Source organism: Rhipicephalus microplus, chromosome 1 (assembly GCF_043290135.1).
Source record: "Rhipicephalus microplus isolate Deutch F79 chromosome 1, USDA_Rmic, whole genome shotgun sequence".
Classification (NCBI taxonomy): Eukaryota; Metazoa; Arthropoda; class Arachnida; order Ixodida; family Ixodidae; genus Rhipicephalus; species Rhipicephalus microplus.
Genome location: NC_134700.1, coordinates 111,035,825 through 111,180,003, shown reverse-complemented (window position 1 = coordinate 111,180,003; position 144,179 = coordinate 111,035,825). Strand labels below are relative to the sequence as shown.

Sequence of the window (144,179 nt, the reverse complement as noted above, 5' to 3'; positions counted from 1 at the left end):
AGTCGATGAGACCTGGGTAGATATCAAAGCACGCTGCGAGGAGGCCGAAAGGCGAGAAGTTCGCGAACGTGGAGAAGCTGAAAGGCGAGAACGCCGTGAGGAGGCCGAGAGACAGGAGCGCCTTGAGTTGAAATGAATAGAATTGGCAATCCTACAGTGTTCGCAGGCGCCTGGCGTACCTTCTCCGACGATTCAGGTCAGCGGTTATAGAATTCGGGACCAACTGCCACCGTTCGTAGTAGGCGAGGACATGGCGAAGTATCTCGTCAAGTTTGAACACGTCTGTGAGCGAAATGCTTTGGAGCGGTCTCTTTGGGCGCAGAACCTGTTAGCTCTTCTTCCCGGCGAAGTGTCCGACGCGATAACTTGCTTGTCGAGGGAAGCGTTTGAGAGCTATGACGAGGTTAAGAAAGTGCTCTTGAGACGTTATAAGTTGTCACCCGAGGCTTTCAGGTAAAGGTTCCGGTATGCTAAAAAGGGGAATGAGTCACATGTTGACTTCGCGTTTCGTCTTAAAGCCGATTTAATTGAATGGCTCAAGGGCGAAGGTGTTTATGACGACCGCGATAAAGTGGTATAATGCATTGCATTGGAGCAATTCTACCACTGAATCGAGGAGGATCTCAAGCTTTGGCTGCAGGACAAACTTGGTGAAGTACAGCTAAACAAGGCAGCAGAGTTAGCTGAGGAGTGTTATACTCGCCGAAAGTTGCATAGCAGGGCAGTGCGCGTAGAAATGGATGAAAAGAAAGAGGGCTTTTCAAAGAAACCTGATCAACGGAAACCCGCTCCGCACCGTAATTTTAAGAAGGACTCGCCTCTTACGAAGGACACTATAGGGGAAGGGCAAACGGAAGCGGAGAAATCGAGTGAGGTTCCTAAACAACGCACTGATACCACACGGGCGTTTGAATCACGCAAGCCGCTAATCTGCTACAACTGCAAAAAGGAAGGGCACATCGCGATAAACTGTAAGCAAAAGTTTGCTTTTGCAACAATCCGAGAATCGGAAAAGAACATGCGGTTGTTAGAGCCGTATTCTTAAGAAATTAGGGTGAATGGGAAAACGTGTCGAGCACTTAAAGACCCAGCGGCAACCATGGACGTTATCCATCCTTCATTGGTGTCTCCGGATGGCTTTACAGGAGAAGGCGCGTGGATTAGGCAAGTCGCCGAGGAGCAGAGTGCTTGCTTACCAATCGCTACGGTTGTCATTGAAGGCCCGTTCGGTAAGCTTCGCACCGAAGCGGCTGTGTCTGTCGCGCTTCCCGATCGTTTTCCTTATCTTTTCTCTAACAATTCAAAGCAGCTTCTCAAAGATCAGGGTAAATCATTCTTCCCCAATTTAGCGTACATGGCCCTCACGCGATCGCAAGCGTGGAAGCTTTCGCAGGTGCTTGATCTTGTTCAATGCTGTGAACCTTCAAGTGACCTTGGCGGCGAGTCGACGGAACCTCAGAGAATAAATTTTCCGTGTGAGTCATGTGAGCAGTCACTCGAGCGCAACGTTGCAAAACTGAGCGGTGTTGCGCGGCGCCGCCGCTGCCAGCGACAAATGTGGCGCTGCTGTCGCATCCGGATTCACTCACTGCATGCTCGCTCGTGTCATTCCCGTAACCTCCATCGCCTGTGCATGTTGCAGTGCGTCGATATCTGTGGAGGCTTCTTCCTGCGTGAACAGTTTTGTGCTTAAGCGTGCCCTGTTCTGCTTTGTATGTTTTGCGTGTTTTCATCATGCCCAGATGTTGCGTTCCCGGCTGTAGAGTAGCTACAGGAAATGAGAGACACCACAACATTTCTTTTGTACCCACGTGTACCTGAGCAGCGAGAGGTATGGGACCAAGCTATTCCTCGTGCTGATAAGAAACTGCCTAGCACCTCACGTGTGTGTGATATGCACTTTCACGAGAAGGACATCTTGAAGACTTTCCCTCACGTCATATGGTAAGAAGGTACAAATCGCCAGAGCAAAGTGGGAGCTCGTCGAAGGATACGTTCCACAAATATTCCCGAATTTGCCCGCTTACCTTTGTCGCGGGGCCCGTGACAACGAAGCGAAAGCTGCCTGATAGGAGTGGAGTATTCTTCAGAATATCATCGGCGAAAAAGAATAGACTATCTCCGAGCACTGAGTTCGAAGACAGTGAAATAAGTCCCGAAATGCCGTCAACTAGTGGCGTCATTTTGCTTGGAGACATAGAAAACGTTTGTTTGCCTGCTGCATGCTGGTGGAAAGTTGTTGAAAATGGCAAGACAAGCCGTCTTGTAGTGTTTCTAGTGCTTAAAAAGCGCCATTTGTGGAGAAACGTGTTGTCGTCGCAGAAGACATGACAGTCACCATTAGCAGCCGTCACCATCGCTTGGCAAAGTCGCCGGGCAATGCAGATCATCATCATCATCATCATCATCATCATCATCATCAGCCTGACTACGTCTACTGCGGAACAAAGGCCTCTCCCATGTTCCGCCAGTTAACCCGGTCCTGTGCTTGCTGCTGCCAATTTACACCCGAAAACTTCTTGATCTTATCTGCCCACCTAACCTTCTGTCTCCCCCTAACCCGCTTGCCTTCTCTGGAAATCCAGTTAGTTACCCTTAACGACCAGCGGTTATCCTGTCTACGCGCTACATGCCCGGCTCATGTCCATTTCCTCTTCTTTATTTCAAGTATGATATCCTTGACCCCCGTTTGTTCTCTAATCCACTCTGCTTTCTTCTTGTCTCTTAAGGTTACACCTACCATTTTTCTTTCCATTGCTCGCTGCGTCCTCGTTAATTTATTATACCATATATTATGGAGAGATTTGAACACACTCTGAAAAACGAGGGAAGCAATGCAGATACCATCACCCAATTGGCCGAATTTCTGGGGGACATAGAAAAGCTAAAAGTGTGTTCATGTTGTCCCAGTGCGTCCGTAGGTAGACTCGTGAGTAATGACTACGAAGGGCTCACCGATACCCCAAAGTGCGGTCTCTGCTCGAAGCTTTGGCTGAAACTGTGTTAACAGGTTTCATTAGAGGAATTAAAGAAGAAGCAGAGGGAAGACATGCTCAAGATCATGGCCGCACGCGTAGCTTTTCGACTGTCTAAGTTGCTAAAGGATGTGACTGACATGAAAAAAAAAGCTGTTTACATAACCAGACAAAAGCCATGGGATTGTGCCATATAGTTGTAATTTATTTTCAAGCACGAAAAACACAGCCACAAGAGACGATGCAAGACATTGTCATTGGGTTTTCGCATGTAAAAATCTATTGCGAACGTACACCAACTAGCAACTAAACGAAAAACTCGTGTATGTTATGTTGTATATATCAAGCATTGTTTATTGTGGGCTGTTCAGAAAGCCACATATACTATTTTTGGCTTACATCGCTAAATATTACGCAGTATTAAGTTTATGCGGCAGCACAACAAATCTCGATAATATACTGTTGGCAAAGCTCTTTCAGAACGGCCGCCACGGCGTCTTGCCACGACGACTACGCATTTTCGTCTGCTAGCGAAAGCTTGTTGCGCCGCTAGTGCCCCCAAACCGGAAGCTGTCCCGGCGCCGTGTGCCGAGTAGTCTGACGCGAGGAGTTTTGCAACTTACCTAGTCTAGAAACGTTGCTCGAGCGGCCCGTCGCGGAAGCGACCAGCGCGGTTTCCGTAGCAGGGGTAGACGACATGGCGACTTTGAGTCAGAGCGAGAGGGGTGCAACGCTCTCGCCTGTAGCGGAAAGTTGGAGTAAGCTGTCGAGGGCTGATCGAAAAACGCTCATTCGAGAGCAGCGTGAGGACCTCTCGATTAAAGAACTTGGGGAAAAAAGAAAAAGAATGTTTCTTTTTTTTGAAAGCAGGTCTTTTATATCGGAGCTACACAAGTGCGCAAGGTCGCAAGTATGAGCAGCTCTTGGTGCCAGAAAAGTATCGTCGCCAACTATTGGAACTGGCGCATGAAAACGCATGGGCAGGGCATCTCGGCATAAAAAAGACCAAGACCTTCAGTTTTATTGGCCGAAATGCTGGAAGGATATCGAAGACTTTGTACGCTCATGCGACACTTGTCAGAGAGCGGGGAAATCCACGGACAAGTGGAAGGCACTCATGAAGCTTGTGCCAATTATCACAGAACCTTTTCGGCGCCTAGTAATTGATATAGCCGGGCCATTGCCAGAGTCAAGGCAAGGTTATCAGTACATCCTGAAGGCTCTCTGTGTAGCCACAAAATCTCCGGAAGCGATACCACTTAAGGAGCTCAATTCTCCTCATGTCGTGGATGCACTGCTATCTATATTTTCACGCGTCGGATTTCCTTCTGAAATCCAATGCGACAATGGTAGTGTCTTCGCCAGCTGCCTTACCTCTACCTTTATGGATAAATGTGGAATGAAAGTAGTGCACAGCTCCATCCATCACCCGCAATCTAATCCGGTAGAGCGTATGCATTCCGTTCTGAAACGGATACTGAGAACTCTCTGCTACGAGCACAAATGTGACTGGGAAGCGTGTATTCCTCCCGCTATGTTCGCTTTGAGATCAGCTCCTCATGAGAGCACTGGTTTTAGACCTGCAGAGCTTGTCTATGGCAGGAGTTTGAGAACACCATTGCGGATGCTGCCAAAGTCGTGGGAGGGTTTCGATGAGGACCCTAATGTAGTTGCGTATGTTCTAGACCTCCTTCAGAGGCTTGGAAAAACGAAAGATCTAGTGGAGAGCCACATGAAGGCTGCACCAGTGTTGTCGAAGGAGTACTACGACAAATCGGCGAAGAAGCGTGCTTCTCAAGTTGGTAGTAGGTAATGCTGCTGCGGCCGTCCAAAAAGAACAAGCTTGAAGTTCATTGGGAAGGGCCCACCAAAGTAATATCGAAGCTTTCTAATACCAATTATGAAGTGAAATTAGGAAGGCGGCCGAACAAAATTTACCACAGTAACTTGATGAAACCATACGTTCAACGTCAAGTGGTCGTCTATCTGCTGTTGAATGCTTCAGAGGAAGAGGGAGCAGAAATTTTGAGTCCTAGTGATGTAATCGAAAGGGGATCGGAGGTAATCTTGGAGCAGTTGAACCTAGAGCCTAGGTTAAGTGAAGTCCTAAAGGAGGACCTGAGAAGAGAAGGATTGTTTCCGAGTATGACGTGTTTTCGGACCGTCCCGGAAACACGACGGTGATTGAACGCGATATCGAGCTAACTTGTGAGGAGTCATTCCGTAGCAAGCCGTATCGTTGTTCCCCTGTGCAAAAGCAGATCATGAAAGACGAGATCGATAAAATGCTGGTGTTGGGAGTCATAGTACCGGGCGAGATTGACTATACATCCCCTCTAATATTGGTTCAAGTGCCGGGAAAAGATCCGAGGTCATGCATAGATTATCGGCGTCTTAACGCAATAACTCGAGACCGATCTTACCCGATACCAAACCTAGAGGATGGGGTAGAAACTGTGTCACAGTCCAGGTATATTTCTACGTTTGACCTCGTGCGAAGCTTTTGGCAAGTCCCCCTTACGGAGCGTGCTAGCCGCTATGCCGCATACGTTTGTCCATTCGGAACGTATCGTCCACTTAAGCTTAACTTTGGATTGAATAATGTGCCCTTTTGTTTTTCATGCTTAATGAACCGCGTTCCTAAAGGCCTCTCTAAGTTCGCTCTGCCGTGTCTTGATGATGTCGCCATCTTCTCAAACAACAAGAAAGAACATGTCGAGCTTTTACGCGTCGGGCTGAACAGGTTCAAAAAAGCTGGTCTCACCGTGAGACCTACTAAATGTCACTGGCGAGGTGTCTTACCAGGGACACGTTGCGGGGTGTGGTTGGCGAAGACCTTTAGAAATTAAGGTAGCTGCCATCGTGAACTATCCACGACCAACCACAAATTCTGAGATAAGGGCATTCTTGGGCCTAGCTGGATACTATCAGCATTACGTGCAAAACTGCTCTAGCATCGCCAGCCCTCTAACTGACCCACTTCGAAGGTCCGAGCCGGTTAAAGTAGTAAGGGACTCAGAAAAAGAGAATCCGTTTTGCCAGCTAAAACAGGCCCTAACGAAAAGCCCGTTCTCATGGCACCCGATTTCTCTAAGAGATTTGTGATTCAATGCGATGCGAGTGATCACGGCATGGGAGCTGTATTGTGCCAGGAGGACAGTGCTGGTAACGAAAGGCAAGTTTTGTATTTAAGTCGAAAACTCAGCGGCAGTGAAGAGGCATACAGTGCCTCTGAAAAGGAATGCGCTTGCCTAGTGTGGGCCGTTCAAAAGCGAGCTTGTTATGTCTCCGGTTCGAGGTTTGTGGTCGAAACGGACCACTGTCCTCTAACCTGGTTGAATAACATGTCGCCTAAAAGTGCCCGGTTACTGAGGTGGAGCATGATACTCCAACAACACAACTTTGACGTTCGCTACAAAAAAGGAAAGCTAAACGCTAATGCAGACGCATTGAGCCGTGCGTTTAGTTAGTACCTTCTCCACCTTTCGGTTTCTCGCTGGCGATTCGGGGCAAAATTTTGTCCTCACCACGGCCTCAGCTGAGTGCTCTCGTCCAGAATGAGCTCAAGGAGCCAACTTCATGTTCTATTCTATTTCGTTAAGTTATTGTGCGTGTAAAAATTTGAGTTGTCATTTTAAGAGTCTTGTGTCCGACATGTGCCTCTTGATGTAGAGGGAACGAAGTTCCGATAGACACGTAGCTAGGTATATGTTGTACTATACTTTGTCTGGTGTTCTGTCGGGTGACCGAGGGCACTTGCTTGTGTCGTGTGTTGTCTGTTGTCGAACCGTTCTTGACAAGTTGCAGAACCATCGACAAGTGCTGAGACCAAAGATGGTCAGAAGAGACGAGCGAAGCTGGCCGACAAGTTTGGCGACAAGCCAGTGGAGCTGGGATCCGTCCACAAGAATGGGATGTGTTCCCGGAACGGAGTCTGAAGCGGCATTCTCCCCATGGCCCTGGAGGCGAACCTGGAGGGACCTGGCGAACGAGCGCACCTGACATCCGAGCCACGTGGAAGCAGCTCGTCTTTCCGGCTCATTGTCTGGCGGCGGGGGTGCTGTTATGCCTGCGAGTCCGCAGCGAACGCCCATGCCTCGGAAAAAGGAAATCTGTGTCAAGGCCAGCACGCGAGCCCGCCTGACGCGATGAACAACTCAACGGCGTCATCACGCGACGGCGCCTTTCTGCCGCGCACGTGCAGTGAGCCACGTCAGCCAGCGAGCAGGCGCCTTCCTGTCTGGCGAGTCTGACGCAATGCGTGGCGACGTCACTCGTCCTTGGGTGCAGCCACGTGCAACGCAGCGGCTCCAGATTCGATAAGAAAGAATGACGCGGCCCAGCGGCGACCCCATTGGAGGAGTCTGACCTCACGACCAGCGGCGCTTCTGGTTGGACATTTGGTTACTCAAAGAATCCACCCGGTGCATATAAAAGAAGCCCTGCGGCGCGTCACGAGCAGTTGAGCTATGTGTTAGCAGCAGACCTTTGTGTTAGAGAGGAGAGCTCGGCTCTTCGGGTCTCTAAGCTGTCGGCCCCTGTGCCGAATTTGTAATGTCTCTGTATATATGCTGTACATAAACCTTGTTTAACTCACCGTCGTCTCGTCCACTCCTCTATCAGCTCTGCGCAGAAGCAGTCGCGAGCTGAGAAACCTACGCTACCAAACGGCTGGTGACCGCGCCGGCGGAGATCGGCGCAGGGGCGCCTTCGGGACCGTGTTGACGTCGCCGTCTTTCGCAACAATATCCACAGAGCAAATGATGGTGAGTGGGGCGAAGCTTCGAAGGGTTTTATCGGCAAACTATGAATAGTCCGCTGGTCGCGTCCGGTCGGACATCTGTCTGTCTGTTCGCCCATCCGAATGTCTGTCTGTATGTGCGTCCGTCCGTTCGTCAGTCTGTTCGTGTCGGTCTGTCTTTCCATCCATCCGTCCGCCTGTCTGTCTGTCTGTCTGTCTGTCTGTCCGTCCGTCCGTCCAGGCGTTCATCCGATCGTCTGTCTGTCCGTCCGTACGTATGACCGTCCTTCCATACGTCCGTCCATTTGTCTGTCTGTCTTGTGCCCATCCGTCTGTCTGTACGTATGATAATTCATCCGTCCATCTGCCCATCCATCCATTCGCCCGTCCATCCGTTCGTCCGTTCATCCATCCGGCCGGCCGTTCGTCCATGTCCGTCTGTCTATCTATCCAGATGCCCGTCTGTCTATACGTCCGTCCGTTCGTCCGTCTGTCTGTTCATCTAGTGAACAGTCCAACCACCGTCATCTCGCATCTTTTAATCATATATTCATCATATACAAGTACCGTCATCCAGCGGACATTCTAAGGACTAAAACGAGAGGTGGCTACTACATACACAAAACGCACGACTATGGAGGTTTATTATAACCTCTCTGCGCACGACCTACGCCCTAAGGAGCTTCGCTAAAGCAATCTGTTTGAGGTGCGACAGCCCTCAAATTGCGACAGCCCCCGTCCCCTTTTTTTACTTTATTAAAAATATTAATTCTACTAGTGCATTCCCACGTGGACCCCATATAAATACAGCAAATATTCGATGTAGCCTTTGGACATACATCACTTACATACATAATACTTGCAGCATGCAAAAGACTTTCGCAACAAGAAACACATTGCAAATCGCGCGCGCAAAGATTGAAAGATCATGCTCACCCCACTTAGTCATTCTTGTCCTAACATGTTCGGTTACCTCGGCCCGTTATTAGGTTGTTTCTTTATATACTTGGACGGCGTACTAATAAATGTGATCCCTTGTATTTCTTATGGTTTTTCAATTCCAATCGCCGTGCCAAGAACCTAGACACTTGTGCCAACTGATGGCGCTTCCAGTGAGACTGCAAAAGGTTCGTGCATCTCTTATAGCATCTTCTACACTCTTCTCATCTTAACAGAATATCGCGATATCATATCGCGATATCAATAACTTTATTTTACGTGTCAAGAACTTATACCCTGTTATATTTACACTGTTCAACACTTTAAAACACGTGGTTTCCAGTAAATTGCAATAATAAAGCAGAACAAGGACATCCCTGGCATACACAAGATTTAACATGCATGTCTGCGCAAAGTTTTTTTGTTAATTATTAGTTTGGCAGAGCAGTTCTCGTAACTATTCTGACCTCATCAGCTATTACCGCGCTTACACTACTGCGATCAAGCAATGTAAAAAGCATTTGATCTCTTGCCCTGTCAAAAGCTTTTTCTTAGTCAATGCTATTATGCCCAAAAGACGCATCGTAACACTCCAAAATTGTTCTTGCCGCATAAATACTGTTAAAGATGCTTCCTGCTTTTATTCCACACGCTTGGTGTGAACCGACAACACGTGTTATCACTGTTTGAAGCCTTCTGGTCAAAACTGCCATATATACCTTATAGTTTACGTTTGTTAGACTAATGGGCCTAAAGTTTTCCACCGATTGCATTCTTTCCGCCTCTTCAGTCTTTGGAATGAGTTAATGTGACTTGCTCTAGAACAATACCGGCAGTTAGTTCACATCATTTGCCTCCACTAAAACGCGATGCAGCACCTCTGACATTTCTTTTTTGAAGGTTTTATATTCTAAGGCCTTGCCCCTATGCAATCAGGCCCAGGTGACAAGCCCGTCTCGAGAGTCTCCCTAACGTCGTCTTCTAGCTTTGGCATTAGTGTCAAGCCCCGCCGCGGTAGTCTAGTGGCTCAGGTACTCGGCTGCTGACCCGCAGGTCACGGGATCGAATGGAGGCGGAAATGTTGTAGGCCCGTGTGCTCAGATTGGGGTGCACGTAAAAAACCCCAGGTGGTCGAAATTTCCGGAGCCCTCCACTACGGCGTCTCTCATAATAATATGGTGGTTTTGGGATCTTCGACCCCCCATATCATACATCATTATAGTGAAAAAACTTCGTATAAAAGTATCTTAGCATTTCTTTCCGAGCCTAATAGCCTTCGATATACTTCAACAAATGTCAGTTCGATAAACTTCTGCACAGAATAAAGCACACCTTTGTATTGCATTTCTTTGATCTCGTTTTTTGTTGCGTATCGCTTTTCTTCCACAAGCACTCGTTTCCTAGGCACTTCACTCGTCGTAAAGCGTTCCGCACGTCCTCCTATTACTGCACCCATGTATCTTTTTCCCCTATGCGTTCCATTCCATCTGTCTTTTAACATCATTAATTCTATTGCTAAACAATCTTGGTATGGTACTATCTGCATTCAGCAGGTAAGTTAGCGTGCTCTGCAGCCCCTTTTCTTTTTGCTTTTTTTATATCTTACCCCTACTCCTTTCTCAATTGCGTACATTTTGAATTTATTTTCAAATTCTTCCCATACAGCTATAGAACTCGGTTCTTCGTGTGACAGTGAGTGAGTGAGTATGAACTTTATTGAGGTCTTGAGAAGAACAAAAGCGGTGCCGAAAGCCGCGCCAATCAATCCGGCGGCTCCAACCAGTGAAGAACATCCTGCACTCTGGCCATCTACTTTGACGATAGTCTCATCTACCAAGGGTCTCTCATTTAATTTCAACAAGTCCCCGTTAAATTTCGTATTTCTCTCTTTCCTGACGATTTCGAGCATTACAAAACTGTGGTCACTGCAGCTAACGTATTTCTCGGTATAATTCGCGCATAAAGGAACAATATTTTTGGTCACATACATACGATCTAGTCTTGCATGACTTTGAAGCTGAAAATGGGTAAAGAGCACATAGCTGCCACTGAGAACATCACCAATGTCTACTAAACGGCACTCTTCAGTTATTTCACACCACTACAGGCAGTGGCGTACCAACTCTTTCGCGAGTGGGGAGGGGGGGGTCAAACAACCTACCTCACTCACTCGTCAGGCGGAATATATATATATATATATATATTGAAATACAACGGTGCAGCTGACGCTTTATTGAAGCAACAGCAAAATGGCGCCGATCATGAAGAGGAACGTGCCGAAGACTGATGATGATAATTGATAGATGAGGAAGATGACGTACAATGAATTCTCACACTAATTTCCCCCGTCGACGGAAGCGGCCAGCCTGGCCGCGAATTACGCTGTGGAACGCATACAATAGGGCTTGAGACGCGAAACATGCACAATCTCTGTCCCGCGGCAGCGTTGGTCAGTGGGAACATGAACAGGTGTGACACGGTAGTTCACCGGTGAGGTCTGTTCGATAACTTTGTAAGGGCCAAGATAGCGTGACTCAAACTTTTCGCATAAGCCAGGCGTTCGCGCAGGAGTCCACAGAAGTACATTGTCGCCAGGGCGGTAGAGAACGACGCGGTGAGTGGCATCGTAACGATGTTTGCGATCTTCTTGGCTAGCTTCGGTGTTTACGCGGGCAAGACGACGGCATCGAGCAACGCGGGACAGAAACTGGTCCCAAACGAATGGTGAAGAGTTGACGGGGCCAGAAAAGAATGAAACGTCGAGTGGTGATGTCGGTTGGCGTCCGTATACTAGGAAAAATGGAGAATAGCCTGTGGTTCGTTGAACTGACGTATTATATGCATACGTGACAAAGGGTAGTATGGCATCCCAATTGCGATGGTCCGGTCGGATATACATGGACAGCATGTCACACAGCGTGCGATGAAATCTTTCGGTTAAGCCATTGGTTTGCGGGTGATAGCTAGATGTTGTTTTATGAACTGTTTTTGATGCTTGAAGAACTTCACTGAGCGTGCTTGAAAGAAATGCCTTTCCCCGGTCGCTCAAAAGGACACGAGGGGCTCCATGACGTAGATAAATAGCATTCAAGAAGAAAGTTGCTACTTCCGAAGCACTTCCTGAAGTGATTGAGGCCGTCTCAGCGTACCGGGTCAAGTGATCAACCGCGGTGACTATCCACCTCTTGCCGTCTGATGTAGTTGGGAGGGGCCCGAAGAGGTCAATTCCGACGACAGAGAACGGCTCCGATGGACAAGGAAGTGGTTGTAGGGTCCCGACTGGAGGAGTAGTGGGCCGCTTGCGGTGTTGGCAAAGTGCGCACGAGGCAATATATTTAGCTACTGTCGTGGAAAGACCTGGCCAGAAAAATCGACTGCGGATGCGCTCGTATGTTTTGTAGTAACCCAAGTGTCCTGACGTCGGGTCGTCGTGGGAAGCGCGCAGAACTTCAGTGCGTAGTGCGCGTGGTACGACGGGAACCCATCGGTGGCCTTCCGGGTGCAAAATGTATCGATATAGCACATCGTCCTCCAACTTGAATAGTCGGAGTTGTTTCCGGAGCCTGGCATTAGGGGAAGACGAAGCACCGGTAAGCCGACCAATGATGTCAGTGCAATAAGAATCGGCTCGCTGGTGAGTAGCAAGTGCTAACGGACGGGTGGATGAAGGTAGGAAAGAAATGGATGATATCGACGAGGCGTCCTCCGTATAGCCAATTTGACAAGGGGATGTGACGTGCACCGAAAACTGCGGCAAAGGGCATCGTGACAAAGCGTCGGCATCTTGATGTTGTCTTCCAGTCTTGTAGATGACGTCAAAGTCATAAGATTGTAATCGGAGAATCCAGCGGCCAAGTCGTCCCGACAAGTTTTTGATTGTGGACAACCAGCAAAGAGCATGGTGGTCTGTCACAACAGTAAAATGTCGACCATGTAGGTACGGACGAAATTTTTGGATGGACCAAACAACAGCCAAGCACTCTTGTTCGGTTATCGAGTACCTCTTCTCTGCAGTGGTCAGAGTGCGGCTTGCATACGCGACAACTTTCTCGCGAAAGGCATGGTCGCGCTGGAGCAGTACGGCGCCGATTCCTTGTCCACTCGCGTCAGTGTGTAATATCGTAGGTGCCTTGTCATCGAAATAACAAAGCACCGGTGGGGATGTCAGTGCCTGCTTGAGTTCTTGGAATGAGGCTTCGCATTGATCATTCCAATCGAAGGAACCGGTACTAGCAAGGAGCTTGTGGAGAGGAGCGGCAATAGTGGCAAAGTTGCGAATGAAGCGGCGAAAGTACGATGCTAGTCCAAGAAAACTGCGTAGTTCTTTGGAGCGAAAGGGTCGCGGAAAGTTGAGGACTGCGGAAATTTTGTCCGGATCGGGCTGGATGCCATCTTTAGTAACGAGATGTCCTAGTACTTTTATAGCTGTGTTGCCGAAATGGCACTTCCTTGTGTTTAGTTGAAGTCCAGCGTTGGAGAGACATGTAAGCACTTGATCTAGGCGTTGCAGATGATCATCAAAAGTGGAAGAAAACACGACGATATCATTGAGGTAGCATAGACAAGTTTTCCACTTGAGGCCACGAAGAACAGTGTCGATCATCCTTTCAAATGTGGCGGGAGCATTACATAGACCGAATGGCATTACGTTAAACTCGTAAAGACCGTCCGGCGTAGAAAAGGCGGTCTTTTCTTTGTCTGCTTCGTCCATTGGTATTTGCCAATACCCGGACCGAAGGTCAAGGGTGGAGAAGTATTGGGCGCTGTGATGTGTGGTGCGCGTTCAAAGTGCGCGCCTTCGAAAAGTGCGCGTCACGGAAAAAAAAAAAAAACAAAAGGAGAAATACCAGAGTGCACGTGCGGTGCTGCTTAAACAAGAATGACGACGTTAAAGAGCGTCAAGCACGAGGATGCGTGGCAGGACGTGAAGTAAACAAAAGGTAAAACATCCAATGGGCAGCGAACACGGAGATTTCAAGGCCCAATGGCTTGACACCACGAAACAGCAGTATCTCCAATGAGAACGAGACAAGTGGGCCAGAGCTGAAGCAGGAGCCTGAGCAGACCAGAGCAAGGGGAGTTCGAAGAAGACGGGGCAAGCGGAAGGTCGTCACCAGACCGGGCGCTGAAGATGGGCCGTCGGGCGTAGGACCCGAGCCTGCAGGTCTTCAACCGGCCGGGGCCTCCTGCCGTCGTGTTCCCGCTCCAAAGGACCGTGGCCATCCGGTCCTGAACTCCTTTCCAGGGCCTGCGGACTTTGGTTCCGGCAGGCGAGCTACAGCCGTCGGGCTCCGGGCCCGAGCTGTGCGCCCAGCTGCTTGACTAGGTCGACCCTGGTTCTCTGACGCGTCACCACCAGCCTGCGTTCTCTCGTCACAGACGGGTCCACACTCCTAAAGCCAGAGCCACCACGTTCCGGCCTGGTTTCTCGACGTGTCGTCAGCAGCCAGCGTTCCTTCATCCCCGTCCTGCCCGCGTCCTGAAGCCGGAATCACCGCGTTCCGGTTTGCTCATCGTCGGCGGAATTCAGCGTGTGGGTGAGACCGAACAGATATCTTGCGCTACTCCCATCACTCAGCCCCTTTCGAACGTTAGGTTTAGTTACTGACTTTGAACGTTCTTGTTGGGTGGTTACAGATGTGTTTCGTCATGTCCAGTCAACTGTTTATTAAGTGTTTTGTTTTGTGAGGAATCTTTGCCTTTTTACTTTTCAATTAAACTTTTTGTGTGTTTCTTGGAAACCGAACGGCTTTGTCCTTATTAACAAAACTCTCTGAGGCTCAGCCCGGGAGAAAAACAAATCAGCAACAAGAACCCCGCATCACAAATTGGCGTCCGCAGCGACAGGACAAAGTCGTTTGTTTTTCCAGTAGATTTTTTTTGACGCGGTTAACACGATGACGAACACGTGGGAGTTAATTGAGTTGGCGGATAAAATGGGACTGACGGGAGCGGAGTTTAGAGTATGGTACGCGGAGCGGATGGAGAGGGAGCGTGAGGAACGGGCTGCGATATGTGACGCTAAAAAGCAGCGCCAACAGCTTTGTTGGTTCGCCGACCGGTGTTTCTGCTATCTCACCTCCTGTCGCGACTTTGCGCATCCGCCGTTTCGTCCATCGCCGTCGCGCGGCTTTCGATCAGGGTTTCGAAAGCGTCGTCGCAAAGCATACGAGGAGGAAAAGGAAAAGCACATATGCTCGTTGCTCTCGCAGGGATCGCCAGACTCACGAGCAGAGTCGGAGCATCGCCCTTCGCCGGCTTATCTGGTGCGAGAAGAGCTTGTTTGACCGCGGTCTTATCCGGACTTCGACCACAGCTGGCGATGCAGAAGGTCGAGCAAGCGGTGAATGTTTGCTCCGATAGCAGCGTTTGCTGGAGGGAAGTCGATTCCTGCAAGGTTGGCCTCGAGCCTCGCGACAGCCTTACTTCGGAGCGAGAAGCTCAGATAGAGGAAGGCAGAGAGGTGGACAGCCAAGAAGGCAGGAGTCATGAGGAGTTTGTTGAAGCGACGGAAAGCTCCTCTGGCTGGGAACATATTACTTCCGTTAGCTGCTTGGGGACCTCTGAGAGGCCAAGCACCTATGAAGAAGAGCGCCTGGATATGGGCGACCTAGAAGCTGTGGAAAATGTTGTGGAGCAAAGCTTCGATAGCAGGGAACAAAGACGCTCCATTCAGAATGAGGTGTGTATCAGAACGTCGCAGAGGCCGAGCACATTTCGGGAAGGGGTAGGGCTACCTCTCAATAGCTCCATGGAAGGAGCGCTAGAACGTCATTGGGAAGATGGCAGCGAATGCCATGAAGGCTCTGATATAGTGGCCACTGATTGTTTTGTACCGACAGAGGTAGCAGCAGGCACCACGTCAATGGTCTTAGACCATACGTATATCTCACTCAGAGAGAGAGGGGATTCTAGTTCACAGGATAGCGTAACTGCTATTTGTCCGAGAAAACACGATGGGAGTGCTGAAGCACTCTTCAAAATAAACAGTATCGAATCGGAGGTGGGCTCGATGGTAGGTATGGAGAATGCCAGACAGGGTCTTGAACCTGAGAACGTGATTGGTTTTGAACCTATAATTAAGTCCACTCAAGATGAGCTGTATAATGACCGAGCACAACGGCATCCCTTCTCAAGAATCCAGGAACCTCACACGCTTGTCGGAGCGTTTGGGCTTGCTGAGGGCACCCCGAGCTTGTGTTCATTAGATGGTGAACTAAAAGAAAGCATTTGTGTGAGAGATTGTGGCATTTGGACATTCGTGTCTCAGTGCGTTTCGTGTCGACGCCGACGGCTCGAGACCGCGCCCTGTTCCTCTGTGACCGGTAAGCGTTCATGTGGCCGGCGGGGGCGCAGACACGCGTTTCAGCGAAAGTGCATAAAAGCATGTTTGCCACAGTTACTTTCGAAACGTGCGAGAAGGGCAGTGCGTCTGGTTTGGGACGCGATAACCTGAGTGTAGGGTTAGAAAACCGGTAGCTCTTTCTGGACTTCGACTTTTAGATGCGGACACAAGTAGCTTTGTCCATAGTCGATTTTGTAGTAAAAAGGTTTATTCCGGGTTTCAGAACTTTTAAATGCAATTGGGTGAATCTAAAGTTTAAGTGTGGACATTTGGACGATGTAGCGAACTGTAGCCCGGTGATGTGTTGAACTGCGTGGTGCAAATATGTGGTTTAATTGTGACGTAGTGCAGAACGCGCACTCATCGGCAGTTTTTTTTTTCTAAAAAAAAAAAAACTTGAATAAAAGGGGGGCGTATGTGATGTGTGGTGCGCGTTCAAAGTGCGCGCCTTCGAAAAGTGCGCGTCACGGAAAAAAAAAAAAAACAAAAGGAGAAATACCAGAGTGCACGTGCGGTGCTGCTTAAACAAGAATGACGACGTTAAAGAGCGTCAAGCACGAGGATGCGTGGCAGGACGTGAAGTAAACAAAAGGTAAAACATCCAATGGGCAGCGAACACGGAGATTTCAAGGCCCAATGGCTTGACACCACGAAACAGCAGTATCTCCAATGAGAACGAGACAAGTGGGCCAGAGCTGAAGCAGGAGCCTGAGCAGACCAGAGCAAGGGGAGTTCGAAGAAGACGGGGCAAGCGGAAGGTCGTCACCAGACCGGGCGCTGAAGATGGGCCGTCGGGCGTAGGACCCGAGCCTGCAGGTCTTCAACCGGCCGGGGCCTCCTGCCGTCGTGTTCCCGCTCCAAAGGACCGTGGCCATCCGGTCCTGAACTCCTTTCCAGGGCCTGCGGACTTTGGTTCCGGCAGGCGAGCTACAGCCGTCGGGCTCCGGGCCCGAGCTGTGCGCCCAGCTGCTTGACTAGGTCGACCCTGGTTCTCTGACGCGTCACCACCAGCCTGCGTTCTCTCGTCACAGACGGGTCCACACTCCTAAAGCCAGAGCCACCACGTTCCGGCCTGGTTTCTCGACGTGTCGTCAGCAGCCAGCGTTCCTTCATCCCCGTCCTGCCCGCGTCCTGAAGCCGGAATCACCGCGTTCCGGTTTGCTCATCGTCGGCGGAATTCAGCGTGTGGGTGAGACCGAACAGATATCTTGCGCTACTCCCATCACTCAGCCCCTTTCGAACGTTAGGTTTAGTTACTGACTTTGAACGTTCTTGTTGGGTGGTTACAGATGTGTTTCGTCATGTCCAGTCAACTGTTTATTAAGTGTTTTGTTTTGTGAGGAATCTTTGCCTTTTTACTTTTCAATTAAACTTTTTGTGTGTTTCTTGGAAACCGAACGGCTTTGTCCTTATTAACAAAACTCTCTGAGGCTCAGCCCGGGAGAAAAACAAATCAGCAACAAGAACCCCGCATCACAGGCGCCTTGCAATGAGTCAAGTGCATCATCTATACGGGGCATCGGATATACATCCTTTCGGGTAATCTTGTTGAGCTCGCGGTAATCAACACAAAATCGTACCGATCCATCCTTCTTTTGTACCAACACAACGGGTGATGACCAAGAACTGGTAGAGGGTCGTATGATGTTTCTGTTTAGCATATCGGTCACGTTCTCCTCGATGATTTTGCGCTCGGCCAAGGAGACTCGGTAGGGACGACGGCGTACAACAGTCTGACCTTCAGTGTCGATGCGATGATGCGCAACTGTGGTCTGTCCTAGTGCCGAAGCATTGGCGTCGAAGGAGGCCTGGTGTTTCCTGAGCAAATTCAGCAACGCCTCACGCTGAGAAGCAGAAAGGTCAGGATTTATCCCGGGAGCAAAGGAGGAGGACGTAACAGACTGGGCCTGTTGTGGCTGAGCTGTCAAGGCGTCAAGAGAGACCAAAGAAACCGGTTGGGTATCCACATAACATGACACTGCAGAACCTTGGGGTAGGAGAACGGGCTCTGGGGTAGGGTTCAGGCCAATGATTATCGCTGCACTGTCTTTGAACCGCACCAGGCTGGAGGGGACTACAACGCCGCGAGCTAGACAGCTGCTGGAAGGGGTGATGAGGACGTCACCATTGGCAATATTCGGAGAAGTGATGGTGATGAGTTGCTCTTGACCCGGGAGTAGTATGGATTCGGAAGCTGTGAAGAAACGCAATGATCTTTCGTCGACGCGTTCGCTGCAGTGATCGGTCTCAGTCATTTCGACTACACGTTGACGGCAAGAAATTAATGCAGATGCTGATGAGAGAAAATCCCAGCCTAAAATTAGTTCATGAGCACATGAAATTAAGACAGCGAAGGTGATGTGATGAAGAATACCATCAATGAAGACACGCGCTGTACATTGGGCCGATGGTCTAATTATTGCTCCATTGGCCCCAATCAAAGATGATCCAAGGTAGGGTGTCTTCACTTTCCGCAATCGAGAACACAAGTCGGCACAACGGTACAACGGTGCAGCTGACGCTTTATTGAAGCAACAGCAAAATGGCGCCGATCATGAAGAGGAACGTGCCGAAGACTGATGATGATAATTGATAGATGAGGAAGATGACGTACAATGAATTCTCACAATATATATATATATATATATATATATATATATATATATATATATATATATAGTGTAAAATGGCGTCCAGTACCCTCAAGACTCTTCTTTATTGTCTCGAGTATGTGCCCCATAACCTAAAAGGAGTGGTGATGATGAGTATGTATACAGATGACAAGATGGAACGAGTAATGATGCTCACACTTATTTTCCCCGCGCACTTGAGCGGCCGGACCGGCTGAGACTTAGGCGTGAAAGGTACGGTGAACAAAGGTTTTAAGGCGTGAAACGTGAACTATCTCGGATGCACGGTAACGACGGTCCGAGGAACCCTCGACGGGAGTGACAAGGTAATTGACAGGGGATGTTCGTTCACTAACAACGTAAGGTCTGGGAAAGCATGACTGAAACTTTTCACACAATCCGGGTGTACGAAGAGGCGTCCAAAGTAGTACTTCATCTCCAGGACGGAAGGTGACGTCTCGACGAAAGCTGTCATAGCGTTGCTTGCGGTCTTGTTGACTGGCCTCCGTGTTGAGTTGAGCACGTTGCCGTGCGTCAGCGAGCTTGGAGACGAAATTTTCTGGCGTAGTCGTGGACGTTTTTGTCGTTACATTGAAGAAAGAGGCGTCAATAGTGAATGTCGGCGCACGACCATAGACGAGAAAGAAAGGTCAATACCCGGTGGTTCGTTGAACAGTGGTGTTATGTGCAAATGTTACGAACGGCAAGATTTTGTCCCAGTTATCGTGGTTCGGTCCGATGTACATGAATATCATGTCAATTAGAGTCCGGTGGAATCGCTCTGTCAGGCCATTTGTTTGCGGGTGGTAAGCAGATGTGGTGTTATGAACTGTGCCACAAGTATTTAGAATTACGTCAAGAATTGTCGGCGTGAAGGCCTTGCCCCGGTCACCCAACAACGTGCGAGGTGTACCATGACGCAACACAATGGCTTCTAAAAAGAAGGCGGCAACGTCTGAAGCGGAGCTAGTGCGTAAAGGAGCGGTCTCCGCGTATCGTGTGAGGTGGTCGACGGCTGTGACAATCCAGCGGTGGCCCGCTGGCGTTACGGGAAGTGGTCCGACGAGGTCTATTCCGACAACGACAAAAGGTGTATCGGGACATGGAATGGTTTGTAATAATCCAGCAGGAGCAGAAGTTGGTCGTTTCCGGCGTTGACACAGTGCACAAGAAGCGACATAATTAGCCACAAAGGTAGAAAGACCAGGCCAGAAGAAGCGGCTCCTAACGCGGTTGTAGGCCTTCTGAAATCCCAAGTGTCCAGCTGGTGGGTCGTCGTGGAGTGCTTTGAGAACTTGTTTTCGCAGTGAACGAGGAAGTACTGGCACCCACCGATGCCCATCCGCATTGTAAGTATAGCGCTGCGGGACATTGTTGTCTAGCTTGAACTGCCGTAGCTGACGACGTAGTCTGGCATTAGGTGGAGAAGGCGAGCCATTCAAGTACCCGATGATGCGGTTACAGTATGGGTCGTCACGTTGGCACGCGGCAAACTGAGCGCTGCTATTTGAAGATAGTGATCCAGCAACTGCCAGGGGTGATAACGTGAGTGCCGATTGATCACCTGAGGGGCATCGAGGATGCGTGGTTGGAGATTAAAGTGGCAGAGGGCAGCGAGAGAGAGCGTCGGCATTCTGATGCTGTTTGCCAGACCTGTACACAACGTCAAAAGTGTACTCTTGCAAAAGGAGTTACCAGCGACTGAGTCGCCCAGACAAATTCTTCAGCGAGGACAACCAGCATAGGGCATGGTGGTCGGTAATCACAGTGAAGTGGCGTCCATACATATAAGGTCGAAACTTCTGGATGGCCCAAACGACAGCAAGACATTCCTGCTCTGTTATCGAGTAGTTCTGCTCCGCAGGTGTTAGTGCGCGGCTGGCATACGCAACTACTCGCTCACGTGAAGTGTCGTCGCACTGGAGGAGGACGGCACCGATTCCGTGGCCGCTGGCATCTGTGTGAAGGAAAGTGGGAGCGCTCTCATCGAAGTAATGGAGGACGGGGTCTGGTGTCAAAGCACGTTTAAGGGCTTGGAAAGCACACTCGCACTCGTCAGTCCAAGTGAAGGCCGTTCCTGACGTCAGAAGCTTGTGTAACGGCCCCGCAATGGCAGCAAAGTGACTGATAAAGCGGCGGAAGTAAGACGCCAGGCCCACGAAACTTCGCAATTGTTTTTGATTGCCCGGACGTGGAAAATTAATTACGGCAGCAACCTTGTCGGGGTCGGGTAGAACGCCATCTTTGCTGACAAGGTGACCCAATACTTTGATGCTCCTGCTGGCGAAGTGGCACTTCTTTGTATTGAACTGAAGCCCAGCGTTCGAAATGCACGTATAAGAACTTCGTCCAAACGCTTAAGGTGCTGAGGAAAAGTAGAAGAATAAATTACGATGTCGTCCAAATAGCATAAGCAGGTTTTCCACTTGAGACCACGTAAGACAGTGTCTATCATGCGCTGGAATGTTGCTGGAGCGTTGCATACGAAGCCCGTCAGGCGTTGCAAACGCTGTTTTCTCCTTGTCTGCTTCACGCATTGGTATTTGCCAATACCCGGATCGAAGGTCAAGGCTGGAGAAATATTCTGCGCCTTGTAGGGAGTCCAGGGCATCATCTATGCGTGGCAACGGATATACATCTTTTTTCGTTATCTTATTGAGCGCTCTGTAATCAACACAAAAGCGGACAGAACCATCTTTTTTCCGGACCAACACCACAGGAGACGACCAAGAGCTGGATGAAGGTCGAATAATATCCCGTTTGAGCATGCCGGCGACGTTTTCCTCAATCATTTGCCGTTCCGCCGAAAACAGACGGTATGGGCGGCGGCGCACATTGGAGCTGCCTTCGGTTTCGATGCTGTGCTCTGCAACAGAGGTTCGGCTCAAAACTTTGAAATGTACGTCCAACGAAAGGTTGTGCTTTTGGAGAAGGTCTAAGAGGTCTCTATTTTGCTCAGCAGAGAGGTGAGGATTTATGGTAGCATTTAAAGCAGCAGTGGTTTCCTTGGCATCGGTTGTACCAGACAAAGGCGGTAATTCTGCGTGGAGAGGAACCAGCGAAAAAGGCTCGCTGTCAACGAAGTAGCTCACAGCAGTGCCCTGGGGCAGCATCACTGGTGAAGAAGTTGGGTTCAAGGCGGTGACTAATGCCTTACCGTCGTTAAACCGCACAAGGCCGAGTGCAATGGTAAGCCCCGCAGGTTTGGAGCGAACTGATGGAGCAATGAACACGTAACCGTTAACTAACCGTTAACTATAGTATCCGAAGCGATCGTGAGGATTCGTTCATCTCCTGGCGAAATGAAACAATCCGCGGCAGCAACGAAACGGAAGCTGTCTGGATCGACATCAGATGAACTCTCAGTAGCTGACATATGAATTACTCGCTGACGACGCGATATGAAAGCTGATGCCGAAGAAAGGAAGTCCCATCCTAAAATGACTGTGTGAGTGCACAAAGGAAGTACAACAAACTGAATGTGGTGAAGGATGCCATCTATGAAAACGCGGACTGTACAAACACTTGAAGGCTGAATAGGTACTCCAGCTGCGCAACGAAGGGGAGGGCCATCGTATGGCGTCCTAACTTTTTTTAAGCGGGCACAACAGTCTGCACGAATTACGGAAAGTGATGCGCCTGTGTCTACTATAGTGCCTTTCTCTGTATACTTTCAACATACACCAATAAAACATTTGATGGGCGGTCTGGGGGATTTTGACGCAGTTCGAAAGGTGCAGCTTTCCCTCCCGAAGCTGCACTGTTTAGTTTTCCAGTTGGCGGTCGGGAATGGAAGTAGAAGGTTGAAGGGGAGAGCAGGAACGCCGCATCGGTGAAGGTGAGCGACGACGTGAGAAACGGGAACTGCTAACTGAGGCAAAGTTCTGCGGAGACGGCGACCGGCGTGTGCTGTTCTGATACAGTCGGCGATAGCGTGGTCCAGTTGGGTAGAAGTCGTCCCGTTCATAGTCACCGTAGCTTCGTCTTTCGTCTTGTTGACGGCTTCGGCAAAACCTTGAAATATGACCACGGATGCCACAATAAAAGCAAGTCGGTCGTGTAGTGCGCCAAGTGTTGTAAGGCTGGGAAGGTGGTCGTAGTGCGAGCGAGTTGAGCGAACCATGCACATCGGGCTCTGGTAGCTGCATTGGGCTTTGCTGGGGTGCAGGTGTCCTAGCAGCAACCTGAGCATAAGTTGGCATGGCCACAGGATATGAACTCGGAACAGGTGTGACAGTCATCAAGGCCAGGCTTTGGTGGGGCGCAGGCGTCGTTGCAGCAACGTGAGCATAACTTGGCATGGGCACGGGATGTGAGCTCGGAACTAGTGTGTCTGTGATCAAGGCCAGTTCATCCCTCATGACGTCTCGTAAACTAGTAGCAGGTGGCGTCGTTCGAATATCAAGGTGGCGAGGTGAAGCCTGTGCATGAAGTTCCTCACGAATGATAGAGCGGATCAGTGCACGCAGCTCTGTTTTGTCATGACTCGAGCTGAAATCAAGCATATCAGGTTGCATTCGAGTGGTTTGAAGCTCCTCGAGGCGCTGACGGGTAGCTACGACATCGGCTACGGTCTGAGGATTCTGCACCACAAGCGCATTAAAAGCGACAGTCGCAATGCCTTTTAGCAGGTGGCGCACATGGTCATTTTCCGCCATACGGTTGTCGATGCGGCGGCAAAGGGCGAGAACATCTTCAGTGTAAGAAGTGTAAGACTCGCCGGGGCGTTGAACACGTGCACCAAGCCTTTTCTTGGCGATATCCGAGCGCACCGACGGGTTGGCGAAAATCTGGTGGAGCTGGCGCTTAAAGGCGGGCCATGTCAAAAAATCTGTAGCGTGGTTTTAAAACCACGTTTTTGCGACGCCGCTCAAGTAGAATGCAACGTGGGTGAGTTTCACACGCTCACCCAGTTGTTGATGGCACTCACGCGGTCATACGCTTCGAGCCAGTCTTCCACGTCCTCACCCGCAAGCCCTGCGAACAGCGGAGGATCCTTTTGAGGGCTGGTGACCAGGTGAGAAGGGTTTCTTGGCGGTGGGAGCGGTGGCGCAGCATGCTGCGCTGGGCTGGTCGGCTTGCGACATTACCGAACCCAGGTCGTTTAAGCGGCGGCCTGAACGGAGCTCCAGGGATGTGTTCTAGAAGATGCTGGGGTTGTCCGAGAGCGCGAGAGGACGCAGGAATCGGGCAGCACTCTCCACCACTTGTAAGATGGCGTCCAGTACCCTCAAGACTCTTCTTTATTGTCTCTCGAGTGTGTGCCCCACAACCTAAACTTGAGTGGTGATGATGAGTATGTACAGATGAAAAGATGGAACGAGTAATGATGCTCACAATATATATATATATATATATATATATATATATATATATATATATATAAGCTTTTTGATTGAGGCGAAAATGCTGTATACCCATGTGCTCAGATTTCAGTGCACATTAAAGAATAAAGAACCCCAGGTGGTAGAAATTTACGTAGCCTTCCACTACGGCGTCTCTTATCATATGGTGGTTTTGGGACGTAAAACCCCACATATCAATCAATCAACTCATGGCCATTCAGTCAGCATGCGCCTACACTAACCACTACACCAGACCCCGCTACAGAACGATCTGAAATGAAACAGGCTTGTGTAGGCACCGATGGATCGTTTGCACACGGCGCGAACATTCCTGCAATTACCCAAAAGAACGAGTGCTTTACTCCACAATGAGGAATGTACCCCTCCCTGCAGTGCCGTGTGCAATATTTTCCGCACATTTACCCTTTGGAGAAGCGAAGAGCTCTTATCTTGGTAACTGCGCAGTTACTCAGGATTTTTTTTTTTTTTAGAGTGCAAGTGCGCGTGTACATCTATCTCTGTGAGCTTATCCTTGCTCAGAGAGAGATAACTAAGCTGCGCGGCGCGCGTGTCCTTTTTTTCTGTCAGAGTTCTATTTCGAGCTTTAAAAGACAATTCAAGTTGAATGAAGATTAACTGGCCCGACTCCTAATTAGGCCTTCATCATAAAAAAAAACACGATCTTTCACCTTTTCTTTGGTCCTGTGTTCCAAGCTGCGGGATAAGCTTTGAAGCTGAGCTTGCGACTGTACTCGAGTTCACTGCTTTATTCTTCGCCACTTTGCAAACTGCTGTCATCGTTCCAAGCTACCGTAAGCAAGGCTGATCAGATTTATCAGAGACTGAAGCACAAACCTTTTTGCGGCGCTTCTGCATGGTACGGCAGGACTAAAACATTTAAAAAGATTCGTCACAATCATCGGCTCACAGCAGCTTCGATAAAGTAGCGATGACGCTATTCGTTTCCGATGAAAGAGAATAATTTTCCTGAAGCAGCAAATGGTCTGACTCGTCCATAAAGTGATTGCTCGTTCCCATTCGTAACAAAGCAAGTCCGAGACGCTTTCGCACCTTGCACTGTAGCCCGCTTTGCAATGCTACAATTCAAGGTGCGAAAGAGTCGCATAGGCAGCCTGCTCCGCAAAGAACATTGAAAGAGAATCATCACAGCAGATACATACGAAATATTTTACTACATTAAAACATTTCCTGGTAACGTTTTAATTTCCTCGTAACAATGTAAGTGAGTGTTTACAGTGGTGAATTAAAACTTCGCCTTAGTTGTTGGTTTCCCCAACGTGCAGCTGACAGTGACTACTCTCAAAAGTGGTGGGGGGGAGGGGGGGCGCTCAGCCTCTCCAACTTTTCTCAGTGGTGGGGCTCGCGCTCCCCTTGCCCCCGCCCCCCGGCTGATACGACTATGACTGCACGGCACTTTTATCGCGGACTGGTGCATTCTTAACACTATCCTCGAGCATGTACACGCAATTGAAGTCCCCAAGCAATACAACAACTCTCTCGCGCTTTAGTAACGTGGCTACATAATATAAAAAACCTTTCTGTCGGCGGATCTATTTAGCGCGTACACACAAATGACTTATCATTCTTCTCCAGATGAAAAAAAAATCACAGAGGACTAATCTTCCATCATCAGAAGTAACCACTCTTTCTTCGGCGAGACCAATAGAGCTCTTTAAAAATAAAATGCACCCTCCAGACCTACCAACGGCATGGCATACACGTATACATTATAGTACAATTTAAAAAGCTTCTCATGCGATCCGCTTGCTTGACGCTCTCAATCTTCGATCCTCGCAAGAATAACACATCCACGTCATTTTCAATTAGCATTTTCTCTAACTGCGTTTGCTTTTTCTGCGCCACTAAACTTCGTATATTTAACCAGCCTATCTTCAATGCAAGAGCCGAAATCGAAGAGAGCGATGAGATAAGTCTTGCGCATTGCAGCTGGTTTATATTATTAGATGAGAGCCTGAAACTGGGCGGTTACTGAAGGGCGTTTCCGCTCCACGAAAGCAGTCGAAAAAATGCTAGACCTGCGCGGAAGGCGCAGCACAGTCCCAGCGAAAGCTTGAAGAGCGGCCTTTCATAGTATTTTCAAAACACTCATTGGGTAAATACTGCAAGCACACATGCTAGGCATTAATAATAAACATTTAGGTATAGTAGGCCAGCATTCGCTAAGTTATTTTTCGTCATTCTCCTGAGAAGCGTGGTAACCGCTAAACATTTGCAACGAATTTCGTGCCAATTGTTGAAGCAGTGGCTGACGACGATGAAGAACTATGGCTGAAGTGGGTATGCGCCACAGTTAATAGGGGAACAATAACAAGCTTTTGTAATGGGTTCGAACAATGGGGGGCCCACTTGTTTCGCTATTCGCATTGTGCGATGACTGCTTGTTCTTTAGCTGTTTTAAAGCCCTTTATAAGTCGCATTAAGGCGATTGCTTTCCCGACATCAAGTCTTCCTAAGTCAAGTTTGCCAACAAGTCGCAAGCACCAGCGTGGCTCAGTGGTTGAACACTGGGCTGGCACCCAGCAGACTCAGGTTTCGAGCCCCACTGCGTCTTTGGTGCCATGTTTCTTTAAAGACCCCTGAAACACTTTTTCGAGTAACCATGGAATGCATTCGCTGGAAGAGCTTAATGCCTCACGAATTCAACGCCGCAAAAATTTTAAGAATCCGTCAAGTACAAGCGTAGTTACAAAGATTTGACACACATTGCAATCGCATTTTCTCTTCTCTCGTCCCGACGACAGCGCTAAAAGCTAAGCAGGGAGGGATGACAGGGTCAGAGAAGCGTCACGCGAGCCCCGTGACCTTGAACAGTTTTTTCTTTGAATGCGCGATTGTGTCAGTGTGATCGCGCGCGCACGCGTGGACAAGTAGCAGCCTCCCGTGGCGATCTCTGTAACGACTGAGCGCGCCATGTTCAAATCAGCCTATGATTGATAGACAGGCTTGCTACGTGTGATATTTGGGTATATAGCGTGGTTTGTCGAGAGAAGAAAAAGCAATCTTTAGTTGACATTGAAAAAGTATTGTGAATTCCAGGCCGCCTGCTGCGCTATAATATTTAGCTCGCGTGTTGTCGGGAGCCTCTACTATCGATAGGCAGCATTTTCTGAACATGCCCAAAAGTGTTGCAGGGCCCCTTTAAATTTCTAATTTCGCGCCATGTGGTTACGGACCCCAGTGGCGGCGGCGGCGGCGGACAACTGCGCGTGACCCGAGTTGTGATCTCATAACAGCTTTCGCTGTAAAACTGCGCTACAATGCGCCATACCTTATTTGTTTGTTACCTGTGAACACTGTAGCAGGCCAGAAACCCGCTTTCAAGGCCGACCTTTCCTACTTCTTCTCATTAAACACCTTCTTCTACCAGTGAACACTAGATGGCACATACCCACTCTGGGGGATTGGCCAGGAAAACTTGTAGTAGCCTATATGTGAACACTATACAATGCTTGTCAACCTAGTACTAGACTGTACGAAGAAAAAAAGAAATAGCAAATTATCTTTTGAGAATAACTAAAATAACTAAAATTTCACGTACAGTGGGAATCGATGACATATGCGAAGCACGAATGAGAAATGTGTATATGTCACTTTAAAATCAGCACAACGTTACGAGGTGGAGGTAAATGATGCCATAGATGACTTTCATGTTATGATTATTATGTTTGGATGTGACGCTTACCTTCATCATCTATTCACATCACGTGATACCAAATTTAGTATATGTGGAGCTAGCGAAACGACGCGAGCACGCTATGAGCGTGGTATGTTGTCATCTTCTTGCATGACACGCGTGTCAGAATTACCATGTTTGCAACAGTGATATACTTTCGTCATCCATTGACGTCACGTAACACCCAATTTGGTATGTGGAGCTAGCAAAAGAGCCGCGAGTGCATCATGAAGGGCCCAATATACTCCGATGTAGCGTTGACGCGCGCGCGTGCTGGGCACTGCGACACTACGTTAGCAAAAAGCGTCTATAGTGTGACGACAGGCGCGACCAGCGTCCGTCGGCGCGGCCCGACGGCAACCGGCGCGGAATGCGACATGCTGCATTTCGCGCCGATGCGTTACCCAGACTACACTGCACCTCCCTCTATTCGTGACGGAGAGACGTCGGACGCGCTGAAACGTGCATGTGTGAAGTCAAAGCAACGCAGCACGGCGCGCACCTGCGATTATATTGCAGGACCGGTGCCTGGCGTGGCAACGCCGGCGTGACCCAACGAAATGAACGCCAGTGAGCACGCGCACCGTATCACGTCGAAATGTTTTGGCGCCTTGACTGTGGCATGTAGTCATGTTCACACACGACACTCTTTTCGTGATTATCACGTTTGCACCAGTCACATACCTTCGTCATTCATTCACGTCACGTAATACCAAATTTGGCATATGTGAAGCTAGCGAAACGGCCGCGAGCGCATTATGAGCGTAGCATGAACTCATGTTGTTACATGACATGCATGTCGTGTTTATCATGTTTGGATGCGTCATTTACCTATGTCGTCCGTTCGTATCACGTAATACCGAATTTGGTACACGTGAGGTTAGCGAAACAGCCACGAGCGCATCATGAGCATAGCATGATGTCATGTTGTTACATGACACGCATCCCATGTTTATCTTGTTTGCACCAGTACCAGTCCCATACCTTCGTCATCCATTCACGTCCCGTAATACCAAATTTGGTATATGTGACGCTAGCGGAATGTAGTCATGTTGTTACATGACACGCAAGTCACGATTTTCATGTTAGGGTCTGTCACTCGCGTTTGCTATGCAATCATGTTATAGCATACCAGTTTTGCAACATGTCATGTGAACAAAACCACCGCAAGAGCAGCAGGACTCTGAAATGCAAATCATGACATTCATGACATCTATGTCATGATTTTCATGTTATGACTAGTCAAATATGTTCTTCATACAGTAAGTCATGTTATGCCATACCAAGTTTGGTATCGATACCATTATCGAAATGGCCAGGAGATCTAAAAGTCGGAGGCAGATAGATAGATAGATAGATAGATAGATAGATAGATAGATAGATAGATAGATAGATAGATAGATAGATAGATAGACGGACGGACGGACGGACGGATGGATGCCCCGCCGTGGTGGTCTGGTGGCTAAGGTACTCGGCTGCTGACCCGCAGGTCGCGGGATCGAATCCCGGCTGCGGCGGCTGTATTTCCGATGGAGGCGCAAATGTTGTAAGCCCGTGTGCTCAGATTTGGGTGCACGTTAAACCCCAGGTGATCAAAATTTCCGGAGTCCTCCACTACGGCGTCTCTCATAATCATAGCGTGGTTTTGGGACGTTAAACCCCACAAATCAATCAATCAACGGATGGATGGATGGATGGATGGATAGATACGCTCAAAGTCCCCAAAGTTTGCTAAGAAATGCTTCGCATTTTATAAATCAAGAAAAGAAAATGGGAGCTAATACTGTATCGAAAGACTGAAATTTTCAGCTGACCAGACGCTTGAGTCTACCTCACTCGATCAAAATCGAATCGATTTCCTACATTTATTCATATTACCAATTGTATCACTAGTATTATTCAAGTATATATTAAAATGGACGTTATATTGGCATAGGTTCATTATATTCTAGAATGAAATTACATACTTCATCAAGTACATACCTGTGGCAATGTGCCAAGCTGGTGGTGCCAAAACTGACATAATCTGCAATTTAAACCTACTGTGGAAAACGAAATAACTAGAAGTATTTTCCTAATTAATGAATAGTTGCAACAAGATATGCTCAATGGTTTGTTTCTTCCCAGAGTGGGCGCAGGGGAGATATCGCCAGACAAACTCTGTGTAAATAAAAGTTCAATGGGGAAGACGGCATCAAAATTTGGTCAATTTAATTTCTAACTTTCTTGATTGACGCCACTGAGGATCAAAGGATATCTGAGGTGGTAATAGTCTGTCAATTTAGTAATACTCTCCATCGTATCTGTACAAAACCCTAATTTTCTATATCTGATGGATACTATGTATTTAATTTCTAGGAGTATCGAAATCATAGGACGATCAAGCTAAGCGCGGGCTAAAGAATCGGTCAGTTCATTTAACTGTATGCCATAGTGGCGTGTGGCGTATACTAACTTCAGGCGTTTCAGTTGAGGTGGAACTATGGAACTAATGAACGCCAAGTCAGTAGGGTTCTTGACTGTTCCGAAGGAAGGAAGGAAGGAAGGAAGGAAGGAAGGAAGGAAGGAAGGAAGGAAGGAAGGAAGGAAGGAAGGAAGGAAGGAAGGAAGGAAGGAAGGAAGGAAGGAAGGAAGGAAGGAAGGAAGGAAGGAAGGAAGGAAGGAAGGAAGGAAGGAAGGAAGGAAGGAAGGAAGGAAGGAAGGAAGGAAGGAAGGAAGGAAGGAAGGAAGGAAGGAAGGAAGGAAGGAAGGAAGGAAGGAAGGAAGGAAGGAAGGAAGGAAGGAAGGAAGGAAGGAAGGAAGGAAGGAAGGAAGGAAGGAAGGAAGGAAGGAAGGAAGGAAGGAAGGAAGGAAGGAAGGAAGGAAGGAAGGAAGGAAGGAAGGAAGGAAGGAAGGAAGGAAGGAAGGAAGGAAGGAAGGAAGGAAGGAAGGAAGGAAGGAAGGAAGGAAGGAAGGAAGGAAGGAAGGAAGGAAGGAAGGAAGGAAGGAAGGAAGGAAGGAAGGAAGGAAGGAAGGAAGGAAGGAAGGAAGGAAGGAAGGAAGGAAGGAAGGAAGGAAGGAAGGAAGGAAGGAAGGAAGGAAGGAAGGAAGGAAGGAAGGAAGGAAGGAAGGAAGGAAGGAAGGAAGGAAGGAAGGAAGGAAGGAAGGAAGGAAGGAAGGAAGGAAGGAAGGAAGGAAGGAAGGAAGGAAGGAAGGAAGGAAGGAAGGAAGGAAGGAAGGAAGGAAGGAAGGAAGGAAGGAAGGAAGGAAGGAAGGAAGGAAGGAAGGAAGGAAGGAAGGAAGGAAGGAAGGAAGGAAGGAAGGAAGGAAGGAAGGAAGGAAGGAAGGAAGGAAGGAAGGAAGGAAGGAAGGAAGGAAGGAAGGAAGGAAGGAAGGAAGGAAGGAAGGAAGGAAGGAAGGAAGGAAGGAAGGAAGGAAGGAAGGAAGGAAGGAAGGAAGGAAGGAAGGAAGGAAGGAAGGAAGGAAGGAAGGAAGGAAGGAAGGAAGGAAGGAAGGAAGGAAGGAAGGAAGGAAGGAAGGAAGGAAGGAAGGAAGGAAGGAAGGAAGGAAGGAAGGAAGGAAGGAAGGAAGGAAGGAAGGAAGGAAGGAAGGAAGGAAGGAAGGAAGGAAGGAAGGAAGGAAGGAAGGAAGGAAGGAAGGAAGGAAGGAAGGAAGGAAGGAAGGAAGGAAGGAAGGAAGGAAGGAAGGAAGGAAGGAAGGAAGGAAGGAAGGAAGGAAGGAAGGAAGGAAGGAAGGAAGGAAGGAAGGAAGGAAGGAAGGAAGGAAGGAAGGAAGGAAGGAAGGAAGGAAGGAAGGAAGGAAGGAAGGAAGGAAGGAAGGAAGGAAGGAAGGAAGGAAGGAAGGAAGGAAGGAAGGAAGGAAGGAAGGAAGGAAGGAAGGAAGGAAGGAAGGAAGGAAGGAAGGAAGGAAGGAAGGAAGGAAGGAAGGAAGGAAGGAAGGAAGGAAGGAAGGAAGGAAGGAAGGAAGGAAGGAAGGAAGGAAGGAAGGAAGGAAGGAAGGAAGGAAGGAAGGAAGGAAGGAAGGAAGGGAGGAACTTCATCTTCCCTATACATTTCCGGCTTCATTGCCCTACGGCGTGCAAAGGGAAGAGAGTTTCTGCTTTTCTGACATTGTCGGCTGTTTGCTTGGCTAACGTTGTTTACTTCCTATTTCGAGGCGTGTCCCTCGGCATTGTGTGCCGTAGCCACCGCGAATTACGAGGATGCCGATCATGTTCCTGACAATGATGAATGACTGCGTGCCAGATGACATATTCTCTCTCAGCTATCAGCCCATGCAAGGTACTCCCTACACACCATGATGAGGACGATGATTGGCACGGACAACGAAGAGATCAAGCAGTAGATGGAGCCTAGATACGCTCTACGATGGATTTCGTGTGACTGCAAACAACCAACAACCACCAGGAGAACGTGCCCGCACATCGTAATTGCACTCTTAGGGCTCTATCCGATACCACAAAGCAGTAATAATGAAGGCAAAGCAAAATTCCCAACTCCAATAAACATATTGTAGATAAATGTACCGCTTGGCACTCATTTACATGCATGATCGGTCAGGGTCACAGGTGATTAAGGGTAACACCAAATGATCCTACTGCTTCGCCCACCATCATTCATTTTGTGAATATGCCGTGTTTTTTCGCATATTTCGCCATCTTATTTTTTTACAGATTTCGCATGTTTCGTAACCGATCCCCCGTGGTGGGTTGTGCCATTCTTCTGGCTGTTGCGAAACTGGCGTTAAGGCATCCCACCACTCGTACCATTTTTGCCACTTTGGGTAGCGTGGTCCCAACCGGGGCCATCAGCGTCTCGGGGGAAGACGATTAGAGGAGCCGGAGCTTGTAAAGGAAACGTTTTAAGAAGTATATACAAGATAATACTACATGAATGAATAAGCCCACTGAGTGTCTCGGTGCTCCCGTTTTATGCCCTGGTTTTCCCAAAATTCGCTGCATGGAACAACAATTGAGGCCAGGACAGTCCCATGAGATTGTCATCTTAATCTACGCCTCCGAAGAGGAAAAGTCAAACACTGCCTCCTTCCCAACACAGGATAGAGGGAAGAGGCACGCCGAGTTCATCGCACGGAGAGGGAGATCTCCTGGCATCTTCTATAACGTCAAGCCAAATCAAAAGTCGTAGAATTTTGGACAGCAGCATTTATGCTTTCCAACACCAGCAATGCAACGAGCTTGTCCGTAAAACACCTAGCCACACAATATCAGTATTAGGGTACCCACATGAACCACGGGATGAATTTTTGTGTGTGCTTAATCTGACAGGAGGCGATAGACATTCACCAATCTTCATTTGCCATGGCTTAGCGTACTTCACCCGTTTCTCACAGAAAATAGTACTTGTACTTTATATTTAGTGGCTACCTGCTTTTAACTACGCACCATGCGGCGTGCAGATAGAATGACTGTCAATTTATTTTCAGTCTCTTTGGGTCTGTTCTTGTTGAAGGTTGCCTTTCGTGAACCTTTTTAGGAGCCCTTCACAAATTTTGGTAGCCTTAGGGAATACGAAAGTCGAAAGGTCATTCATACTCTGGGCCCCTCATCTGTATACAAGTTCTAGGTACTTGATGTATATGTAACTACGAAAACTGGAACTGAATATGCCTTTTTTTAACCGTTTTAACCGTGCAAAGCCTTAAGGGCCTTGCTTCCATTCAAATCGTTAACAAGGCTAATACAAGTGCACTTTCTCGAGATAAAGAGCGGTATCCATAAGCCAGTGGCGAGCAGTGCATATTGGTGAACTTTACTATGTATGGAAGATTCTAGCTTTCAGAATCCACTCACATGCTATCAAGCGACACAGAACAGAAACAATATAACTTAAATTTTTATTGGACAGCCATTTACAATGCCACAAACACGTGAGCAACACAATCCCCTCCCACACATGGAATGTAGTATACAGGCTTGTCGCACAAGCTGGGCTCCCGAGGACATCCGCAAAGTCTTTGGTTCACACAGTCATTTTGCAACTACCACCAGCTATTCTGAAGTAAAAGAGTGTTTAGCATGCTGCTTGGGCTGCTAAATCAAGACACAGCAAAGAAAAAAACAAGCTTTAAAATATATCAAGCAGACAACTTATGCATTTATTGAAGATGGCAGTGAGTAGTCGATACATAACTTTCTTGTGATGTCACTCACAGGTTCTCACCACTGGATAGCGAAGACGGCCGACAGCGTAAATTTGTATCACATTTGAGGATGTCAGTGCATGGTTCGCTCCCCACTTTTTTTTTGTGTGTGCTCTCGCCGCATTCCTTTGTTCACCAGCTGTGCCAACGGACAGCACAAAGATTGGAGGGGGCCTCAGCACTAATCTGATGCCCCCGTTTCTTACCATGCGCGTTCAAGCAAGAGTTTACGCAGCATCTCAACTAACTGGTACCCGAAGCTGGCTACCACAGTGACATCAATGCAAGTTATGTATAGAGATGTCACAATTTATCGACCTGCATGCAGCTATGCCTCGCTGTCACATCCACACAATTGCAAATTACAATATTGATCAAGCTGCTGCCGTCGATTCGTACATTTGTATTGAGCATCATAACTACTATATTGACGACTAGATGCACTTACCTAAGTTGTGTTGAATCGGACAACCACTCATGAAAGGTTTATCCCACTAGAATTGAAGCCGTGAAAAGCGCATAAATTCAAGTAAACACTGCAAATGCAGCATTATGAACACTGCAGCAAACTTTTCAAATTCACGATAGAAGCACTGAGAGGTTTCGACATGCAAGCAGGTATGTATGTACACTTAGGGCGACTGCTGAAGACTGGGCAAAGAACAGAGCCAGAACAATAATGTGTCGTTTTTGTCCACACACAACAAGACGATCGAGAACTTTCACTGCAAGAACCACATGATTCATCTCTATTTACATTTCATTTCATGAGTGAAATAAAAAAAACTAACACTAAACTCTAATCTACACTATCTACACTCCATTGACATATCGAAAAGATTTTTACTAGAGCAAAAACATTAAACTGATAGCTTACATAGTAACCCGCACTAGACTAATAGATATATATATAGGCATGATTTGAACAAAAAGCCATGTCTGGTGGTTTATCTGCAGCGATCTGTGAAATGAAGAACAATCCACATTAATTATACAGTAAACTGCCAAAAATGTGCTCTTGTAGAATAGGAGAAGAAATGAAGTTATAGAAACCAACAATTCATGCCTCACATATGCGTATAATAAGTTGACTTACAAAGCTACATTACTATCCTGGACAGAAAAGTCAATGCACAAATAATATTGCAAAGAATATATACCATCAGGGAGCCTCTTTTACCTCCTACACCCTGTGCACTCATGTTTCCGGTGCACTTCGCTACACCCAATGAAACACGAAAACAGTTGCAATAAAACACAAAACATGACACATCGCAATTTTCAACACCTTAACTGTCAGGTCTTCCACATTAAGAAGTGGTAAGACAAAAGAAACTTGGCTATTGCTTCAAAAAAAATACGTAAAAAAACGCTGTACGAAGAAGAAAGCACACCATGAGCCGCTTGTAGTGCCGAGAGAATCGTCGATAACCTGACAACATGTTATACATCCTCCGTGCTAACATTGTATGCCTGAAAACATCATCGGTCATAGCCAAAGAAAAAGGCCAAATCATAAATCATCTTGCTGCCAGATGAAAAAGTGACAACTTGAATACTAGTATATCATTACAATGTAATTTACAACTTCGCACAGGGCAGATAGTATAGGTTGACTAAGGGCTCCAAAGACATATTCCCTCCATTTCACTTTCTCCCCATTCCAGAGCAGCAAGGAAAGTACTTGCCTCTTTACTTCACACATATTCTTTCACTCCAATGCAGCCAACAGAGCTGCCATCAACCTTATCCTTGATACAATACAGTTTTTGTATTCACTTCAGTGTAACGCACCTTATATAAGGTTTCATCATATGAGAGTTGATGCCATTCACATTTCCAGCAAAAAACCTATCACGCCCCAGTATGCAATGTTGTAACACTGTTCCTTGTGCTCTATGTACATCAGTCAAGCACACTTCATATCAATTCCATAGCTTTTTCATGAAATAAATATAACATAGAAATTACCCCAATGCATTCTTCATTTCTTTTTTCAGCAAGTCATTCCTTGCCATTGTTCAAGACTCTTTAATTAGAGAAAGAGTTTGGGAGCCCTTAGCCTACCTTGACCTAACATACATGAAGATCGCCCTTCCCCCCATCTCTTGATGTCCGAACAGAATGTGCAAAAACTGGGCAATAACACCAAGACTTGGAAAAACCTAATATTTCTAGAGTCCAACCCTTGCTGCCAAGAAACCCACTTCCTCACAAGTTCGCGCAAGCAGTGCTGACAGCATAACTAGTCCCTCTTCATTCGCTGCGTCGTCATGCGGTAAATGATGGAGTCTCGGCCAGGGTCCATGAACCACAGGCCTACCGAAATGCCAAACAGGGCTAGTGCCAAGAGTAGCAGCACGAAGCCAATCAGCACAAAGGCCACGTGCGCCTCGTGGTCCCACGGAGTTGCCAAGTTCCAGCTGCCGCCATCTTTGAGGGCAGCAGGGGCAGCCACCTTGACAGCGGGCGATGTGGGTGGTTCAGCGTTCTGTTGTGCCTCATTCTCCTGTGTATTGACAGAATTTATAAATGTAAGGCATCGCTAACGGGAGACCTATGCATAGGTTCAACACCTATTTCTTACGACCAGGAGAACTAGGCCATGCTAGGCATAGTCTTAGCAACAGGACCCCTAAGCATAGGTCTCCTGTTGCTAGGCATATGTCCGACCGCCTGCGCCCGACCACTTTAGGCTGTAGTAAAAAAAAAAGGCATAGCACAATAGAAGACATGCATATATGGTCGTTACACTCACAAGTGGCATATTACAAGGTGAACTTAAAAATGACAGCATATCCACGGGGCGAATGATGGAGAGTGGGCCGAAGCTGCGTCCGCACGTCGCTCCTGCACCGATTCGGCTTCCTGCTCTCGTACTGCAGAGTCCTCACTGCACTATTGCCCATTGTGCAGCTTCACGTTTCACTTTGGCCTCTCACGCCCGCACGTGGGGGTCACTTCTTCGAGCGTGAGTCCCTGCCGCCTTGCGCGCACGCCGATAGGCAGCCTTGTCTATCCCCCGCCACTAAGCCTCTGAATGCGCGTGCGCCAGGAACGGCACTTTTACTGTACTATAGAGCGCCCCCTAGCATATGGCACCAACACACTTTCGTAGTCGTGCAATCATCTCTCTCCTTCCGTACAGACGTCAGTCCTGTTTTCATAAAACTCACCTTATATTAATTATCTCTTTACAAGTAACACCCTTTAGTATCGTACCACTTGTATTTTTCAGCGTATAAGCATTCGTTATATAGTACAAGTACTACTATCTATGGCCGGTTCAAGAACTAACGAGAGGCGGTTCCGCACAACAAACACGAGGGACACACAAGCCACGCCATAAGGAGCTTCACCACCAAAAAACGAAAGTGCCTACACATGTTAGCATTTGTATTATGAGAACCAAATGCTATCGATACAGCTCGCAAAAGACAAAAAAAACTAGATTGTTGGAACAATGCACAGTGTACACCATGATCATAAAAGTCATGGTGTATGATCCTCAATAATTCAAAGTATGCCAAAATGTCTTAAATACACAAGACAACACCGTGAAGCCATATGCGCATATTAGCACTGAAGAAATTAAACCAGAAGAGCAGTGTACCATGGTACACCAGTAACAACCTGAAGCAAAGATTTTGCTGATGCCCCGTCAGTAGCCTCTGAACATCCATTATTTCTAAGTCATGAACTAAAGCAATTATCAAGTAAAACTACACTAATTGAGTATAATTCACATACTCGAGTACACAGGTATGGTCAAGGGTCACAGTATTCTTATTACTGACATCTGGAGCATTGAACATTTTTAAAACAGTACCAAGCTTTATTATTCATACTTATGCAAGACATGCGTCTACAACACCTTGCAGTTACAGGCAGACAAAGTACCACAATGAAAGAACACCAAGCGTTTCAGCTATATATGTTTAGGTACAGTAAAACTTATTTGGAGCATACCTGCCAGAAGTTTAGTGCCGACAATCAATAAATTTAAAGTTGGAGAACCTCCCACAGAGCTCCATGTACAGTATGTTGACTGACTATTATACAGTATGTTGACTCTACAAACCCAAGCTCAAATATCTGTCTGCTCCCATATGCCGCTTCTCTCACAAAGCAGATAAACGTGACGCCATGGTAAATATTATTACAACTACAATGGACTCTTTAGAGCTGTTACGGTTGAGGTTTCGCGTATATCGTAGATAGAAAATTATCTCACCACGAAGTGGTGCACGCTCAATAACAACCCAAGCATTCAGATGAGATGGTTAAGACAAGAAGCTGAAACGTGCCCACCAGCAATGCCGCAATGAGACTTTGTGCAAGCTGGACTAATTTTCCCTCTTTTGTTTGTTTACCAAATCACAGACAAAAATTTTCGCTTTAGCATATGCTAGTACACCGTCGTGCACTATAGAACGAAGTCTTGATGTGACAATGCGGCAGTTGTTAGCTATTGAGTCTGCGAACAAGGTCCTGCAAAGTAAGCGAGTAGTTGCGCAGCATGTTATGGCAGCCTATTACAGGGGCCCTGCAACACTTTTTGAGCATGGTCAGAAAATGCTGCCGATCGGTAGTAGAGGCTCCCGACAACACGCGAGCCAAATATTATAGCGCAGCACGCGGCCTGGAATTCACAAGAAATTATCACAGTCAGCTAAAAATTGCTTTCTCTTCTCTCGATAAATCACCCAATATGCCCGAAAATCACAGGTAGCAAGCCCATTTATCAGCCATTGCCTGATTTGAACATGGCGCTCGCTCGTTAGATCGCCGCGGGAGGCCGCTACTTGTCTATACGTGCGTGCACGATCATACTAAAAAAGCCGCGCATTCAAAGAAAAAAAAGTGCTCAAGGTGACGAGGCGTGCATGACGCTTCTCTATGGCCCTGCCATACCTCCCTGCTTAGCTTCCAGCCCTTTCATCGGGACGAGAGAAGAGAGAATGTGATTGCAGCATGTGTAAAATCTTTGTAACTCTCCTCATACTGGACGGATGCTTGAAATTTTTGCGGCGTTTCATTGGTGAGGCAATAAGCTCTACCAGTGAATTCATTCCATGGTTACTTTGAAAAAGTGTTTCAGGGCCCCTTTAAGGGAGACACGGGTTGTGGAGACCAAAAAGTTGCAAAAAAACTCTTCTTTCTTTATTGCGTTTTCGAAATCTACAGCTACTAGTGCACTTATATCGATATTTCATGCCTATAATATCAATATTTTAGCCGCTAAGGCCCTTTACTAGGCGCTTTCTAGATAAATCAGAGCCGAATCGACGCTGAAATTGCACATTTTCCGTGACACGCCCCTGCCCTTTCAGCGCGGCTTTCTTGGTCTCTTACGAGAGAGCCGTCTTCCACCTTCAAATTCCTGCCAGAATGGGTCCAATTCAACCATTGGCAGCTTGTCAAAAGAGCGGCAAAAATAAGTATCAGAGCGCCTTCCTATTCGCTACTTCGCGCACAGGACTTGAGCTTGCCTCCCTATTGGTGAAGGCTCCTGGCTTCATCTGCTCCGGGTATTGAGGCGCAAGAGCACTACTTTGCACCAGTGTCAGTGTCACAGAACGAGCGCTCAAAAAAAGAGCGCCGCCAACTACTCGCGACGAAACCCGGAGTGACGCCGCGAGGTCAACGATACAAAAAAAAAACATCCAGACTCCCCGGGCGCGACTCTCTCCTTCGGAAGCGTAGATTCGCCGACGAACCTCCTCACCCGACAACGGCGGCCGAGCAAGCACTCGAACTTTCTAGATGGAAAGGGGCGTGGTGAGGCCGGGTTGAGTCATCCATCGCGGACGGCCTTCGAGCCATCTCACCCTCTCCCCATCCTTTGCTGTGTATCGCGCCGACGAAATGACGAGAACTTTCTGGAATCTCGCGCGGAAGGTATTTATTTAATGGAGCAGCTGAGGTGAGAGATCAGGAGAAGACGGAAGTTAGCGCCAGAGCGCGTAGGGATTCCACCGTGTAATCGGCGAAGGTTTTGTCCGTAGGGACAAAGCAGGAGAAGAGGAAGATTTCCACCTGAGGGGTGACGACTCGAGCTACAGGCAAGAGTGTGTGTTTACCGCTATCGAGCGAAGACGCGTGGCAACAGCTGCGTGTGTGAAGCCGACGTGTTTCCGGCGAAGAAGTTTGAAGCTTGGAGAGTGGCCAATTAAAGACGCGAGGTTTCCTGGAAGAGAAACTTCGAGGGCAGCGGAACGACGACAACGCTGGACTTTGAGTGAGTGATTCTCGGAAGAGTATCATCCAGACTTTTGTTCCAAGAACTTTGGACTGAATAGGTTTCCTATCTCTTTAGTCTTTAAGTGTCTTGGTTGTTCAATGCATGCGACTGCATTGTAGTGCGTATTGTTGTCTGTGTCCGTTGTTTCGAGTGTGGCTGATTGTACTTTGTAGTACGTTGTTTGATTGGTGACATATTGTACTCAACTATTGTGGAGTGTGCATACTTATGTATTATTTTCGATCTGCCATTATTGAGAATGTAATTTTGTTTGTTTATCAACTCTCGGCTCTGACTTGTTCTTTACGCCACAGCCGGCGTCCGCTGGCGCGCCAAAAAGGACCACTTCCACGCTTTCGTGGTGCGGTTCGGGGGGCCGATACTTCGGCCCTTGGAATTAGCCCGGCGATCGCCTCCCGAATTAACAGGACCGGTGTGACAATTAATCTGGCGTCCGCGACAGGACCTTTTGGTGCACAGTGTGTCCAAAGTAGTGAGAAAGAGCCTCGAGTTGTTGATAGTGCTATCGGAATGATTTTGTGTGTTGCTCAGTGTTCTCGTTAACGAGTGCAGGAGAGTGTTCCGATAGACTGATTTAGGCAGATATTTTTTGCACGCAGCAAGGTATTATTTGCGAGACACAATGGATCTCGAAAAGTTAGTCGCTCTTGGTGAGAAGATGGGTCTTTCTGGCGCCGAACTACGGAAATGGGTAAGCCAGAAGGAGAAAAAGGCGGTGGAGAGAGAGAGGTTGGCAGGTGAAAGAGCCAAGGAAGAAAAAGCAGCAGAGTTGGAACGAGAGAGATTGGCAGCTGAGAGGGCCAAGGAATAAAAAGCAGCTGAGTTGGAGAGAGAAAGGCTGGCAGCTGAGAGAGCGAAGGAAGAAAGAGAGCAACAATTGAAGTTGGAGCTGGAGAGAGAAAAGTTGGCAGCCGAAAGGTCGAGAGAAGAAAGAGAGGCAAAGGAGTGACAGCTGAGAGAAGAAAGAGAGCAGCAATTAAAGTTGGAGTTGGAGAGAGAAAGACTGGCAGCTGAGAGGGCAAAAGAAGAAAGAGAGGAAAGGGAACGGCAGCACGAGATAGAACTCGAGCGGCTCTGTTTGCAACAGCGAAGTGAAACTCCGGTCCAAGCTAGAGTTGAAAGCAGCGAACGAGAGGACCATGGCTTCTGCTTGAACCCAAGCAAGCTGCTCCTAGCGTTTGATGAAAGGAAGGACGACCTTGACGCGTACCTTCACCGATTTGAGACGATTTCAAGGAGCCAGAATTGGCCGGAACATCAATGGGCAACTGTTTTGAGTACTTGCTTGAGTGGTGAAGCGCTCAGTGTGTACGGTAGGCTGACGCCGACCGATGCAGCCAACTATGCAAAGGTGAAAACTGCTTTGCTGAAGCGATTTAGATTTACTGTGGAAGGATTCCGGGACAGATTTCGGACAGGAAAGCCAGCTGATGGTGAGACGGCTACGCAGTATGCGGCCCGACTTTGACATTATTGCGACAGATGGATTGAATTTTCAGGGACAGCGCAGGAGTACGATGAGCTTAGAGAGCTTCAAATTAGAAAACAATTTCTTACTAGTTGCCACCCAAGCCTGTCGCTGTACTTGAAAGAGAGGAAGGCTGAGTCACTTGGAGGCATGTTCGAATTTGCTGATCAATTCTTGGAAGCGCAAGGTGGAAGTAATTTGGCCAGGGTCAAGAAGGAGTGTCCTGAAGATTCGAAGAAATCGGCTCCCGAAGAAAAGAAGCGTGCACCGGAGAGCATTCCGCGATGCTTTCTGTGTAACCGAGTGGGTCACCGTGCTAAAAACTGCCGAACTAACTTCACGAGCCCCATGGTTGTAAAATGTTTCAAGTGTGGTCAGACTAGGCACAAAGCACACGCATGTCGAAACAGAGCGAGTCTAACTCACCAGGTATCCTGTGTGCTAGCAGCACCGAAATCCGATGATAATGCCATCACCGACGGATTTGTAGAGTTGAAAAATGGGGAGAAAATCCATATTGTGGGTGCTGTAATGACAAAACAGCCAACCGGTGTTTCAAAGGGAATGCCAACGTTGCCTAGAAAAGTTGCGGACAAAAAGATTGCGGTGTTAGGAGATACCGGCAGCTCCACTGTTATTGTGCGTAAAAATTTGGTATGGGAAAGTGAGTTAACAGGCAAAACGAAACCGGTTTGCTTAATTGACCGTACGGTTCGGATGCTTCCCGAAGCAGAAACTGAGCTTGAAACCCCGTACTTCAGCAGGAAGGTTACTGCTTTATGCATGACGACCCCCCTGTACGACCTTGTCATCGGAAACATCGACAGGGCACGAGGACCGAATGATCCGGAATGTTTGGGAGAAGACCCTAAGATAGAGCCCTCGCCAACCCAGCGACCACGAGATACAGTGGAGGAGCAGCCCGTGACGGATCTCACTAGAGCCCAAGGTGAAGCCGCGGCGCAAGAGACAGTGAATGAGAAAATGATCGTGTTGAATGAGTTCACGGGCCGGGCAACTGGACTTACGTCGGCACGACCTCAACCGACCGACAGTGTAAAGGAGACGGAGTTGGCCAGCCAGGCCAAATGTCGGGACGTGAACAAGCGGGTGAATAACCGGGCAGGATCGGTTGAGCGTCATGACCCGTTTGCAGTGTCGGAAGTGACAATGATGGCTGAGACGCCGCCTCAGATACCGTCGTTGGAAGGGGCTCGCCGGAACAAAACGAGCAAAAACAATAAGAAGAGATCGAGCGAGCACCGCAAGAAAGGACGCAAGCGCCGTTCGAAATGCACAAGATAAGTGTTGAGGTTGAACCGGAATGTGTTGGACAGTGCTATATGTTAAGTAATGTGGTTGTTGTCCTGTGTCACAAGTGTCGAAGTGCTTGTGCTGTGACGTGATGTATAGTATTGTACAGTTGTTGTAATGAGAGAACTTTGTACATTTGTATTGTTTGGAATATGTGATGGAGTGTTGCATTCATGTACCTGTGGCTATATTTCATGTGTTGTGGAATTGAATTATTACAATGTACAGTTGTATTGAGTGATCTATTGTGAGTGTGAAGTGTCATGAGCGACGGATTGTGTTACAGTCTGTGAGTGTGTGTGGTGACTGTTCGCGCTCGTTTGTGTGGTTTTGAATATTATGAGATAATATTCTTAAAGTGGGGGGCAGTGTCACAGAACGAGCGCTCAAAAAGAGCGCGCTGCCAACTCCTCGCGACAAAACGCCAGAGTGACGCCGCGAGGTCAACGATAAAAATAAAATAAAACAAACATCCAGACTCCCCGGGCGCGACTCTTTCCCTCGGAAGCCTAGATTCGCCGACGAACCTCCTCACCCCACAACGGCGGCCGAGCAAGCACTCGAACTTTCTAGATGGAAAGGGGCGTGGTGAAGCCGGGTTGAGTCATCCATCGCGGACGGCCTTCGAGCCGTCTCGCCCTCTCCCCAGCTTTCGCTGCGTATCGCGCCGACGAAATGACGAGAACTTTCTGGAATCTCGCGCGGAAGGTATTCAATGGAGCAGCCGAGGTGAGAGATCAGGAGAAGAGGGAAGTTAGCACCAGAGCGCGTAGGGATTCCGCCGTGTAGTCGGTGAAGGTTTTGTCCGTAGGGACAAAGCAGGAGAAGATGGAAGTTAGCACCAGAGCGCATAGGGATTCCGCCGTGTAGTCGGCGAAGGTTTTGTCCACAGGGACAAAGCAGGAGAAGACGGAAGTTAGCGCCAGAGCACGTAGGGATTCTGCCGCGTAGTCGGCGAAGGTTTTGTCCGTGGAGACAAAGCAGGAGAAGAAGATGATTTCCACCTGAGGGGTGACGACTCGAGCTACAGGCAAGCGTGTGTGTTTACCGCTATCGAGCGAAGACGCGTAGCAACAGCTGCGTGTGTGAAGCCGACGTGTTTACGGCGAAGAACTTTGAAGCTTGGAGAGTGGCCAATTGAAGACGCGAGGTTTCCTGGAAGAGAAACTTCGGGGCAGCGGAACGGCAACAACACTGGACTTTGAGTGAGTGATTCTCGGAAGAGTATCATCCAGACTTTTGTTCCAAGAACTTTGGACTGAAGAGGTTTCCTATCTCTTTAGTCTTGAAGTGTCTTGGTTGTTCAGTGCATGCGACTGCATTGTAGTGCGTATTGTTGTCTGTGTCCGTTGTTTCGAGTGTGGCTGATTGTACTTTGTAGTACGTTGTTTGATTGGTGACATATTGTGCCCAACTATTGTGGAGTGTGCATACTTATGTATTGTTTTCGATCTGCCATTATTGAGAATTTAATTTTGTTTGTTTATCAACTCTCGGCTCTGACTTGTTCTTTGGGCCACAGCCGGCATCCGCTGGCGCGCCAAAAAGGACCGCTTCTAAATTGTCCACGCTTTCGCGGTGCGGTTCGGGGGCCCGATACTTCGGCCCTTGGAATTAGCCCGGAAATCGCCTCCCGAATTAACGGAACCGGTGTGACAGTCAGCGGAGAAGTTTCACGATGTCAAATCCTGAGCGCAAATTCCGCACGCGGCACAAGTTTGGTGCGAGAAAAGTGCGAAGGACGCTAGTAGCGAATTTCAAGAAGTGCTCCGTGATACAGCAAAACCCGTGAGACGCTACACTCTCCCCGTCCCATGGCAAAGTCGTCGACGCTACCACGGAAGGCCTAGCTACCGCATCAGTTGTCACAGAGCCTGTGCAAAGTCAGTCATCCGCAGAGCCTTCGAGCAGCGGTCGCGTGCGTCTAGATACTATCTATCGGCAACAATCTGACTTGAAAGAGGAGCGAGCTAAAGCCGAAGATAAGTTATCGGAGTTGTTGTCCGCTGCAGCGATGGAGCGGAAACGCCCATTCGTGGTTGACGGTGCCGACGAAGCAGTTCGGCCGCCTGATGGAACCACGTTGACAATTATAGATTTAGACATAGTGAACAGCACTTTGTTGGCATTTGCAAAGTGCAAAGCATGCAACAGAGAACTGCAGATTGTCCGCGACGACTGGGAATTAGGACTCGCCGTGAAGTTGCGTTTTGTGTGTTCGACCTGTGGTGAGACTGCGTCGTTGTGGAGCTCGCCGCACGTATGTAGCAATGAGCGCATGAAACCTTTTGCTGTGAACGTTTTGGCCGCACATGCCATGCAGGCAACGGGGAACAGACAGACTGCGCTGAATGATGTGTTCTCGTTGATGGGCATCAGCCATCAGGGTCTTCACACAAAAACGTGGCAACACTACATGAAGACGAAAGTGGAAACCGCAGTCGATTGTGTTGCACGCAATTTGACGAGCGACTGCGCGCGGTCGGTTCGCGAACTTTACGCCGAACTTAATATAGGCCACATGGGAAACATCACGGTGTCGTTTGATGGGTCATGGATGAGTCGCGGTCATTCGTCGCATATCGGTCTCGGCACCGTCATAGAATTGTTCAGCGGGCTGGGGCTTGACTTCGTTGTTTTGAGTAACTTTTGTGCTGGATGCGAGTCGTGCCCAAAGGAATGTGACCCTTCTTATGCAGCGTGGAAGGAACACCACCAGTGTCAGAAAAACAGTAACAAGAAGGCTGTGGAAATGGAGGTTGAGGCTGCCCTCATCCTCTTCAGGAAGTCACTTGAGCGACAAAACCTGCGCTACACCACGGTGCTTTGCGACGGGGACAGCCGCAGTTACCTTGCGCTACAAGAAGATAAGGTTTATGGGTGTATCCCATTAGAAAAAGAGGACTGCATTAATCATGTCCAAAAACATATGGGCACTGCTTTGCGCAACTTGATTGCAAAACACAAAGGCTTTGGCCTTGAGAGTCTTGGCCACTTGACAGGAGACCTGATCTCCAAGCTCACCAATTATTATGGGTGGGCTCTGAAGACACACAGTGGTGATGTTGATGCTATGCACACAGCAGTGATGGCCACTTATCACATCACATCCAATGATGATGTGATAAACCACACTCTGTGCCCATCTGGTTCAAATTCCTGGTGCAAACAAAATGCAGCAAAGGCCAAGGGGGAACCCATTCCCAAACATCGTCGAAAGCTGCCTCCACATGTCTGACAAGCCTTACTTCCCATTTATGAGCACTTGTCAGACAAAATGCTGTTGCAACGATGCCAGCGAGGGGAAACCCAAAATAACAATGAATGCCTGCATTCAATGATGTGGGCACTGGCACCAAAGAAGCGACATGCTTCGCAATTCACGGCGGAGGCAGCTGTGGCAGAAGCAGTGCTCAAGTTGAATGCAGGCAATAAAAAGGCATCAGAAGACATTATGAAAGAGCTGAGCCTAAACCCCAGCTGGCAAAGCCACAGCCGCAAGGCTGAAAAGGACCGATGGCGCACGGCAGCATCAGTCAAGAAGCGACAAGCAACGGAGAACATGCACCAGTCCCTGAAAAAGCGCCACACAGGGACTCACAGGCAAAAGGACTACATGCCCGGTACATACTGAGCACTTTAAAGTGCAGTTATGTAAATGAATGAGTTTTATTTATTTTTCTCAGTTTTCTGGAAAGATGCTTTTTGGTGACTTTACTAGTTTGTCGGGTTGATATCTTGCAATCTAGAACAGCTAAAGCAATAATTTTTTCATTAACGTAAAGCGCAATCAGTGTATTAGAAAGTGCTGAAAGCACAATTTCCATTTGCTGCCCATATAAATTTAGAAGGTAATAAATTTTTTTTGTATGTGATAGCCATGACATGGCTCCCATGGCTCCCATGGCTAACTTTCATCATCTGCAGTATCACTAGTTTTCTTTAATTTAGGATCTCCTTGCAGCATTGCACTTATTGCTAATTGCACTGTCTAGCTATACAATAATATTTACTTTTTGATAAACACTTTCTTTTCTATTGTCTCCGAAAACAATAGAGTGGCAGTATTGTGTATCTTCTAAATTAATTGACATACAAAAAAAATTTTTGCATAATTGAAATCAGCAGGAGAAACTACATAAGCATGTATATTTTCATCATGTTTGGTCCACAAATACAGAAAATATCTCAACACACCATGTCCACCCTTAAATATGTCTAATGCGGTCAGCAGCAGCACTGCCTGCAGCAGCGCTGCCTATCAAAGTCATTGGAGCTGCTTTGGCAATAAGTCGTACGTACTGCAGCATTTGTCACTGGTGAATACTGCACCTTTGTGCGCTTACATGGGTTATCCCTGCTCTTGTCAACACTGTACGGTGTTGGATTTCAGCGTAAATATGAAAAAAAAATTTTTTTCACAAGATGATCAACTGAATATGCTATCTTTTTGAATGTTCAAAGAGATTTGAATATTCAAACCTCTTAATCGCATACAAACAACGAAAAAGTAATATTTGAAGAATACTAAAACTTTCAGACGTTTGCACACACCCAACTCAAAGCCACTTAGTTCTCTTAAGCTTTCCTTGGTTTTGCAGGTACGACCAGCTCTAAAAATCATCATGCAGGTGCCATTGTGAGTGAACCTGTCAGTCTAAAAGTCCCCCAAGGAATGGTCCTTAGGTAGAATCATGGCTCCTTTTACTGGAGGGGGCACATGTGACTGATATTCCTGCCACACGGCCACCACTAAACTCCGTTGAACACCGTCAACGTAAATCTCCCCTAGGTGGTTCGACGGAGAAGGAGTTGTGGCAGTGCGAAACGGCAATGAAAAGGTTGTAACAGTTGGCACGAGGGGGCTCAGCTGGCGCTGTTTGATTTTCAGAAAAGTATTCTAATTTCATCTTTATTGATTTTTTAGTGAATCCTCGTTCTAGGGTTTTTACAAAAAACCACTATTGAGGAGGTAAGAGGCTAACAAACCATAAAAATATTTTCAAAGAAAAACGAATTTGCTAAATGTAGCGTTGCTGCTAGTGACGCTGGCCACATTGTGCTTCTAGTTGTTTTGTTGCCTGTGTTCATGTTTGTGTACGAACGTTCTTGTGCTTCCTTGCCTCGTGAGCGCACATTTTGTGTTCTTCAGCCATGAGTGACAACGACCACCACCACACGCATGGACGAAATATTTTTCAATGGCGCCGGCCGGCCCGACTCGCGAGGCACCACATGCGAGGCACGGAGTGTAGAGCATCGGTGTTGAGAGTAAGTGAACTCTGGCGGGCGTAAATATATGTAAACAAACACGCGTTGTGAATGAGTACTGCAACGAAAGAATGTTTAAGATTGCCAAAATGTATCATTCTTTCACTGCGGCCACTTAGTGCTCGAAATTTTTCTCTGACCTCTAGACTGCTGGGGATGAGAGTACCTCGTTTCGCTGCGGAGGGAGATCGTTGAATGTCCTTTGCGAAACGCTCCGTTTACCTTCGTTTGGGTAAGGGTGGCCGTGTGACACGGACCGCATCTTCGTTGTCGTAAGGACGAGGGAGTTAAACGGTCTTCGCGGGTGCCCGTGTGACAGGGGTTTGAGTGAGGCAGGAACACGGCCGCGGTCAGGTTTTGAGTAACAAGACAGGGGAATCACAGTCACACCTCTCTTGCACAGCATTGACAGCATGGGATGGCACCGCTGGAAACGGTATCATTGCTCCATGTGATGTCTTCACCTAAGCGCAGCGATTAGCGCCTGCAGGAGTTTGAGACCGCAGCCACCTTCTCCGAGGTCCCTGATTTGGGTTGGTCTGTGGGGTTTAACGTCCCAAACCCACCATATGATTATGAGGGACGCTATACAGTGCAGTCCACTTATAACGATACCACATATAACGATATATCGGTTATAACGATGGGTCGACTTAACAGTCTCATTTTATGCATTGGGGCTATGGGGAAAAAAATCATATATAACGATATGTTATCCACCGCATATCGGATACAACGATGAAAAGTTTGCCGTGGACGGCATGTTTCATTCAGAATAATCGTAACATTTAGATTGATAAGTTCCTCTGAAACGAACTATGCCGAGACAAGACGAAAAGTTAGCGTAGGCGAGTACCTGCCGCCACTGCAGCACAGCGCCGGAAGCGCGTCCCGGCCGTTCAAAAAGCCGAGGAGAGCATCGCGAGTTGGCGCGACGCGCTACAGATGGCGCCAGCTGTGTCACGTTTTGCGCCTCGCCGCGCGTCGACCGCGGAGAGGCTGAGAGAATTTCAAAAAAAAAAAAAATGCGAAAAGCAAAGCGCCGCGCTCCGCGGCTCCCCGCCTTCTACAACGGCAAGCCGGCAAGCTACTCGTAGCTTGCCGAACGAAAGCGGGAAAGAGAGAGAAAATAAAAAAAAGCGAAAAGCAAAGCGGCGCGGCGGCATCGGGGCGGGGCCTCGTTGGCATTCCGGCTGTGTACCTCTGGCTGTGCTTTCTTCCTCCCACTGCTCCCACCCCGCCGTCGGTCAGTCTCTCTTCCTCAGCGAACCCGTGATGCGTTCTTCGGAGTAAGAAATAAAGTCTTGTTTTTGACATCCTACTATCTACAATATTTGTTAATTGGTGAAAATAGCGAAATGAAGCCTGGAGCTACAAAAGGTACGTCCGGCGACGAATTTTTGGCGGCAGTCCAGATATAACGATCACTGGTTATAACGATCATATTTTTAGGTTTTCTCGATATCGTTATAAGTGGACTGCACTGTAGTGGAGGGTTCCGGAAATTTCGACCACCTGAGGTTCTTCAAAGTGCATCCAAATCTAAGCACACGGGCCTACAGCATTTTCGCCTCCATCGAAAATCAGTCCTGTCACAGTACCATGTCCAGGGCAGTTATCAACAAGAAAAATAACTTTCCTATTCTGTCGCGAAAATTGCACATCTGTGTGCAGCCATTCGCTGAAGAGGACCTGTGTCATCCAAGCTTTCAAGTTCGACTCGTAAGTGACAGGCACAGCACTGATGCCCTTGAAACAGCGAGGATTTTTTGCAGCTTCAATTTTTCGCTTCCCGACATGTTGGCTCCTACTAAGACAGTTAGTCGTTCTTTGCTAAGCTTGCCCCCAGTGTACAGCTCACCTTTTTTCAATGGCAGGAGCTTACAAAAGAGCGCTCAACTACATTATAGATATCGTCAACTTTGAATTGGAGCATGCTCTACGGCAGCCATCCTGCCCACCAGTCGCGACATGCAGTCGCGTCAGCTGCTGTAGCTTCTCCTGCAATGATGCAGAAAACGAGGCCATTTCTCTCTTTAGACCTCGTCAACCGACCTTCACTACACAAGAAGTTCGTTATACCGAGTCGAAGAACAAACTCTTCAGCTTTGGCACGCATTAGAAGACCGTTCATAGGAATGTTCTGGCTCCCGGTTCTCATAAGCCACAACACGAGACACTTCTCCAGTCCTTTGTGGTCGCCATGTCGCAGACGCTTCCGTTGAAGCCCAAATCAGGATGTTCCAAAGGCATTCCGCAGCTTGTCCTTGTCGTGCAGGATCCTTGCGAGGCTTCTCTTCCGGATGTCGTGCTTCGTCGCGAGCACCGACTTTGAGTAGAAGTCGCTTTCGAAATCGAGAATGATTTAAATCTTTTTTTCTAACGTCAGCGCGTGATGTGCGCCCTTCTGCCCTGGCATTGATACAGCAAAGACAAGGCCTCAACTTTGCGAGCGCTTACGAGTTACCTAAGTCGGAAGACACCAACTTTGCAATGAAGCATGAAAGGCACCACGACATCAGGAAAGATGCGGCTATGACCTCGGCAACTGGAACCGAGACTGAACGATGAGATAAACAGCAATGAAGCATTCATCACACAGTCTATCAGTGAGACGAAGCCTACGAGCACCTACGAGGCTGGCTGTAAAAACAAAAAAGCCGGAAACGGAAAATGTCGATGCTCATGGCAATGGGTCTGCCAGAAGTTCTATTTACGGTTCTGTTTGCACGGCGGCGTGGAAATTTTGGTTCTGCTTACTGAAACTTTTTTACATTGTGTGAATACAAAACCAACCAACTTACAGGCTACTGTTTCGTTTAAGCTGCAATTCCCTTTAAAGGGGCCCTACAACACTGTTTGAGCATGGTCAGAAAATGCAGCCGATCGGTAGTAGAGGCTCCCAAAAACACGTGAGCTAAATGTTATAGCGCAGCAAGCGGCCTCGAATTCACAATAAATTACCAAAGACAGCTAAAAATCACTTTCTCTTCCCTGGACAAATGACAGAGGACGCTCAATAATCACACATAGATTACCCATCTATCAGCCATTGGCTGATTTGAACATGGCGCACTCAGTTGTTACAGGGATCGCTGCGAGAGGCCGTCACTTGTCCTCGCGTGCACGCGCGAGGACAAGTGAAAAAAAAAAGTGCTCAAGGTCATATGGCGCGCGTCCCATTTCTTATTTGCCCTTCCCATCCGTCCCTGCTTAGCTTCCAGTGCTTTCGTCAGGACGAGAGAAGAGAGAATGCGATTGCAGCGTGTCACAAATCTTTGTAACTCTGCTCGTACTGGATTAATTTTTTTAAATTTTGCAGCATTTAATTTGTGAGGCAATATGCTTTTAGAGTGAATTATTTCCATGGTTACTCAAAAAAGTGTTTCAGGTACCGTTTTCCGTTTATTTCCGTTTATTGAGACTCCACTGTATGCCACAACTTCAGTACAGAAATTCATTCTTTCTCCCTCATGCAACTATGTAGACTGCTTATAATGTAAGTCACGTGAGTCGTGAATATCTGTACTACAGTCTATCCCGAATATATAAAACTTGAAGAGGATTGAAAAATAGATATGTCAATGATTTGAAATACAACATATGTGCATTTTAAGGCCGAAATTCAAGCATTGATGATATATGGTGTTTTTTGGTGCAAAGGCCATTTGACGGCCAAAGAGCGCCAGTTCATGGGACAAAGAATGTGGACAATGATTGTGATTAGCGGCTGTATAAGGGTATAAGGGCCATAAAATTCCTCGCAACAAGGCGGGTAAAAACATACAAGTAATAAAATCATGACCATGCCGTGAAAGGTGTGTGTGGTGCGAATAGATGGCAAAAGTTAATGATAATAAAAACGATGGTGGACATGTATGGACATGTAGCACAAGTGCCTCACTCGTTCATACCCTTGCGTCCAAGGGCCGTGAGGCAAGTGCTTTCTTGGGTAGCCACCGCAGCAAAAACCTCTCTGGAGAGGTTGTGCTACGGAATGCCCGGGTATACGATATGAAAACTATGAAGTGCTTTTAAAAACGTTAACAAGGACTTATGACTAAAAAGCGGTTCCCTACCGATGAACATTGCAGGGTGTAACGGTATACGTTGTCGGTAGGGTAATGGAAAATGTTGTTTTCTTAGAGTTTCTAACTGTTTACATTGAATTAAAACGTGAAGAACTGTTAATGCCTCACCACATTTATCACACAATGGTGGATCACCACCCGACAAAAGATGTGTGTGTGTGTCGTGTATGTGTGTCCTATCCCGAGTCTTGTTAGTGTTACCTCTGTTAGACGTGATTTTGATACTGGTGGCCAATGGCCAAGATGTGGCTTGATAACGTGTAGTTTGTTTTGTGTGTGTGTATCCCACTTGCTCTGCCAGTAGTCCCTGAGGTTTCGTTTGAGAGACGGCTTAAGATCAAGGGCCGGGATTGATATGGATGTAATGGCGGTGCTCTCATGGACGGATGCAGCGAGCTGATCTGCCCTCACGTTGCCTAAGATCTCACGGTGCCCTGGCACCCAGCACACTACAACATGTTGTTTGAGTGTGTAGAGTGTGCATAAAATGGAGTAAAGTGAAACGAGGACAAGGTTTTTTTGTTTTTTAAGACTGTGCAGAGCCGTTACCACACTGAGGGAATCTGTATAAATTACTGCTTTTTGTATTTGTGATTGTTTGATGTGTTTAGCTGCCACAAGTATCGCGTAAGCTTCCGCTGTGAAAATACTTGTGCCTGGATGAAGAGGGCCAGCATCCAAAAAGGAAGGGCCAACAGCAGCGTAGGACACAGAGGAGTTAGACTTAGAGGCATCTGTAAAAAACTCAGGACGTGTGTATTTGTGTTGAAGTTCCAAGAAGTATGTTCGAATATGGGCAATAGGCGCATGTTTCGTAACTTCTAGGAAAGACACATCGCAATCTATAGTCTGCCACTGCCACGGTGGCGGGTATGCTACAGGAGCCATTAAACTGTGTTCGAGTGACACTCCAGTGTCCTCAGCTAGACCCTTCAGGCAAACTGAGAAGGGCTGCCTCATTGAAGGCCTGTTTTGAAAAAGAATGGAGCTCGACAAGTCATTAATAGTAGAGTATGAGGGGTGCCTCTTGTCTGCTTTCACCTTAAGGAAATATACAAAGGACATGTAGGTTTTTTGCAGATGAAGCGACCACTCATTTGACTCAACGTAAAGGCTTTCTATGGGGCTGGTGCGAAAAGCACCCGTAGAAAGGCGGATGCCCATATGGTGCACGGGGTCCAGCATCTTCAAAGCACTTTGAGTCGCAGACTGATAAACAATGGCCCCATAATCTAAACGGGTGCGAATTAGGCTTCTATACAGGTTCATGAGGCATTTCCTGTCACTACCCCACGTAGTACGTGATAACACTTTTATAACATTCATGGCTTTTAAACATTTTGTTTTTAAATACTTTATGTGGGGTACGAAGGTCAACTTGTTGTCCAAGATTAAGCCTAAGAATTTATGCTCGGCTTTGACGGACAGACGTTGCCCGTTCAGTCGAATGTCAGGTTCCGAGTGCATGCCTCTCTTTCGAGAGAACAAGACACACGTGCTTTTTTGTGGGTTAAGTCGAAATCCGTTTTCATCTGCCCATTTGGAGACCTTATTTACACCCAGCTGAACCTGCCGCTCACACATGGCCAAGTTGCATGACTTGAAGCCAAGCTGAACGTCGTCGACATATGTACAATAGAACATATTGCGGGGAATGAACAAGTGCAAAGATTTCATTTTAATAATAAAATGTGTGCAACTAAGCACACCACCTTGTGGCACGCCTGTTTCCTGGACAAATGTTTGAGAGAGCACATTGCCCAGACGGACACGGAATGTCCGGTTTGACAGGTAACTTTCAATTATATGAAACATTCTTCCGTGCACACCAAGGTGGGACAGGTCTCTTAGAATTCCGAAACGCCGTGTTGTATCATACGCCTTTTCGATATCGAGAAACACAGAGAGAAAATATTGTTTATGGACGAAGGCGTCTCTGATCTGTGCCTCGATACGAACAAGGTGGTCTGTGGTGGATCTACTTTCTCGAAACCCGCACTGAAATGGGTCGAGCAAATTGTTTGTTTCAAGGATATGTACAAGTCGGCAGTTTATCATTTTTTCGAATACTTTGCACAAGCAGCTTGTAAGTGCAATAGGCCTATAACTTGAAGCTAAAGAAGGGTCCTTGCCCTCTTTCAAAATGGGAATAATAATAGCCTCTTTGCAGGAGGTAGGAATAGTGCCAGAAAACCAGATAGCATTGTACAAACAAAGTAAGGTTTTTCGTGTTTCGGCTGGTAGGTTTTTTAACATTTCATACACCACACGGTCAGAGCCTGGGGCAGAAGTACTGCAGGAGTTTAGAGATGTTCCGAGCTCAGCTAGACTGAAAGCTTGGTTATATGCCTCGTATCTAGTGGATTTCTGTTCGAGTTTCTGCTTTTCTATTCTTGTTCTGTATTTTTGGAAAGTGTCAGTATAGTGGGACGAGCTGGATACTCGTTCGAAGTGTGCACCGAGGAAGTTTGCCTGATCTTCCAAGGTATCACCTTGAGTGTTTACGAGTGGAAGTGTGTGTACTTGTTTTTCTGCTCTCCTACCGACCATGTTCCAGACTTTGGCCTCTTGTGTGTATGAATTGATCCCTGACAAAAACTTCTGCCAGCTTTCTCTTCTGGCCTGCCGACGCGTTCTCCTAGCTTGAAACTTTATTTTCTTGAAGGTGTCAAGATTTTCGGCTGTCGGTGAGTTCCGAAGCAGCCTCCAAGCTCTGTTTTGCTGTTTGCGCGCGTTTCGGCATTCAGAGTTCCACCATGGCACACGCCGTTTTCCAGGGTGTCCATTTGTTTGTGGGATGCATTTTGTTGCAGCATCAATAAAAAACGCTGTGAAGAAGTTGACAGCAACATCAATGTTCAAAGTACATATGTCATTCCAACCTAGACGAGCGATGGTATAAAACTGTTCCCAGTCAGCTCTGTTTATGAGCCACTTGGGAACACGTGGTGGACACTCAGTTACTGTATTTGTGCTCAAAACTACGGGGAAGTGGTCACTTCCGTACAGATTACTGACGACATTCCACTGGAGTAGAGGCACAAGAGATGGAGATGCTATGCTTAGGTCTATGGAGGAGTAGGTGTTATTGGCGAGATTATAATATGTTGGTTCTTTTCGATTTAGGAGACACGCGCTCGACGAGAGAAGGAACTGTTCGATCAGTCGACCTCGCGCGTCATACCGAGAGTCACCCCATAGCCTGCTATGCGCATTAAAGTCTCCAAGGAGAACATAAGGTTCCGGAAGTTCATTAATTAAAGAGTGTAAATCACGTTTCTGCAGCTGATAGCTAGGAGGAATGTAAATAGTACAGATTGTGATCAGTTTGTCAAAAAGAACTGCTCGAACAGCCACTGCCTCAAGGGATGTTTGGAGTTGTGTGTGCATGCAATTCCTTGATTCACTATGATGGCAACACCTCCGGATGATGTCATGGCATCATCACGGTCCTTTCGAAATTAACGTATTTACGAAGAAAATTTGTGTGTTTTGAATTAAGGTGTGTTTCTTGTACACACAGCACTTTTGGTGAGTGTTCGTGTAAGAGTTCTTGGATGTCGTCAAGGTTTCTGAGAAGGCCCCTGACGTTCCATTGTATAATTTGAGTGTTCATGGTGAATGTAAAATAATGCTGTGTGTACGAAAAGCGAGTGGCTGTTTAGACGAGGAGTTTGAGTTCACTTAACAGGGCCGTCGCCAGGCCCTGTTATTTGCTTTTTTGTTTTCTTGGCGCGCTCCAAGGAGCCACGCCGGTGCCGACGTATCCATTGCCTCCTCGGAGGCACTGGATGCCCGCACGTGGGGGCTGTTAGTTCGGATTTTGGGCCTCGCCTGGTGAGGGGAGGCCTTGAGACCCGAAGACTCTGTAGTCTCCGGTCTCTGTTTGGGAGTAGGCGGTGTAGCCTGGGCTACAGCCGCCTTGGGGGCAGGTGCCACAACCGCCGGCTCGGTATGCGCGGGCCGAAGGGGTGGCGAGGGCTGGTGCGGCGGTGCCCCCTGACGCGCCGCATCAGCGAATGTAGGTCCGTAGAATGGAGCGACTCTTCGCCGTGCTTCCTTAAACGTAATGTTCTCCTTCACCTTCAATGTAATTATTTCTTTTTCTTTTTTCCAGTATGTGCAGGAACGTGAATATGCGGCATGGTTTCCTTAGCAGTTTACACAGTGTGGCGGTTGTTTGCAGTTCTCAGACACGTGGCCCAGGACTCCACATTGTGCACAAGTCTGGCGACCACGACAGGTTTTAGAGCCATGGCAATACTTTTGGCATTGGAAGCAACGACGAGGGTTTGGTATATACGGCCTGACAGATGTCTTTGTATACCCTGTTTGAATGGAATCTGGTAGTTTACTGGATGCAAATGTGAGTATCAAGTGTTTCGTTGGTATTTCCTTATTATCTCTTCTGATGATAATTCTCTGTACATTATTGACATTTTGGCTCTTCCACCCTTCCAAAAGTTAAGTTTCGGTGAGTTCAAGTAAGTCTGCATCAGATACCACTCCGCGAGTGATGTTCATGGACCTGTGTGGTGTTATGGTGATCGGTACGTCACCAAACATTGAGAGGCTGTCTAGCTTTACAAATTGTGCTTTGTCCCGAATTTCGAGAAGAAGGTCTCCGCTAGCCATTTTGGTTACTTTGTATCCAGCCCCGAGAGTTTCAGTAAGACACCTGGCAACTACGAAAGGAGATACGGTCCTGGCTTGCTTTCCGGTTTTTTCACAGTGAATGACGTGGAAGTGGGGAAAAGTTTCTATTGGCTGGTTGAAGAAATTTATGTCGTCGGTGCGTACCCGCTTTAGGCCGGTACGATCAGACAGTTGAGGGAATGCTCCATGCATGCCGGTCTTATTTTTGTTCAGCAGCGTTGGCGGCCACCCACCACGAAGCCCAACAAGGGGACGCTGCAAGTTTGCAGGTGCTGAAAGCTTGCAGACGTCAGCCGTACAACACTGCCATAACCCAATGCGCCTAGACCAAGGTAGGCTATTTGCACAGGGTTAACCCTTGCCGCCAGGAAAATTGGAAGTAAACAGAAGAGAGAAGTAGACAGGAAAGCTAAAAAAGTAAGAAAGACGAAGATGTAGGGAGAGAGAGATAGGAAAAGGCGACTGCCGATTTCCCCTGGGTGGGTCAGCCCAGGGGTGCCGTCTACGTGAAGCCGGGGCCAAAGGGGTGTGTTGCCTCGGCCGGGGGGCCTTAAAGGTCCAATCACCCAGCGTCGGCTCAACTCCCAGGATCCCCTTTTCCCCGGGCACGGCAAAGCCACGCACGGCTAGGCGTGGGGGGGAGTAGAAACTCCCCCGTTAGCTCGGGTCCGTGGTGTCGCTACACACCAAACGCCTACTTGCGCAGGCGCCCCTGCGGGGGAAATTCAAGCATTTCAAGCCTCCAAAATCGCTTTAAGTGCTAATATAACAATTCACTGACAGTATAATGAAAGCAAGGTGTGAACTGCAAGTTACAACACCTTATTTCGCATGAAAATAGTCAGCAAACTTGTCTTGCTTCTTACGTGCCGTTAAGTTCCAGTCTGCCTCAATTTCACTGAAGCTTTTCAAACAACTGAATTCAGCTCCTTTGACCACAATAGCGTTGATTGATGCAGAACACCAAAGCAATCTTTGAAGCACGGCAAAAGATTGGTTAGTGACAGCAGCAAAAGTTGTTGCCATATTTATAACAGCACGGCTATACACTTCCGCGGCACTGGCAACGGCAGCCACAACCTCAGCATCGATGCAGTTAGACACAGCTACGTCGTCATCTGCACCGATGTAGTCGCTCACTGTCCGAAATGTTGCCTGAAAATGCTGAGAAGTAGCAGAATTCACTGAGGCACCATACATCGTTGTCAGCAGTCATGAATGACCTGGCCCGCAAGGAAAGTTTATGACTGTGCCTTACTTGATGTCGCTCCAAGCGCCTGTCACAATTTTTACAGCTACATGCACGCCAAAGTTCTCTTCAACTCCCGAATGAGGATTTATCCAAAACAAGACGAGAAGTACACAAGTCCACAAGGCGCAAAAGGCCACGCCGAGTTCCCACTGTCGACATGTTGACAATATTGGTGTCACTTGTGGCTTTGTAGCCAGCAGCTGCTATTTTCAGCTGCTTTGATGCGAAAAGCTAGAAAAGGCGTAGCCTCCAAGACATGCATTTTAAAATTGAGAACGCTAAAAATATGTCACGAGGTTGCACATCTCGAAGGCCATGCTTCTCAGACTTACACACCATTTTGTGCTAACAAGCAAGGAAGGAAAGGAATGCAAACATTGCAACGAGATCACTGAAATCCCATTTTGGCAATTAGCCTATTTGTAAAACACTATGCCCATGCGTTAAGACCTGCAGATCGCGCAGCAAACATACCGGTGCACTTGCAAGCGTCGCGCAACGACCCAGATCAGCGCGATAGAGCAACCTCATCTTTTTGTCACCTGCACGCGAAAAGGCATCGGAGCTTGTTAGAACGCGGTCGAAAATCGATCAATACGTGCTAGGAAAAATGCACTTCCTGGGCTTCGGTGCGGCACAGCATTCGATATTGCGAATGTCCCCCTGTGTGGGAGTTCGATATAGGGGTGCATCAGTCGCATACGTTTGCATAAAAAATTCAAGGCGATTTTTCCGCTGTTCGATATAGCTATTAATTCGATATATACGAGTTTGACATATCCGGGACAGACTGTGTAAGCAGTATTGTACTACTACTAAAACAACCTTTCTCAAGGACCGCACTTGCGCAAAATGTGTTGAGCACACTGTCTCGCATGTCCGAGAATCGAAGCAGACGATGTGTGGTGCTTAATTACAACCATATAAATATCCCAACTGTTAAAAAAAAAACGAAATGAATATGAATAGGGGAGAAAGGAGTATAACGAAAAAATGCACCATCACGGAAATTCAACAACTACTTTTCAGACTTCCCTGGTTACGCACATTACACAGAAACTATATCAAATCATGTCCGGAACTCCATGAGCTGAAAGACGCCATTCGTTCAATTTCACGGGCATGCGCACCTCATTTAAAGACAATGCAACTGAATCGCAAACCCCATTCGAGCGCACGATGTGACGCCCTAACTTTCATTTACAATATATGTCCCTTCCCATGAAGTACAAACATCATGAACAGTCTAATGGATTTTCTACCAAAGCATACCTTAAATAGCAGGCGACCGCTACCAAAATGCAACCAACGCGGATTAGGCCTAGCCTGCTGTTCGGCATGTTGTCACCAACGTTATTTATTCATATGAGTTGCAAATGTCCCCGTAGGCCCATGTATTCAAGTCCAGACACGTCATTGCCATACCCCCCCCCCCCCCCCCTGTCAGGATTGTCGCGCCACCTGGTGATCTGCACGCCCAATATTATTTATGTATTGTGTTTCTGCTCCCAGGTGATATGAAGGCCAGCTAAATTCTTAAAAATTCCACAAACTGCATGTCTGGATTTTGAAACACAGTTTCGCAACTCGTATAATTGAATAACTTGGTTGTCACAGGAAGTTTGTCCAAGACATGAATATCTGGCGTCGAGAAGATCACACTCAAACAGTGAACCAAGAATAGTGTGCATAATACGAAGTTCGCATTCGGGGTCGAATATCAACAACGACGAAAACCAACCAAGCTTATGTAACACAGCACACTCGCAGCAAGGGCGAAAGCTCCAGAAGGTTTCGAATTTACAGACAAAGTAGCAAACACAATATCTGTAGCAAGTTCGATAACGACGACGCTTTTCCCGACAGGAAACTATTACGCGAAGTTGATAAAGACAAGATCCCACATGCTATGTTGAGCCACGCATAGCCGAAGCCACGCGTGCACCGTAGCTGCATCAGAGCCAGTGCAAACGCACAGTTGCCGAGCAGCATGCCATGCAGCATGCAGCATGCAGAGAACCATGCAGCATGCCAGGGTCTTCTTTCCTTTTCTTTTTATTCCCTCCGCTTTTTCTTAATTCGCTCTGTGTGCCCTCCTCCTCCATAACAATCTCGTCGCTCACTCCCCAGTGCGACTCCTTTCAGATGCGCACTTGCTACTGGATTTGTCAGAAAGATTTTTCAGCAACCGCATTGTAACCAGTCTTTCATCTTAGGGGAACAATAAGTGCTATGCATATACATGCGTTTCTATCAGAGGGTAAACTGGAGTCGATAAATACCGCATTGTAACTGGTTCTGCACTATAAGCGGTTACGTTATAAGCAGTCTACACTGTAAATAAATCTGTTCTCTCGTACAAACAATTCTCTTTTGGGCACAAGTTGAACAATAAGTCGGACAACGTGGGTCAGCTACCAATGTTGCAACACCACTGTACCAGAGTCCCAAGAACTAGAACAGCAGTGGAGGAATGCTGCTAACCATGCTTCCCCACAACGGTTAAGCTATTTGCAATAGGTACTTACGTCACCAGCTGCAAGGAGTGAACGAGCCTTGCGAACAACACCTCCTGTCTTGTCATTTTGTGTGATGACTACCAGGAGTGCCCTGTCACCGTATGCTTTCTTCAGGGTGTTCTTAGCCTGCAAAAAAAAAATGCAATGGAAGTGTAAACTTACTCTTCGATGAAAACATGCAGCAATTAGTCAACACTGATAAACTGCTCTTGAAAAAAAATAGGCTAACAAGAAACTTAGAGAGCCGGACTGCACGAACACTTTTGACAATGGATGCTGCCCCTCCAACTCCTGCCAAGTTTGCCTTTTGAAGCTATGGTAGACCCTCAATAAATGAAAATCTGTTAAATGAAACTGCTGCTTAAGTGGGGAAACTGCCTCAGACTTGATTGGTTTCGTAGTTGTACTCTGCACCCCTGCAAATGAAACTCCAGTGAAACGAAACACATTTTCCCGGTCTCTTCAGGTTTCGTTCATTAAAAGCCTACTGTACTCATTTCATTTCAGGTTGTCATTTATTTCTTTTATTTACAGCACTGTACAAACTCCAGATGAATTAAGAACTGAGCAATGAACAATAAAATATGGACTGTAGTGTAAACTGACCAAGTAGTTCCTGTTGCGAATAATGCAAAGGATGACAATGAGGAAGCAAAAAAACGAAGAAGGAAATTTTAAGGGCTCACATTTCTTTATTTGACACAACACCATTGAGAACTAATAATCTCACTAGCCCTTTGAAGGTCAAATAGTTCATGCACAGTCACACCACTGCAGCCTGCATGGCCGCGCATTGAAGCGTAGTGGCAGACGTGCACACAGGAGATACTTTACATCGCCTGCTACATCGCTCAAGCACGCTGCTCTGTTATAGCCAGGCACCGGTCCTGCTTGTCTGTGGTAAAACAAGAGTGGTACACTCGAGTGCACTTTCGGTGCTTCGATTCCATGCACGGCGATGTAGACAGCACTGGCACTTCTCCAAGCAGTGGCAGTCTACCAAGCACTGGCGCTCCTCCGAGTACTGCCTCGCTGAGCTGTGTTCACCTTAAGAGCGAACGCCACTGTATATGTACGTCCTCCGCTAACAGTCACAGGAGGGTCAAGATGAACATGCTTGTATGTTTAAAATGTGCACCTTTTTAAAACATTTGCCTTGCTAGGCATGTCCTGCCACACTGTGGGCATGCGTGGAATTTCTCGCCAGCTGTGGATGTCTCTCCTTTTTTTTTATTGTGCTTTACTACAGCGGTACGCCAGATAGTTTCAGTTCTGTTCTTCGGCCAGTTCCTGCTCGTTGCATCCACAGAACTGATGGTGTTGTAGTTTAAAATCTTTCAAAAGGCGATCGATTTGTTAATCTCTCAATCATTGCTCCTTGATAAGTGATTAAGCACGTTTATGTTCAGGCACTGATTGACAGAAACCATGCCACTACGTTTGCATTTCCTATTTTGGGGACTCGCAAAAACTGCTTCTGTCTAGTAGGTACTCAGACGAAGGATTATTACATGTTTCGGAGCTGTTTTGCTTTTAGGACATGCTCACAACTACACAGTTTTCTTCAGGTGCGCTCACCCATGTAGTTTGCTGTCGCTGTCGAAGTGCGTGCCGGTTTCTCTTCTGCAAGCGAGTCTAGCAACAGTCCCTACAAATCGTCATTCAAGTGCCAAAGCAGAATCTGAGAGTGTAAATGTGAGCCCGTCATATGAGGAGTTGCTGATAAGTTAAAACTCGAAAACTGATGAGCGAGCGACACCTTAAGGATATCCATAGCAAAACCTGGCTGATCGGATCAAAAGCGACATTTTTCCTTCAAAGTTTCCTATTGACGCTACTTCGTGCACTTATTTTTGTACGTCCATGAACAACACATACTTTTGTTGCAATGCATAATTTTTTGACATTCGCAGACATTCTTTTATAAAACGTATCTCTCTCTCGGTCATGATTAAGCTTTGTGCATGTAACAACACAAGCAATCCTATTGTCATTTTATGGTCTCCTTTGAAAAATTGCAATTTTTTTCTGCAATAGATTCGTCTGAAAAATTTTAAGGGAGATGCTACTCGAAAAACGATTTTCTTTAATAAGAGTCTGAATTTAACACATATTGGCATGCTAATAGAGTTTTTGCTCCTTTTTTCAAATATGTCATTTATTTTCATGTGGATTGCTTGGTTTTCTTTCTGCAGGTCAGATACTGCAAAATTATGGCCATTGTTATGCAACAATTCTGACCTATAAAAATTTGAGATGAAGCATGCAGATATAGCTGACTATGATCCTTTGGAACTGTAGAGTGCAAAAAACTATATAAGTTCTGTGTGTAAAAAGGTGAAATACAATAATAAAATAGAAAAATTTGCTATGGCTCTGGTTGCCAAGGGCTTTCAATGTTATGTAATTTTTGAAAAACATAATCAAGCAGCACTGACAATCTGAATAGATACTTGCACTCTATGGGGCTTCATCATGCTATGTGCAAAATTTCATAGAGGTATGACAATTCTAAGTATACGAACTAGCGTGTATAAGAAGCACAGATCACACAAAACTGCAAAAAGAGAAAAATGCATTTGAAAGTTTGAAACCTTTTTTTTTTTTATCACAGAGTTGTTAGAAATGCATAATCTTTGGCCATAATGTTCAACAGAACTTTGAAAAGCACTGCAAGTTACTAGAACTGTCCTGCAGCATAGATTGTGCCCTCACGGTCCTTGCGAGCACTCTCTTCTAGCCGTGCCCTTTTCACTCCACGACGACGGTGGGCCCTTGCTTCTGCTGTCAGACGCTCGGACATTCTCTTGATGCGCCTCGCATCGCGAAAATCACTGAAAGTAACTAGATCTCTAGATGGCAGTATGTTGAGCTCTTCCAGGATGTGCTCGAAAGTAGCATGACCCTTGTTGAACCACACAAACTTAGTCTTGGGGCAATGTAGCCAAATTTTGCTGTTCAGGGATTCCGATGTGTTCTGGGTTTTCCCTTTGATGCATCGAGCAAGGAGCTTCTCATCCGTTAGCCGCTTATAAATGGGCAAAACAGCCAATCACTGTGCTTTTGTCAGGAGAGGTGTGTGGCGTGGTGCAGGTTCACCAAGTGCTTCAGCGCGTTGATGTTTGCACCACGACTCTGTTCCTGCAGGGCAAAACTTGTGGCTGCCAGCATTGTCAGTAGAGCATGAGTGGAAGTACGAAGCCCATACTGCAGTGTACATATCCCGTACACTCCCCCTGTTGCTTGTTATGGCAATCTGATAGTATGTTTGGAGCTTCTGAATGGCTAGCTCTTTCATTTTCTGCCCTCGTGGTAATGGCACATGCAGCTTCCGTAGCGCGGTGCCAAGTCTCTTGGCCACATGATTAGTGCAGTCTTCTTTTTCTATATTGACAGCACCATAGACTTTTGACTCTGCAACTGCACTATGTGCTTTGCTGTCACCGTCACTCAAGAATGTCATGAAATGCAGTGGGGTGTCATAAGTCAATGTTCTCTGCCAAATGAGCATTGCAGCCTCCGTTTCCATGGCATGGGAGGAACAGTCTGCATTTTTTTTCACAGACTGGGCCATGGAATGCCTGCCGCACTTCCTCGTCTGGGCCCATATCCTTGTGCCTACTGCATGTCAGGCAGTGATTTGATATGACCTCGAAGTCTAAGCAGAGGCCAGTATCTAAGGAGATAACTGCGCCAATCCCGTTGTGGCTTTTGTGGCCCCTCTTCTGCCAAGTGCCGTCGAACATTACAGCCACATCAGTTTCGCCTGCTACTTCTTTCGTCAACTCTCTGGATCGGCGCAAGTTTTCACTCACAGCTGCCATGGCAGCGGTGTGCACCTTCTTTGCTATCGAAAAAAATCCTCGGTGGTGCATTGGCTTTGGGAGTCCAATAATGAAGCAAAATATCGACAATTGCTCATGCCCAATGCCGACAGCGCGTGCAGCCACCACCGCCTTCACATTTACAGCGAAACTATCTCGGGAGCTCCCACTGTCGTACCGTTGGCTCACTCGGCTGCTGCCGTCCGCGGTAACACGCAGTGACGTATAGGAGCACGAAAGAACAGTCGCTGAGCATTCGCTGTTTTCGCAATGAAGTTCTAGGAGCGACGAAAGTTCCTTGCGCTTTTCTGCCGGCTCCCGAACGGCAAGTTTTTGAATACCGCAAGCAGGGCATGCCGCACCTGCCACAAGTGCCGTCAGCAAGAGGGTGTCGCACAAAACTGTCGTTGCACAAACCTCATCGCGCCGTCTTTCGTCTTTTTCGAAGAAGCCGAGCTTCTTTTCTGAAGCACTGACGAAAGAAAGCGCAGCGTCAATCCCTTCATCGCAGCCACTGTCGCTCGCGCACTCGTCGATGCCGCCGTCAGGCCTAGCACACGTAGGCGCGTTCTCGTTCGTCGCCGTCGTTCAGGGCGCTTTACGCCGCCTTCCCTTGAACTTGTGCTTCATTCGAAACTTCTGCGGTCTCACGTTGCACATTTTCGGGCTTGTCATCGCGGAAATATGCGTAGACGCACAGAAAAGCAGACGGACCAAATGCCGATGGCCGCCACCAACACAGCTGACAATGACTCGGTAGCCAATGGCGTTGCGGCTTAGGGTGCCGCGCGTTTCAAACCACTCAAACCACGTGATAAAAAAGCCTCGTTTTTTATTTTTTTTTGCCCACGTACGTAACTGGCGGTCGTCAGAGCTGTAAGAAGAAGGCCGGACGCAACTTTCCCAACCGATCGCGATGGCGGGCGGCACTGCGACGGGGAGCAGCGCGCAGTCAAAGATGGCCAATATCGGCGCAAGTTCACGAAATTTTGAGCCACCGCGATGCCTTCATACACATTTTTTTGCATTTTGCGGTTCGAATTTAGTTTTGAAATTTTCACAGATGAAAGAAGAAGGTTTGAAGATTACAATGCAATAAAAATCAGAAATACGGGAAATTTCGCTAAAAACGCGATTTTTCGACTCCCATCTCCCCTTAAAAGAAAAGTCATCGTGAGTGCCGAAAAGAACGGAAATCGGGCCGCATCGCGGTCGTTCAGAGTTCCCAAAGCGAGCGTGCGGGACTGGCGGAAACAAAAGCAAAAGATTGTCGACAGCAAAGATTCACGCAAAGGCTTCAGTGGACCACAGCAGGGTCGGTTTCCGCAAATTAAAGAGCTGCTCGGCGAGTATATGATTGAGCAGTGAGCGGCACGGCGGCCCGTGACGACAGAGCTGCTCCAAGCGCAGGCAATGCAGTTAGCCTTAGAAAAAGGGCTAATGCGGAGCCAGTTTAAAACGAGCAGGTGCTGGTAACTAACTTTATGAAGAGGAAAGGCTTTTCCCTCCGAAGGCAAACGGGCATATGCGAAAAGTTTTCGGAGGAGTATGATGAAAAGCTTCACAGTTTTCAGAGGTCCGTTCTAAACTTGCGGCACAACAACGGCTACCTGCCTGGGCAAATCGAGAATGCCGATCAGACGCCTCTTTACTTCGACATGCCTGGCGCCACAACCGTCAAGAAGTAGGGGGCAAAGCAAGTTTGCGTGCTGACATCGGGCCACAGTAAAACTAGAGTGACAGCGATGCTCCGTTGCACGTCAGATAAGCACAAGCTTCCCCCGTACCTCATATTTAAATGGAAGACGCTCCCGAAAGGAGTCGTTTTCCCGAGTGGTGTGATCATGCGGGCCAACGAGAAAAATGTTTGTGCGTTGCAATCGACGTCATTTTTTTTTTTCATTGTGGAAACCGGGTGCGCGTTACAATCGAAGGCGCGGTAGAATCGAGTAAATACGGTACTTCAAACAAGTTTCAAATATCTGTATGGCCCTTTGTGTATTCAATGCATTTTAAAACCATGTGATTTTAACTGTTCCTTTGTATTCATCCAATCAATTCATAGTTCTGGCTAGTTTGTGCTAAAAAACATCAGCTGCCTTTGTTGTTCTTATATGGACATTTAAATGAAGCTGACTGCCTGCTTACATGTCCACATGCTTAGGTAGCCAAACTAGCCTAACTGCACACGCCGAGCATCTCGAGTTGATTGTGAAAGAAACAACTGAGACGACCTGGCCTGGACTTATCATTAGCAGAATGCTTCTTAAAGTCACTTTTGCCACAAAATACACTGCTCACATTCGGAGAGGTGCACTCAGATTGACAAAGAGCATGGCATATTTTGTTCCTTAATTACACACGCATGCTAGCAATGTATAATAGCAGACACCAGTACAGTTGCCGATGTCTCGAAGCCTTACTAGCAGTCATTCAGAGCTGTCTGTTACGTGGATCTGGACCCGACAAACCAATGAAATTGCACGCCACTTAATCTTCACAGCGTCACTCCCCCCCCCCCCCCCCCCCTGGAATCCTGGAATAACATATACTCTAGATCCAGCCTTCGAGTTATTTCGCCCTTACGAAACCAATGTTCATCATGATACTCGCGACTTCCTCTTCAACAGTAATACTGCAATACTAGGAATGGGAAAACCAACAGCCCACTTTACCAGCCTCCTACTTTGCAAAAAGATAAGATCAGCAAGCATTGTGTCTTTATGAAATCTGGTGGCATGATGGTAGTGGCACATAGCATTACAAGGCAATGTGTATCATCTAGGGGTGTGAGAATATAGGAACTTTCAAATATCTTTCTAGTAAGTGTTTGCCATGCAATTTGCACCAGAATTTCCTTATTCAAATGATTAGAATGTCCGGTATTACAGTAAAAGCTCGTTATTCGAATTTGAAAGGGACAATAAATTCGCTAAAATTTAGCGGAGTTCGAATTAGTGAGCAAGTGCTTCTTTGAAAAAAACGCCACACAACACGAGGGCACAATCCAAAGAGGCTACTTCTGCAGTCGTTATCATCAAGAATTAAGCACTACATGTGTTTGTGGCAGGTGATTTCGTGAGTTAAATGCACGGAGTACTCCTAGCTAACAAAACTAATTGATCAGTCAGTGATACCTCAGAAAGAGCACCAGAATGCGTTCCTGTGAGCAGTGAGCCTTAGTGTTGAAATATATGACTTTTTTTACATGGCAGAATCATTAAAGTTAAAAGCAAATGCAATCAGTAATTTGCGTTTGCTTGGGCTTCTTCTGTTGCGACTCCAAGATGATCGCTTGCAGCTTGCCCAAGAGCTCCAGAGTAGCGTCTGAATTCTCATGTGCTGAGCAATGCTGCTGTTTCGTTGTTTTGCATCTCTAGCAAATTTAGTTAAGTTTGGTTTTACAACACATTGTGACCACTCAGGGCCCACTTCTGTTAGGAGGGATGAAGACTAGCAGATTAACCACTGTGATTTTCGACACATTCCATTTATTGGGAGCCTTTCCCATAGAAATACACACGGCTGGCCAGGACCAAGCCGTCATTTCCAATTAACTGCAAGTTTGAATTAACAAAGTTCAAATTAACGAGATTTTATAGGATATAAAACTGTGTCATTCACTAAAATCGAAATGCAGTACTTCTAAATGAAGTGCGTAAACCCAATTTTCTTTTGGCCTATGCAAAGTTTAAAGGCTGTCACCGCGCCCTGACACTATTTTAGACAAGGAAGCTTCCAACTGGCTAAAAAGAGTCCAGCGTAAAAGCCCAAAGCGTAGCATGTGCTTAAACTGCACCTAAAGGAACACAACGCATACCCAATTTATAAAAGTTATGAATAAAGATGCATCAGCATGCAATGTTACAAGATATTTTAAAACTATGGTATGCCTCTATGTTGACAATCGGAAGAAAAGAAAGAGCTAAACAAAATAAATTCTTATGGAAAGTCAAATTCGTTCCGCTTTTTTTCTGTGATCCAGTTTTGCTGGCTCTAACAGGGTACCAACACAAAATTTTGCATTCTACATAGCGTTTGAGATCGATTTCAATGAACATGTGTATATCTGCAATATATATGAACAGACAATATAGCTTGGAAGGTGCTTTACATAAATTTCGAAGTTTGCTTGCAAAATTACCTAAAGTGACCCCCCTACTTCCCTTCCATCGCCACGCTTCTGGTAATACAAAATATGACATCATCATAGTCTTCATTTTTCTTTTGCCCCATTTGCTCCAGCAGACTACCTCTCAGTGGTTGCTGCCATGTCAATGGTCCCAGTGCCACGTTGAAAGCTTTACAGCAAGAAGTGTTACGTGATGACACCTCGGGTCTCGCACAGCACCGTAGTTGTCCGCTGCCGCCGCCGCCGATGTTTAAAACCACATCGTGCGAAATTAGCAAAAAAACCTAGTATCAATGACACAGTGGGGCACTAACCCAGGTCCGCTGGGTGCCAGACCAGTATTCTACCACTGAGCTAAACCGGTACTTGGGACTTGATGGCAAACTTGCCTTGGCCAGGCTTGATGTCGGGAAAGCAATCGCGCTAATACGACTTATAAAGTGTTTTAAAACAGCGAAAGAACAAGCAGTCGTCAGACAATGTGAATAGCGCAATGAGTGGGTGATCCAATGTTCCAACCCATTACAAAAGCTTGTTTTCGTAATGGGTTGGAGCATACCCACATCAGGCATAATTCCTCATCGTGGTCAGCCACTGCATGAACATGAACAATTGGCACAAACTTCCTCGCAATTGTTTAGCGGATACCATGCTTCTCAGAAGAATTACAAAAATAGCATAGCGAATGCTGGCATAATACACTAAAATTTTTATTATTAATGCCGTAGTGGGTATCAAGCAAGTGTGCTTGCAGCAGTTACCCAACGAGTGTTTATAAAAGGCTCTGAAAGGCCGCTCTTCTAGCTTTTGGCGTTACTGTGCTGCACCTTGCGTGCAGGCCTGGCATTTTTGCTGCTGCCGACACTGTTTTCCCATTTTCTTTTCAAAAGAACTTCTTGATGCAGACCCTGTGTGTCACAGCTCTTTCTGCTGACCTCATGAAGCATTGCACAAGCTAGGTGGCAATACGGTCGATCCTGGATATATCAAATTCGAAGAGAATCGTGAAACAGTTCAATATATCAATAATTCTGATTAAGAAATATGCATATTTAAGGCCTACATTAAAGCATTTAAGGCCTCGGAAATCATTACAAGCACTAAAATATCGATTTGCTCACAGTTTAATGAGAACAAGTTACCGCACTTTTTTTCGCATGAAACGAGTCCACAGGCTTGTCTTGCTTCTTTTGCGCATTCAAGTTGATAATATGTGGGGTTTAAAGTCCCAAAACCACCATATGATTATGAGAGACGCCGTAGTGGAAGGCTCTGGAAATTTCGACCATCTGGGGCCCTTTAACGCGCACTCAAATCTGAGCACACGGAACTACAGCATTTTCGCCTCCATCGAAAAGCCATCAAGTTCCAGTCATCCTCATTATCTTTGAAGCTTTTCAAATAAGCGCACTCAGCTCCTTCGGCATCAACAGCGTTGATTGACGCAGAACGCCGATGCAAGCTTTGTAGCGTTGAAAAAGGTTGGTTAGCAGCAGCAGCGATGACGTTGGCATATTCACAACCGTACGGGTACACTTCCTTGGCACAGGACACGGCAGCCATGATCTCACTATCGATGCGGTCATAAACAGCTATGTCGTCATCTGCACTGATAAGTCCCTCACTGTCCAAGATGGTGGCCGGAAACGCTGATAAGTCGCAGAATTCACCGAGGCACCCTGCGCCAGTGGTCATGACACACCTGAAGTCGTCACCTGGCCCGCAAGGAAAGTTTACGACGGGGCTTTGCTTAAAATCGCTCCAAGCATCAGTCATAATTTTTATTGCTACATAAGCGTCAACATTAAGTTCAACTCCCGAATTAGGATTTATCAGGAACGAGGCGAGAAGTTCACAGGTCCAGAAAGTGCAAAAGACAACGTCGAGTTTCCACAATCAACATGTTCGCGATATCGATGTCACTTGTGCCTTTGTAGCTGGCAGCCGCTGTTTTCAGCTGCTTTCAAGCTAAAAGCTAGAAAAAGCGTAGCCTCTGAGACGTGCGTTTTAAAACTGCAAACACCAAAAATACGCCATGAAGTTGCACATCTTGAAGGCCATGCTTTTCAGGCTAGTGTGCTATTGTGCACAAACAAACAAGCAAGGGAATGTGAACATTGCAACTAGATCGCCAAATCACTTAACATTCTTATTTTGGTGTTATCGGAAATTCGTTTTTGTGAAAAACAATACCCCCGCGCCTTAAAACCCGTAGATCACGCATCAAACATACCGGTGCACTCACAAGCGCTGCGCAACGAACCATATCAGCGCGATAAAATAATACCGCCTTTTCGTCACCAGCACACTCAAAGAGATCAAAACTTGTTAGAACGCGGCCAGAAATTGATCAATATTTGCTAGGAAAAATGAATCTTGCCTTTGGCGTGGCGCAGCATTCGATATAGCGGATGTGCCGCTGTGCGGGAGTTCGATATATGGGTGCACCGATCCCACACTTCTCCACGGGAAATTCAAGGGGATGTCTCAACTGTTTCATAGCGCTAATAATTCCATATATCCGAGTTTGATATATCCGGGATAAACTTAGTTGCACCCAGCGGCTTATCGTTTATGGAGCTCTCTTAAGCTAAAACAGACAGGTCGGTAATAAGGAGCCTGTAAATAACTATCTGTCACATACTGCAGCAAACGAAGTGCCGCGTTATGACTAACGGGCCCTCAGCAACACATTGCAGCAAAAAAAACACGAGACGAATATTTCAGTGCCAGTACCTCTTCAAGGTCTCTTCTGAAAACGCCCCGATCCCGTGCCATTCAATTAAACCTTGACAAGCTCTGTCTATTGGAAGCTGCTTGAGAATACCTACAAGCGTGATTTGATTTGTGGGGTTTAATGTCCCAAAACCGCCATATAATTATGGGAGATGCCGTAATGGAAGGCTCCGGAAATTTCGACCACCTGGGGTTCTTAAATGTGCACCCCAATCTGAGCACACGGCCCTACAGCATTTTCGCCTCCATCGAAAATGCAGCCGCCGCAGCCAGGATTCGATCCCGCGACCTGCGGATCTACAGCCGAGTACCTTTGCCCCTAGAGAACCGTGGCGGGGCGACACCTGCAAGCGTGTCATTAAGATCTGAACATTTTCTCGTTTTCATGCCGTAGAAAGTTTTCGAGGTAGACATGAAGCAGAAAATTTCCTTTCCTTATTTGCACCACTCACGGACACGGGCTTCGGGCATGCAGGAAAAATGCAGTATAGCTGACCTCAGTGTGCAAAATAGCTTTCCGTTAATATGAGCTTTCATAGTAACAGTGTCGCTATTTCCACTCCACTGCAAACTACCTTGAAACAGACAGACCGCAATAGAGCACAGCACAAAATGAACCTGTGCAGATCACCTGGAAAATGTAATCCATTGCCATTTTGTGAAGATCTCACTGCATCTGCCAAATATTCTGCTGTTTTTCAGGTGTTACTAATGAATTTTACATCACAAGCTGGTTTAGTGGCATTAAGGCGTTATTCAGAATTCACATTTGGCAAGAGTAGGTCGATTGTGCACAATGCCGAAACCACGTTTATGGCATTAGTAACAGTCACTGCATCTGCCAATGGGAAAACTGCGACTTTTCCTAATTTTGGAAAACCGTGTCATCAACACCGAGGGGATGTCAGATTAGCCGCTAATAGGAACTCTCCAAGACCACGGCGACGACAGATTTTTGGAGGTCGACTCGTCACGCGCTTCCATCTTGCGTGGCGCCGAGAGTTTGCAAGCCGGTAGCTTTCGCAATTAGCCAATTTGTTCGGGCAACACGACGATGTGTTGAATGCAATGCAACGAACGTGATGGCAAAAAATTATGTTATAAAAAGTAAGCCTAGCAACAACTCTTTTGGATCCGATGTCGCAGAACTCCTACAAAACGCTGCTGTGAGCAAATGCAGCCGCTCCAGAGAAAAGTGCTCTTTTCACACGTCCCTTCGCGTTAAAACTGCACTAATAGTCGCCGAGATATTAAGCGTGCCAGCGATCACAGCCGCCTGTAAAATCCAAGTTTATTATTGCTACTCGAGCGAACACCCCCTTCTCCCCGCGTTGTTTCATGCTCGATTAAGATGGGTGGTTTACTTTCTGTTTGAGCATTCCCTGACAGTTCTAACACAAAGGAGATGTTATCCTATGCACTTTCCAGGCGATAAGGATGGGTCAACTCAATTTATCTCTGCTTCAGCAGCGTTGGAGCGCTGTTACCCGCTCGTGAAAGTTACGATGCGCGGGAGCATGTTATCATTTCGGGCTTGTTACAGAACATGGCAATGACGGGAAAAACCCGCCGAGAGTGTCCATATGATTGCTATCATAATAATAACGCAGTTTTTACAGTTAAAAATGTGGTGGGGTAGCTCTGCTTTCAGTACCCCTTTTGTTTAATTTGCGCGTTTATTTTCCAAATTTTCGTACCGGACCTGCATATAACGAAATTTTCTTTATAACAAATTTTCTCGTAAATTCATCAATTTCGTTATAGCCAGGTTTAACTGTATTGCGACTTCGCCACGTTTGCAAAAGCGAACGCTCGTCTGGCATCCAATGTGCGGAAAACACGAGACCTCTCCCATCGGACCTGACACCGGCACCAGCAACTGCTGCAAAAATTACTTGCAGCTGCAGAGCGAAAGAAGGAAATCCGTACAACAGATGAGGAAATCTCGAATGAAGTTCCCTTTGTTCACCACATCAGTTAGGCCTCCGCAGAATTTCAAGGTGGAGACGTTGAGAAAACACAGCCTTTTACTTCCACATGTAAAGTGCTGTCAACATCACTTTGGTAGTGCCAAATCACGCAAAGAAACATAAGTTGATCTTTGCATTGCTTCAATTTTTACAAAAACAACTCGGGAACATAACTTGGAAGCATACCTCCAGCGCCTCACCAACCTAGCTAATAGAAATGCTTGCGCATTCTGTGTTCGTATCTCAAAACTCTATGCTTAGGCACCCTCTATGGCTTTTTTCTCTGATTTTGCTTCAAAGTATTTAAGAAATATTAAAAAAATAATCAATTCGATTGGTACTCTACCTTTAATACTCTCATTCTCTTCGCAACCAAAAATTTTACACTTACAGAGCTTTAGTACGTATCAACCCTAAGTGCTGCCACCCTCAAGACAGTCGACAGTACCCACCTTGTTGACAAACTCGCGGATGAGCCGCAGGGCATGAGAGGCCTGGTACGATTCCTCTGTGTAGCGATCCACGACATGACGGAGACCACTCAGCCGCAGCCACACCACGCTCGGAGCTGTGCCACCTTTGTTTGCCTGCCGAGACAGCTGCGGAGCACAAGAGACGTCAGCCAAACACTTCTACTCAATGGGATTATGTTTAAGCTGCAAAGGAGCATTTGTACAATAAGAATTAAACTTGCTACTCGACCAGACTTCCAGAGCTATCAACCATTGCATCATTTTGTCATTACAGAGTGAGAGTCCAGGAAATTCTGTTTTTCCAACAAAGTCTCTCTCTTTCAAAGGGAACCACTTCTATGCTAACACAAACGGCTGCTTGATCGGTTTGTTGGATTTAACATTTGAAAGTAATACAGGCTATAAGAGACGCTATACAGAAAGGCTCCAGATAATTTTGACCGCCTGGGGTTCTTTAACATGCGCAGACACCACACAGTACGGGGGCCTGCACCATTTTGCCTGCATCGGAATTTGATCATCACAGCAGGGATCAAACCTGCGTCCCTTGGGTTAGCAGCCTAGCAAAGTCGCCACTCAGCCACTGCAGTTATTTCGGAGTGGAAACAAAAAGAGAATTTGCAAGCTTAACAGAGGAATATGTTGCAAGCTAAGCTACCGGTAGGTGAGCCAACAGTGCTTACGAAAATCGACCTTGAAATGAAACATAGATGGAGGGCTCACTTACTTCATATACTCAACCACTGTCAACAAGAAACACTTCACATTATTCTGCAGTTAAGCATCTATTGTAGGCACATGTGTGCAATAATGGCCCCTACTCTTCTCTGCACGAAAGGTCATACAGGTGGAGCTGAATGTTGACACAGGCTAATGATGCCAGTGTACAACTGCACGCATCATACTGTGCTGAATGCATATGCATTTGGAACATAAGTACATGCGCTGCTTTTCTTTGCCAAACTTCTCTTTACTATTGACATGCCCACTACAGTGCTGCCCTCAAATCATCCTTAACAGAAAAGGGCAGATTTACAAATATACAAATGATTTACTGGCATCAATCTCATTTGAGGAGCCTCTTTGGCTGTGTACTAATTGACAAGCCGTGCTGCAAGTCTGAAGCACAAAACTGGAGAATGAAACATGGCTACCCAATGGAAGCAAAGCAGCCCAGTCAACTGAAGCCAACTGTGAAAATCCACAATAGAAACATCATTTTCAATGCATGGCTAGCCAAACATTGCACTACCCTACAGCACTGCATGGTCAACAGCAACAACAGTGGGCATGAATTCATCTGCAATGGTTATGGCAGAGAGTGGCTTGGTTTTAGTCCGATGAAATGCAAGCTCATTCAAAAGCCCAGCACAAGCCATCAAACGTAGCGAGCGTTTTGACTATGATTTAAGTGTGGACACCACCAGCTACATCATGGTTATGCTGTTGCTCAGCAACTTTCTATACTGGGGGACAACTTATCTTAACATTGGGACAAAGGCTACAGAGGCAGGGCTTCCGCACTTTCATGTTGCTCTGCAAGTAGCATAGTGGCTTGCAGCTGGTTTAAGTTTTGCTTGCTCGTATAGTTAGCCCATTTAGAAAATTTCGCTCACAAATATACGAATGGGAGAAACAATTCGATGGTTCAGTGTACGTTTTAGTCTCACATTACGAGTATATTTGCCTTGGCGAAGTAAACAGTGCGTTTGTGGCTCCACACAAACCCACTTAGTCACGAACGCCATGTTTCTTTTGGGAAACTGGTGTGCTGAAAAGGGTCGCGCAGTAAAAAAAAGTGAAAGAAAGGGAATGCATTCCTGCAAAGTGAACAATAACTGCACTCTATGCATGACTTCCTGCCACTGTTTGAGTCTCATAACAAATAAAGCAGCATATATTTTAGTAAGAACAATAAGAAAAAACTAAGAAAATTCTCAGTAAACTTAAGTGCTTTTTTTTTCAGCGCAGTAGCAAGCATTCGTTTCAGTTCAATAGCTTCCACAGAATTGTCAGGATAAGTTGTCGCCGAGTATTGCAAATATGACCAGGATGCACATATGCGCACACTATTGTGTGTTCCATGCTCGCCATCATGGCTGCGAGCGGTGCTGACTAACACTCCCAGGTTTAAATGCATATATATACCCCATAAAATGTACGGGAAAACAACTGCCACTCTAGCTCCATAGGCACAGCATCGGATACGCTATTCAAAGGTCGTGGGTTCGGTCAATGCTGGGGGCAAGTTATTTTTTGGTCCACTTTTATTTCTCCACAATTATGTCATAACAACAACAAATGAAATCTCCCACGTACTTCCCTTGGCATTATTGTCTGTTAGCTTTTATTAATAATGTACTTCTCTTGGCATTATTGTCTGTTAGTTTTTATTAATAATGTGTAACTAATAAAAAAACAGCCCTTAAAATTTTCCTTGTTTTCTTCATTCATGATGACTCGAATTTACTTAGATCACACCTGCTGAAAGCATTTATTCGTCCTAATGTGATGAGAAGCATTAAAAATGGGCCAATTTTGCTCGAAACAATGAAATCGCAGGTTTCCTCAGTAAACACAGCAATGTTAAAGCAGCACACATTTGTTTACTGTTTTCTTGATCCATTCATTAATAGAACATTTAATTAGGTTAAAGAGACCTCAATGTACTTTCTTCATAAGCTGAGAAATCTTGCAAAAACGTCCATGCAAGAATCTAAGGACGCCAACACAGCTGCCACTACCACCCAATCAATCCGGCCAAGTGAAACAAAATGCTGGAGGATTGTCAACTTTTGTGAGTCCACAATTAAGGCACTAGTAATTTGAGTTCACGCGTGTAAAGTAACTATTGAATAGTGTTCATAGTGTTTGGCTCAAAAGCCCGGGACTACATGAGGTGGTTAGCGCAGTCAGGAATACTAAATCTGCTTCCAATGAACAAATAATTAAGGGGCTCACTTCTTGAACTGATAGACACACACTAATTAGGCCAATAAACAATGAACCCATGCTGAAACAAGCAGCATCATTATTAAACTGTAGCATAGTAATTGTTAAATATAGAAAAAACTTAATGTGACCAAAGAAAAAAAAAAGAAAGAAACCTACAATTTTTGTTTGTTTTCTTTTTTACGTATATGATTATTCAATTGGTATCAGGTTATATTATAAAAAGTATCAGGCTAGGTTCAAATAAATATAGCACCTCCACATAAAGTACACGGCTTGCAATATAACCAAACAACTTTGAGACAGTAGACACCAAATATACAAACTCCAATTTTTTTTCCTATTTAATTCATTTCCACTTATGTAACAATTACTCTACAAGAGTTAAAAGCTACAAATAGGGTCCCTTATTGTTTCTCTCCTTAGCTTCACTATTCATCAACTTCATTATATTTTTTTTTTTTCACCATAAAACACCACTGAAGTGACCACCATACCTGCTCCAACATCAGCTTGGCAGTGTGCAGCTCAACAGCAAACTGGTCGTCTCCGGGCAGCGACACATTGAATGTGCCATCGCGGAGCACCTTGGCCAGCTCGGCATCCTTGACGGCTTCCTTCAGGCGGCTGTCCACCTCTGGTGAAACGGTGAGCAGCAGTTCTGGATAGGCCATCTTGGCGCCGTACAGCTGCGTTCACAGCAAGTGGTTTTAGTGAATTCCTTGTATAAAATGCCGATCAGGAAAGGCACAGTTCGATAAGAGTACACTGGATTTACTTACACTATACAGGCACTAAAAAAGGCACTTTCGAACATCACATGGAAAGCGTCTAAGCGGCTGTCCATACGTCTTTACTCGACCGATCTTTCTTTTCGACTCACCTGCTCTGCTGCCACTAGTCTCCCCGAAGCACCCCTTTCACACACCCCCCCCCCCCATATCCTCCTAATCTTTCCCAGAATGGGCTCACTAAAGAGGTGTAACAAAAAATGGATTTGTTGCCGAGCCGCCCACCAACAAAACGAGAAACGTGCACTGTTCACGACAATGGTAAATAGGGGGTTAACTTGGTAAAAGGGTACAATGGGAAATTATCAAGGTATGCCAGTTAAAACAGCAATGAATTAAACTCCTCCGGCAAGGAGCGCAATTACTTTTCTCCCTGAAGACGAAAATAATTGTGACATTATTAGTAAATCAACCTTCCACAGTACCAAGAAGGCTAGTATTATCTAGTGAAGAGGCCCCGTATAAGCTAGAAAAGATGCAAAGCCACACTGCCAAGAAAAACGAGCAACAGCTCAAGTGGGCTAAGTGGCGCTTGCTGAAGAATGAGCCAACTAATTAATAAATGGCCGCTCTTGATGTTGAGAGCGGCAGTCATAACTTCTCAACAATGAGTTCTTTCAAGCCTGTTCAATGTGTGGCGTACGTGAGGCTTGTCTTGGATAGGAATGCACAGCATTTTACATCTTTTGTTTTTCTACTATTGCAATAAATACCTAACGACTCCTCTTTCCAAGCAAGAAACCTCACTTGGTCAAGCACGCAACAGCTACTAAAAGGCATTTTTAAAAGCATTCAGCGACAGTTTTGGCTACGCAGAGCATAGAGACAGGAAGAATCATGTTGGAGCTTTCAGTAATGCTACCAAGGACTCCTGACTTGGAGCAAGTTTTGAAGCCGTAAACTTTCATATTAGAGCACTTAGGAGCAGCACAAAATTTCTGTTTCGGAGCATTCTCGAGCAGCTAATCCCTCATCCTGAAGTACCCTAGAGAAGCAAGTTGCAGTTTGTACATTCAAGAACTTATACAATTATTATGGGGATTTTTTGAAGAGCCAGAAATATTTCTGTTGACTGCAAATCTCATGGGGACATTCATCGAGCCGTTATTTCACTCAATAATGCAGGAATCGAGGGCATCATGCACTTGAGTGTTCTCAAATAACCTCTTCAGTGAACTTTTTCGAAATTTGCCATTGAACGAAATACTCAATAGTTAAAATACAGTTTATCAAACCCACACTTTATGAAATAACACCCTGAACACATCTACACGGTTATCAGCCCAAGTGCAGACAAACATCGTGACACAGAACAGTGCCTCAATGCTAAAGAGTCCCACTACGACTAATGAAGTCCCCTAAAACAATTCAAAAGATGAAACCGACATACTTTTTACAGCAAACGCTGTTATGAGATCGAAACTCGGATCAGGCGCAACGCCGTAGCTGTCCGCCCCCGCCGGTGTCCATAACCGCTATCGCAAAAATAAGAAAACAAAACCTAGTACTAAGGACACAGTGGTGCTCGAACCCGGGTCCTCTGCGTGCTAGCCCAGTATTCTACCACTGAGCCATGCCGGTGCTTGGGACTTGTGTGCAAACTTGCCTTAGGCAGGCTTGATGCAGGGAAAGGAATTGCGTTAATATGACTAATAAAGCATTTTACAACAGCAAAAAAACAACCAGGTGTCACACAATGCGAACAGCGTAACAAGTGGGTAGTCCAATGGCCATTACAAAAGCTTGTTCGTGATCGCCTATTAACTGTGACGCATACCCACTTAAGGCATAAATCCTCCTCGTCGTCACCCACTGCATGAACAATTGGCACGAAATTCCTTGCAAGTGTTTAGCGGATACATACTACGCTTCTCGGAAGAATGACAAAGGATAGCATAGAGAATGCCGGCCTACTACCCAGAAATTCTTATTATTAATGCCGTAGTGGATACCCAGAAAGTGTGCTTGCAGCAGTTACCCAATGAATGTTTACAAAAGGCTCTGAAAGGCCTGACTATTGCTGCTTCTAGCTTTTGTGCGACAATGCGGCCTTGTCTGCTCCCCGAAGAAATCCGAAGACCTGAGAGTCTACAGAAGAGAATACGATCTGCAAAACTCCATAGACGTCTCAAGGCGATATAGGGGGGGAAAGAAGATTCCAGAAGTATCACAAATTAGGATTCTCAGCATGTGGATACATAGTAATTGTCGTATAGACCACACCATCAGACAGCTGTCAAACACTACAGCACAGATCACGAGGATGATAACCAAAATCTCTAACAGAAGACAGGGTATAAAGGAGGAGGACACTTGTAGGCTAGTACAGGACCTCGTGGTTAGTAGGATTGTATACAGTGCCCCCATCAAAAAACTCGCGCAGGAAAAAGAACAATTAGAGGCAATCCTTAGAAAAGCCTACAAATGCGCCCTTGGTCTATCAGTCGGCACCCCCACAGAGAAATTCCTTAAACTTGGGATAAATAACAAAGTTCAAGAACACATCGAGGCGCATCCTCTTGAGCAGAAAATGAGACTACTGCTGACTGCTACGAGCGGGTACACGTTTCAGGCTTCGGGCATGACTTCGGGCTGTCATGCTCTAAGTCTGAAGAACAGCTCAAGCTGATCGACAGAGCTTGCAAGATGGCAAAGGCCACAGGGGCCCTGGACTGCGGGCTCCACCTTCACCAGAAAAAGAAAATATTTGCAATAAAGTTTTGCATTCATTCTAGCTTTTGCTGTGACTGTGCTGCGGCTTCCGCGCAAGCCTGGCATTTTTAACTGTACTGCTTGGCACAACATGGCATGCCATAGCTAGGCTCGAGAGCCAAGCTCTTCCAACACATCTTTCCCTCTCTCTGAAGACTCTCTCTGCACTAGAAAGAGCATTCTCAGAGTGCTTTCAGACTATGGCTTGCGTGTATGCTAGATTGACTGGAAATAGCAATCCAATTTGAAGGAACACTAAAGAGGAACAATGACTTAGTTTAGATTGACAAAGTGCTTGACAGCTCTAATGCAATATGTTTCACCATCATAAGTTCATTTATTAGAGGGAAAAAGGCAAGGTCAAAGTTTCATTTTTAAATTTCATGCCAAAATCTCTGCGCTGACATAACAAATTTCAAACTGTATTTACAGTATTTTCATGGCACTCGCACGATAAAATCTTCTGAAACACTGTATGCTAAGTCAAGTCTGTAGCACCCACAGATTACAATGTACTACATTTTTATCAATTAGAAGCTATGTAGGACTCGGTAGATGCCTTCAAAATTTTTTACGTGATGGCCTTTGGAGCGGGAATCTCAAAGTGGCATCACCACCTGCATTTTCTTTTCATGCGTTTCCTCTCTTGCTAAACGTAGTGTCGCGGTAAGAGTGGTTTTCGAGATTTTGAACCTGTGCTTTACTGGTACACGAGAAATCGTTTTGCTCTTTAGTGCCCTTTAAAAGGGCCCTGCAACACTTTTAAAAGTAGCCATGAACTGGAAGATTCACTAAAAGAGTTTATTGCCTCATGAATTCACCGCCACAAAATTTTTAAAACCGTCCAGTACGAGTGGAGTTACAAAGATTTGTTGCACAATGCAATGGCATTCTGTGTTCTTTCGCCTCGACGAAAGTACTGGAAGCTAAGCAGGGGCAAAGAAAATAAGCCACATGTGCATCGTGAGCTTGAGCACTTTTTCTTTTTTCGAATGTGCGGCTTTTTCAGTGTGATCGCGCACGCATGCATGAAAAAGTCGCAGCATCACAACGATCCCTGTAATGACCAATCACGCCATGTCCAAATAGGTGAATGGTTGATGGAACACCTCTTACGAGTGATTTTTGAGCTTGTTGCGTGATTTGTCGACAGAAGAGAAAGCAATTTTTAGCTGAGTTAGATAATTTATTGTGAATTCCAGGCTGCATGCTCCACTATAACATTTGGCTCGTGCATTCTCGGAGGCCTTGACTACAAGGGGGCAGTCTCACCCTGCTCAAAAAGTGCTGCAGACCACTTTAAGTCAAGCATTTGCAAAAGCATCCAAAAGTGCATTAAACAGAAGACTACACGGTATAACAAACTTCTCTTTTCATACGACTACAACATTCCATTCGTACACCAAAAACACCAGATGCCATCTAGAGAGCAGTGCAAAAAATGATGCGTATTGAAGATTTAACAGCCTGGACATTCACAAACTCGTCTTGCACAACAAAAAAGCTTCCACTACGTTATATCTGTGCCGTGCACTAAACGGCTTCGCTGGGTCGTCCAGGTAACAGAATGGAATGGCTCCTCATTTTTTAGCAGCGAAGCTATTTAAGCTGTCAGCAACTTTTGCTCCACTGTGCGAATCCTCAGGTGGTTATGCGCCACAAGAATAGGGCAAGCCTCACTACGGAATGCAGCTGGTGCGATAGCGAGCGCTAATTGAATAACTCTTCTCGGCGAAGTAATGAACGTGCAACTCATGAAAGGAAAAAAGGAAGAAATAAGGATTAAAATAGAAGTAAATAAAGGGAACAGAGACAAAAACAAAGTGACAGAAAAAGACACAAAATACGGAGAAGGCAACATGACATGAATTAGAAGAAAAGAAAGAGAGAGCAAGCCAGAAAGAGAAATAGATTCAAAGAAAACAGAAGCAATAGAGAGAGAGATAGAAAGAAAAAGAAAGATAGAGAGTATGAAAGATACCAAAAAGAGATACAAGAAAGAAGAAAAATTAAGGTAAAGAAAGAAGGCCATCCTGCTCTGCTCTTCTTTCAGACTTGGCAACACTGTAGTGGGGCTCCCGAAACAACTTTCTTTTTCTGCTTGACAGCTTATGGTCGTCGCCATTGCAGTAATTTTCAGTAAAAAGTCCAAATTAATAACAATGTCCGGCGCATCGTATGTTGAACCCGCACGTACAGCAAAACCTCAATAACTCGAAGTCACCGGGGTCACGAGAAAGCTTCGAATTAAGGGGGTTTTCGAATTGACAGAACATGCAAGAAGTGAAACGCAAGAAACTTTAAACTATTCAATGTAATCAGTGCTCGTCGCTTGCTGTGCTGGCTAGCTTACAAGTGCAAAGGTCATGTTTTCCAGGATCACCTGGTCTTTATTTTGCCGCGAACATGGAGGAACGCTGAGCCTCGCCACTGTGACCGGGGAAAAAAAAAAATGCGCTCGTGATCGACTGAAATGTGCGCCTGCAGAAATTAAGACGTCTTCACTGCAACACAGTAGTGACATGCAGGCAGCGTGTCGCCAGCTCCTCGCTTCGTCAGCACGTCATGATGCGACCATTCGCACAATTTTTCTATTATAGTTATGAATTTAATAATGGCCAGTAGGACGAAGGTCACGATGTGTTTTGGCTGGAAAAAAAAATTATCTTTTAGACTTTCGACCTTAGTTTTCGAAGTAGGTGTTGCTGGGAAGAACTCCGCCAGCAGTGCAAAGACCCGAATTGCTGGAGCAACCGGCAATCACAGGTTTACATACATCGCGATTTCTGCTAAACTGTCCTTAATTAATTTCTTTACAATCCCAGAAAAAATGGGCAAACGATCGACGCGCTGACGTTTCGAGAAACATGCAATAAACTGCCTGCGTGTCACTGCTGTGTTGCAGTGAAGCACAGCTCGTTTTCCGCAGGCACTCGTTTTGGTTGACCACGAGACCGCTTTTTTCTTTTTGCGCTGGAAGTAACGAGACCGGGGTGCTTCAGCTGCCACTCGTTAATATAGATACGTTGCATTGCCTCGTGGCTATTAATAACCGTCGTTCCACGGATTCGCGGCGAAATCGGGTTCAGGAACTGGCACCTTAAGTTTTTGAATTAACCGGACTGGTGCTGGCCGCCGTTTCAAATTATCCACTCATACTTACATTGCAAAATACGGGACCGCGGAAATCCTTCGAGTTAAGTGGGATTTCAAATTAACGAGGTTTTACTGTAGAAGCTTTCAAGTGCTGGCGACGAATGCAGCTGGAGTACAGTAAAACGAGCCGGCCGTCTTTGTCGCACAGGGGTATATGGTAACATATCGCATTGCACGCAAGGCCTACTATTCGTTGATAATCAAACAGAGAGGAAACAACGAACCCGTCTTTAACAGGGAGCGTGAGGAGACAGGAGGCAATCGGATCGGAGGGGGCTGCGTTGCTTAAAAGGCACGGTAGCAGATGCAAGCACCATCTTGACAGGCATCAAGAGATATGTCATAAACTTGAGGTGTCCTCAACAATTATTTCGCGCTTGGAGAGCTGATAGCACGACAGCCACTTCGGTCCTTCAAGCAGCCGTATTCTAATTAACCAGCGCATTGTTGAGTTGGGTGAGACAGGATGCGAAAGAGTTACCTGCTAGCCTTACTTCGTATAAGAATACAATTTATCGATACCACATTCACTGCTTCATCTTCGTTCAATCCAACTTTTTGTGACTGTCAGCTATTGACCGTGAGAAGCGAGAGGCAGAGATGTACTGTAACGTAGCTGCTTCAGAGTGGGCCTTCCGATGCCATGGCTGTCAGCGACAGGCCTGCGAATGACAACTGCACATATTAAAACAGAACTTTGGCTGCTCCAACCAAGTGGCATACTTTTATTAAGATGAGAAAAAAAAAACATGCGAAATATTCGAATCGAGGCCCTCAAACTCATGAGGTCGAAAGGACAGGGCCTTTCAGGAGAGACATATGGTGGTGGAAGAACATTACGAAAAATTTCTTCCGGATGGACATACATGGATAAAATACTTTTTAGGAAATGCGTTCCCACCATTCACGGGCTTTTCCGTGGACATGAAGAACAAAAAATTTGATATTCTTTCATATATCTATTGCTTATTTTCTCTGATATTCTGTGATGTCCAGCAACACAGGTAACAGACATTTTAGTGGCATGCATGTAGTTATTACTGAGCATTGGTTTATTTACATGCCATGCCACACCTGAAACGGGCTATCAGCAGTGTTTCTGGAAAAGAAGACCAGTGCCGGTGAATCGTCTAAACAATTTTTCGCTACCGTATAGCCTAAGGATCACAAGCCTCTGCGAAGAATGTGTTTTAGCATCAAGCCAAATTAAAAGCTACATTGGCGTTAAGCATGACACGATGGCTTACTCAAGATGCATATGGGAACGCTGTTTATTGAGTGAAATATTTCTTGGTTCCCGTCAGTGATGTTGGTGGCTCCAAGGTCAAGGTGCACATGTTTTGACATAACAGCGGTGCAATTGCCAGTGAAAGACACCCCCAAACCCGAGACTCTGGCATAGTCTGGCACAAATTAATTCTAACAGGATGACACAATAAATCCAATCTGACAAACTTTGGAATAGGAGCTGAATCTGAGTGTTTTAGCCAAACTGGCCATCAGACGCGGTCACCACACGCGAATGTGCGCACACAAGCACTGCACTGAGAACTGTAGCAGAGAGCATACGCAAGGAGCATGGAAGCCTACAAATACTCGTGATGTAGCCGATATATGACTATTTACATCACAACTAAGCTGATGTCCATGTGAGAAAGTTCTTTGTTTTGCATTCAGCTGCACGACTAAAATTTATTTCAAGCCTATTCTAGGCTATATTTGCCATTGATATTCAGCAGATCATGCTCTATGTTTATGCAAGATGCTACTCTGTGTTCACGAATAGCTTCCAGTTGCTACTGAAGGCTAATTTATATAACATGTTTCCTTCAGAATTTTCCTTCAGCACTTCTGTAAGTGTTCAAAAGCTCTCACAGACGATTAACTCCAGCAACACTGAAGAGCGCAAAGCGAGTAACGCTTCTTTTTTTTATGCCAAGCTTTGCATTCCCCCTCTGAAATACAGATGCCGACATACAACAATGCGTGACAGTCAACGCACCTTTTCGCCTGTCTTCATGTAGAGGACCACCGGTTCCTGCTCTGCAAACCTCTCCAGTGTTCTGACAGACAACAACTCCAGTTGCTGCTGAAGGCTAACGTCCTACAAAAGAAGTGCGCCCAAATGAAACATCCCATTTATTTTATTTATTTCATCAATTATTATAAATCAGTTACACAGTACAGTGCACACATGTAAGCGACAGAGTAGGCAAAAGGAAAATTAATGCCTGACAAGGTGCCGTAACCCGTCCCAGTCAATAAGGCACGCAAGGAGCAGTAATGTACACACGTTAAAACAAAATTAAACAATGAAGTAGCGACCATTTTACAATTTTTATAACAGGTCATTAAGCATCTTTAGAAAAACAGTTACACTTTGAGGCCTGCCTGTAAGACCTAGTTTATAGTATTGGTGTAGTGCAATAATCTTTTTTTTTTTTCAAGGACCCAGAAACAAGAAATGTGTATAAATACCCATACTTTTTAAATAACAACCATATCATTAAACTCACTGACTTGAAATGAGACAGATCAGTTTATACGTCAATTTTAACAAAACCCTGTGTGATTTACTAATAGGAAGAGGACAAAATTATTGTTGAAGCGATACTAAATATGAGTGTATTTTCTTTTTAAATGCAATAGCTGAGCTGCCCTCTTTCACTTTGGTGGTAATTTCACGATGTGCATTCAATATCTCAGGGATCATCATCTTCCAACCTTTGTGTACCGTAGTTTGTTTTCTTGTGCTGCAGTACATTATGCATCCAAAGCTGTACATGTATGTATTCTTTCTAGAAGAATATGCATCGTGAATTGCAACCGCGTTAGATTTAAATTTATCACATATGATCATCGATATTTTTTGTTTAGAATGTTTGTAAACGTCGATATGCTCTGTGAAAAAGTAGTTTACATTAACAGAAATGCAATTGCAGTCTGTTATTGTGAAATTGTGTAGCAGCAAAACCCCGTGTTGACCCAGCCTACTTCAAGCGAACATCCAATTCTGTGAAATATTCGCGACAAAAAAGTCCCATTTCGATCTCTTGCTGGCAAAAATCACCAGTGAAGTACCAACTTAGCCTTGCTAAGATGAAAGCTACTCATACAACCAGTCAGTTTTGTTGCCTGATATTGCGATGAATGAGCCACGTCTCCAGTATATAAAGCATAAATTCTACAAACTTAAATTAAAAAAAATTTAAATATTAAAAAAAATCTTAATATTCAGCATAAGACAAATCCAGGCAACAGGCTGAAACTAGAACTTTGTAGAACGGAAATTTATTTAATTGATGACCGCGCATTACTCTCAAGAAGCAACTTTAACTATTTGTGGAGAACCATGTCGTGTTGGTCCTCCATGCAGTCGGTAGCACATTCGGCATTCTACATTTGTCAGACAACTGTTCCACACCAATCGAAGATGCGATGGTAGCTCATGCCCATACTAACTGCGAAGGAACGAGCAAACCACTCGTGATAAAAGTCAAACAAAGCTTAGTTAAGCCTCACAAGGCTGGAATTTAAGAATTGCAGTCTCAGGAAAGACAGGTCCCATTTTCTATATTTCACATTGCTCAAGACCAGGAGAAAGTACGAAGCTGACGAGAAGAGCATTGACTCACAACTAGAGTTTATTGAGAGAAACACCATGAATGAATGCAATACACTGCATACTCTTTACATCAATACCCTTTAGCGCTGTGAACTATCAAAAATAAACTATTGCCAACCAGCCCCGATTTGCCTCCTCCTGGAGCACAAGCCCGCTTGTTGAAACACTCACTCCAGCAGCATCTGATGGTCAGGAATTTTTTAACTAGGGATAGTTGAGGCTGTACACTTTTTTTATCTGCTATTTCAGGGGTCTCAAACACGTAGGCCATGCACCCTCGCTCACTGCACGGCTTACACAGTAGTGTTTTTGCCCCATTTTCTAAACGATTTTTCTTAGGTATGCTTAAGAGCTACATAGACGAGAGTGCTCTCAAGCATTTTCTGTTTGAAGCACCCTATGTGCTCACCATTTGTTAAAACATAACCATTGAATAAAAACTATTTCAGAATAAGCCTCCACATTTCTGACATTGTAAAGATCAGAATCAATATGGCAAAGAACTTCTTTAAAGTGGAAATGTTTGCCGAAATTTAACTCAAGCTGCACCCCGTCTCCTTAACAAGCATCTCCACCATCCCAGACTATCGGGAGTTTCAAATTTCATGACGGCAGCCCACTAGTTGAGGTGAATTATAGACACCTGTTCTATTTCGATGCGCTTCGCTTCTCTTTAGTAACCTTAATAAACAGCACCCAGGAGATCAATTATTGCCATGTACACTTCTTTTTTGTATTTTTATGTAACAGGTCCACTACGTATACAACCGCTGACTTGTGCAAACTCCGCCCAGGTGTCAGGGAACTTTTCAGGCTATTTTAATATCTTCTCATAGTGTCTGGCGTGCAACAAGAACAGTAGAACACGAACAAGGCCACGAACAGTGATTCGATGCCGCATGTATAAATGCCGACACATTTTACTACTGACTATATCACCGAAGGCCAATGGTATCACTTTCCAATATCAGTGTACAGTATGTATAACTTGAACTTCAACGTTTCCTTTCCTGGGCACAGGATTGCCCGATTAGAGTTCCACTTTAAACACGTCAACTATTGTCTTCTTTGAAATAACATGAATGCCAATTTTAAATCTACTCAAGTGACCAGGGCCACAGCCAGAAATATTTTTCACGGATGGGGTGTCTGACCCAACCCCACGATTGTACTTGTTTGGGCATATGTTGATATTTGTTTGTGTATATATGAACACGTGACTTGAAAAAATATTAAGGAGAACCGAACCCTCCTAGCCACACCCTGACTACACCATTGCAAGCAATAAACACAACCCAGCATCCGTCTATTAGATGCCTGGCAGGGCTTAAATTTTGAGTATTAAACTGTTGGGAGAGTTAGCAACAAAAACAGTGTGAAATAACAATCGACGAAATGAAGAAAGCCACTGGACATCCTGCCAAAAACCGTGAAGGCACAGGCATACGCACATTTTCTAGCGGAAAGTTTTTGCCCGAGACATCCAGCGTCGTGTCGCCGTCGAAGCCATCAAAGTCTAGCACGAGGGTTGTTTTGGGGACCTTGAAAGGGTTCACAGGTGCCAGGCTGTTCCAGGGATCAGACTGAAACAACATTAAAGCACGTCACCCAACACATCACAACTTCACACTAGACGTGAAAAGCGTGAAAGTATCGCAGAGCTCCTGCCAACCTTTTTTTTTTTTCGGTTTTCGTTTCCTTTCCCCCCCCCCCCTTTTTCAGTTCTTTTTTGTGTCTTTTTTCTCCATATCTCATTTTATTCTTTCCTTTCTTTCTTTTTCTTATTGTCAAACATGACTTTGCCAGCGTTACACCAAGCACACTATAGGAATTTTCACAGTTGGTTATTCCTGATGATGGTACGTGATACTCGGAAGCTGTCAAATTCACTAACCTCTCAGACTGGCTTCTCATAAAGTTATAAATAGATGAGTTACCAAATAACCGCCATGGTTACCGCCAATGTTAACGTAAGTACCACTCTGTAAGACTTAGGAAGGCCACTGAAGTATCACGATACTTCGAGAGACCAGTCTAGAGCTCAGTCTTACAACAACCATTTATACCAGGACTTCATTGGTGCCGTTGTGAATCAGTTTGCCGGAATTAAGCTTATAAACCATTCCATCTAGTGTCTGTAAATAATGCAACTTGGTGTTTCTGGCATTGCAATGCTGTAAAAAAAACAGCTGATATCTTCCACTGAAACAGAACTTTCGAACTTTCCGTTAACAGTATCCAACTATTATGTGACAGTACGCGAGCACCTGGAGCAGACAACGCAGCACAAGTATCAAAATTGGCCGTAGGTCAACAAGAAGCTTTATGAAATTGGCTATTTCTACCAGTTGTACAATTTTGTCCTACGTTTGGGCAAGCCCATTTCATGTTCTATTTCTCAATTTTTTGGCGCACCTTCCTTTTTTTTGGATTAAATGTACAAGAGTCATTATGAAGACGTCGTACTGACCGGTCTAACGGTGAAACCGAGAATGCTCGAGAGGACATCGCCGATCTGCGACGACTTGATGGTCTCGCTGGACACGAATTTCACCGCCTGAGGAGCAAGCGGAACGAAGACCCTTTCGGTCGCACACACTGCGCCGACTAGACCTGCGAAAGAGATGCATCGACAGCTGAAAAAGGCGCGGCTAGAAGACCACCGCACCCCTAGTAATTTCGATTATGGTCATTTCGCGCTCGTACAGACTGAATCAAAGCGCGCCGCACATTACGAGATAGCCATTTCGGACATTCTCAGATCCGCAACCACCTGAAAGGGGAGCAGATAGCTCTTACAGCATTCTAATTGCAGTTAGGCGATAGAAAACTCGCAGCACTTGGCGTACGGCCGACCTTGCTTGAGCAATGGTTTGAGGCAAACATCTCAAGTTTGATAAACGGTGGTTAGCTGAGCTTTTATTGTTTTTGAAGTTATAAAGGCAAGTAAAGCTGGCATATAAACGCTGCTGGACGGATGCAAGAAACAACTCGAGGATAAGTGTAAAAATGCGCGAGCGAAGCTGCACCGGCAGTGAAACAATCATGTGACGCGAACGGTGGTTGCATTTGCTACCACCTTCAATAGGCTGCTCCAGAGCACGTTTCCACAGTTAACTACAAGGCTTCGCTTTGAGCAATCTGTGAGAAGTGCCGCTATAACGGCGGTCCAACATACCTATGAATACTAGAGCTGAATGATGCATTTGAGCGACAACTACGCGATCAACAGCCGAGAATTATTGGCAGACACACCGCCCGCAAACGAAACGAGCCGACGGCGCAGTTTTGCAGTTTCGCAAATAGACGGCGATGCTGTTGAAGGTACGGCAGCAGCCTCTGCCGACGACTCTCACAACTTCGTTTAGTGCAAAATTTACCGCAACACTCTGTTTATCTCGACCGCCAAGAACGTAAAACAACCTTTTGCGCTGTTCTAAGCTCAGTAAAGTTAAAAATATGTGTGCAGGCGTATACGTAAGCTTAATTACGTCTACGCCAAGCGCAGTAAGAGCTCAATCTTAATCGGTCAAGGTTGCTCAAATTATCAGTCTTGAAGTAATCTCGTCTACGAGTAGGCTCGTGTGTGCACATAACGCGTAGCTGGGGAAGAAAAATATTGCCCGTATCACGAACAAAACACAGACAAGGTTTTCAAGTATGTATGTACAGTGGTTGTTGCTCACTCCTGAGAAAGCGCCGCCCCGTTTCGAAGGGCACTCTTCGAATTGCAGCCTTCGCGATTGGCTACGCGTCGCCGGTTTCAATCGCTGAGGCCACACCTGACCACGAATTCAAAGAAGCCACATGGAGGAACTACATGAGGTAGACCAGGTACGCACGTTAGACAAGGCGTTGACAGTGTTTACGGCTCCTACCAACTGCACGACTGCTTCTCCAGCTTCTGCGGCGGGCTCATTGGTGCCCAAAAGCAAATGTCGTGTTTATTGTTGCGTGCCACTTTGTACATCGGCTAGATCGAAACATCCTGACGTTTCGTTCCATCGTTTCCCAACCGCCGACCCTGACTTCAAGAGACGGCAGCTGTGGATCGAAAAAGTGTGCTTGGACAAGCCACCTTCGCCAACGATGGTAATTTGCTCGCGGCATTTCCAGCCACTGGACTTCTTTTATTCAGGTACTTGAACTTGCTTGGCCGCGCGGTTTTTCTTGAGAGTAAAACGCTCATGTGCAGCTAAAGACATTGTTTCACTCACGTTCTTCAGCACGAGAGTTCGTGCACGGTTATGGTTTCGAAGCTTGTGAGGGGAGGGGGAGGAGGTGCTTTTATAAACCACTGCTTTGTCACGTTGTCAACAAACCTCACGGACTGCCAACAAGACAGCTCGGATGAAAGTCGTCCGTTAATATTGTTGTGCCCAAAACAGGAACTGTCCTAATAATGTTGCACTGTTCGATCAAGCAAGTAATTAGGACAAGAAGTACCGAATTATCGCTATGGTTGAGTTCTTACGTCAATCCTGCAACCGCTTCTTGGTGAAACATGTTGAGTGACAATGTTGTATGAAAGCTTGCTCGTGGATAGCAGCTGTTCACCTTGCCCCGGCAACTTTTTTTTTTTCGTTGTTTCTGCAGCATATAGATATCCCTACTAAACCTATTTCTCTGTTTATTGTGTAAGTTTCCTTTTTTTTCTTGCAGCAAAGCATTTCTAAAGAATTAGTGAGAAACGTGCAAGGAAGGTACCTCTGGGCGTACATTTTATTTTGATGATTGCATGTAGCAGCAGTGAATACGTTAAGTTACAATAAATGTAATCTCATATTGGTGTTGTGTAATGTTCGTTGCAACATCTAGTATGTGGTGAAGTGCTCATTTGCAATCTTTGCCGTGAGTCAAGAAGTTTAAAATTTTGCTTGGCCTATGCAACCACATCAAATCAAACAAAATATTTGAAATAGCTACCTCTTTTCTTCAACCACCTCTCCTTGGAACATTTAGACAAGCCCTCTAACCTCAGTTCCTGAGGAAAATTTTTGATGCAGTCCCAGCCAGGGTTGCCACTGGTGGATACGTTTAGTAAATTGGCAAATTTGAGAGGCCCGTGGCAACCTAAAATTGACGGTGGCTACATGTCAAATTTTGGGTCCAGGCCTCAAGTTATGCCTTCTATGCGCATTTCCTTCCCAACGAATGGGTAACATTTCTATTTTTATTGTTTCTGGGCTCGTCAGTATAAGGTTCACTTTATGCATAATCCAGCATGTCCATTTTGTTTCTCGCCTTTATCACCTCAGTTAATGCGCCTCCCCCATCAAATTCTCAGTGAAATGTAAGGCAGGGGACTGCTTAGCCTCCCATGAACTGGTGGGGTGGGACTGAGTTAATTAGGTGCTTGAAGCTTCTCTTAAAGTTTTAGCTCTGAAGTAGCTAGGTGACTGGTAGGCCACAAGTTCAGACCGTTGCTCCAACTGTTCTAAATCGTATGTCGACTTCGCTGCGGCAGTACCCCCAATTTGGTATATAGATTTCGCCTCGTTATTAACATAGTTTTCAGGCAGACCAAGAAATGGTCTTTTCTGGGCAACCTTCAGAAACTGCACCTAGGAGAATGTGTACTGTAGGCTCAGAAGGATGTTGCGTGCTAGCGAACGTCATGCATTATTTTTGAAGCAGTTATTTCCGCTCATTTGTAATTGACTTGTTTCATTATTGGATGTATGATTGCACAGCATTGAAATTTTTTCATTTATCTGAAAAAGGGTTGCACACATCATCCGTCTCTTGTTATAGCGACAGCTTCGCCCTGTATTCGCTTCAACTGAAATCGGTTCCACCGCAAGCTTTCGATATGAGGCGCTAGCATTCAGGGACGCGGCTTGTGTATGCTCCCTCTCAGCGCTCGCCATGGGAGCCATCATGATCCTGAAACGTCTGATTTCATATGCCGAAGCGGAGTCTTTTATCATGTCCCCTTGAATAAACACGGAAATTCACAATAAGACAAAGCTGGACCTTTGGAATACCATCTTAGGGATCAAAAGTGGCCTTCGTCTGCGGTAAAAACTATCGACAAAACTATGTTGTTTCGAAAGAAGCTTTTTTGCCAAATGGCGGTGAATTACCCCGCAGCTTCCAGCGTTTACCAATAGTGTCCCTTACGTAATACCGGGGCATATGCCTCGGGGTCAAATACATAAAGATACTGATGGCATACAGGTGGATGCGTGGCATGTGCGCAATAAAAAATTTTGTACTTAGGTATTTTCCACTGTTCTCGGCGAGTATGTGCCGTAAAAACAACTGGTAAATACCATTTTACTTTCTCTTCTATTCGTTTGAGTAACTATAATAATTGGGCATTGGTGCCTAGTATCATATTAGTTCATAATAAAAGGTATAAGAATCACTAATAATTAGTTCCTTTAAGAATTCTGTTGTGCATTACCTTCAATAAACCTTTCATTAATGTATAGGGACGTAAAGCTCTCTGGAAACAATGCTGTCTCAGCTTTCATGGGAGGTTTACCACACTTCCACCTTTCAAACCAGCGGAAGATAGATATCATGAACATTCCAATCGTAACAGCTGTAATGCTTGCATCAACAAACCCATCTGAAGGCTAGTCAAAGAATCGGACGCCCTAAACACTCCCATAGGGAAGCTAGCAATGCCACTGGCTTTGAAAAACTTCAGTATAATTTAGGGGTGATGGGTGATACTGGAAGCATGTGACACATATCTAGAATGGGCAACTGTTTTGGCAAACTGTGAAGAAAAATGGCGACATTTAGTGGCTTTTTGTTCGTCGTTTGGCAACATTAACTGAAAAGTCAGGGGCAACCCAGTCCTAACCAATATATACCGTATAAAGGCATTAGTTTTGGCAAACTAAGTTCTCACTGATTGCTGTTGCAATTTTTTCAGGTTATTTCTGCTACCGCCGTAGGCTAAAACGAACAGCAGTGCCCAGCCGGAATTTGCCGAAGCCCAGAAGTGTAGAGGTAAGGGGAAGCCATCAACCAACTGCTTTGCCGGAAGGCAGAATTATATAGAGGGATAGTGTCTTACTAATCAACTGAAATGTTTCTTCAAAGCCTCCTAAAACTATGCATTCAAATGCATCCCGGCCTCTTAATACTATTTGGCTCTTCATGTTTATCATTGCAGGAATGATACGTACATACTTGAGTGGATGCATGTGTACGCAGAGCTACCACTGTTGGAAACATGCTGTGTCCATGAAAAACTGAATAGGGTTGTGCCATGACACTTGCCCATCTGTGATGTACGCGCATTGTGTGGAAAATGCCGTCACGATCAGCGATGCCTCACGTGGCAGCGCTAAAGGCCGTGGGCATGGCTCTAATTTCAAGAAATTATTTCTTCTCCCCTCTGGGCTCGTCTTGCTTCCGTGTGACGTTGCAAAGTTGAATGTGGGATGCGTAGTACAAATCATGCTGTGATTGGTTGAGCAAGAACCTATGATTTCCGATTTGTTTGCAAGCAGCTGTCCACGCTCCATAGTGGTGTTCCCTATGTTGCAGAGGCGGCAGCTCTTGCTCACTGGCACGCCAAGTCACTGTACAGATATACACTCAAACCTCATTATGACGAACCTGCATCTTACAGAAAAATACGTTTGTTATATCCAAAAATTTATTATACAAGTTCTTAGCACTATATCTATTGCAAGACTATTCTTCATCAACTTCGTTATAACGGATCTTTCGTTATATCGAGGTTTGAGTGTATCATTTTCGAGATCTTTTGAAGGCATGCGTACAACACAGGGTCCGTACCACCACGATTCGTATAAGCACGGGCCAGCACAGCAACAGCGATTGGCCAACAAGCAGGGGAAGTAGAGTGTTTCAAATAATGCATCAGTGGGGATGTATGCCACGTGAGAAGGGGAAAGGCGCTTAGCAAGGAGGGCAAAGCGGCTTTGGGAGAAGAGACCAGTGGAGGATTGCACAGGAAAGAAGGAAAAAAGCGATTGCCATGTTTCAATTACCAATTGTGTCTAACTCCGCTAACGGCACCGAATCAAAAAATTCCCACGGCTAAGTGTTCATTGTCGACTCATGCACAACTTACACACCACAACTATATTTCATTTCGACTTGTTTGACCTATTCTCTTGAACTTGCACATTTGCACATTTACTCTTGCTTTGAGATGTCGATAACGTAATAATCTCTTGTCAAGTGCCTGTTGACGAGAGTACTCATTTCACTCTTCCATGAGTTCAGTGAACAAATTCAACGGGCGAATGTTATTCGGTGGGAATGTCATTAGCTATGCCCGTGTAGCAGCAGCAGAAATGACTTTAATGCCTAATGTCATTTGTAGCAAATGACATTACAGGTGCCATGTGACAGGGTTATTAAAAAGTTACCTAAGCCATAAAAGTAACTCGGTTACTGTTGCCAAGTTTCTGGATGTAACCTGTTACAGTTGCCATGAAAAAGTCATGTGTTTACTTTTCAATTACTGTACAAATATTACAAACCAAACGATAGAATTTAATAATGAATATATATGAAGAATAACGGGAAGTGCGTCACTAGGGAGGGTGATGTCCATTGTGTCTATTCTTTATGTTCATCAATTTCAAGGAGAGCTCTGCGTTCGCTGGGCAGACAAACACTTGTTAGCAATACCTGAAGACCATGCACGTGCAGGCAATCTATGTGTCGTCATCTGCCTAGACGATGCGAAGATTGCGAAGCAATAAAGTTGCATCTGCTAAACGAACCGGAAGTAGTCAAGAAAAGAAAGTCAACCATGCAACGTCTGCCTAATGAAAAGGTACTTTTCTAACCCTGCCAGACAAGGCGTAGCTTTGACGTAAACAATGCGACAACGCTTGGTCATGAACAAAAGCAGGGGGGGGGGGGGGGGGTATAGCATGAAGTCATAAGGAAATCCGTACAGATTTCCTTGTGGCTTTGTGCTACAAACGGGTGGTTGTCTTCTTTCCCTTTCATAACCCTTCCACCACTTTGTGGCTTTCCGCAGAACTTATTTGCAAGGTGTCTTATCGTAGACAGTTGAACTCAAATTTGTTCGGCTCAAAATTGTGCCTCCTTTTATGACTGCTGTCCTATAGCCGATGCATCGTTTATGATAAGGAGCCTCAGGATTACACAAGAAGCTACAGAAAAAAAGGTTTATGTCGATGGTTCCTTGTGATAAAATATTATGCTACTGTAATCAGTTCTGGAGCTTTTTGGCATGTGTAGTTCTATGATGTAAAGCAGAATGAACTACTTCAGACATGCTTTTACCACCCCTGACTGCAGCGAAGATATGGGATCTAAATGCCTATAAACTGAGCATGACGAAAGGAGGAAGTGCCGGCACAAACAGACATCTACAGAGAAACTACACGTACACACAAGAGCTGACTGACAACGGGGTTTAGTGAAAAAAAAGCACACTTTGTATATGTCAGAGTGAAGCAAAAGAAATAAAGAGTAATGCAATAAAGTTAAAATTAAGCTAACAACACAAAGCACAAAACCGCCAGCCAAGGAAAGAGCTTAACAAGGCATCTTTAATTGTCTTCTGAATTTTGTAACCTGATGGCCACTTCCAGAAGAATATCAAAGAGATCAGGATAGGTGGGGGTAATGCACTTTCTAGCAAACTGCTTAATGTGGTAGGCTTTTAAACGGATGCGTGCACTCTTGTCTTTACTCTTACGTATCATCGTAGTCTCTTCAAACCAGGCCGCTCAACTTGTGCACTTTCAGTTGCTCACTATCAAACCTGGGCCCTTATCATCCATTCTTTCAAATATTTTGCATGTTGCCCTGAATGGTCATTCACACAATTGATTTAATTTCCACCGCTTCACTTTGACGAGGTGTGTTATCAATAAATCCAGTGGTCAATCAGCGCTCTACATACATGTTGTTTCTGGTACGGGTCTGTTGGCGTTGGTTCTTCCTTGCTCTATGGCGAATCAACTCACCCAAAAAGAAGTATTGAAGAACATGATAAATCAAGTCTTCTGGTTTCCGCGCTGCAAGTATACAACATAGCTGCCAATGTTGGTTGTTGCAGCTGAAGATGACAAGTTGCATGTGTACATGGATAATGTGTATTGACTTTAATGAAGAAGGTTTTTCCAGGGGTTACTGCAGCAACAGCAGTGAGGAGAAGGCCATGGAGGTCATGCAATATCGGTCCTCGGACAGTTTTTCTGTGACCACTTCCTTTGTATTGCTTCTTGAGTTTCCTTAATTGACCACACTCCTTAGGCTCTCGTTCGACCAATACGGGATCTCCCGGTTCGTAAGTCAGGGCTTCTGAACATTTCTTGTTGTATCTTGCCTGCTGTTTCCTTGCTGTTTGAGTGCTATTATGTCTTCGTGAATGCTCGCTATCCGCCAAGGAAAGCTGATTTTACAATTTCTTCGGTAGTAAAGTATGGTTTCTTCGGTAGTAATTTGAATCTTCATTTCAACTGCATTGATGTGACCAATCTCTGCGACGCTGTCAGCAAAACAGTCACAATACTCTCAATGAGTCGCTCGAATTTTTTATGGTGCTCCGTTGTTATGCTTGGACTAGGTCTGTGCGAGTATTCGAAAGTTTCAAATAATTGGCAAATATTGCATTTTTAATATTCGTATTCGATAATCAGATATTCGAAAATTTTGAATATTCAAACTAACTCGAATATTTCTCGAATATTCGATGTTAACGAATATTCGTTTGTGGGCTTGTGCAATTATTCGAATGCTTCGAATATTCAAACGAATGAATATTAGGGTAATCGAATTCGCTTCTGTTCGAATTTACATTATTGAAAATTTCGAAGTATTCGCAAGGAAGGAATAAGTGCCAATTTGTCCGAATGTACCGCTTGTATAGGTGGTTTCAATGCAGTGTAGGAGTGCTGATCCGTGAAAGCACCCTTGCAAAGGAAATCCATTTTGTTCGCAAAGCCCCCCTTCAAATTCAAAGGGGCCCTGCAATACTTTTTGAGCATTGTCAGAAAACATTGCAGATCGGAAGTTGGGGCTGCTGAGGACACGCAGCACGCGGTGTGCGATTCACAATAAATTCTCAGTCTGCTTAAAATTGCTCTCTTCTCTCGGCAAATGACTCCACAAGCTCAGAAAGCACGTGTGGGATATTTTCTTTTCCCGTGTCATTTCTCCTTGTTTAGCTTCCAGTGCTTTCGTCCTTTAGCTTTCGTCATTTAGCTTTCGTAGTTTAGTGTTTAGCTTTCATCGGGATGAGAAGAGAGAATGTACTAGCAGCATTCGAGAAATCTTTGTGACTCCGCCCATACTGGACGGATTTTAAAAATATTTTTGGCGAGTAATTCATGAGGCCATAAATAAGCTTCTTTAGTGAATGCATTCCATGGCTACTCAAAAAAGTGTTGCACGACCCCTTTAAGCGAAAATATTACTCTCGAATCAATTAATTTTATTAAGCTTAAAAGCTAGTTATGACGGCTTATATGCTGTAAGTATAATAAATCCTAAAATTTTATGTATTTTAATGTTATGACTCGCATCCTACTAAATATAAAATTTTCCTACTACTCAAAGTTCCTTTGACTTCTTTTGAATGAGAAAAAAAAGAGAATTTGCATAAAGGCTCTATTTCATGAAAAAAAAAATTTTGTGCAGGCTAGTTAGGTCATGATAAATATGCCCATTTTTCTTTATATGTCATATATACTATTTGAATTCGATACGAAATTATTCGATCAAAATCACTGTTAGCTTTGAACCTAAGATTCACGTGGTGCAAATGACTGAGGCGCGAAAAACATTTTGTGAAGCAGGAGGAGAAGAAGAGAAGAAGGAACACAGCTTTGTTGATCGTAAAATGGTGAGCATGGTCCTCGAAAAAGGCAACGGATGCAAGCGAGATAGGGAGTATTGCTGTGTAGTTGAAAAACGCCCCAAGTACTCCTATTTTCCTGAGTGACTTGATGGGATATGAGAACAGGAGACAAAATTAAAAATAAAACTATAAAATTGGAGTCTTCCGAGCTAAAACTGGATGAATTGTGACCACCTAGACTGCTTTAATAATCACTTAGACTTAAGTACACAGGTGCTAACTACTACAAAATCAAATGAGTGGCCTCATGCTCACTAGTCATCGATGCAGGTACCGAAGCTTTTCTTTATTTTTTTGTAATAAAGTGCTACCACGTAAAAAAAAGATACAAAAGGTTTGTTCATGTGAATTCAACCCAACATCACAGTCACAAGCTCACCTATTACTGTAATGCTTTCTGGCAAAAACAGATGGTGACATTTTTTTTTATCTTTGTGCACAATAACTGACTAACAATAATTGTACTGTTTCCAACCTAAATATATGATTGAGTAAAAGGTTACAAGAGAAAAAATTTCACCTCTTCATTATTTATGTTCGATTCGTATTAGAAAATTTTGATATTCGCACACCCCTAGCTTGGACCTATTCTGGCGTTCGCATTCACCATTGAACATGATTGCGAGGCATTGCAGCTCGATTTCACATCCTGCATCAGCTCTCCATCGAGGTAGTTGATCTCCGCTCACGCAACCTGCTTGTTGGCTTTGATACCGAGTTCCTGGTACGAAACATTCAACACAGGAAGACACGTTTTGTTTACTGACACAGCGCTGTATGAAATGTGGGTGCCCATCGCCCAGGTGGTCAAAATTTCCGGAGCCCTCCACTATGGCGTCTCTCATAATCATATGGTAGTTTTTGGACGTTAAACCCCACAAATCAAATCAGGTGCCCATCTTGGCCCGTTGGTAGGGATTGCAGTGCGAGCACAAAAGTGCTGAAGGAAAACTGTAACAGAAGCAAGCCGAGGAACGGAAAGCAAAGAGGGACGACACACTTTCCATTCCTCGCCTTGCCTTCCTTTACGGTTTTGCTTCAGCAATTTCGTGCTTGCACTGCAACTCCTATCAACACGCACTTTAACCAACCCAAACAGCCATTCCCCCTTTTGGCATCTGAGGTGGGCTTCCATGAAAACATCCACATTGGGCTCGCTGCCTGCAACGTAAAACTTACAATCATAAGACGAGGTTTCTCGGTGAAGCGCTGCCCGACAATGATAGGAATCAGCTCAGACTAATTTGGCACAATCGGAACAGGAACGTAGGCTGCTGCTTGGTCGACTGTGAGGTTAACGCTTGCTTCACCACACCACCTCACATGTCCTAACCCCTAGGTACTGATGGTCAGCGACTTCTCCATCACTGTATAGTTGATCCCGACCCAATTTGCAACCTCACACTGAATGGTGACTCACTTACTGCCAAGGTCAACATGCGCTCTCACCTTGTTCCCGTTAATTTTAGCCAGCATAAAGCACTTTTCGTTGGTCATGTCCACTGCAATGATGCTTCGAAAGAGGCATGGCCCACTCTCCCTTTTTGTATAGTTTTGGGTTTCATGTCCACTAGAGTTGCAAACGTTGCACCTCGCCCTCTGCTGTGAACTCGTGTATTTGATAGAAATATGACCATGCTTGTTACAAGTAAAGCAGCTCAGCCCTCCTTTTTCGGAAGAAGGGATTCCTTTCTTGGTTTGGATTGTTCGGCCTCCCTCCTCAGTTGAGAGTTTTGTTGGTTTTGCTAGCTCTCGTTCAAGGCCATTTCTGCTGCTTGGTTTGACTTGCTACTGTACCCACATGATTTTGAAATCTGCTTGCCTTCGAATGTTTTAAGTCCCGGGAGTCAATCATTCTGACGTGCTCTTCAATATTCATCAGACAACACAGATGCTCCTTCTGAGAGTCGTACATGCGTGTGCTGATTGCTCGGATGGTGTCCCGATCGTTCACGCTGGTGATCAAATATTTGATACAAGCTACCTTGCTGAGGGTGCAACGACGTGGTTTCGCCAATTTGTCATAGCAGTACCACTCGATGGGCTGACTTCACTTGTTAATTAGGTCCTCCATTTTTCGGTGAAGCCTCTGCATTCCTGCTGTCCTGGGGAAGACATATTAAAGCTCCACTTTTCACTTGGGTCAAGTTTTGTTAACAGACAGAACGGAGTCATTCCACATTTTTGCCGGTCCATGCAACTTTGTGAGCGCGTGGCAGAATAATAGTCTATCTGTCCAATGGTAGACTTCTGCTAGGTCGTGCACACATCGAATCCACGCATCGATGGTTGAGTAGTCCGATGAAATTGGGTTCAAACAAAGGGACCAGACGCTGTATTTCTCCTGCGCTAATTACAGGCATAACTGCTGTCTGTTGCGACTAGAGATACGCGATCACATTGATGGCTTCCTTCAATGCTGCTTGTACACTGGCTTGAAAGACTGCTGCCATGCTGAGGTAGTGTGAGTGTCATAGTGGTGCCTCTGGACGACTTGATGTTGGGCATGCCTCGGCTTGCACAGCCTTCCCAACCGTTGGTGTTCCACCATTCGCCATCTTCTTTGCTTGTCTGAGCCATTGAACATGTTCCCTTCTGAGTGGCAGGCATGCTTGAGTTCGATTAATGACTTCTGAGCTTACGCTATCCCACTTCTGAACTGTTAGGTGCACTGATGGTATGAGAGGCTGGAGGGAAAGATTGGCAAAAACGATAATTACTTTAACAGAACAATCATTTATTCAGATAAGGTAAGGATAACTGCTGGAAAGGCAGGAATATGGCATGTCTGTACTTGTACAGCCATCCCACTTCTGCCTTCTCCTGGAATTGGTGTACGTTCGCACACTTGTGCTTGTCGCACGGTGTTCAGTTCAGTGTCACATGACAGCACTAGACGGCTAGGCTCGCACAGTCGTTGTGGCTGGTGCATCTTTCGAGCTCCATCTCGTATGCCAGGAGCATGCACACAACCACTCATGACTTTCCTTTATGTTGAAGAAAAATACATAATGAGGTGATGCATTAACGGTGCTACTTTGAGTCATGTTTTGAAAGTGGAAGCTCTGAAGAATTCAGACAAAATTGTGGTGTCCCCGTCGCTTTTAGTAACTAAGAGTATACTCAGGCTTTTACAAAATTGGAGATGAGTGGGGTGTGTGACACGTGACTAGCTTTTAGAGTGCGTGTCTTTGGCCACTTTTCACCATAACCAAGTGAACAAACACAGCAAAAGATGAAGGGGTGGCAAGTAACCCCTGGCATGCATTCCTGAATTAAGTACCAGTGTGCCTCATTCTTTGACGTAACAGAGCGACTCAGTGTGGTGAAGCATCAAAGGATGAGGAGAATTGCTTTGCATGTAATGTTATATGTCATGTCTGCCAATCAGAGTTCAAATTGCATTTGTGTAGTGTGTAATTTTGGTTTCTTCCAATGTCATCAAATGGCCCTGCTCTCCATGCATCTCTGTTGAACATTTTCTCAATGGCACTAGAGCATCTTCTGAAACCTTCTGAGGAAAAGACATGCTCCGGTGCTTTATGTTCACACATCATATCCACTTCTTGCATGTCACTGAAATGGTATAGTGGCCCCTTTACTTGTCACATCTCCCCGCTTAACATTCACTCCCTTGTAACTCATGCCAAAAACATACGTAGGTTTTACAGTGTGCCACTATATGTTGCCTAGAATCAATCCTAACCGGTTCTCAAAAGCATAGATTGGACATACTGTTGTGGCGCTTGTGGAAACCACAACAGCACAGCAAGAGGGGCTATCTACTTGTGTGTATCTCTAACTGCAATACCAGTCAGTCTTTGGTATATCAGATGAAGTGTATGGAATGCATGCTGCGAAATTAGAGATCAGCGTGCTGGCTCTTCTGGCCTACTGTACTTACCAAAGGCACATGTATTTCCTGCCACTCATATCAACTGGTTATCAATACATGCTGATGTTAGTAGAGGGGGCTTCAGCATAGATGTAGAACGGAACATTAACTTCATACCAGTCAGTTGTGTGCAAGAAATCCCATTCCTTTCCCTTGTAAGTCCTCTCGTTGCTGCAATGACCCCGCAAGACACTTGCGCAGATCGCCTCTTTGAGCACCAGCTGCAGCATGTCGAACACGAATTTTTCAGACCATAAGGCTCCCTTCATTACACCTAATGACTTGGAGAAGGCTCTCGACGTGCCGAATAAATATTTCTCCATTACTGTATGCATATTCATGTCTCTGTAAATTTTTTGCCTCGTTCTATAACCAAATGAAAATGTGATTAGAGTTGGCTCGAATTTTGTATTATGTTGTATTATCAGCATCGGTAATTTTCTATGCCCTCCAAGTTGCACATGTGCATTAGCTACTAGTAAAGCCAGCAGTATAACTCAATGCATACCACTAGCCAACATTGTTCACCTATTTAGGTACTGCAATAAAGGCTTCAATGGACAACACGTAAGAACTGACATTTGGGTGAGTTGGGTACTGTTAAACATGTTGAGCAGATCCAGCTCGATACGAGGACAGAGGTAAAGAAGGCGCTAATAAAGTTAAATGGGAGAGCAGTGCTGTTGTTCATGTCCCTTCTTCACCTCTGTCCTTATTGTATTGCTCTGAGTACACCCTAAAAAACGTAAAGGACCCCTGACAGCAAAAGTTCCGTTTACGACTTTTGACCGTAGTTTGTAGCTTTGCATCGGGTAGTGCCAACATTAAATTCTAAATGCTCTAACACACAATTTATTTAATGCTAGCATCGTTAATTCAGCATAGTTTTGCATTAGTTCGAAATGCCTGCCTAAATAACATAAACAACTAATGCCCCACTGTGGGGGAGTGCCTGAGACTACCACTCAAGCTTTGGTGACGCTGAACGTGCCATTTTCCAATTGGGGGGACCTACGGGCAGTGAAAAATGAAATTATGTGGGTGTGGTGAGCGTGTCCCTCTCGAAAGAAGGAAAAGCGTTTCAAGTGCAAGGAGCCCAAACCGCCTCAATACTTTGTGCCCTGGATCCATGCTTTCTTAGGTGATAGAGAATTTTACAGCTCGCAGTCTGGTGTCAATTCTTCAATATATAGGCAAACGAGAGGGCTACTGCAAGGGTCAGTACCGTCACCCTTATTATTTAATGTACTGCTATGTACCACTCTCATATAGCCAGATGTACACGTCTATGTGTATGCTGATGATATGGCATTTTTTTTTGCTGTGTCGGCGGACATTCAGACACTTTACCTGATGCTGCACACATGCATGAATAGTCTGGAAACGTGGCTAGAGGATATTACCTTATCCCTCAATACTAACGAAAGCACAATCGTGGTTTTCGCACGAAATGCCCCAGTGAAAATTTCACTAATGTACCGACAAGATGTCATACCTCAGGTTGAGTCTCTTAGGTATTTAGGGGTAACCTACACCAAAACACTTAACTGGAGTCGCCACTTAGAAAACATGTCTGCTAAAGGAGCACATGCCGTAGAAATTCTGCGCAAGCTCAGTAATTATCGTGCCAGTTTGCATAGAGACGTCCTCGTCATGATATATTGCATGTACATTCGACCGATATTAGAATCCGGCTGTGTTTTGTTTTCTGGCGCTCCGGCTCATCAAGTTCAACCACTCATTTTGTGAGAATGTGAATCATTTTGCTTATGCCTGGGGCTACCCAAAAAGGTTGCGAATAATATCCTATATGAAGAATCTTGCCTGCCTTCTCTTATCAAAAGGTTTGATATTCTATTAGCACAAAAATTCTAAAAAATCTATGCATCACCTCAGAGGAGGTCACAGTATGGGTTCATTAACCAGCAGGCTTCATTTTTCAACCACCACTGGTCTAAATAACGGTGTCCTCAGGTTATTTTTACACAAACTCTTGGACCCCTTAAGAGTTAACCTTTGGGAAGTACTTGTACTCAACACTGTAGATGCAATTAGAATTGAATTTTATTATATATATCCCAAGAATGCCAAAAATTTACCATATCAGTATATAAATGGCATTCTGGAAGATCATTTGGCCAATCTAGAAACATCCATTGTGATCGCGACTGACGCTTCAGTTTATGAAGAGAAGGCAGGCATAGGAATCGTATCATCGTCTATAGATCGGGCTTTCACAATTTGATTACCGGACTTCACCCCTATTTACCAAGCTGAGCTACTTAGAAAGTGTACCTTAGAAACGTTCTACTCGCTCATTCCTAGACATGTGCGACTCGTTCGACTAGTTTGGGTACCAGGCCATAGAGGTCTAGCCCTCAATGAGCATGCAGCTACACTAGCTGTATCTTCCCTTAATGGTCCTGTTCTGCCTATTTTGCCTACGTCTGAATATATCACAGCAGCACGTTTTCAAAAACGTACAATGGCCAATAACTTCGAAAAATCTTCTTTGTTTTTATCACACTATCCACAGTTAAAGTTCCCTTGGAAGAACAAGTGTTCGTCAAGAAAGGAGAAAATAGTGATTACAAGGCTGTGCTATCGAGTCCCTTCATTGAACTTTTACCTTCACAGGGCGGGTCTGGCACAGTCGCCTTTGTGCCTTCACTGTAATGAGAGTGAATCTTTGGAGCACTTCTTTTTGTCATGCTGAAGATTCAAAAGTCAAAGGAAAAGACCACTGGAAGAATCCCTATGAAAGTTGGACTTAAACTTGTCGCTTCCGGTGATTCTTTTATTTGGCACAATCACATTTGGTTTTAGCCACAGGAGCATTTTTACTGCTGTTACAAAAATCTTACGAGAGTCTAAAATAATGGAATGCTAAGTGTAACTGAATTCAGTTGTCTTATGCATGGACTTTTTCTCTTTTTTTACGTGTGTTTATTATGTCATCCTTTTCAAAGATTTTTTTTTTTCGTTTTGAAATCGTATAACTTTAAATTATTACCTGTAATACCTAATGAATTCAACCCTTTCCTTCGAAAAGTGAATTACTTTAAAATACTAGGCACCGCCCGATTCATGGCCTATTTCCCTAGGTGGGTTGCGCCAAGTTGTTGAGGAACCAACCAACCAATCTTGAGAGCAGCGCAACAACAGAGTAAGAGGAGTGACGATCAGTAGTCCTTGCCGGGAGCCAGTCAGGGTATTGTGCGTGCCCCGCAAATGTTCTCTGACGTCAACAATGCTCACTTGACTTCTACAACGTCACGTGGAGGCCCCTGTCTATATAAAACAAGAAATGTCGATTACCCTGAATACTAGAATGAGCACTCATTCTTACTGTAAAACCAAATCAAAATATCTTATAGGCAGCACGTTTTGCAAATGGTAGGATCTCTCTAGTGGCATCGACAGTCCTTGTTAAAGGCAAAACCCCCTCTGAGGACCAAACTGCATGTATCCTGTAGTTTCCCGCCCACACAGTCGTCGACCACACTGAGGTCAATATTAATGAGGTGGCGCACAACGTGGCGAGAGGTCTCTCGTTCCGAGGTGCGTCTGTGGTTGACATCACCCGTACCATCTCTCTTGTGGAGGAATGGGAGTTGGGGGGATTGACTTACCAAATTCAATGATACTACCCAACACTTAACATCAACGAAGGGAATACTCCACCCGCCTCACAGCACACTCAGTCAGGCTTAGTCTGTTGAATGGTAGCAATTACAAACAAGCAGCTATACTAATCACATAATTATGCAACACATTTACCCCAATTTCTATTTGACCAGCTTGTGCAAGTATTGCAATAATAGGGCCACACTATCGCATATTCTCCAAGAGTGTCCAGAACTGATTGGCAAAACGAGAGACACGGCCTCCAGTAAGGACCTTCGCGAGCATTGGCATACGGCACTGCTCAGCTCAGGATTACATAATCAACTCTGTCTGATCCAGCAGGCCAAGGAAGCTGCTGAGAGACGTGGTCTTTCGGCCGACTCTTAGGCAGGAACTCAGCCCGGTAACCACCAGGAGTTCGCTCACACTTGTCACTAATAACCAGTTGGAAGTGCCCCCCATTCAGGACTCTTGAACAACACTAGCATGTTTAGTTTCTGAATATGGTGTCAGGGAGCTTTTAACATTTGACCTAACCTAGCTTAGGCAGAATCCTTTTTTTTTATTTGCCGTTATTGCCTTTTTTTTTGTATGTGATTGCTAAAATATAATTACTTTGCCTTGTGGAAATGAATGTAATGTGAATATGTAAGTAAAAGTCACGAATTGCCTATAATTATTTATGTCTTTTCTTTGTTCATTTCTTTACACGCAGGAGATCACAAAAACAGAGGTTCACCTTGTTCACCAGGAACATGAATCGTACGGGTACATGGAGAAGGACAAAGAATTACAAATCTTGGCCTGCATGAGCACATCAGCTGTGGTGCGACTGAAGAGGATTGATGAGTTACTGCCAGAGAAGTTGAAAGCAGCATTACTTCGTTCATGACCATCACTTTGTTGGCTGGCCCTCCGTGAGATCTTACTGTGTTGCGAGAATTTTCACATCCTCAAGCTGCCCGCAAATTAGAGGACAGTGGTTTGACAGAGTGATGAAGCTAGGCCAAACAGAATAATTGTGTTCACCACAAGTTCTGGCTCAGGTGCTGCAATATTTTTGTCTTCGAAGACAAGATTCTTTGCAATGCACCCTGTAGCGCATCGTGGCGACCGCAGTCTGCGGGTAGCGGGGCCGGTCGCCGTCGCTCCTTCGAGCCAAGGACTAGGGGAGAGCTTTGAGCAAACTCAACGGATTTATTTACATCTTTACAGTGAGTTGTCGAGATGAAGACAGAAGAGAGTTGGGCGAGACGCTGCACGCCCTTTTTGTTGACCCCGTTCCCTAGGTTCCTAGGTTGGGGATCACTACACAAAACAATGTGGACCAATGGTGATGTGGAAGTTCCTCTCAGTGAAGTACCGCCCTCGGAAATGTACACGCCCGTCATGTACGTTCACAGAGGCACAACACTGGCTTGCACATACACACACACCCTTGTCACTAGTCGCAGCGCTGCCGTAGAACAGGGAGAGGGAGAGCGGAAGACGCACGGGCGCCTCGACCCCTTTGGTGCCGGCCTCGCGCTGCGTTCCCACGGAAAGATTTTAGCGCGCCCTTTCGAGAAGTGCCAGGTTCGTGGAATCCTCTGGGGAGAGCCCTTCGCCAGCGCCGTCGTCGTCTGCTGGTTAACGCGCCAACGTGATGCGTGGCCCAGGCGGGAGATAGAGCGGCGGCTCCATAACCCTCTTTTGCAACATTCCACACAGTTGGCGCCGCTGTCAATCAGTGGGCGCCGTCTCGTGTAGTCGGCCCCTGTTGCTTCCCCCGTCCAGCCGTGGCGAGACTATCCTTTTGGCACTGGTCCGGCGAGGCAAATGACACGCTGGGTCAAGGCATAGCTTGACCGTTACAGCTCCTCCGCCGACGGGAAGATCTCGGACATCGGGTAGTATCAGCTGCTCGACGAGAGAAATCACAGTAACCGCAGTCTTCCAACACCATTGAAACCACAAAGACCAACCTCTAGAACCAGCAAGCGCCGGCAATGAGTTTTCGGCAACCAGGCCGGTCTTTCAAATGTGCCACAATGCACCTACGCTTTTTTTTTTCTTAAATGGCAAACCACACTAATACTCTTGCTCATAGCTGAAAACTTCAATTACTCAAAAGACCACTTAAAACCACTACGGAAAAATGTCCCTCAACTGAACACAAAAGAGAGCAAAAGCAAAAGAAAAGCTAAAAAGCTCTGCCTAATGTGTCAACATTGGTGTTCGCGGAACCCTTCTTATACTTCACAGTGAAGTTAAGCTCCTCAAGCCCAAGGCTCCAACGTAGTAGTCGTGGATTCTTTCCCGACATTGGCGATAGCCAGGTCAGTGGGCAGTGGTCAGTGACGAAGACAAAAGAAGTTCCGTAGAGATAGCAGGTTAAATTTTGGGTAGCCCACACAATGCAGGCACATTCTTTTTCCGAAACAATGTAGGCCTCCTCATGAACCGAGAGTTTCCTGCTGGCGTACAACACAGGGTGTTCGTTCCTGTTCTCATCCTCCTGACAGAGTATTACTCCTAAGCCTTTGTTGCTGGCATCGCATTGCACAATAAAGGGACGATCATAGTTCGGTGCATGCAGTACAGGTGAGGTAACAAGAGCGAGCCGCTTTGAGCCCCTGGAAGGCGCCCTCCATTTCCGCACTCCAAACTACCTTTTCTGGAGCCTTCTTGCGCGGTGCATCCGTTAAATGGAGCGGCTACCTCCGAGTACTGAGGGATGTAGCGCTGATAATACCCTGTCAGCCTTAAAAAGGAGCGGATAGCCGTCTTGCTTTCTGGTTGCGGGAACTCGCTAATCGCCTCTACTTTCAACTCGTCGGGTCGCCTCCTGCCCTGCCCTATCACGTGCCCTAGGTACCGTACTTCGGCGTGAGCTAGCTGGCACTTAGCCGGCTTCACTGCCAGTCCAGCGTGCGTCAAACGTCTAAGGACATCGCTAAGATGGTACAGGTGATCTTCCCATGTATTGGAATAAATAGCGATGTCGTCTAAGTAGGGAACAGCGTAGCCTTCAGCCCTCTGCAGAAGTCGGTTCATTAGCCTTGAAAAGCAAAAGGGGACGTTCTTAAGGCCAAAGCTCAGAACTAGGGGCCTAAATGTGCCCATCGGCGCCACAAAGGCCGCATACTCACTAGCTCGTTTAGTCATTGGAACTTGCCAATAGCCTCTTACCAAGTCCAAAGTCGAGACGTATTTAGCGGCGCTCACTTTTTCCACCAGCTCCTCTACGTTGGGTATAGGATAGGTTTGGTCCTTCGTGATCGCGTTAAGTTTGCGGTAATCCACGCAAGGCCATGGATCCTTCCCCGGAACCTCAACGAGAATCATAGGGGACGTGCAGGTGCTTTCGCAAGGTTCGATAAGCTTAAGCTCGAGCATTCGATATACTTCTTTTTTCAAGATCTCCTGCTGTCGCGGGGCTAGCCTATACGGCCTCGACTTCACAGTGGTGTCAGAAGTTAGCTCAATGTCATGAGTGATAACCTCAGTTCGCCCTGGCCTTTCCTAGAAAACAGTGATGTGTTCTGACAACAAGTTGTGTAAGTCAACTTTCTGCATTTCAGTCAAGACCTCGGCCGGTGCTAACGGCTTTCATGACATCGGTAACCTCCGTTGATCTTCCAACCTCCACCAAGCCTGGAATTTCAGGTGTTAGCTCCTCCGTGCTGTGAAGAGCCAAGTTCACTTTCTGCACTTCTCCCACATAACTCTTCATTAAATTGTGGTGGTAAATGACAACCTCTCGGCGTCTTCCTTTACGTTCCAGTGCGTAATTTGTGTCCGAGAGCTTTTTCACAACCCGAAAGGGCCTCTCCCATCGAATCTCCAGTTTATTTGCTCGCGAGGGGCGCAAGACCATTACCTGATTGCCTTCCGGATAAGCTTTCAGTTTCGCGTTTCGATCGTAGTAGCTCTTGGCTCTACTTTGCGCCTCTCTCATGTTCGCCTCAGCAATGTCGCGAGCACACCACAGCCTTTTCAGTAATTCCAGAATGTACTCGACCACCGTAGGGTCGGTACTCTTCGACTATCAGGTTTCACGCAAAAGTCGCAGTGGAGACCTGAGCGTCCGTCCGTAAACCAGCTCTGCGGGGCTGAAACCCGTCGCTTCATAAGTGACAGATCTCAGCGCAAACAGCGTTGCCGGAAGACAAGCATCCCACTGACACTTCCTTTCAAAGATAAGGGCTCGCAGAACTCGTTTCATCACGGAATGACACCGCTCTATACTATTGGACTGCAGGTGGTACACGGAACTGTGGATTATTTTCATTCCACACTTTTCCAGGAATCCATTAGTGAGAACGCTGGTGAATACTGAGCCCTGGTCGCACCGTATCTCCTGAGGAAAGCCCACTCTCGAAAAAATAGACAGTAGTGCGTTGACTACCTCTACGGAGCTTTGCTCCTTCATTGGAATCGCCTCAGGAAATTCGGTTGCTGGACAAACGGCGGTAAGCAAATACCGGTAGCCTGACTTTGTCACTGGGAGTGGTCCCACAACGTCTATTACCAACCGGCGAAATGGCTCCGAAATGAGCGGAACAAGCTTAAGTGGTGCCTTTCCCTTCTCGTGCGGTTTTCCCACTCTCTGGCAGGTGTCACACGCTCTTACGTGTTTTTCAACTTCTTTGAAGCATCCTGGCCAATAGAACTCCGTTAGGAGCCTATCTTTGGTCTTCCGAGCTCCTAAATGCCCCGACCAACCAACTCCGGGACAGAGATCCACATTGTCAGGCCGATACTTAGCCGGCACTACAATGTGGTCGAACGTGCGACCTTTTGCAGTCCGGTAGTGGCGGTACAAGATGCCATTTTTGACAGGAAAACTGACATTCTTCCTCGCCACCACTTCTCTGACGATGTTCCAAATCTCCTTAAGGCTGGTATCGCTTTTTTGCGGCTCGATGAGCTCGTCTCTTGTCACTTTCCCCAGTACATTGCTTAGTGCTTTTGATACCAGCAACACGAGCAGCCCCTCCTCCAATTCCCTTTCCGCTGTATCAGTGCTAGTCTGCTTCTCTGACCCCTCTCTTTTTTTTTTAGTAGGCGACAGGATAGCAGGCGCCGCTGCACTGACTCCAGCTGGTGTTGCTGGACTTCCGGTGAAACTCTGTTCTTGCCGCTCTAGTTCGGCTGCTAACGCTCGTGCTTTAGCTCTAGTCAAGGCTTGTACTGTTCCCTCGTGAAAACTTTTTCCTTGTTCTCTCAGCAGGCGGTCGGTCCGATTCAAGAACAAATAGGGGTACTGCGGGGGCAGCTTGTCTGACACCGCCGCTTCTGTCTCCACTTCTGCGAACGGCCCTGTGATGATTACTCGAGCTACGGGAAGACAAATGCTTCCATCTTCCAAAACTGGTTTAATCCATGCGCACCTGCCGTTGTAGTCTGCTTGTGCCACATAGTCCGGGTGCACCAGATTCATGGTTGCCCCACTGTCTCGTAAGACGCGGCACGGCTTTCCGTTCACTGTTAGGTTAAAAAGGTACGGACTAAGAAGCTCCTCGCTAGTGGCTGAGTCTGAAGTATACGAAAGGGCTGGCCTTGGCCTACGACAGCCTACGGCAATATGCCCTTCCTTCATGCATTTGTAGCAAGTAGGTGGTTTCCGAGCCTCAAAAGGACTCTTTTTCGAAAAATCCCCCGAAACCTTTCCCTCCTGTTTGTTTTGTGATCCTTGACCACTTGCAGCGAAGTCCGTCTTTTTCTGTGCAGTCGTACCTGCGCCAGCTCCCTGCTTCGCCGTCCAAGGTTTCCCTTTATCTCCCGCTTTTGTTCGAGGAACCTCGTCTCTTTCTCCCCGGCGTGACGCGTACTCGTCAGCCAAGTCGGCCGCTGCCTGTACTGTTTCTACGCCGGCTCTATCTTGGATCCAGAGCTTCATTGGCTCGGAAAGTTTTGAAAAAAAAACTGTTCGAGAGCCACTGCTTCAAGAGCCTTTTTGAAGTTCCCAATAGCGTTGGCTCCTTTCATCCATTCTACTAAGTTGACCTTCAACTCGTAGGCAAACTCAGAATATGTGCTGCCCTGCTTCTTTGTCAGATTGCGAAACCGCTGGCGGAACGCATCTGGCGAAAGTCGCAACCTCTTTAGAAGGCTATCCTTCACTTTGTCATAGTTGTCTGCATCCTCCACCGGAAGCCGCGCGATCACATCCGCTGCTTCACATGGCAGCAAACTTAACGAATTTCGAGCCCATGTGCTACGACCAAGCTTCGATTTTACACAGGTTCTCTCAAAGTTCACAAGAAAGAGGCCCACATCTTGCCCTACTTTGAAGGGTTGCATTAGTTTAGATAAATCACAAAGATTTTGTCTGCCTTCTACCTCCACTCCTTGGATCCCTACAATCTTCCTCATTTCCACTTCGAGTCGCATCTGTTCTATATCCAGTTCTTTTTGCCTTAGCTGGCACTCCCGTTTTTCTTGGCGTTCCTGTTGCTCTCGTCCTTCCTGACGCTCCTGTTTCTCACGCCTTTCCTGACGCTCCTGTTCCTGTCGCCTTTCCTGACGCTCCTGTTTCTCATGCTTTTTCTCGCGCTCCTGTTCCTGTTGCTTTTGAATCTCGTTCCACGTTTCTTTAATATCTTCACTGCTCAGTTTCAAGCCATCGATAGTGCTAACAATTGCGTCTTTCTTCATCCCCGCATCTACTTCTGCTCCCAGCTCCTCCCCCAGAATCAGGAGCTGATTCTTCAAAAAACGCTTCCAATCCATGACAGAGAACTAGTGTGGTGCAGCTCACTCTCTACCCAGAAGTTCCGTATTTAACTACTTCTGTGGTAGCCTCTACCAGCGAAAAGATTGCACTTCTATCTTATCAGCCTGGCAACCAAAAACCCAAAGCCAGCACTCACCAGTCCACAGCTGCCAGTCTCCATGATCTCGGCGTGTTGTTCATTCTCCGTCCTCCAGGCTCACATCCAACCGCTTGCCATACAGTTGTAGCGCGTCGTGACGACCGCACTCCGCGGGTAGCGGGGCCGGTCGCCGTCGCTCCGTCGAGCCGAGGACTAGGGGAGAGCTTTGAGCAAACTCAACGGATTTATTTACATCTTTACAGTGAGTTGTCAAGATGAAGACAGAAGTGAGTTGGGCGAGGCGCTGCACGCCCTTTTTGTTGACCCCCGTTCCCTAGGTCCCTAGGTTGGGGATCACTACACAAAACAATGCGGACCAATGGTGATGTGGAAGTTCCTCTCAGTGAAGTACCGCCCTCGGAAATGTACACGCCCGTCATGTACGTTCACAGAGGCACAACACTGGCTTGCACATACACACACACCCTTGCCACTAGTCGCAGCACAGCCGTAGAACAGGGAGGGGGAGAGCGGAAGACGCACGGGCGCCTCGACCCCTTTGGTGCCGGCCTCGCGCTGCGTTCCCACGGAAAGATTTTAGCGCGCCCTTTCGAAAGGTGCCAGGTTCGTGGAATCCTCTGGGGAGAGCCCTTGACCAGCGCCGTCGTCGTCTGCTGGTTAACGCGCCAACGTGATGCGTGGCCCAAGCGGGAGATAGAGTGGCGGCTTCAAAACCCTCTTTTGCAACATTCCACACAGTTGGCGCCGCTGTCAATCAGTGGGCGCCGTCTCGTGTAGTCGGCCCCTGTCGCTTCGCTTCCCCCGTCCAGCCGTGGCGAGACTATCCTTTCGGCACTGGTCCGGCGGGGCGAATGACCCGCTGGGTCAAGGCATAGCTTGATCGCTACAACCCGCTATTTGTAAAGCACCCCAAATGGTGTGCTTGGTAACAGATTCCACAGGAATTCCAGTGTCATAAATTGAAATGCCTACAGTGTGCTTTGTAAAGTTTGGCAAATCTTATTTAATAAATGTTTTGTTGCAAGTTTACGATACCAGTGAGAAGTGATGGTAGGTTGCATGCGGTAGTAAATGCGGTGGAGGGTCATCAGATAAAACCTTATTTGAAAAATGTAGTAGGTTAAAGCCTCGTCACCTGATGAATTTGTGAACACAAAGTGTTCGACAGCTTTGTTACTTCCAGCTGACAATTTTGGCTCCATCCACACCCCAAGTTCATAAATTTTTTTATCTTTGAAGCTTCCATATTCCTCTGAACTTCTGCTATACATGTAAACTTTCGTCATCAAGCCCGGCACGTGCCTTCTGGCTCGTTCACTCAAGCCTCTCCCCTTCTCTCGAAGCAGTCTAGCTAGGTGAAAGAATCGCACCAAAACAAGCACAAAGGACGGGATGATGACAGGACATGCGCAGTACTCTCGAATGAAGCTTTTATTAAAAAAAAGGCCCATTGCATGCAGCCAGCATCGACGCTAAAACATTGTCGCAGAAGCGACATAGTGAACCTCATCAAGATGTGATCAGCAGGATGGACATAGCCTAGTTGAAACACGCACTGTCATAAACTATATCGTTTATTGGAATTGGTGACGTGCTCAAATGCTTTTGGTGAAAGGGTTACAGATATTTTGCTTGTGCGTTTCATTCAGATGTGAAAGGCTTGAAATAACTATCTTGTTATTTTACTACGATGTTAGGGAAGGATAGCAGTATCAATGAAATTGGGATTGCGTCCACACGAAAGGCAATCATTGGAGAGATGATAAAGGTCCCTCTATTTTTCCAAGCAAGCGCAAACCATTGTACAAAAAGGAAACTGGGAATTTCTTCCCCACCCTCTACGTCTCTCCACTTCGCTCTTCCGCCCCATTGGACCAGGCACGGCGCGTGACCAGTTGTCTCCGATGGCCCCTCCACTGTCCTCTGACACTGGTGCTCTCGCCGCTGGATGACGCCATTATTGGGCGTAGACACACCACTGCGCGTTTGCGCTGGACGTGAGCGCAGGCTCTTCGTAGTTTTGGACAGTCTTTTCAATGATATCACCCAACACTGTTAACTATGGCATAACAAGAGTATGACGAACACGTGTGAGAGCTTGGAACGCTCAAATCATGACACGCATGTCATGTACTGCATGATTGACATGGTCTTGGGGTGCTCGTGGCTGTCATAAATTGTTATTGACATTTTGATATGACAAACAAAATGACAAGTTCTAACATAAAAAGGATGACATGTGCACAGGGGTGAAACAGCTGCGCCATTGAGCACCAAACTCGCTTTCCTGTACCGAACCACCCCTGCTGTGCCAAGCGCGCCTATCAGCGCCGTACTGCATGTGAAAGCCATCAAGCGCCGTGCCTGGAAACGTGGCTGAAACAGTCTTTATTGGTTTGATCGAAATGGCTATAATTTTGGTTTCGTAAAGGCTGTGATCGCTGCAGGAGCAGTTTTGAACTTCGATCCCAAGGGCGTTGTCGATATCGCTAGAGCGGGGGCGCGCACATCGAGGCACCCTAGATATCGCTCTACGCGCGCGATCACGGCAGGCATCAGTGCGAATAGCTCCTGAATGTGCTGTGCTTTCAATGCGAAGAGACGGCAATAAGAGAATTCTCGCTGTTTTGTAGAGTTACGTGATATCGGATCTAAGAGAGTACTTGGCTGCCAGCCATACTATTTGTTGCAGTCTGATTTGTTGCTTCGCCGTTCCGGCGAAACTGTGTGTGAGTGTGTGTGTGTGTGTTTGCTTTAGGTGTGACGCTTCCAAGCCATGGGCCATGCGTCCACAACGTATGTAGTGGTAGTAGTCATAGTAGTAGTAGTATCAGTAGTAGTATTAGTAGGTAGCCACCTCTTGTTTAGTACTTGGAATGTCCGCTGAATGGCTGTACTTCTTTCTAAATTATGAAGAATATATGATGAAAAGATGCCAGATGGCGGTACTTCGAGGGTTCATTGTTCACTAGATGGATAGACGTCCGCACAGACAAGCAGACGGACGAACAGACAGACTTACAAACGCTTGGCCCCACTGATCATCATTCACCACGTGGATAGGCTGTGATATATATATATATATATCACAGCCTATATACGGTAGCCGGAAGAAACTCTGATCATCTATTTCATGTGTGTGTGTGTATATATATATATATATATATATATATATATATATATATATATATATATATATATATAACGCAATGGCAGTATTCGGAAAAGAAATCGAGGATGGCAGTAACGGCGCCAGTTATTTCCTTCCTCCATTAACGACGTGCAAAAGGAATGGTGAGGAGGGGAGAGCGTTCGTTCCCTGGAACTGCCTCGCATAGACCGGTGGGTTGTTGCGACCGGGGTTTGCAGGCACCGGAGGTCCAGGATGAAGTAGTCGAGGCAGGAGGAAGAGAGACTTGAAGAGGGTTTATTTACAATATATGCAAGTTGAGCTCTCGTACATGACCAGCTCTTTCTTACAGGGCGAGCTTTCGAATCTGGCGTTTCTCTACATGGCGCTCTTTCGAATGAGCCGGGTGGCTCATTATAAAGGGTATGTGCTCCCCAGATCCCTAGATCAGGGAACATGTGTAGATGGTACTGCCCAATCACATATCACAAACTGGCGAGAATAACGAGCATGCACGGCTCATGCGAACGTCCAATATTGAGCCGGGATCACTGCGATCCAAGGTGGCGCCAGCGGGGCTCTTAATGGTCGTGTGTGTGCCGCTGGTCGAAGGGTCCCAAGCTCCTGACAGCATACTTCAAAAGGTCCGCCGAACAGCTCGCCTAATTAGCGGGGTGATTTGCGGTGGCCGCCGCGGTCTCTTCCAAGGAAGATGCTGTGCCCGTTGTCGTCTCCCGAACAGCTTAGGGCGTCGTGGCGACACGACGTCTCACCCTCCGGCTAGGAGGGACAATGCCTGGCGGTCATAGGCAGCCGGCCGGTCGGCTACTTGTTTGAAGATCCAAAGAGTGCCACTCCCTCGTCAGCTGTGGCGCCAATCACAACAGCTCGTCCGCGGGCGGGAGATTCGACCTTAGGGTGACCAGCTGCACAGGTTGCCCGAAGTGTCGTAGTGTGGTGCCGTCCTCCAGACCACTGCCGATGACGCCCAGCCAGACTCTTTCCCGCTCGTTCCTTTTGGCTATCTCCTGGGAAAAGCATTCATACACACCACCACAGGCACAGGAGAGCGCCCCGCCCGCACTGAGACTCGAGTCCAAAAAATTTTCCAAAACAACCTTTGGTAAGTATTACCACCAAACACAAATCAGCAACTGGAACGTCTTTCTGAGCTTTCACCAAAACTCCCAATCCCAAATCGAGAATAATTTTCCCCTTAACTGCTTTCAAGAAAGCTAACTATGAATTGATGAGCTCCCCGTGGCATGCCTGTGTGCTATTATGAGTAACCCGCCGTAGCCTACCAGGCCTCATACTCATAGACTAAAGCCTTTTTTTTCACGCTATCTTTTGGTTCCCGAAATTTCGTGCCGGCAAAGCTAGTCGTCAGTTCCCTCAGAGCCGACGAAGGGACAACTGTCATGCTGCACCTGCATCAGGAACATCCGCAACTGCAGGTCATAGTGCTTCTGCATGGATGAACTACAAATTTACTTCCCCTTGCAGGTACTACTCCCAGAAAGCATACATATAAACTCATGAATTAGCTTTTCTTACTTCCACACCGGACACATGCGAACAAAACATTACATTAACAAAAGAAACTTTCGCATGAACCCTGAAAAAACTTGCAAGGAATATCTTTGCTTCTCTGCGCTCAGTCCTACTTAGTTCATAACGTGGCCCCTGCTCGTTTACACATCAATTATGACGCAGGCTCCTACGCGTCTCGTTTATGCAATTGCATAACGCTTACCTTATAAAACTTACAACGCACAAGAAATGAGCAAAACCAAAAATGGGTTACCTAAACCCTATGTAGTACCCGACATACTTAAAGAACACATTCTAAAACCCAAAACAAACTTAAACCGTCAAATTCAAACTTCGAAACAAAACGAATTTGCTAGTCAACATCGTCAAAAGCCTACGGCTGTCTACTTCCTTTTCAGACGAACGCGTGGTGTCGCGTCCTGGGGGTCTTTCTCGGCGAACGGGAAATGGAACAATGGCAAAACCCATTCGCTTCCCTCCGACCCCGCAAAGCTCCTCGCTGGCAACCAAAGTTCTTACTCTCGCTCAGTTACTATTAGCGAGCCACGGACTTCGCACTACCGCGGCCCATCAAACATGCTGTCGTCAGAGCGACGAAAGGCTGACTGTCCCCTTCCTTTCATTTGCCTTTTTATCCAACGTGCTTTTTCTTTTTCATTTTGTCCAGTGGCTCGGACGCATACTAAGCAACTCCGGCGCGAACGACAAACGTCTAATTTAAAAAACTGCCCTCGGATGTTTACTCAATTTTTTCAAGTGGGCTGTGCTCTTAGTCATACTCTTTGCTTTATGACGCCGCTTCCGTTTACGCCTCTTCTTAAGGGGCATTTCTTAAGCCCTGCAACTCGCTCTAATGCGTATCACTATCCTTCCGATAGATATACATATATACAACGCATATAGGCTACCAAAACGATAGAGCGCTAAGGAAAACAAAGTTCGAACTACTTATTTATAAAATCACCAAAGCAAACAAACAATTCCTTTCAGCAGTCCGGGGTCAATATTTTTGAGAAGCTAACAGCTGTCCTCAACAACTTTGAGTCGAACTCGTGGTGGTCGCGCCCGGAACGATGTTCTCGGCAAGAGGGGTGTACAACACACGTATAAGTGAATCGCCTTGCTACCTAACCCCGCGACGTTCCTCAAAGCCGACTTGCCGTCCACCCTCTCTGCTACTTCGTGAAACCCACCGACCTTTGTGTTCCGCACCCCGTCTAAGAGGCCAGTGCGCCGTTCTCCCGACCGGGTTGCAGAAATTAGGTGCCTTTTCTCATCTTCTAACCACTACCACCACCTCCCCGTCTAATGCGCCGCGACAACGGAAGGGTCTCTTTCCCTCTGACCACTTACGCGCACAACGCGCTTCTCGTTTCCTTGGTGTTCAGCTGCTCGAACACTTGTAATAGGGCAACTTTCTCGAAATTTTGCTCCGCCCTTTGAACACATTACTCAAACGCGTCGCGATTTGCCTGTTTCTAGGACGATTTCTCTGTTTTGCACGCATCTTGGTGCCGTCTGCGGAGCCTTTCGCCCACCTCTGATGCTCATCAGCACCCACATGCTTGTTAGATATTTCGCGCGCACTGTCCTAATGATTGCCTAGTGTTGGGACTCCGGGTCCTGCCGGTCTCGTTTTCGGTAGCTGGCCCCGTCGCAGGATCCATCGTCCAACAATTCAGCGAGAAGAAGCGCCCGAACGAACAACAGAGATTTATTTACATGTGGAGAAGTGGTCAACTGACCCAAAGAGAGAAGAGTGCGTGTGATACAAAACGTCTTCGGCATTTTATAGCGCCACGTTGTTGACACTGGGCGCCTTGTCCGCATCGTCAGCCAATACGGTGTCGCCGGCACCTCGGCCACGAGGGAGGGGAAAACACCTCTCACAACACACGGAGTGGCACAACCCAACACCATATATGGTCCCGGCGCCCCAAAATGTTACCAAATATGGTCACGAACGCACAGCAGACCCCGTAGCTCTCCCGGCGAGGAGGAACCCGAATGGGGAGGTGGGGGTGGCCGCCACCGCCGGTCAAGAACCGGTTCTCCCCCAAACACTTCCTGCTTGGCTCCCCAGGGCCGATCGTAACAGTCTCTCGCGCGGGGGGGTGAAGATCTCGATGGGCTGAGGTTGGCAGCCACTGTCCGGAGAGATCAGCGCCGGCAGTCGGTTTGGTGACGACCGTCTTTGATGAAGTAGAGGGCAACACCTGCTTCATTGAGGGCTCAACAGACGTCACATACGCACATGAAAACACAACTACTCAGCCGGTGAGCGCCGGACAATTCCGCCAAACTCCACCAGGCAATTTTCCCCTTTAACTGATATAAAAGGAAATACACAATTTATTCCAAAATGTTACTCACACTTTAAGGTGACACAAAACAACAACACTGGAAGCACACCGAACCCGAAACCCTGGATAGCCGTGTCTTCAACGTTTTCAAACAAGTACACCTAAAAGAGTAAAAAAAACAATCACTAGCTCTTGTCTAGGTCAGGAAAAAAAATTGCCAGAGTTCTCGAGACATCCTCTCGCGTCAGGGGCATCGACTTAAGCCATCAGCGTTGCCATGGAGTACACCCTTTTTGTAGCGTATTTCAAACGTATATTGTTGCAAAACGAGGCTCCAACGCAGCAGGCGGCCGTTCTTAGAGGACATGGTCTGTAGCCAGGTGAGAGGACAGTGGTCCACTTCCACAATGAACTTGCTTCCGGCAATATAACAAGCCAGTTTCTGGACTGCCCAAACCAAGCACGCACATTCCTTTTCGCTAGCGCTGTAAACCTGCTCGCGAAGGGTGAGTTTCCGGCTAACATATAGGACGGGATGCTCTTGATCCCCCTCATCCCTTTCAACTAAGAACCGCCCCCATGCCTCTATCACTAGCGTCGCATTGGACTATGAAAGGCCTCGAGTAGTCCGGTGAACTAAGCAAAGGTTGGCTCGACAAGGCCGCTTTCAAAACGCGGAAAGCCTTTTCCTTCTCATCCCAGTCGACCATTTGGGGCTCGGTCTTGCGCAACGCGTCAGTAAGAGTGCTGGCAATGTCGGAATATCTAGGGATGTACTTACGATAGTAACCAGCTATTCCAAGAAAAGCCCGAATATCGGTTTTCGTTCGGGGCTGGGGAAAGTCTCGGATAGCTGCCACTTTCATTTCAGAGGGACGGTGATGCCCTCGACCGATAACATGCCCGAGATAGAGTACCTCTGCTTGTGCTAGCTGACACTTGGGCGCCTTTACCGTTAAACCTGCTTCGCGTAGGCGTGTCAGTACTGCTCTCAAATGCGTCAAGTGTTCTGGCCAGGACGAGGAAAACACGGCGACGTCGTCCAAGTAAGGCAATGCGAAGTCCTCTTGACCACGCAAAACCTTATCCATTAAGTTGGAAAAACAGTAAGGCGCGTTCTTTAGGCCGAAACTCAACACTTTAGGGCGGAATGTCCCCAATGGTGAAATAAATGCAGCATACCGGCTCGCCCTCTCGGTGAGCGGCACCTGCCAGTAACCTCTCACTAGGTCTAGCGTTGAGATAAATTCCGCGCTGCTTACCGTCTCGGCGCGTTCCTCAATGTGGGGAATTGGGTATGTCTGATCCTTGGTGATGAGGTTTAACTTACGATAGTCTACGCAAGGACGCGGATCTTTGCCGGGTACCTCCACGAGAATTAACGGAGAAGTGTAATCACTTTCACACGGCTCAATCACACCCGATTCCAGCATCCTGTTAACCTATGTTTTTATTAGCTCAAGCCGGCGAGGAGACACCCGATACGTCTTAGATCTTACCGGTTCCGACGAGGTAAGCTCTATGTCATGAGTGAGGACGGATGTCCGGCCTGGCTCGCTTACAAATCTGTCCTGAAACTCGGTCAAAAGACCACGCAATTCCTGCTTCTGCTTCGTTGTTAGTTGTGACTTTGATACTAAATCCTCAACTCTTTTTTCGATCGGGACTTCGTCTGATTCGGGAGCAAATTCAGGGATTTCTGCCGGAACCTCTTCCGGAACATTTAAAGTCATGTTCACGATGGCTTCCCTCTCTTTGTAGGGTTTGAGTAAGTTGCTATGATACACCTGGTGTGCCTTACGACTTCCTGGTAATTTTACCACATAGTTGGTGTCAGACAATTTTCGAGTAATTTCGGCCGGGCCGACCCATTGCACTTCAAGCTTATTCTTTTGGGAGGGCCTCAACAACATGACCCTGTCTCCTACAGCAAAGTGTCGTGCTTTAGCGTTCCGATCGTAGTAAAGCTTAGCCTTCTGCTGTGCTTTGGTCATCGCACTCTCGGTCAGTTCTTGGGCTGTTGTTAGACGATCCAATAAGGTGAGGACATATTCCACTACTACAGGATCATCACCCTGACCTTCCCACGACTCTCTCAGCATACGAAGAGGAGACCGCAGTCTGCGGCCGTAAACAAGTTCCGCTGGCGTAAACCCTGTTGTCTCATGTGGTGCAGTTCTTAGTGCAAACATCGTTGCAGGTAAGCACATTTCCCAGTCAGTTTTCCGTTCAAAACATAAGGCTCTTAACACTCGCTTCATCACGGAGTGAAGCTTTTCTATCGAGTTCGACTGCGGATGGTAGACTGAACTATGCAATAATTTCACGCCACACCGCTCTAGAAAGGTTGTCGTTAACGCACTCGTGAAAATGGTGCCCTGATCTGATTGTATCTCGGCAGGAAAGCCTACCCGGGCAAACACGGACAGAAGTGCGTTCACTACTTCGACGGAACTTAGCTCTTTTAGCGGGACCGCCTCTGGAAATTTAGTAGCTGGGCAGATTAAGGTCAGGATGTGACGGTAGCCTGAAGTTGTCTTGGGCAAAGGACCTACTGTGTCAATTACCAACCGACGAAAGGGTTCCGTGATTACGGGTACCAGCTTCATTGGAAATTTCGCCTTATCTCCCGGCTTACCCACTCGCTGACACACATCGCAAGATTTTACAAACCTCTCTACATCTTTAAAGCATCCAGGCCAGTAGTATTCCTGTAAGAGACGATTTTTCGTCTTCTTTACGCCTAAGTGGCCTGACCATGATTCTCCATGCACCAAACTAAGCAAATCCTGACGATACGCCTGAGGTACGACTACCTGGTCAAATTCTACTCCTCGCCTATCTAGATATTTTCGATAGAGTATGCCGCTCCTCTCTTGGAATCTCACATTTCGTTTGGCGATTCCCTCTTTCGAACTGTCCTGGAATTGCTTAAGCGTTGGGTCACCCTTTTGTTTGGTTATTAATGAAGCGGGGCTAACCTGCAGCAGCCGACTTTAATTATCCGAAGTTGGCATGACACACAACTCCTTTGTAGTTTTTAGTACCTGGAATGTGTCACCCTCTGTGCTATCCTCTGTACTACCGGGAATCGGCTTGGGAGCAATGGCATTCTCTATTTGCTCGGTCAACGAGGCGTAATTGACCCCTTCCAATTCGGGAGGAGGTTCAACGTCGCCTTTAGGAATGGTTGCCTCCGCGACTACGGCTTCTGCAGCCTGTTCTCGCACAAGTCGATTTGTTTCCATGGTGTCCAACTCGCAACCAGACCCGTTGTCGATTTGAGGCTTGTTTGCCTCAGTGAATGTTGCTCTCGCAGCCAGCGCACGTGCCTTTGATCTAGTCAGTGCCTGCACTATGCCTTCTCCCAACGTTAGACCTTTCTCCTTCAGCATTTGATCTGACTTATTTGAAAATAAGTAAGGATACTGAGGGGGTAGATATGGCGATACCGCGGCTTCTGTTTCCAATGTTCCAAATGCGCCTTTAAGGACAACTTTAGCTACGGGAAGGCACTGACTGTTTGCTTCTACGGCTTGTCTAATCCAGGCACAGTCTCCTGAATACTGTCCGGACTGAACAAAAGACGGGTGAACTACGTCCATAGTGGCTGCGGAGTCTCTAAGAACCCGACACTGTTTGCCGTTCACGGTAAGGTCGTACATATAGGGCTCTAACAACTTCATGTTCTCGTCGGCTTCATTTATAGATAAAAAGGCCACCTTTTCTTTCGGGCAGTCTTTCGCGAAGTGCCCTGTTTCGTGGCAATTGAAACAAGCAGCCGGTTTTCTCGCCTCAAATTTCCTTTTGCTTGCCTCTGCCGACGCCCCATGGTTAGATGAATTGTTTTCCTCACCCTTTTGTGCGAGACTTGTCGGTTGTTTTCTAAACGGCGCCTTATTTGGCCGTAGGAATTTTTCCCTTTTAGGCTCGCTGTTTGCCCCGAGGGCGCGGCGCGTAACGAATTCTTCAGCGAGCTCTGCGGCTTTTGTTACGGTGTTCACGTCTGGTCTATCCTGAACCCAGAACCTCACCTTTTCTGGTAACCTTTGATAGAATTGTTCCAGACCGATAAACTCGAGCACCTTGTCATGATTCCCATATGCCTTTGCCTCTTTCAGCCACTCCCCCATGTTGGCCATTAACTTGTAAGCAAACTCCGGGTATGAATCATTGCTCTCTTTTACGGCGTTGCGAAATTTTTGTCTGAAACCTTCCGCTGACAACCTGTATTTCTTGAGAAGGCTCGACTTTACCTCACTGTACTCGTCAGCCTCCTCTTTCGTGAGGCGCGCGATTACTTCTGAAGCCTCCCCCGGAAGTAGGGACAACAAGCGTTGAGACCATGTATCCTGGCTGAAACCTTGCCTTTCACAAGTTCTCTCAAAGTTGACGAGGAACAGCCCAATGTCCTCCCCTAGCTTGTACGATCTCATTAGGTCCGTCATTTTGAACCTGACCCGCTCTGCTGTACCGGATGCCTCGCTGCCTCCTGTTCTACTATTATGGCTAATCTCTAGCTCGAGGCGCTTCATTTCAAGCTCGTGCTTTCGCATCTTATCTGCCTCGGCTTCTGCCGCTTTCCTTTCGGCCTCGGCCGCCTTTCTTTCGGCCTCGGCCGCCTTTCTTTCGGCCTCTGCCGCTTGCCTCTCCTGAATCTCCTCGACACATTCTGACAGCTCGTCATCCTCCGCCCCCAATGCGAGAATCGCCTCTATCAGCTCTGGCTTTCTTTGAGAGTCCGACACCTCCAGATTCAACTCCCTTGCAAGTAGCAACAACATGGACTTTCGCAGGGATCTCAGATTCATGGCTGCCTCCAGTACCGCTGTCTCTGTTCCACAAAGATTCCTGTCCTGCAACTAATTAACCTTGACGGCAACGACAGCTCTAGATACCTGCCTTGCCTCAAGTTTTCCGTTAACTTAGTCTACAAATAAAGCTTCAAAAGCTCTTACACGGAATCCTGCCCTGTCACTGTTAACCTTGACGCCACTGACAGAAAGAGCTTAACCAAGCTATCACACAATTTCTGCCTGACGCAAGTTACCTGTTAACCCAATGACCAAGACAGCCCCTCTCTACCAGCTTTTACTTAACACATAGAGTAAATGCCTGGTAAAATTTAACAGAGAAAGCCGGCACTCACCCAGTTCGCAGTCATGTCTCCGGCGTCGTGCCTCTCAGAAGTGCCGTTCGGTTCCCTTTGGAAGTCGATGAGCTCGTGTAATCCTTCTCCTGTCGTCCCGTTGTTGAACTTCGGGCTCACTCCGTCCAGTGGTCGCTTTCGGGGTTATCGGCATCCCGCCGCTGCCATCCAGTTGTTGGGACTCCGGGTCCTGCCGGTCTCGTTTTCGGTAGCTGGCCCCGTCGCAGGATCCATCGTCCAACAATTCAGCGAGAAGAAGCGCCCGAACGAACAACAGAGATTTATTTACATGTGGAGAAGTGGTCAACTGACCCAAAGAGAGAAGAGTGCGTGTGATACAAAACGTCTTCGGCATTTTATAGCGCCACGTTGTTGACACTGGGCGCCTTGTCCGCATCGTCAGCCAATACGGTGTCGCCGGCACCTCGGCCACGAGGGAGGGGAAAACACCTCTCACAACACACGGAGTGGCACAACCCAACACCATATATGGTCCCGGCGCCCCAAAATGTTACCAAATATGGTCACGAACGCACAGCAGACCCCGTAGCTCTCCCGGCGAGGAGGAATCCGAATGGGGAGGTGGGGGTGGCCGCCACCGCCGGTCAAGAACCGGTTCTCCCCCAAACACTTCCTGCTTGGCTCCCCAGGGCCGATCGTAACACTAGCAATTTATCATTCGAACACTGCCGCGTACGATGCGCTTTTCTTTTCCGGCGGCTCGGACGCATACGATACAGACCCGTCAGACATGACAACGGCACTTTTCTCGCGATTTCGCTCCGCCGTTTGAAGCCCTTGCTCAAACGCGCTGTGCTCATCGCGAGCTTTGCCTTACTGTTGCCCTTCGGACGCTTTCTCCCCTGTGCACGCTTCTTTGCGCTGACTTGGGAGCCTTTCGTCCCACTCAGACGTTCTTCATCATCGATATGCTCCTCCCCTGTACCGCGCGCACAGTCCTGATGATCGCCTATCAGTTCAGCGTTAGACTGCGGCCGCGTAGATTGCGCTTTTCTTTTCTGTACTCTCCGGCCACTCAGACGCATGCGATTCAAGTCAGTCAAAGAAGACAACGGGCCTGTTCTCGCGAATCTGCCACGCCGTTTGAAGGTCCTCGTCAAACGCGCCGCGCTGATCGCGAGCCTTGCCGCGCTTCTGTTTTTCGGATGCTTTCTCCGTTTGGAACGCTCCTTGGTGCCAACTTTGGAGCCTCTCGTCCGCCTCTGACGCTCATCGATATTGTCTATAGGGCTACAAGGTTCAATTCTCGTGGAACACTCTGTTAATCTTAACTCCGTTTCCACAACCACAGAACCCCCACACCCTGCTTCGACCTCGAGCTCTTTTTCTTCGGAACGGGTTCTAATCTCAACCTTGTCTTAACAGGTACTAGCCTTCTCTTCGGCCTCAACTGGCACCGCCACTACATCGCACCGTTTGTGCGCTACATCTTCAAATGTCCGGCCAGTAGCCTTCTCTTCGGCCCTTAATGGAAACGCCGCTACATCGCACCGTTCGTGCGCTACATCTACAGATGTCTGGCCTCTTTTATGCCTTTACGATGCATCTTTTCTAACTCCTCCACTAATTCCTGCATCTTCTTCCTGTAATCTTCCTTTCTGCACTCAGTTTTTTTTCTTTCTCTTCCTGATCCAATAAATACATATTCCCGAAGTGCTCGATATCCGCCTTTTCACTTTTGCTTTCGAGAATCACTTCACGGAGTTTAAATGCTGGCACATTGTCGTCAAAATTTAAATCGAGATCCCAAGACTGGTTTAGCAGGTTCTCTCTCGTTAATCTCCTGAGGTCCATGACTACTGTTTTGCTTTGGCTCAGCTGGGACGAAACACAAAACCACCAGCGTTTCAATTCTAGGTCTAGAGAAATTGAAGGCTTGAAAAATCCCACAGTGGAGACCACAAGCTTAAGCACACAAGTAGTCCCACTTGGCCAACCTCCCTATCTAACCTGTTTCCTGTTTCTTTCTCACTCTACTGATTTTCACAACATCCCAAAATTTCCCGCAACATACACTTACCAATTCCGCAAAATTTAACACTTGCTTCTATTGAATTATCTAAGCCTTCTTTTTATTAACCTACTTGCTCAGATAAATATCCACTGCTGCTCTGTGCCGAGATAACAACCACAGTGGCCAGGCAGTTGTTCGTTATATCTATCTTTTAACGGGTCTAGGCTAAAAGACCCGATGTATCTCAAGCACAAAGCCAGGCACTCACCCTATTACATGCGGTTGTGGTACGCTGTGCCGATCCAGCCGAATTCCAGAGCTTTCGGCTGACCTCCGGTCCATGTTATTCTCCGTCGCGGAGTCGTATCCCACCGCTGCCAACCAGTTGTTACGACGGGGGTTTGCAGGCACCGGAAGTCCGGGATGAAGTTGTCGAGGCAGGAGGAAGAGAGACTTGAAAAGGGTTTATTTACATTATATACAAGGTGAGCCCTCGTACATGGCGAGCTCTTTCTTACATGCATGCGAGCTTTTGAATCTGGCATTCCTCTATATGGTGCTCTCTCGAATGAGCCGGGTGGCTCATTATAAAGGGTATGGGCTCCCCAGATCCCTATATCAAGGAACACGTGCATAGGTTACTGTCCAATCACACACAACTGGTGAGGGGGACGAGCATGCACGGCCCATGTGAACGTCCAATATTGAGGCGTGATCTGCTGTCCAAGGTGCCTTTCGTCCACCTCTTCCTCGTCGTGTGTGTGTGCCGCTGGTCGAGGGGTCCCAAACTCCTGACAGCTTACATCAAAGGGTCCGCCGAACCGCTCGCCTAATTAGCGGGGCGATTTGCGGCGGTCGTTTCCAAGGAGGATGCTGTACTCGTAGTCGTCTTCTGAACCCCTTACGGCGTTGTGGCGACACGATGTCTTGCTCTCCGTCTAGGAGGAACAATAACTGGCGGTCATAGGCAGCCGGTCGTTCGGCTACTTGTTTGAAGATTAAAAGAGCACCTCTCCTTCGTCAGCTCAGGCGCCAGTCACAACAGCCGCTCCCTCGTCAGCTCAGGTGTCAGTTGCTACGACGAAATCGACGAGAAAGCGGAGAGGCTCTCTTCACCATCCCATGTGGCAAGTCCGTCTCCATCGCCGTCTCAAGTGGCTGCTGCGCATTTTCGAAGTTTAAAATAAACTGTGCCTTTTCGAACATGTGCCAGAAAAAAAGCTACACTGCAAGGGGCTTTTGTGTTTCCCGTTTCATAAAGCGCGTTTGTGGCATGAGCTAAAATGTTCATGACACTACATTCTCAAGCGAAAGGTGTTGTAGCCTCGAGGGACGAGGAGAGAGAGTGGCCGGGAACTAATAACAGCAAATGGTTTATTAGTTCACGACTGCTGAGCAGGAAAATATGCCTGAGCGCCCGGTTTACAGCGTTTATATAGCCATGATGCACCGGCACTATCAGCGTGACGTCACACTAGCTTCCCACGACACCACACTCCTTCCCACAATCTCTATGGCCTATACCAATCGGGAGGTTTCCTTGCACGAGCACGTTGAGGGGACGCAGGTATGCGCAGAGGGGACGCTGCCGAGGCAGAGCCTTGATGTGGACTTGCGTTTGGTTGTTCCGAGTGGGGCGAGTCTTCTGGTGGCTTCGGTGGTGCGGTAGCAAAGCTGGGAGACGCCGGAACGGAAAAGGGATGGGGGCTGGTAAGAGGGGCTTCGGACCCAAAGTCTGGAAGTGAGCTGGGCACGAAACAGGGACGCTGACTGGGGCCTTGTTCAACACTCTCAAAGTAGCGCGGACGTAAATTGTCTCCATGCATAAACCTGTTTTCGGATCCTATGGGCACAAGGTACGTACCGGCACTGCACCTTCTTTCGATGACACCTATCAGCCACTTTGGATCCCCTGGAAGAAGGCCTTGAACCAAAACGCTTTCTCCCTGTTTGCAAGCCTTTCCGACCTTCTTCTTACGTCAACTTGGGCCTTTACTTTGAAGAACCGTTATTCCATCCGTCTCTTCAGGTCTAGCTGTAGCATAGTCAGGTCAGTGCGGGGTGACCACGACAAGAACAGTTCTGCTGGTGTCTGCCCTGTGGTTGTGGTCGGTATGTTCCGGTACCTGAACAGAAAGAGATCTATGCGCTGCTGCAGGGTCTTACTCTGTCCGACGACCTTTCGTCGAGAAGCTGTCGCGTAAGATCTCGTTTCACGGTCTGGACGCATCTCCCGGCGCTTCAATTGGATGCAAGGTGGTACGGAAGTGTTAAAGTGTGCCGCACACCGTTCTTGAGCAAGAACTCCGTGAAACTCTTTCCCGTGAACTGAGGCCTATTGTCCGTAACAACCTCCTCTATGGAGGATCCGAACTGAGGCCATACGATGCGAACACCCCACGCAGCCTCTCGACGGTCTTGGTCGTTGGTGAATTCATCACAGACACCTCCAGCCACTTGGAGTGTGCATCCACTAACACGAGGAGTCACTTGTTGTCTGCGAATGCGAAATTCAGGTGGATTTGCTGCCATCTGCGGCTCGGCCAACCCCAAGTTTGTAGCACGTCAGCGTTTCCCATGTTGCTGCCTTTACTGTACAACCAACTGTAATTGTACGCCACCAGTAGCAAAGTCCATCGTTGCATGTGTGCCGCAGACATTACTGGAACTGGTTTGCCGTGCCCCAGAAGGCTGGCTAATGGCTGGTGGTCCGAATGAATTGCAGAAGTACGCCCTAATAGGTATTTGTAGCATTTCTTCAGCCCAGAGACCACGGCGAGAGCCTCTTTTTTAATGGGCGCATAACCTTTCTCTGCTTTGCTCAGTGTACGCTATAGGTTTTTCCACTTTATTGATCTTATGAAACAGAATGGCGCTCACTCCATACATGGCTGCATCGCACACAAGCCCTATCTTTTTAGTTGGGTCGTAGTATGTCAAAACGTTTCCTTCCGTGAACCACGTTTTACTTTGCTGGAACACTTGCTCTGCCTCACGGGACCACTCGAAGCCTTTTTCTTGGTTCAACACGTCATACAGTGGTCTGAGTCTTGTGGCCACGTTGGGAACGAACTTAGCATAATAGTTCATCAACCCTAAGTAAGCTGTCAACTGTGCCTCATTCGCAGGTGCACGAGCTTCCGTTATAGCTTTTTGTCATCTGACGGGCGTATGCCCTTTTCGTCAAGAACGTACCCCGACTACAAGACAGAAGCTTGAAAGAACTTACGTTTTTCTTTTTTTTTCAGTTGAATGTTTCTTTCTAGAAACCGGGAAAGCACGATTCCCACTTCATGGAAACATTCCTCAAACGTAGCTCCTGCTATTAGCATGTCGTCCAGATAGCATGCTACCCGATCAAGTCCTTTCAACTCGTCATTCATGACTGCCTGGAAAATCGAAGGTGCACTCGTAATGCGATAGGGTAAGCTCGTATACTTGAATAACCCCAAATGCGTGTTGTTCACGACTAGCGACTGTGCTTGGGGATGCCATTCCAGCTGCTGGTATGCAGTGGACAAATCCAACTCCTTGAAATATTTGCAACCGGCCAGCTTTACAAACAGATCCTCAATCACGGGAAGGTGGTAATCAGTTTTTAGGCATGGGTTTAGTGTCACCTTGAAATCCCCACACACTCTGACCTGGTTGTTTTTGTTTAGGCACCCCTACTAGTGGCGTCGCCCATTCACTCTGCTGAGCACTCCTGTTTTCACGAGGTTCTGCAGTTCCGAAAACACTGCTTCTTTAACTGAGAATGATACCGACTGCGCTTCACAAAAAAAACGGGTGTGTTATTCTTTTTAAGCACTAACTTAATGACCCTGTTCTTAATTAGATCCAAGGTAGGGTCAAAATATTAGCATATTTTCAAGCAACAACGCCACTTTGTCCAAGCAAACCCCATGCATACTAGCCCAGTCTAACTTCAGTGCCGACAGCCAATCTCGCCCCAACAGCATAGCGTTAGTACCCTCGTTTGTTTTCACGACAATCAGCGGAAGTTGCTTGTGCTGACCATTGAGCTCAGCAGAAACGTTTAGCTTCCCTTTTACTGTCAGCGGAGTGCCTCCGTAGTTTTTTAGCTTAACACTGCATGGCTGTAACGATAGGTTGGGCCAGTATTTCTTGCACAGTGACTCTGGTACAATTGACACAGACGCCCCTCTGTCAATCTGCATGCGCACGCTTTTCTGATCTAGATTCAGGCAAATTTTGTAAAGTCTGGTGCGCCCCTCACAGGAATAGATATTGTACAGCACATGTTCACCTGCGTCACTTCCCTCGTCTATCACGTTCGCAGCACCCCTACCTCGCACTGTCCCTGCACATCTTCGCTAAGTGTCCAACCCATTTACACTCCCGACAACGGTACTTGCGAAATTTGCAGATAGATGCTTCATGCTCTGAGCCGCATCGGAATCAGCGTAGCGATTCCGCTCCCATTTTTCCAGCAGGCATCGCCGAAGTTTCTTCTCTCCAGTGTAGTTGGCGTTTCCCGCTATCTGTTTTTACGGTTAAGGGAGCTGACCATTGCTTGCGCCGACTGGGGCTGAAACTTTTTGGCTTTCTTTCCGGGCCATTTCGATACTCCTAGCGATATTGCAGGCAATTTAAAAGCCAATTTGCTTGTCTTTAGCAGCTCTGCTTGTGCTTCTTTGTCTGAAAGTCCTGCCACAAACCGATAACGAAGAGCGTCGTCCAAAAAGTTTCCGAAATCACAAAATGTCGCCAATCGCTTCAGCACTACAGTGAAGGCTGTCACCGCTTGCCCACCTTGTTGGAAACAACGATCGAATTTGAAACGCTCGGCAATTACGAAAGTTTTGGGAATGTACTGATTTTTCAGTGTCTGTACTAACTGATTGATTGATTGATTGATTGATATGTGGGGTTTAACGTCCCAAAACCACCATATGATTATGAGAGACGCCGTAGGGGAGGGCTCCGGAAATTTTGACCACCTGGGGTTCTTTAACGCGCACCCAAATCTGAGCACAATGGCCTACAACATTTCCGCCTACATCGGAAATGCAGCCGCCGCAGCCGGGATTCAAACCTGTGACCTGCGGGACGTCTGTACTAACTGTGCGTACGCCTTGTTTTCTGGCTTTTCTGGCTCCAGCAACGTTTTCAGAGTTTTGTAGGCTTTTCTCCCTACTGCCTTTATAAACATTGACACCTTCAGGTCATCGCTCACCTGGGAGGCCTTCAGAAAGTGGTTGAACCGCTCCACGTAGGACTGAAAATCTTGGTCGCCGTCCTCGATGAACTGATCGAACCTTCCCAACGTCGAAATCCTGTCTGTATCTTCGCAGTGCTTCAGGACCGCCGCTAATGGTGTCTTGTAGCCCAGTGTAATTGGATTCCCATCCGCGTCGCCAGTCTGTTGTAGCCTCGAGGTACGAGCAGAGACAGAGTGGCCATGAACGAAGTACAGCAAACGGTTTATTAGTGCACGACTGCTAAACAGGAAAAGAACTTTGAGCGCCCGGTTCACCGCGCTTATACAGCCATGATGCACCGGCGCTATCAGCGGGACGTCACACAAGCTTCGCATGACACCACAAAAGGTAGCTCTGTCAATTAGGTACGTGAAATTTAATTCAGTACAATGCAATTAGTCGGATAAGCATGAAAATCTGCTTTCGAGCACTTGTATTGCTCATGACAGTACATCCGTCAACCGTCAAAATCGTCACTGCAGGTCGAATGTGTCCGCAGCCCCATACGACTCACTACTTATTCCAAGGTTACACTTCGTTCCAGAATGCACATCACCATAGACATCACCTGACTTACATATGATTATGAAGTGTACTTGTAAATCCCGTGGCGATATTCTTGCGACTAGAGCTGGCGATAACAAACACGGCTTGTATTCTTTTGTGTGCACTCGTTGACATACAACAAACGGGACGTAACGATGAAACTGTGCGTGAGTGAATGTTTCACTATGCACCTTACAGGTCTACCAAACAGTATAATTCAGTGTGGCCCCTGTGTGGCACTGCATTCGAAGCCTCACCTAGTATTAATGCCACAGCCACGTATAGATATGCCGGAAATTCTTGTTTGCATTATTTGTAAAACACGGGAGAATAGTTCGAGCACTTGTTTTGTCCACCCACCTACTTAATCGTTTAAAGCGGTGAAAAACTGCGGGAAACCAGCCATTTGCGGAACTAAGTTGTCGCGCATCATGTATACGATTCTTGACAAATCAAGTCAAGGCTTTCTTGTTCGTTATTTAAAACAAAAATATCTTCCTACAGCGACTGCCATCGAACAAGCTATATCACCAGCACTATCTAAAACTATTATTTATTCGAACTTTCCTTTTTCTTCGAAGCGAAAGTCTATGCGCTAGCGACGGGTTATGGACGAGGGAGAAAACGCGCGCAGCCGCTGGGCTGCATCACCTCCTCATTCGGAAGGGGTGGCTTTCCTGCATGACGTGGACCTTTCGGTGGGCAAGATGGCGGACCTATGCTAAACTCTGCTTCCTAGCTACACTTGAAAAAAGATCGAGTTAAAAAGGCGTCTTTTTGTCACACAAAAATAATCGGCATCTACATTGTGTTCCATTCCTGCGCTATCGTCCTGCGCTCGGTATACCATAAGCGTCAAATGAAACCCGGACAGCGGTAAGTCTTAGCGATGATATTGTCGCGAAGGCAATGTCTTGCGGAAAGCTTTTTTTTTTCTTTTTCAGATACAGCTGAAGTTCTTTCTTTGCCAGATGCTCTTGTTAGACGCGCTATTTGACGACTTGTCTCGAGGAGGGCGCCTCGACGAAGAATGAGAGTCTGAACAGAAAAAGCTGCATCCGGTCTGTCACTGTGCGCTTCGCACCAAAACAGGCAGAAATTAGGTGCCTTTCTTCTCTTCTAACCACTAGCACCACCACCCCAAATGAGTGCGCCGCCGCTTGCGTCCTCCGGGGCAATCGGGGGCCGACATTTGAGCACTTGTGTGCGCGTCAAGGCCGTTTTAGAGAACGTGCCCGTTTCAAAAAGATGCTACAGTTTTGTTGCGAGGCAGGCTTCACGCGACCATGAAAACTCGTGTTGGGATCGGTTATCCTCGGCTTGCCTGATTGGTTCACCCACCCGTGGATGCTGAAAAACCCTATTTAAGAAGCGACTCGGGCCCTTTTTGGAGTGAACGGACTCGGGGGTCAACAGTGCATCTCACCACCGGAGACCAGTCATGCAAGCGGAGGGATATGCCATCATTTTCCGTGTTTTGTATTTGTGACTTAGTGCATTGTGTAAATTTAAGTGTATTAGATAAATAGATGCCCAATGAGTGCTCCCCGAAATCATTGTCTCGGCTTGTCATCGCTTGCTTGTGGGGAACCGCTCCTACACTTCCTCGTCTGGACGGTTATCAGATGTGTCTATAGCTTAAACAACCCCGAAGCTTCGCAACAATATGGCGCGCGCCGTCCACATATCAGCATGGACAGGCACGCGTGTACGCGCAGCGATGCCGAACACGATGCGCGCGCCTGTTGATGGTGATAACCGCACGGTGCACACTATACGATCGCGCATTCTTGTGGCTATTCTGGTTTTATTTGATTTTGATTGATTGATATGTGGGGTTTAACGTCCGAAAACCACTATATGATTATGAGAGACGCCGTAGGGGAGGGCTCCGGAAATTTCGACCACCTGGGGTTCATTAACGTGCACCCAAATCTGAGCACACGGGCCTACAACATTTCCGCCTCCATCGGAAATGCAGCCGCCGCAGCCGGGATTCAAACCCGCGACCTGCGGGTTAGCAGCCGAGTACCTTAGCCACTAGATCTGGTTTTATTTGACGCTGATTGTCAGTACATTCTCATTACGAACGACATGCGCGTCATAAGGATTACACTGCATTGTCGATAGGAAAGTGGACCCTTTTTACTGGATCATTTTTTTTGTGCGAAGCATTTCTTAGCTAACTTCGGCGAATTTGAGCATATCTATCTATCTATCTATCCATCTATCTCTCTATCTATCTATCTATCTATCTATCTATCCGCTTAGGTTTGGGTGCTCTCGTGGTCACCCTCTTGGCGTGAACCAAAATTTGTGTGGGATGGTAAGATAGTCTGATGAATATGACGTGCTGGTCAAGACATTAGTAATGTCACAATCCCGTCGCGTACGTCGTTGTGACGTCCTCGCAAGCACGGACTGGACCCCTGGTCTTTCAAGATGTTTACGTCCATTTATTCAACCCACTCCTCGCCAAAAAGAAAAACTCCCAGGGTAACGAGTGCGCATTTCAGAGTGGAGTTCCTGGAACAAGTCTGTCGATGGTTTCTTGGGCGCGCTGCGCGTACATCAGGACCGTGTGGTGGTTTCTTGTCTACGGACTTTGCGGTGATGATGCACCGTTCGCGCCCTTCAGATTTATGGCATTTGGGCAGCGGAGCGCCTTTTGTGTGGCTCTGTTCGTGTGAGCCTACTGTAGCGCCTGTGCCGGCCTGACATTCCGTCAGCCTCCACGACTCCCGGGCTCATTACTGCGTTTTCCCCTAATAACCATCTTTGGCGTTCAAGGACGAAGAGGCGGTGACTGCGGAGAATCGTTCGAGAGACACCGGGTTAGAGGCGTCGAAACTCGATCTGGACATTGGGTCGCCGGGCACCGGAAACTGGGGCAATCGAGGCGGCCAGGGGCTTTTCAGCGCAGCACTCCAAACTCTACGCGTCGGCCTTTAGAGACGGCACGCTTTGTCTTAGCATTGAGACTCCTGTTCACCCATAATTTACGTGTCATCAGACAGCTCGCCCATTTCTTTCTCTACATTTGGAGTATGTACATTTTTACTTGCTCTACTTTGCTTAGGAGAGAGCTTACCACTGGTGTGGGCTGCGGAGGCAGTTGTCGAAGATGACACACGCCGGCTAACATAGAAATGGTGTCGCGTACGTCAACAGTGGCAGTTGGTTAGGTGCCACGGGGGGGGGGGGGGGCAGAGTCGGGTCCTACGAAAAGGTATCGCGGAACCGTGATCGAGGAGATGGTGCGATGAGATCGAGATGGTAAGAGAGACAGAATGATACAGGAAGATATCACGAAAGGAAGAGATAGCGATGGGAGTCGGATGAGATTATGCGCAGGGATGGTATATGGCGAGGAAGGAATGTTATGGATGGGAGACGACGAGGTGAGTGATTTGGAAGTTATGAAATAGGACTAAGATGAAAATGACTGAGAGAGACGACAAAAACGACGATGAAGAAGACGATGAAGACTTTGTCAAATTGGACAGTGACTCCAGAAATAATCCCTGAACCCCGACTCGAACAGCCAGCTCCGAAGCCCCCGACAAGATGGACCTTTCATGAGACGAACTTCGTGTACCTTATTTAGACGAGCTTTGCGGGAAGGGAGGCGGCGTGTTGAAACATTGCGTTGTTTTGTTAACTGACAAGTTCATCGTGTGGGTATCGTCGTGCGTTTCCTTTGTATTGTCGAACCATTGTATTATCGCAGTTATTTTTCTTATGTATTCTGTGTCGCATGTCCTGAGTGTCTTAATGACGCGTTATAATTTTGTGCAGTGGTTGTTGTACGCGGGCCGCATGTTCGTACGCCGTTTGCAATGAGTATCAAGTGAAATGTGTCAGTAATTAAGTACAAGTAGTAGCGTCTCTTACTTCGCAGCCCCAGCACGAATCCCTGTGGTTGGAAAGTGGTTGAGGCGCATAGCCAAGAGGGAACTGAGAAAAGGACTTGAGATGTCTTCCTTCTCTTTGGTGGTCGGCAGCGTAGCAGGGACGTCTCATAGTCAAACACTTCCCGCCAGACAGTGACACATACCCACGGGCTGGTATGTGCCGCTGGTATGCGGGTATGTGCCACAGGTGATTTACACTCAGTATCGAACCAGGAACGACGAGAACACACATGGACTATTTCAACGTGCGAGTGTTAAGAAATACCCGACATCGATAGTGTGGACCCGATGTATGCAAAAAATAGATGTCACGGTCTATGCTAGAATTGAACCCAAGCATGCTGCGTGGCAATGAAGCATTTCACCACAGAGCTACGCCAGACCACGGAACTAGTTTAACAATAGACGCAATTCTTCGTGAAACGTCAATAGTGGTTGCGGTGCTGCCCACCCAAATTTACAAATATTACATATGTACCATTTTGATACAGCCGTCACGTCGAGTAACGTCAATTGTGGTTAGTTGCCGTGCGCTGAAGTTGATTTACGTAGCAGTGTACAGAGCCAGCATCCTCGCGAACATCAGCGCTTCGTATCAGATTCTGGTGTTGCTAATATGCATGTTGCAGTTGGAAGCGTTGTGCAAGTGCAAAAAAACTGGTTATTGTTGAGAATCGCGGTCTACCCGGTCTCTTGTGGTAGCGTGGCGTAACTTCGGGCGGAGGAAGCGAACGCTGACAAGATGGGGATATAAAAACAAACAGGTTTATGGCACTATTTACAATTTACAGCATGAGGTTAGGAGTTTCACAAACCACTAGCGTGGTGGTTGAACCGTGACATGATTCAGAGCGACGTCCAGTACTCTGCGGTGTCGTTTTAAGCCCTGTCGGGCTCCTCCTCCTTGAGTGGAACACCAATCACACACACAAATACCAGCCACAGGGCATCGGTCAGTAACGCAGGGTCCACCGAATAGTTATTGCACCTCTTGACGCAATTCTCTGAGAAGAGGGGAAATTGGGTTCCTTCCCGGAACAATTTGGCGGTTGGGTTGCTTCTTCCGCCTTTCCCAGGAAGGGCAGCCAAGGAGTAGATACTTGAATCGTGGAGACACGACCTGTGCGGTCGGTCTGCTTTGCCGTCTCGCTAAACAAGCCGGCCCAGAAGAATTGCTTGTAGGGACATAGGCTCACAGACCATCTTCTAATCCCTTTGTCGCTCCCCGCCGCTGGACGCTGGTTGCGAGAGAACTGGGGTTCCGGGCGTGAGAATGCTGCCCAGCTACGTTTCGCAGCGACAGCATGGCGCCTACTGACGATGGGCATAGCATTATATGAACATCTGCTACTCTTCAACAAACCGAAACCATTGCCATTTGCTCAAGATCACTCAATAAATACGCATATTATTACCGAGACAATGCGCATGCACCTCAGGCATTATGCCAGGACCCCTTCTCACCACCTGGCGAGCCTAGCTGCTGAAAGGCCCCGCACGACATACGGCACTATTGTCTTCAAGCATCGTTCATCGTTTGCTGAGACATACGCACCTGCATCAAAGCCACTGCTTCTTCCTTGGAGCTTGAGCCGGCCGCGAGTTCACCTAATGATTCCAGGAATGAGGAGAAAATCGGACTTACCGACACATGCCCTGAAACAACTGAGTCTATCCCTACTGGAAGAAAACTACAGTAACCACGTGCACATTTACACGGATGGCTCTACTACGCCGTCTAGTTCAGGTGGAGCAGTGGTTATACCATCACAAGGGATAACTCGGTGTTTTAGGACTTCATATTTGACAAGTTCGACGACGGCAGAACTCGAGGCTCTGCGCAATGCACTGGAACACATCAATTCAGAAGAAATACCAGGTAAATGGGCTGTGTTTTCTGACTCAAAACCAGCGTTACAGTGCCTGATATCAGTTCTCCGACGCGGATGCCACGACCAGTTGACCTACCAAACCGTGAAACTTCACCACCTGTTAATACAAAAAGGCCATGACATCGTCTTTCAGTGGTTACCTGGGCATAGTGGTATAGGCGGCAATGATTCTGCAGATCATGCTGCTCGCACGTCACATAAAGAAGCGAACAGCGTTCCGATACCGCTTTCAAGAGCGGATGCGGCGAGGCAGATTCGTCAACTGGCCCGCAGTCTCACACTGACTGAGTGGAACACACCAAGCATACGACGTACACGACTGCACGAGCTCGACCCTTCACTACAACTCCGGCCTCCACCCGGCCTACATCGACGTGAAGCTTCGCTTCTCTATCGCCTTTGGCTGGGAGTTGCTTTCACGAAAGCTTATACCACGTTAATCAGAATTACTGACAGTGCGGCGTGTGATGTTTGCGGCACCGACGAAAATATTGAACACCTGCTGTGTGATTGTCCTCGATTTGCCTCAGAGAGACAAGTACTTGCCAACGCAATGCGGCGACTGGATGATCGGCCTCTTTCTGTGCAGGTGCTATTACAGCAACGTACACATGCCTCGACAGCCCACAAGGCAGTGAAAGCCCTGCTGCGTTTCCTGAGAAAGACAGGCTTGTGTGAACGCCTCTGACATGCGGTAGAGTTATACACGCTGCAGTGAAATTACTGTCAGTCTCTCCCCCACCCCCTTTTTTCCCTCTCTTCCCTCTTTCTCGTCTTTCTTGTCCCCTTCCTTTATCCCCCAGTGTAGGGTAGCCAACCGGATGTCTTTCTGGTTAACCTCCCTGCCTTCTCCCTTTTTGTTGCTTCCTCCTCCTTCAACAAACTTCTGTGCGTGCAACATTTGTACATATATTTGCCGTCATTTCATGACGTATCACTCAATAAAAAAAAATTGCAACACGGTCACCTTCCTCGACATGCTGCGCATAATGTCGATTCCCATCTGCCGATTTTTTTTTAGAGTGTAGCATATATCACAGCACATCCACGGAGGGAATGATAATGAGTGAGGCGAAGCGTCCCTCCGTCTGTCCGTGCTCCCGTCTGTCCGTGCATTCATACGTGCATCCGTCTGTCCGTCCATTCTTCGGTACGTGAGTCCATCCATGCGTCTGTCCATCTGTTCGTCCGTCCATGCTTTTTTTTTCGTCCGTTTGTGCGTTTGCACGTCCGTCCATGCGTCCGTCCGTGTTTCCGTGCGACCAGGTAGAGGAACGCTTCACCCTCTTATCGTTATTCACTCCGTGGATATGCTGTGATTTTTAAATGCGAAGCATTTCTTAGCAAACTTTGGTGACTTTGAGCGTATCATCTATCTATCTATCTATCTATCTATCTATCTATCTATCTATCTATCTATCTATCTATCTATCTATCTATCTAACTGCCTACGACTTTTATCTCTCCTGGCCGTTTCGATAATGGTATAAATACCAAACTTGGCATGACATAACATGACTGTATGAAGAACATATTTGATTAGTCATAACATGAAAATCATGACATGGGTGCCATGAATGTAGTGATTTACATTTCATGGTCCTGCAGCTCTTGCGGTGGTTTAGTTCACATGGCATATTATTCACATGACACATAACAACATGACTACATGCCACGCTCATGATGTGCTGGTGGCCGTTTCGCTAGCTTCACATGTACCAAACTCGGTGTTACGCGAACGGACGACATAGGTAAATGACACATCCAAACATGATCATCGCGACATGCTTTTCATGTAACAACACGACTACATACCACACTCACGATGCTCTCGTGGCCGTTTCGCTAGCTCAACATATGCCAAATTTGGTATAACGTGACGCCAATGGATGACGAAGGTATGTGACTGATACAAACATAATAATCATGAGATGCGTGTCATGTAAGAAGATGGCTACATGCCACAGTCAAGGCGCCAATACATTTCGACATGACGCGGTGCGCGTGCTCGCCGGCGTTCATATCGTCGCGTCACGCCGGCGTTATTGCCACGATGCAGGCGCAACACCACCTAAATGAGTTTATCTAGGTGGTGTTGGCAGGCGCCGGTCTTGTCATATGCTCGCAGGCGCGCGCCGCGCTGCGTTGCTTTTACGCAGGCGCGTGTCAGCGTGTCTGGCGTCCCTCCGTCACGAAAAGAGGGAGACGCAGTGTTCTCTGGGTAACGCATCAGCATAGAGTTATGTTACTCTATGGCATCGGTACGAAAGGCAGCATGTCGCATGTCGCGTTGGTTGCTGTCGGGCAGCGCTGACGGACGCTGGTCGCGCCTGGCGTCAGACATAGAGTGCTCGCGTTTTGCTAACGTAGCGTCGCTTTGCCCAGCGTGCGCGCGCGTCAACCCTACATTGAAGTATATTGGGCCTTTCATGATGCGCTCGCGGTGGTTTTGCTAGATCCACATATACTAAATTTGGTGTTACGTGACGTCAATGAATGACGAAATATGTGACTGGTGCAAACATGATTATCCTAACACGCGAGGCATGTAAGAACATGACAACATAGCACGCTCATAGCGTGCTCGTGGCCGTTTCGCTAGCTCCACATATACAAAATTTGGTATCACGTGACGTGAATAGATGACGAAGGTAAACGACACATACAAACATGATAATGATGACATGAAAGTCATGTACGGCATTGTTTACCTCCACCTCGTATCGTTGTGCTGATTTTAAAGTGGCATATCAACATTTCTCATTCGTGCTTCGCGAATCATCGATTCCCACTGTCCGTGGGATCTGCCAATTTTTTTTATGCTCTTTCAAGACGGGCGGAGGGCTTCCTCTCTGCTTCGACTACAGGCCTCCAGGGCGGGGGTATCGGATGCTATCGCACGCGACTTCGGAGCAACGGAGAGGGGCCAGATCGTTCGACCTCAGCTTCAGCCACGTTCGTCGCCCATGCTCGCACGCTTTTACTCGCGGGTAGAACATACGATGCGTGGGAGTATGTTATCAATTTCGCATTTATACAGCGTATGACGGCAATGGCGGTAACCCTCTGGGTGTGTTCATATAATATTTGTCGCATTAATGAGGTGACTGCACAGTTTGGCTGAGTGTTTAAAAATTCAAGCATTGAACAATTGCAGCTTCACAAGTGCTTTAAATAGTGCTAAACTGCTCTGAATATTATTACTGCTCTAAACTTGCTTCAAAAGGCCCTTCTGGCTGCTTCAAGCTTGCTCCAAAACGTCTCTCTGGCTGGTCCAAGCCTGATACAAAAAGCATGTTTGCCTGCTCTCAGGACTGCTCCCAAACTCATGTACCCTGTTCCACCCTGCACAAAAAGCACGTTTGCCTGCTCCCCGGACTGCTCCCAAACTCATGTACCCTGTACCACCCCTGCATGTACAGCATGGCTTGCATGCTATGCTCATGGTGTGCTCGTGACTGTTTAGCTGGCTTGGTAGGTACTAAAGTTGATATTGCGTGACGTAAGTGCATTACGAAAACAAAAGACAGATGGTAACATGAAAATCATCACATGCATGCCATGTATGACATGACTTGAATGCCACTGTACTGGGCCGTTTCGCCAGCGTGAGATGTACCAAATGAGGTATTGCTTGGTGTGACTGTATGACTAACATAAATGGCAGGTGGTAACATAGAAAATCATGACATACATTTTACAATAAGATTTACATGTCACACACATTGTGCGCTCGCGGCCAATTCGCAGGCTCGATATGCACCAAAACTGCAGGTATTGCGTAACGTACTGCATGACGAACGTAAATTACAAGTCGTGACATGAACATGATGACATGCATGTCACGTTCGGCATGATTTACTTGCAACGCTCATGGGCTCGCCCACGTCACTAGCTTATCATACACCAAAACTGGTATTGCGTGGCTTATGAAGGGCATACATGTCAGGTGTTAATGTGAAAATGATAGCACGAATACCATATCATGTACGGCATGATTTATATTCACGCCCATGGTGTGCTCCCGCCCATTTGTTAACTGGATATGAACAATCGGTATGGCATGACATCAGTGCGTTAATGAACCTTGAAAGGGTTTTGATGATTTTGTACAAACACATTGGACTAGTAGACGAAGTTAAAAGGGTCATTTACAAACCAATTTGAGTTCTCTGCGTAACCTGTGTAATTTATTACAACGCTTTATAGCTGCGAGTCGCTACAGATCGCCGTGACAGGGCCAGACATGTTTTCAACTGCTCACTCACAAGGTTCATTTGTTTCTCCTGTGCTTCGTGAACCGGTTCACAGAGACGCTGCATTCGTTTCACTGGTCCGACATGGCAGCGGTGGCACCGAGGTATTCGTTTCGAAAAAGTGCAGCTGTCGTGCAAGGCAAGTTCACAAATTTCCTGCACCTGCTCGTTAGGTAGTGCCGAGTGCATGCAGGTTACATAGCGTTCTCTATAGAAAAGTGGCAGTGTAGGGTTTTCAAGAAAGAAAGCGCATGCAAGCCTGATGACGATTATTGTTGTGGGACAAAAAGACACTCTTTTTACTCGATATTTGATAAAGTGTGAGTATTTCGTGGCAGCTCTTACTCAACGGTGAGCCCACCTGCGGAATCTCAGAAATAACTGCAGTGACCCGACAAATAACACACTAGGATGCCTATATAACACATATACAAGGAACACAACTAACTCGACCTCCCGCGAATGAGGTGTTGCTGATGCCCGACTCACCGCGGGAGTCCGCGGCAACAATTCTCGGTATCGCGCCCACGGACCTCTCATGTAAGACGACCGTCCCCGAGCACTGCAGAGTCCTAAAAATAGAATTACTGCTGTTCGTCATTCGCTCGCCTAACTTAGCCACTAGGATGGCATCATTGCACTATCATTAAAGGTTTTTTAGCGTGTCTGGTACTCCGGCAATGAAAAAAGTCACAGCTTTGCCGCAAAGGCGAAGCTATGAACGCGATAGCAACAAATTGGAAGGTAGCCGCGCCGCGTTGACCTATAGTGGCTAACGCACTCGGCCGCTGACTCCCAGGTCGCGGGATCGAGCCCAGGCTGCGGCGGCTGCATTTTCGATGGAGGCGGGAATGTTGTAGGTCCGTGTGCTCAGATTTGTGTGCACGTCAAAGAATGTAAGGTAGTCTAAATTTTCGGAGCCCTCCACTACGGCGTCTCTCGTAATCATAGGGTGGTTTTAGGGCGTTAAACCCCACATATCCATCAACAAACT

At 46.7% G+C, this 144,179-nt stretch overlaps 2 protein-coding genes across 2 annotated transcripts; one reads left to right on the top strand and one right to left on the bottom strand.

Moving 5' to 3' along the window:
- Positions 1–33,527: 33,527 nt before the first annotated feature.
- Positions 33,528–90,392, bottom strand: ATP6AP2 (ATPase H(+)-transporting accessory protein 2). Its single transcript, XM_037429486.2, has 8 exons — positions 90,238–90,392; positions 89,530–89,672; positions 88,511–88,642; positions 85,437–85,538; positions 77,273–77,464; positions 73,803–73,949; positions 60,698–60,814; positions 33,528–36,361 (listed from the first exon to the last, which is right to left on the bottom strand). The coding sequence occupies exons 1-8, from the start codon at positions 90,263–90,265 to the stop codon at positions 36,098–36,100; spliced, it is 1,125 nt and encodes a 374-aa protein (XP_037285383.1). The 5' UTR covers positions 90,266–90,392; the 3' UTR covers positions 33,528–36,097.
- A 122-nt stretch (positions 90,393–90,514) lies between these two features.
- On the top strand, positions 90,515–114,270 carry LOC119178294 (uncharacterized). The gene is made up of 3 exons (XM_037429488.2): positions 90,515–91,197; positions 93,949–94,025; positions 107,136–114,270. The coding sequence occupies exons 1-3, from the start codon at positions 90,867–90,869 to the stop codon at positions 107,310–107,312; spliced, it is 585 nt and encodes a 194-aa protein (XP_037285385.2). The 5' UTR covers positions 90,515–90,866; the 3' UTR covers positions 107,313–114,270.
- The last annotated feature ends 29,909 nt before the right edge of the window (positions 114,271–144,179 follow it).

Excerpts from the sequence above, each read along its gene's own strand:
- ATP6AP2 (XM_037429486.2), bottom strand. The coding sequence starts at position 90,265 with ATGCATCATTCAGCTCTAGTATTCATAG. Across the intron at positions 77,465-85,436 it reads ACATGAAGACAGGCGAAAAG|CTGTACGGCGCCAAGATGGC; the intron begins GTGCGTTGACTG and ends CTGTGAACGCAG. Across the intron at positions 60,815-73,802 it reads TCCGCGAGTTTGTCAACAAG|GCTAAGAACACCCTGAAGAA; the intron begins GTGGGTACTGTC and ends TTTTTTTTGCAG.
- LOC119178294 (XM_037429488.2), top strand. The coding sequence starts at position 90,867 with ATGGAGGAACTACATGAGGTAGACCAGGTACGCACGTTAGACAAGGCG. Across the intron at positions 91,198-93,948 it reads ACTGGACTTCTTTTATTCAG|GTTATTTCTGCTACCGCCGT; the intron begins GTACTTGAACTT and ends CAATTTTTTCAG. Across the intron at positions 94,026-107,135 it reads CGAAGCCCAGAAGTGTAGAG|GAGATCACAAAAACAGAGGT; the intron begins GTAAGGGGAAGC and ends CTTTACACGCAG.